Genomic DNA, 103,989 nt, shown 5'->3' on the forward strand with positions numbered 1-103,989 from the left:
ACTCTATGAGGTGGTCCCAAACTCTGCAAAACATGAGTAGCTGATTCCTTGCCGTGTTTGTTATCAGCGCACCATCCCTCTGTTCTATGAGGCTGATATTTATTTATTTATTATTAAAACTTTTATACCGCCCTTCCAAAAGACTCAGGGCGGTTTACATTAAAACAGGGCGGTTTACATTAAAACTGGATTGGCCTTTTCTGGCTGGCCGCTGTTAAGCCACTCTGCTTGGTAAATACCTCTGAGAACTTTATTTTTGAGGCTCGGAGCTCCAGGGGATTTAACCGTTGAGACTTTTCAGCGCTCTTAAATCTGACAGGCAAAAGCTCTGCAGAAAAACATTCAGTTCCCTGCACAATTTACATGGCACTTTAAACATGCCGACTGCTTTACAACCCTTCTTCATTCTTGTAACCACTTCATTAGGTAAATCATGTTTCCCTCTTTTGCAGATGGGAAAGCCGAGTCCGAGAGGGAGGAGGTGATTGCTGCAAAAACAACCTCAGACACTCCAGTGCTTATCTAAGAAGTATTTTACTTTATTGGTTACAGACTGTTTCGGAAAATCCAGGATTTTAGGAAAATCCAGACAAAACCCTACATTTGTTGTGCCATCTAAAATAACCAAACACTTAGACTGTCTTTCAGTTTGGCTCGCTCTTGAGCTCTGCGTCATGATGGCTGAGTCCTGCATCCACATCAATTTGCAGCAACTAAATCCTGCCTGAAAGCAGACTATACGTTAAGTGTTGCAAACTGCTGGAACTCACTCAGTACTACTGACAGGAAGTGTTCTGCTGTAACGCAGCATACTACATGAGTCACTTGGGGCGGTTGGTACTATCTCTAGGGCAGGGGTGTCCCTCCAGCTGTTGTTGAACTACAATTCCCAGCACCCCCAGCTGCAATTTATTGTGGCTGGGGATGATAGGAGTTGTAGTTCATCAACTGTTGAAGAACCAAGTTTGCCTACCCCTGATCTAGGGGGGATGAATGCTCATGTTGATTTCTGACAAGGTCTACACTCCTGGAGGTGGAAAACAGGTGATAGCAAAGTAGTACTTTCAATTGTTAGTGTGTTTGCATGCTTGTATTGTCCTGACCATTGGGCCTCTAGCAGCCAAATGGGGCTTTCAAAGCTTTTAAATGTTTCAGAAACATTGATTTTGATTGATTAAGTGCTGTCAAGTCAGTGTCGACTCTTAGCGACCACATAGATAGATTCTCTCCAGGATGATCTGTTCTCAACTTGGCCTTTAAGGTCTCTCAATGGTGCATTTATTGCTGTCATGATTGAGTCCATCCACCTTGCTGCTGGTCGTCTTCTCTTTCCTTCAACTTTCCCCAGCATTATGGACTTCTCAAGAGAGCTGGGTCTTTGCATACTGTGTCCAAAGTATGATAGTTTGAGCCTGGTCATTTGTGCCTCGAGGGAAAATTCTGGATTGATTTGTTCTATGACCCATTTGTTGGTTTTCCTGGCTGTCCATGGTATCCTCAAAAGTCTTCTCCAGCACCAGAGGCTACTATAAAGTTTTACTGATGTTGTCAGAGGAATGTAAACGAAAATGCGCAGGAATGTGCTCTGAAGATTACTCCATGGAGAGAGGACAACAATTGTGTGACCCTAATCTTGACCATAACCTTTTCCTCTGTGCAAAACGACTGCAATTTTACCCCAGTAATTTGAGGGGTAGGGATAAAGAAGGGGTGATAGCCCAGAGAAAGCTGTAAGTGCAACAATGCTATCATCTCTTTCCCATCCTTGGGGTGTGTGTGTGTGCGGGTAGACAATGCTACAAATCACGATGAGGCTTCATTCCCTGAGATGGTACTGATATTCAAAATGTACAGGCCTGGCTCATGGACGACTACTACTGAGAAATGCAGTCGTATTTCAGGCAAATGCAGGCACAACAAGACAAGATATTAATTTGGAACTACCAAGCAGGGGCATAGTAGCAAGGTTGGAGTGGGCCCTGGGACAAAAAGGGAAGATGGGCCCCTGCCCCCCCCCACTTCTTCTTGAGAGGTGAGAGGAGGAGAATGAAGAGCAAGCTGTCACTCAGCTGGTGAGCCCCTCTCCCGCAGGGGCCCATGGACGGTTTTTCCCGCTTGCTCAGTTATAGCTATACCACCAAGCAGGATCAAGACTAAGCAGAATTGTGGGTATGGGGTTCCCAGGTCTATATCAATAGAGCAGTTCACACGGTCATACGTAGAGTAGGACAAGCGTCCTACCCAGCTTTGGGAGTTGTGCGTGCTCCCGGATTCCAGTTGTGTATTAGCGAAAAGCTAGGAAGGAAGAGGTGATCATAATGATCATCTGTGAGAATGGAGCTGGATTGGACTTTTTCTCCTAGCTTGTTAAAATGCTGAGTACAAGTATAAGATGGTAAGATGGTGCCGTCCTACTCAGCTCCCATCCTACCCGTCCCATCCCGTCCTATCCGTCCGGTCCCAGTCTTACCCATCCTACCCAACCTGCCCATCCCATCCCATCCTACCCAGCTCCCATCTCACAGACAATCACTCCCTCCTCCTCCTCCTTAGGTATTTGCTAAAACATAACTGAAAATCTGGAGCGCACACACAGCTCCTGGGGGTGTGAGAGAAAAAGAACAATCTATGATCCTGCGAACTGCTGCTCTAGTGTTTCCCTACACTGATAGGCAGGACCCTCTTCCCTTCTGAATTAAAACTGGAGACAACTTCATTCTTAGTCCTGAAACATTTAGGGGGCTTTTAGAGAATGTGGGAGTCAGAAGGACCCACCCCCAGAAGAGGTCATAGGCACGTGTTGAAGAAGTTCCTGTGATGCCAGCACAAGCATGAGCCGAGGGAGGAGGGGAAATGACATCAGGGCCTGGTTAAAACCAAAGTAAGCCAAAGGTAAGTAGTAGACCTGAAAGAGGAGGAGGACAGCAGGACACCAGCAAGAGGGGTTTTGCTAGCCTTACTTGGAGATGCCAGGCCTTGAACCTGGGACCTTCCTCATGGAAAGCAGATGCTCCACGACTGAGCTACATTCCTAAATCTGGAAGATAGGAAGCTGCCTTCTACCGAGCCAGACCCTTGGCCCATCCAGCTCAGTACTGCCTGCACAGATTTCCTAGAATTTCAGATAGGTCTTTCCCAGCCCTCCCCGGAGATGCTGCCCGGGATTGAACCCAGGACCTCCGGCATGCAAAGCAGGTGTGCTAGCACTGAGCTACGGCCCTCTGCAGTTGGCATGGTGCTGATTGAGACATACCAGCCTCGTTGAATTAGGGGGAAGGGCGGGTGTTGTGTTGGAAGGGATGGTTGGCTTGCCTCCATCAGCTGGCCTTCTTCCCGGATTCCTGGCTCCCAACTGCAGCTAGTCCTGGCCCCTTTTGCCCAGCTGCAGCTTAAAATGACTTACAGCCGCGAGGGCTGCTGTGCCCCCCCCCCCCCCCGAAATCTGCAGCCAGCCCCTGAATCATCATCCTGCAACTCAGTTACCCTCTTGCTCGCTTCACATGCTGCAACGTAAGTTATCCAGCATCCTTCTTGGAAGTGCTGTGTTCTCAATTTAAATACCAAGCCGTGACTGCTCGAAACACATACACACACACACACAAACACCCCACATGCGTTCCTTATTAGGACATTTGCACCAGAAGCCAGAAACTCTCTGTGTTCACAAATGAGCTGGCACCCATTTTTTGTTTTGTTTTCGGAGCCATGAGGAATTCTTCCGAACCCAGCGCAGGGAGACCTCACAGCTCTTTATCCTACAGCTGGGACGCCAGTTTGCCGCCTTCAGTCCTTGCAGCGCCGGAGTGGCTGCTCTTTAAGCTTCTCCACCCCCCTTTCTTTGTGCCCCTGGCTGAAAAACCATCTGCTTGTCATGGAAGACCATATTGTCAAGCCCAGGGATGCTTTTAGATCAGCCTGTGTTGCCTGAACTACTTGGGATAACAAAAGAACTGCATCCCATAGGGTTTCTTTAGTCATCACATTAACAGAGGAAGCTGCCATATACTGGGTCCTTCCCGATTCAACCTAAGTGGGATCTAAAATTAACTGAATGGACATCAAAAAAACGCCTTAGAGGGAACCCTGCTTACAGTGCTCACTTGTAGTCTCCCATTCAAATGCAAACTGGTCCAGGCCCTGCTTAGCACAGGGGACACTTTATGCTTGTTACATAAGACCAGCTCTCATGGAATGGAGAATCCAAATCATTAGAGAACCCAAATCATTAGAGAACCCAAATTATTTCCACTCCCCAGGGAAGTTGCTAGGTACTTAGAAGTTCCAGGGCCTGGTACCACAGCCCCTCTTTTGATAATTAAATTCAGTCATCCCACCAACACAAGAACAGTTATATGTGGTGTTTTTGGTTTTTTTTAGTCTTTAATTTTTTTAATATTATAAATCCAGCCTCTCTGAAGTTGGAAGTAGCCAAGAGCTCAGTGAAGCCAGGAGCTCCCTGCCCTGCTCTGTGCAGGTGCCTCCACATCTGCACTTACTTTCTGGAGGAAGTCTTGGAGAAGGAGGTGGCTGATGAGATTCAGGGCTCTGAGCCATTCACTGGGAGCCTGTGCGCCACCCATTAATGATACCCTTGCCTCCTCCCCCACACAGAAAATTGCTGGGTTGATTCCGAGTCCAATCAGATCATTGCACTCCCGATGACATCATCAAAAACGGAAAGGGTTCTATCCCCTCCCACCTCCCTGCTGGTGAGCCTGCAAATCCTCTTGTGATTGGGAGGTCCTGACTCAATAGAACGTAGCTTCCAAGGTACCCCGATTCTGGATCGGACATTTTTTATGAGTAAATAAACATGGCCGCTTGACAGCTCATCCTGAGGTCTGATCCTCAAATCTGCAGAGGTTTTCCAGCAACGGTGGACTGATATTCTTGGCCTGCAGCCAAGCATGAGGGAGGGGAAAGCAAGCATGGCAGGCTCAACCATGTTCTATGATCACCGGGAGACTGCACTCCCTGCCTGCAAGTGAAAGTTTGCAGAAACAGAGAGAGGCTTCATTGATTTCCTCAAGAATGTTGACCTAAAGGATGTGAAACGTTGAAGCTTGCCAGAGCCAGACTCTGAGAAGACCCCTGAGCTGTCACAACGGCATGACGGGTTCAGAATGCCTGCAAACCAGAGTTACGTTGTTATGCCTTAGTAGCTTATGGGTGGAGAGCTGGTCTTGTGGTCGCAAGCATGCGTGGTCCCCTTTGCTAAGCAGGGTCTGCCCTGGTTTGCACTTGAATGGGAGACTACCTGAGGGCACTGTAAGAGATTCCCCTCAGGGGACGGGGCTGCTCTGGGAAGAGCACCTGCCTGCTTGCACGCAGAAGGTTCCAAGTTCCTTCCTTGGCATCTCCAAGATAGGGCTGGTAGTAGACTCCCGTGCAAGGAGACAGGGCTTGACAGTCCAAAGGAGGCGGTGAGATGACCTGTAATTCCTCCCGTCTGCTGTGCCAAGATTGCTTGCAGGGGGGATGTCAGGGGGCAGTTGCATCTACATCCTTAAACCGCTCCTCCAGGCATCATGCAGTGACCTGACTAGGCTATGGACATGTTACCTTCTTCGCAGGAGGAGAGCTGGTCTTGTGGCAACAATTATGACTTGTCCCCTTTGCTAAGCAGGGTCTGCCCTGGTTGGCATTTGAGACTACATGTGAGCACTGAGAGATATTCCCCTTAAGGGATAGGGCCGCTCTGGGAAGAACATCATGCAGGAGGTCCCAAGTTCCCTCCCTGGCATCTCCAAGATAGAGCTGGGAGAGACTCCTGCCGGCAATCTTGGAGAAACCATTGCCAGTTTGTGTAGACATTACTGAGCTAGACGGGCCTATGGTCTGAATCAGTTTAAAGCAGTTTCCTATTTTCCTCGCCACGTGTAATTGCAGTGTGGTGTAACGATGTGCACGAATCGGTTCGGAGGTCCAGAGTTCAGACCATTTTGGTGTGTGTGTGTGGGGGTACCTTTAAGGAGCAGGGAGGGTACTCATCCCCCACCCCTCTGCATTTCCCCTGCGGTGCTGCCTCCAAAAATGCAAGTGCGGGGCAGGAGTGTACCTCCTTCCCGCACTGGTCAGCATCGGGGCAGAAGTGGCTGGTCTGATGCTGACCGGGCGGTAAGGAGGTACACTGTTGCCCTGCGCCAGCGATTTTAAAGACAGCGCCAGTGGGGGAAACGTGGTGGTGGGGGTGGGGGTGGAGCCCCCTCCCGCTCCTTAAAGGTAACCCCCCCCACTGCCCAAATGGTCTGAACTCTGGACCTCCAAACCAGTTTGTTCGAACTGGCTGAGTGTCAGTTCGTGCACATCCCTAGTGTGGTGTATGTCTGTAGTTGTCTAGAGCTTTTCGCTGATGTGCTATAGGATTTCTCAGAGGCCCGGCACCATTTTGGAAGGCACGCATGGAGCGCAGGGAAGGGCCGTCCTTTCCAGTATCCTGTCCCCACCAGTGCTCTGCATCCCAGCGCTTGGCGCATGCCTTCCAAGATGGTGCAGGGGCTCCGGAGGGTTGCCCTGAAAGGCAAGTGCAGCACTGTGTAGTGGGAGTGATTGCCTCCATGTGGTGTCCAGGGAACTGTGTGTAGTATTTGGCTTCAGTCGGAGATCTGCATTGGTCCAATAAACCATTAGGCAGGGAGTCCAACTTGGGGCCAATGGGAGCCCCTCACTGGCTCCTGTGGCTTAATGAAGAGAACTGGCTTCAGGTGACCAAATTCATGTTAGGGCCATGCTGGCCTCTTGCTTGCCCATAAGGGAGGTCGTTCACCCAATCAAAAACTGTTCTGCCCAGGTTTTGGAGCTGGAGGTGCTCCCGATTTTCGGTTGTGTGGAAGCAAGGTGGGAGGAAAAGCTACCCAGGTCTTCCTCTGCTCTTGCTCCAGTTACTTCTACCCAGGTGTCCCTCCTGTCTTGCTTCCACAAAGCTGGAAATTGGGAGCATGCACAGTTCAGGCACTGCCATAGGAGCAGCGCTTCAGGACAGCAAACATAGCAAGCTGCCTTAGATCAAGGCAGACCCTTGGTCCATCTAGCTCAGTATTGTCTACACAGACTGGCAGCGGCTTCTCTAAGGTTACAGGCAGGGGTCTCTCTCAGCCCTCTCTTGGAGATGCTGCCCAGAAGGGAACTTGGAACCTTCTGCAGGCAAGCATGCAGGTGCTCTTCCCAGAGTGGCCCCATCCCCTAAGGGAAATACCTTACATCTCCCATTCAAATGCAAACCAAGATGGGCCCTGCTCAGCAAAGGGGACCACCCATGCCTGCCACCACAAAATTGCTTCTGAACAATGCAGACTCCCATTGTGGTTAATGCTTGCCAACTGGAAGTGCCCCCATCCAGTCCATGGGTACAGTTGTGGTGATCTAGCAGAGATTCCTGCTGTTGCGACGGCCTTGGTCTCTGCTCTCCGCCATCCTTGCAGCTGAGTCCCCAACAGGCTGAGTCGCAGGCTACGTTTTCCGTGGGTCTGCAGACGCACGGGCAATTGAGGACGGCGCCCACTGCATCACATGGAGGCCATTTTGGCGGGGCACGGACCTGGCCTCCGAAACCTCAGCACCAATTGGATGCTGATTGACACCTCCCCAGCAGAGGCTATAGGGCAGAGCTGCCGGGGTGGGGGGTCCAGGTGTAAGGAAGTAGCAGCTCATTCACTGAAGTGGCTATGGGAAGCGGATAAACCTGATCTTGGGTGGTTTGTACTCCAGGCAGCCGTCCAGCTGCTGTTTTGACTGCAGAGTTTGATTTGATTTCAAGATTGATTCTGAATCAGGTGAAGCCCTCCGGTCTGCTGGCAAGATGCCCAGTTTGCTCAACCCTCAATGGCGCATTCGGGGCTACAAGGCTTTTGCTACTGATGACACAAACACACGCAAAAAGATTCCCCCCTCTGGCACAGCTTTTGCTCTGGCCCCGATCTGGTGCCCGCAGCACCATGTCCCACCCACCCCCCAGATTAAGCATGGGAGACAGCTTGCTTGAGAGTGCAATTCCTTAGGTCAACACATCTCTTCCCCTGCCTGCGAGAGGGTTTGTGCAGTGCCAGAGAGGGGAGATGGACAGCCTTCAAAGAGCTTCATGGGACAGAAGCTCCCACACCCGGGAAGGCATCATTAAGATGAGGAATTCTGTTGAAAGCTGGGATTGTTGTATAACACATTGGACTAGGCAATTTAACCAGAATGTTCCAATGGAAATATTAGCACTTTGAAGTTGGGCTTGCTGCTTTAAAAAAAAATCTTTGTGTTGTTTTAATAATTTGCTAGAAGCAAGGACATGTGTTCATGGACGAAATTTGGTTTTTTGGTTCCTATTAGCAGTATTTGAGTTTAATTTTTTAATTAAGTGGGGGACTGGAACTGTGCTATAATGATATGGAAAATAAGAAGTAGAATTTAAAAAGGAAGCCCCCCACCCCATGAGCACCCCAAAGTTCAGAGCTGTACAACTTCAGCCCTCCAGCTGTTGTTGACTAAAGTTGTGCTGTCGAGTCGGTGTTGACTCCTGGCGACCACAGAGCCATGTGATTTTCTTTGGTAGCGTACAGGAGGGGTTTCCCATTGCCTCATAGGAACATAGGAAGCTGCCATATACTGAGTCAGACCATTGGTCTATCTAGCTCAGTATTGTCTTCACAGACTGGCAGCAGCTTCTCCAAGGTTGCAGGCAGAAATCTCTCTCAGCCCTATCTTGGAGAAGCCAGGGAGGGAACTCGGGACCTTCTGCTCTTCCCTAAGGCGAATATCTTACTGCCTCCTCCCGTGCAGTATGAGGTTATGCCTTTCAGCACCTTCCTATATTGCTGCTGCCAGATATAGGTGTTTCCCATAGTCTGGGAAACATCCCAGCAGGGATTCGAACCGGCAACCTCTTGCTCCCTAGGAAAGTTATTTCCCCGCTGCGCCATTACAGCTCTCATAATCTTCCAGCCACAGTGGCCAATGGCCAGGAAGGATGGGAGTTGTAGGCCAGCATCTGCACTGTGCTATGTAGGAAGCTGCCCTATACCAAACATAGGAAGCAGCCTTCTACTGAGTCAAACCATTGGTCCATCTCACTCAGTATTGTCTACACATACTGGCAGCCGCTTATCCAAGGTTGCAGGCAGGAGTCTCTCTCAACCCTTAGGAAGCTGCCTTATACCGAGGCAGACCACTGATCCCCTGCTAACTGGGCAAAGAGGCACCTTTTAGAAGTGGGGGAGAGCAACTGGCCCTCTCCATCCCCAGCACAGCATCCCTCCAGTGGCTATTGCTGGTGTCTACCTTGTGTTTCTTTTTTAGATTGTGAGCCCTTTGGGGACAGGAGCCAGCGTGGTGTAGTGGTTAGAGTGCTGGACTAGGACCAGGGAGACCCGAGTTCAAATCCCCATTCAGCCATGATACTAGCTGGGTGACTCTGGGCCACTCACTTCTCTCTCAGCCTAACCTACTTCACAGGGTTGTTGTGAAAGACAAACTCAAGTACGTAGTACACTGCTCTGGGCTCCTTGGAGGAAGAGCGGGATATAAATGTAATAATAATAATAATTTTATTTATATCTATGTACACTGCTTTGAGAACCTTTTGTTGAAAAGCAGCATATAAATATTCATCGCCGTCATCAAGTTGTGCAGCCCTGCCGTCAAGGCTCACCCCAAAGCTGCCACAGCCATGGAAGCGGCCACTTCCAAATTTTGCTTGACAGGATTACCCAAACGATCGATTGGAGGTCAGTGTTTTTCCTGGAACCAAATATCTGAGCACACTTCTTCTCCACAACAACAAGAATTTATATACTGCTTTTCAACAAAAGTTTCCAAAGAGGTTTACATAGAAAATTAATAAATACATAAATAAGATGGAGAATGAATGAATGAATGAGAAAGACGGCTCCCTGTCCCCAAAGGGCTCACAGTCTAAAAAGAAACATAAGATATACATCAGCAACAGCCACTGGAGGGATGCTGTGCTGGGGCTGGATAGGGCCAGTTGCTCTCCCCCTGCTAAATATAAGAGAACCACCACTTAAAAAGGTGTCTCTTTGCCCTGTTAGCAGGGGCAGATGTCTTGTGTGGGAAGGCCACAGGTCTCAATTGCTCCATGTTGCTCCAGCAATATCGCATCTCTTTCTCCCCCACCCCCTTCTACACATAACGTTTCTACACTGGAGGTAAAAGGGTGTAATCATACAGCTTGTTGCCTTTGCTTTCTCCTCACTCGGAGCCCTGGGTGGGAAGGCCATAGGCCTCATTTATTTCAGTGTCACTAAAGTGCTTTCTATGGTCTTGTTGATTGCATCAGGATGGGGCTGTAGCTCAGTGGAAGAGCATCTGCTTTGCATGCAGAAGGCACCAGGTTCAATCCCTGGCTTGTCCAGGTAGGGCTGGTAAAGACTCCTGCCTGAAACCTTGGAGAGCTGCTACCAGTCAATGTAGACAATACTGAGCTAGATGAGTTATTAATTATTATTATTATTATTATTATTATTATTATTATTACATTTTATATCCTGCTCTTCCTCCAAGGAGCCCAGAGCAGTGTACAACATACTTAGGTTTCTCCTCACAACAACCCTGTGAAGTAGGTTAGGCTGAGAGAGAAGTGACTGGCCCAGAGTCACCCAGCAAGTCTCATGGCTGAATGGGGATTTGAACTCGGGTCTCTCCAGTCCTAGTCCAGCACTCTAACCACTACACTACGCTGGACCCTTGAATCAAGGGTCTGACTCAGTGCACAGCTTCCTGTGTGCCTATGCTCCTGGCCCCAAACGAAGTGTGCTTCCCATGCAAAACTGACGTTTACTTTTCCTCACAGAAGCTGACTTCTAGCATTCTATTGCTAATAGCCCCCTCCCCTCAGTTTTATGACACGGGGAAGTTGCCTTATACCAGGCTTCCTATGTTCTACCAAAGAGCATTTAAGAGGGTAAGGAGGTCAAGAGGGTTTTCTTGCCACCTTCCCTTAAAACAAACCAAAAGGGGGGAATACGTTCAGTTTAACACATTCCCATGTTGGAGGGTGGCTTAGGTCATGGCAAGGGAACTAGGAAAAATGTGAAAGGAATGTGGCAAGAGGCATTCAGAACCAGAAAGGGAAAATGAAAACCAAATGTTTTCCTCCCCTTAGGCATTCAGAGGTCTCATATCCTAATGTCAGATGTATAGGATGATGGCACCGTTCGAGAGAACAGCATCTCAGCTAGATACGAGCAAGCGGGCAAGCAGATAATTGATTGATTTACTTATTTATTCTGCCACATTATTCAGGGCACCCTTTAGTTCATCACAACTTTTTTTAGTTGATTAATCTAATCAATTAATTGGTTAAACAATGTAGCCCTCATAGTTACTACAAGGATCTCCAGCCACTTTAGACTTAAACCAGCTTCTTTCTTTGAATGTTTCTAACACAAATGGTTAACATTGACCTTGGTTTTCAAAGATGATCTGCTTATAACTGATCAATGCCCATTTGCCATTTTAAACTCTCCATACTTCCTTCCAACACTGGCACACTGGGGGATTTTGGGGAGGCCTGTCTCCTGCTGGGACAGAAACATAGGGAGCTGCCTTATACTGAGTCAGATCTTTGGTCCATCTAGCTCAATATTGGCTACACTCACTAGCAGCAGCTCTCCAAGGATTCAGGCAGGAGTATTAGGGATGTGCAAACTGGCTGAACCGCGAGCTGGTTTGACATTGAACCAGTCTGGCTTGAGGGCTCACCGAACACGCCTCCACCCCCTCCGCGGCTGAGGTCGAGCCGAACCCCCCGGGGCTGGTTCAGGGGTTCTACAGGTTTTTTGTTGTTTTTTAAAATTAACCTTGCTTGCACCTCAAACAGTCACACATTCGCCATCTTGAATTGAGGTGGATTACATCATCACAAACTATGCTGTTGGGGTGTCCCTATGGGTCCCTACAACTATACCAAATTTGGTCCAAATTGTTCCAGGCTTTGAGAAGTTGATAGGGGGACTCTCTCTCTCTCTCTCTCTCTCTCTCTCTCTCTCTCTCTCTCTCTCACACACACACACACACACACACACACACACACACACACACACACAGAGCTGCGTGATCTCATAAGCTTATTTTCCTTAAGGAAAGTTGGCTAAAAACAGCTAATGGAAAAAGAGGACATTTTCTCAAGAGACGCCTATCAGCTGCAACCAACTTCTTGAAAAGAGAAATCCCAACCTCTTGTTAAGACCAATCAACGACTCAAGATCTTCACAGCAGCGAGGCAACTTTTTAATAACCCTATTTGGCTGCACATACCCAGCGATTCTTGAAAAGTTAGGAAAAAGAGGAGTCACCAACTTGCAGAACTGTACTTAGAATGTTTGGCTTTCTCAGAGCCCAAGTTAAGAGATCAGCAATAAAACTGAAGGAATATCTCTCTCCAAAAAAATAAAAATAAAATCCCATTCTGCTACCTGGGGGGAAAAGACCACAGGCAACGATTTGCAGCTGAGCTCAAACAGCTCAGAAAGAGACTCCGTTTACAAAATATAATCTCGTGACTTAAAAACCCGAACTTTGTTACTTAGGAGGCACCAGTTGATTGGTTCTGAAATCAGTCCATTGCTCCCCCCGCAGTTATACTAGTCCCCCGCCCGCCCCTGCTGCCAAAAAACCCCTGGAACTTTCCGTCCATTTCACTTCAGAGTGAAGATTTCCCATAAAGAGTGTGAAGGGTTGAAGAAAACTCTTGTAAGGCAAGAAGGAAACAGGCCCTTGAAGGGGAAAAATACCCAACAGATTGAGTATCATCCAGTGTGCCTCCTCTTCAGTGGCATCAACTGAAGAAACCATCATTGCCCAGTCCATTTCCAGATATATACACATGTCCCAGCAACACCCAGTGTGACACTCCCAGCAACACCCAGTGTGACATGGCAGAATAGGCGAAACTGTGGTCCCCTGGTGCAGAGTCAGACCGTGGACCCGGTTTCTATGACAACCTCCCGAGATGCCTGCCCGCTCCCACCCCTAATCAGCTCCCTACTTTGCTCTAGAAGCCTATCGGAGGATTCCCCGCCCCTTTCCAGTTTTGCATAGTTGATGAGGCCGATGTGGTCCAGCCGAGGCCAGCTCCTGTGTTTCCGGTCCTTGACGGGAGCCACAGAAACCACCCCTGGGCAGCCTAGGTCCAGGGACTTGGAGTGGCCCGAATTAGGGATCTGAGTCTCCGAACTGAATCCTCGCTTCGTACATTCAGGGCGGAGGAGTCTCTCAATGGAGGTGGCGGAGGGAGGCTCAGTCTCCATATCAATGACGACATGGCTGTCTCTGAGTTCGCCTCTTTGCAGAGCTGAGGGTACGACAGTCCACGAGAGCCTCAGAATCTCCTCCTTCTCCTCCGGCAACCTGGCGTGATGGCTATCCAAGTCTCGGACTGCCACCCGGGAGACCCCCTGGCTTTCCAGGAGGCAGTTATTGAGCTTAATGAGGGGCAGCGAGAGGGCGTTGACGGCAGAAGAGATGACTGACTCAGCTCCGCGAGCGAAGGAAAGGCCGAGGCTTCCGGGCACAGAGTTGCCCGCATCTGAGCGGACACTCAAGAGGGAAAGAGAAGGCGAGACGCTCTGGTGGGGAAGGAACTGGGCAGCTGTCTGGAGCCTGTTTGAGCTGCAGCTGTTCACCCATTTCTTCACAGGGCTGGAGCAGGACTGGAAGCCACTAGACGAAAGGTCTACCTCATAGCAGCCTTCCACACACTCTGCGTTGGCCTGGAGCGTGGACGGGGTAGGCCTCCTCTGAAAGTAGCTGCTCGCTTGGCTGGCATCCTGTGGGAGGCTCAGGCTCATGGAATAGAGCTCCCTCTGCATCAGCAGGCGGGTCTCCATATCTCTGTTCTCGTACAACATGGTGTTGGCACAGATGAAGATGAACAGGCCGATGCCCATGATCACGGGCCCAATGAGCTTCAGCTTCTCGCTGTGAGGGAGGGGGTGGGGAGAGACCTTCACTTCCTTCTTGATCTCATCGGTGGCACTGGAGTTCCCTGGCCTACCTCTGGGCCGCGTCCCGTGCAGACTGCGGTGGGGCCAGTATCCAATGACAGCGATGATCATGCCCACCAGGACCACGGAGACCCCCACGATCACAAAGGCCCCCGAAGGCGAGCGCATCCGGAGCTTCCCCTTCACAGTCACCTCAGAGGGGACCTTCCGCCGGAACCGGCCCCTGCGCCACCGGGAAGGAGCCTTCGTGCCTGCTGGCTTCTTCCCCGAAGGCTCATGGTTCTTCATGGCTCCTCGGGCTTCAGCACCTGAGGCTGCCACAGACTTGTCCACAGGCCATCTTGCCATGGGGGGAAAGAAGAGAAAGAGAAGGCATGACTAGCAAAAAGCACACCAGCAAAGCTTCCAACCCCCTCCGACACAGTAGGCAGAGGAGCAAGAGCAAACCCACCCTGAAAATTACTACCAGCGAATGAGTGGAGGACTCCCAGGTCTAAGCTCTGCTCACGACCCTAACAGCTCACCGTTTCCATTTCTTCTTCTGCAATGCTGTCCATAATCACAGACTCAAAGTTAGAAGGGCGAAAGGTCTCTCTAGTCCCGACTTGAGAACCGGGAACACAGGAAGCGGCCTTATACCAAGTCAGACCATTGGTCCTTCTGTAGGGGGGTGGACATGGCCAAAAATCACTATATGCATTTCTCCCCTGAGATGGTGCTGATGGCTCATGGGCTCTATGGAGAAATGGAGTCATGCCCAGGATTGCTGGTCTTGTGGTAGGAAGCATGAATTGTCACCTTTGCTAAGCAGGATCCACCCTGGTTTATTTATTTATTAGATTTATATACTGCCCTTCCAAAATGGTTTGTATTTGAATGGGATACTACATGTGAGCACTGGAAGATATTCCCCTTAGGGGATGGGGCCGCTCTGGGAAGAGCACCTGCAGGCTTGCATGCAGAAGGTCCCAAGTTCCCTCCCTGGCAGCATCTCCAAGATAGGCCTGAGAGAGGCCTTCTCCTGCCTGTAACCTTGGAGAAGCCACTGCCGGTCTGTGTTGACAGTACTCAGCTAGATGGGCCAATGGTCTGACTCAGTATAAGGCGGCTTCCTATGTTCCTATCCTAAGGAGAGTCACACATCACCAACGGCTCCCCTATCATTCCGTGGTCCTTTTTAAAAGGAGAAAGAGAGAAGAGGCTGAGGAGAAAGAGACTGAGAAAAAGAGAGAAAAACAGAGGGAAAGATGGGCATGTATGGTGAAAATAAACAGCTAAACATACAGTGAAATGTTCCATCTGCCTTGTACGCACGCACAGTTGCGCAAGAGCGCCTTTGTGGAGACACTGTTGCCTGATCGATGCTCATTCTTTCCAATGGCCATCGATTGCACAACTGCATTTGCACAAGTGCAGTCCTGTATCCAATCCATCCATTTCTTTACAAAGCAGAAGGAACGTTGCACAGCCTGTGAGCCATGATGGTGAACCTTGCGAGGTCCTACTCGCCAAGATGCACTGGCATCGAGGACTAAGATCACGTCTGAAGAAGTAGACGACTGTTCCAGAGGCACTACTCAGACCTACGCAAGATGCACAGAGAGCCCCAGCAATCTCCATCTGAACTCCTCCCCGCAATTTTCATCATTCTACGGTGTGATTAGCCTCAGAGGGAAAGGAATTAAGCATTCAAGCTTTGTAATGAAAACTGCGTTCCTATTCAACACTGTCAAACTATCGCAATCTCGCCGACGGAGATTTTCTGGAAGTGGAGGGAAAGACGAAGTTTCAGAAATATTTCAGCTAATCTTTTAACAACATGAACTTAAGCCGTGCCTGATGACGGAGGCATCCTGTGGTTTCCCTTTGTCTCTTCCAGGTGCAACTGAGCAAAAGTGCCGGCATTTTTAAGCTCGCCTTCCATTTATCCAGAGATTATGTCTCCCCCTCCTCTCTAGCCTGCAATTGCTTCTAATGTGCTTGTGGCCCCCTCCCTGCTCCCCACTGAGAATAACTAACTTTAATTACCATCTGAGATGTGATCTGCCTCAGAAAGTTGCATTAAGCCCCTTAAGCTCCTGCTGGCAATGTGGGTGGCATCAGCCCCTCTGCCGTTTTGCAAAATCTGCCCGGTGCCATTGCAAACTCTGATGTGTTCAAGGGTCAAGCGGGGAGAGGCTGCTCCTTGGAAGCCTCCTTGGAAGCGGGCTCATTTCTCTTGATGGGATTCATGAGAATTTCACGCGCATCCTTAACTATTAAAACCACACAATGGATACGGCCCTATTTTGGGCTATCAGCCTGTGCAGGATCTCTCTAACGCTCATCTAGCTTATTTCGCTTCCCCTGATCCTCTTACGACAGCCTTGACACTAGCCGGCTGCTTTCACGTCTGGCGGAGCAATTTTTTGCACTTCCTAAGAACCGAGACCCTCAATTAAAAGTAACTGGCAGGGGACACGGCTCAACTGATTTTCAACAGCTTTGCTGGCTAATGGCCAGTTTCCATGCACAGTTCTAAAAGGAACAGAGGGAGCTGTCATATACTGAGTCAGACCTTCGGTCCATCTAACTCAGTATTATCTCTACACAGACTGGCAGTGGCTTCTTCAAGGTTGCACGCAGGAGGCTCTCTCAACCCTATTTGAGAGATGTCGGGGAGGTAACTTGGAACTTTCTGCATGCAAGCAGGCAGGTGCTCTTACCAGAGCGGCCCCATGTACAGTGGTGTAGTGGTTAGAGTGCTGGACTAGGACCGGGGAGACCCGAGTTCAAATCCCCATTCAGCCATGAAACTAGCTGGGTGACTCTGGGGCCAGTCACTTCTCTCTCAGCCTAACTTACCTCACAGGGTTGTTGTGAAAGAGAAACTGAAGTATGTAGTACACCGCTCTGGGCTCCTTGGAGGAAGAGCGGGATAGAAATGTCATCATCATCATCATCATCCCCTAAGGGGAATATTTTACAGTGCCCACAAATTTAGTCTCCCATTCAAATGCAACCAGGGCAGACCCTGCTTAGGAAAAAGGACAATTCATGCTTGCTACCACAAGACCAGCTCTCCTGGTCTTGTGTACACATGCCTGGTACACATGCTAGTGTGTATTGTTAAAGCAGCTGAACCGAACCAGAACTTGAACCCAGAACCCAGTTCAAAGGGGGTTTGTTTTCAGTGAAAAGGAACTGAACTCCAAAACTAAAATCTCCCAGCTTTCTTGAACCAAACCAGAACCAAACCCCTGAAAGGTAGGTCAGACTGAAATGCTGACCTGATCAAAGTCATCTAGTAAGCTTGAGGGCTGAGCAGGGATTTGAACCCAGGTTTTCACCCGCCTAATCAGGCACTCCAACCACTACACCACACTGTTCTCTTTTGCCTGGCAGGAACAAATCTCTGAATGTTAAAGAGAGAGCGAGCGCATAAAAGAACAGCTAGGGAAGGCTGTTCTTTGTAAAGAGTTCAAGATCATGATTTTATTATTAGAATTCCCAAGAAAGGTTATATAAGCTTTTTTTTTTAATACATAAAAAAACCCAACATTAACTTGTAGGTCTCCTTGACATTGTCACTCAAGTTAATTGATTAATTCCATATTTGAGCACGGCGCATTCGACCTTGCTAAATATAAAGTCAGCCATGGAGGCTGTTACCTTCCGTTGCCTCTCCTTGGCCATTTGTGACCCAGTCACCATTTCTTCCGTTCTGCCCACCCCCGGAACTGCACTGCCTGCCCCGCCAGCGGATTTCTATTTCAGTGGGGTGAAGGGCGGGGAAGAGCCTAGTTGACAGCTCATGGGACAAGATGCTACAGAAATGTAAATGTTATTAGCATTACAGAAGACAGTGACAGCTCAGTTCCTAGCTAGGGACTTTGAGAGTTTAAGCTTTCAGGTTTTGTAAGATACTCTTTTCATTTCTTTTTTAAAAATCAGACTATTTCCCTAGCCTAGGCCATCAAAGTCTGATGGTTTATCTTCGCCACCCTATCGTGCAATAATTCTCCAAATTTGTATATTAAACTGGAGAGGATCAGGAACGTGTGCTGTTTTTGAGAATGTCATATGAGTAGGAGATGGCAGGATTTTAATATCCATGCAAATTCCTTTACAACATATCCTTCCAAAAGAAATAGGGAGAGAGGGAATTACACTTTATTTAGCTTACAGAGCTACAACCAAGGTCTGATCCATACACACTGGGATCCATACACAACAGCGTTCCCTGTAACAGGGATTTCCAGATGTTGTTGACTACAAGTCCCATAATCCCCAGCTGCAATGGCCTTTGACTGGGAGTGATGGGAGTTGTAGTCAATAACATCTAGAAATCTCTGTTACAGGGAGCACTGACTGAGTCCTCTGCCACACACTGGCTGACATCCTAAGAAAGCAAAGATGTCCCCATTCATGACATATGCAGGAGAACAATTTCTGCTGATCTTCTCTGCCTCCAGAAGTGCCTTCTGCCTTCCAAAAATACGTCTCTGAGTGTCACACAGGTCTCAGGGACATATTTTCAGATAGCACAGAGAACTGGTGGAGGCAGAGAAAATGAGCAAAAAATCACTCCTTCCCCACACCCACATGCTGTGGGAGTGCGGAAGTCTCTTGATGCATTAGGAGCAGCCAGCTGCTGCATCCTGGTAGTCCAGATGTCAGCCAATACTACTACTACTAACAACAACAATAATAATGCATGTTTTTATTTTTATTTTTTTTATTTTTATTTTTACATTTTATATCCCGCTCTTCCTCCAAGGAGCCCAGAGCGGTGTACTACATACTTAGGTTTCTCCTCACAACAGCCCTGTGAAGTAGATTAGGCTGAGAGAGAAGTGACTGGCCCAGAGTCACTCAGCTAGTATCATGGCTGAATGGGGATTTGAACTCGGGTCTCCCCGGTCCTGGTCCAGCACTCTAACCACTACACCATGCATGGTGTCAGGTCTGGTGGCCTGATTCTAGGGCTGGGCTGAAATGGGTGAAGGTAGGTTTTGGAAAGATTTTTCTTCCCCTGCAAAATGCACCCCGCTGCTGGAGATGTTGGAGGGCGGTGTGGGATGGCAAAAGGGTTCATAGAGCAGGAGTGTGTCTCCCTCAGGCTTTCAAGCAGCCTGCCCGCAACACCCCCATATGGCATTGTCCAAAGACCTGGCATTAAGGCAACGCTTGGGCGCTGAGCCTCCACAGCCTCAATTAGCTACAGCTACAGAGACATCCGGTGGGCCACTGTATAAAGCAGGATGCTGCACTAGACGGGCCTGATCCAGCAGGGCTATTCTTATTTATTTATTAGAAACATTTAATATACCACCCACTCCAAAGACTCTGGGCGGTGCACAAAAACATGCAAAGCAAGACAGCATTAAAATTACATTCTAAATTAAAAGCTAAAGTAACTAACAAAAAAGAAAGAAAAACCAAATAGGTAAACAACAGGGCAAAAGCCTGGCGAAAAAGAAAAGTCTTCAATAGAGATTTAAAAATCAATAAGGAAGGAGCTAAATGAATCTGAAGGGGAAGGGGGAAGTGGTGCGGCAAAACCAAAAAAGGCCATTTCACGGGTCCCAGCACCCTGAACCTCTCGGAAATCAGAGACCGGCAGAAGGGCCATCTGAGAAGATCTGACCGGACGGGATGTAACTGGATATTCTTATGTTCTTTGGACATTCTTTGGCATTGTTTTCACCCTAGCAAGAGATGCTCTCACATTGCCAACTCTGACCGGCAACATGGCCACACCTTCGTAACTACACAGAAGAGCCACTGCTAAAGCCAACACGAGCTGCAGACTACGTGTTCGATGTCAAACCAGTTCAGTTTGACAGTTCAAGGTTGAACCGAACCACTCCCTGTTTGGTCCAACCCCAGACCGTGCAGGGGGTTCTCGAGTTGGTGTTTTTTGTTTTAGATTTAAATTAAATTTAAACTTACCCTCTCGGGGGGGGGGTCTCCAAGGCGGCGGGGTGTGTGTCCACAGAGGTTTCCCCTCCCCCATGGGTCTCCCATGCATCCAAAACCGGCCGGTTCGGCCATTCTTTGGCCCATTCGGGCCTTTCCCCCTGGCGCGGTGGCCATTTTGGAGGCTACTGCACCTGCACAATGGGCCTCTAATGGCCACCGTGCTGGGGGGGAGGCCCGAATGGGCCAAAGAATGGCCGAACAAGCTGGTTTTGGAAATGAGGGAGGCCGGCAGGGGGAGGGGGAAACTCCACAGATCACCAACACCCCTGCCACTTTGGAGAAGTTTTCTTTAGAAAATAAAATAAAATAAACCCTTGTGAACTCCGCCCCCAGGCTGAACAGGGTGCGGGGTTTGAGGGGGTGTCGGACCAAACCAGCCTGGACTGGTTTGGGTCCAGTTCAGACTCCAACTGAACCAGACCAGCCAGTTCTGTGCCCTACTTCAGACAGCAGCAGACTGGTATGAAAAAGGCACTTTGGGATGGGGGCCTTTTGGGAAACATCTCCCGCAAAAGCCTTTCCTTTTTCACACAGGGAAGGCTCGCCGTCAAACATTCAGCACAGCTCAATATGCCTAATCTTGCTAAAAAATTGACAGAAGTCCCATGACATATCCCAGATTTATTTCTTCACCAGTGGGGAGAAAAATGCCAAGAGAACACGTAGGAAGGTCTGCAAGGGAAAAATCTGCACTTCCCTAGCTGGTGGCTAAATCTCCTGAATTCCCATGTCCCTTCTGGGTGTCTGAGAAAGCAGAGCAGACGCTTCTGCGGTGCCCTGTTGCTGCTCTTTATTCCTGGAGACTGATCAAGCTCAGGCTGCATTGCGCCGCTGCTGGGAATAAACGTGAGAACTGCTGCAGGGATACCTCCCACTCCCGACATAATGCTTCAGGGAACTCCAGGGAACTCCAGTGCCAAGTTGTATCTTGGGAGGATTGCTGGTCTTGTGGAAGCAAGCATTAACTGTCCACTTTGCAAAGCAGGGTCCTCCCTAGTTTGCATGTTAATGGGAGACTACTTGTTAGCACTGTGATAGGGATGTGCAGAATGGTTCATGGTTGGAATGTTCAGACTGCAAACTGGGTACTCCGAGTGTTCCAAGCTCAGAACTCAATGCCCTTCATTTGAAGGGCCTGTTCCGAGCTGAGAACAGAATGGCCATGGCCCCCAATCCAAGCTCCCTGAATTCCGAGCGCCATTTTGGAATCCAAAATGGCGCTCTTCTGGTGTCTGTGCACATGCGGCGGCCATTTGCATGATCAGTACCACTACACAAATGGTCACCAGGCCATTATAAACATGGATTCCAAAATGGCGCTTAGAACGGTCTGACGGAACAGATCTTGTGTTCCATTCCGACCTCGGAACAGAATGCAAGATCCATCTCGTGGACATCCCTACACTGTAAGATATTCCCCCTTAGGGGATGGAGCCACTCTGGGAGGAGCATCTACATGCTTGCATGCAGAAGTTCCAAGTTCCCTCCCTGGCATCTCCAGATGGGTCTGGAAGAGACTCCTGCCTGTAATTTTGGAGAAGCTGCTGCCATTCTGTGTAGACAAAACAGCTAGATGGGCCAGCAGTCTGAGATGCTATATGGCAGCTTCCTATGTTCCCGTCTTGGGAATCCCTTCCCACTGGATGACATGGCTGTCGCCTAGATCACAAGCAGGACGGGGTGACTTTGATATGGGACATAATTATTATGCAAGAAATGATGTCTAAAAGACTTCCCATCCCAGCTCTACAGCCTGCCTCCATCTCCCATATTGTAGTCAGATGTGCCAGATAAATCTAGCCTTGATAAATAGGAGAAAGCCTAATCTAGGCATCAAAAGCTTGCAAGCTCTGATTTCAAGTACACCATCCATTTTCATTTATTCATCACCTAGGGAATATCTAAAATCGAAATTTAAAAAAACACCACTCACTTAAGAAACTAGTGCAATCTTAATCAGAAGCATGGTGTCTAGATCATAATTGCTCCACTCTGTTCTACGCTGATCAGACCTCCCTTGGAATACTGGCTGTCATCCAGACTAAGTTACTCAATAGTACTACTCAGGAATTACGCTAAAGGACGGCTCAATTTCAACAGGGCTTCTGTCAAGTAATTTAGTCAGGATGCCAGCCAGTGGCTGACATCCTGCACAGCTTCCCGCAGGCATTGCTGGCACCACAGGAGCTGCTGCGTGCTCTTTTTAAAAAACGTTCATGCAACTGCACAAACAGATTTGCAAGATGGGAGGCCATGATTTCTGCCCATTGGAAACAACAGCCGCATGATGAGCAGCATCACATCTTATCCTCATCTAATCAAAAATGAAAAATACTCGTACAGCACAGCACAGCACAATACATTACAGTACCATACTTTCTGTCTTATCCTCATCTGATCAAAAATTAAAAATACTCGTACAGGGGAAGCAATGACGAAAGGCTGCCCATCTGGGCATAGTCACTTCCAGTATCAAGAAGAGATACCACAGCAGCACCAAGGGACTAGCATCCCCCTCACACCCTCACCCCCGGCAACTGGAAGGCTGGGAATGAGAAAGATGGATTCACATCTAAGCCGCTCCACCCACAATCATCCCCAGCAACGGACAGCTCCATCCATCCAAAACACAAATGCAAATTATACGGTATCTTCTGACAGATGTTTAATTGGATGTTTAATTTGGGAGCCAACAGCGGCCAAAGAGTGGGTTATAAACATAAAAAAAACCAAGCAAGCAAGCATTCTCTGCTCTTCCCCGGGTCAAAGAAGCCCCTGTGAAAGTGGTGGCTCTCATATCGAGTAGCGGGGAGCACAATTCAATCCTATGTACTGGTCCTGCCAGTGACTTAAGCGGCATCTCCCAAACCCTTTTGAGATATTATTTATTTTATTTATTGTTTATTTATTTATTACATTTATATCCTGCTTTTCCTTCGAGGAGCTCAGAGGTTATTTTTATCCTCTCTTTCTTTTTCCTTTTGCTGTGTAATCCTTCTTGTTGAAAAGCAATATGGAAAAATTCTTAATCAATTAATTAAAAAATACTCTCTCCCCATACAACATCCCTCCCTTATGTCTTTTTCTCTTTCTCTTAAGATTATGAGCTGCTTTGGGACAGGGACTCAACTACCCCTGCTAACTGGGCAAAGAGGCACCTTTTAAAGCAGTGGTTCTCTTCTACTGAGCAGGGGGAGAGTGACCGACCCAAATCACCCCCGCAACAGAGCATCCTTTCAGTGGCTGTCGCTGGGGTCCAGCTTGAGTTTATTTTTAGATTGTGAGTCCTTTTCTATGGGAACTTTTCGTGTTGGGAATTTTTGTTGAAAAGTAATATATAGCTATTCATAGCAGCACTGCTGATGTCTCCCGTGTATCTCTTGAAGACTGTGAACCCCTTGGGGGTCCATCTTTACATTTTATTTCATTTTACCTCGCTATGTAAACTGCTTGGAGAACTTTTGTGTTGCTGAGAAGTGGTGTGTGTGTGTGTGTATATATATAGAGAGAGAGAACGAGAAAAGGGCTACAATTCCCCTTGGACTACAACTACCATCATCCCCAGCCACAGTGGCAATACAGATGTGTAAAAAAAAAATCAGGTGTGCATGCCTTACATTTACACATTTGGGTATATTTAAATGAATATTTATTTATTTATTTATTTATTTATTTATTTAACATCTATATCCCGCTCTTCTTCCAAGGAGCTCAGAATGGTGTACATGATTATTTTTATCCTCACAACAGCCCTGTAAGGTAGGTTAGGCTGAAAGATACATGACTGGCCCAGAGTCACCCAGTGAGTTTCATGAGGATTCAAACTCGAGTCTTCCTAGTCCTAGTCCAAACTCTTAACCACTACGCTATGCTGCATACATTGTGGTTTGGGGCCCCCGTTGTAATCCAGGGAGGCTCCCAAGCTGTGGTCCTCCAGATGTTGCTGAACTGCAACTCCCATCATCCCCAGCTACAACTTATCATGGCTGAGGATGATGTAGTGTAGGTGTAGTTCAGCAACATCTGGAGTACCACAGGTACGGAACCCCCTTGGACTACAACTCCCATCATCCCTAGCCACAGTGGCCAATAGCCAGGGATTGGAAATTGTAGCCCAGCAACTTCAGGAGGTCCAAAGCTGCACAGCGTTGATTAATAAAATAATAATAATAATAATAATTATTATTATTATTTCAAGTTAGGCATGGCTGTCTCCCAAACTAGCAGCCACGGAGAAGGGGCACAGCAGCACTGAACTCTTGGCTGCTTCTGCACCCGTTCTCCGTGGAAAGAGAGGAGTCACAATCACAGACTGCTCACAGATAGGGTGTTTAAAAATAGTTCCCTTTCAACATAACCTTCTTGGCCACCTACACAAGGACAAGGAGGGAGCAATGCTCAGTGATCTCTTGTCAAATTACCCGGTTACTTCTTTCTGTCAACCTTTCCTATCGCCACGTTTCCAGTCCTAAAAGTTGGAAGCTTGTCCAGAGGTCTTGTGTATAATAGCGATGTGCCTGAACCATGGTTCGAAGCGCAGTTTGAGCATATTTAGGGACATTCAAAAGGGACCTTTCACAAGGTTGCCCCTTCCAGCCTCCTGCTGGGGTGTCACACATCCCCAAAAGCCCTGTGCAGCGTCAGCACACACATGGCATCTGCGCATCTGTGGGCACCATCTGCATGGTCAGCAACACCATGCCGACCACACAAATGGCACAAGTATATGCACAGATGCCATGTGTGTGCTGACATCATGCGGGGCTTTTGGGGATGCACATAAACCATAGCAGGAAGCTGGAAAGGGCAGCTGAAAGCAGGTAAGCACCTGATCTCCTTTTTGTTAAAGGTCTCTTTTGAATTTCCCTAAATATGCTCGAACTGTGCTTCAAACCACGCTTCAGGCACATCCCTAGTGCTTAATTCCCCTTTTTAAAAATCAGGTGTGCATGCCTCACACATTTCAATGTGTACTCAAAAGCACATTATGCTTAAGTGCACAACCATAGTACAGGAAAGCCAAACACCTGCATGTTTTCCTGGGAAGTGCATTCCTTGTGTAGTCGCCAGAGTGCAAGCCTGTGTCCCCCACTGTGAACCAATTAAAGATTTGTTTTAAAACATCAATTAACTGTCCAGCTGCTAAGCCATTAAAACCAGCCAATTCGTCAAGTAACTGTAAGTAAAATGTAAACTGCATGTTTGCACACTTTCTCTAAGTGAAAAGCGGCTATTCTGCCGGCTTTAGAAACAGACCCAAAGGGGACGGATTTTGTATTAATTTCTAAATTGATAGAAATTAGCTAAACTCTGGCTCAAGGAGGATGAAGCTGGTAGAAGATGTGAGGATGGCTACCAGCTTGGATGGCTTTAAGTGGGGCAGAGAAATTCATAGAGGACAGGTCTCTTAATGGCTACTAGTCTTGATGACTATAGACCAAGGGTTTTCAATGTTGGGTCCCCAGATGTTATTGGACTTCAACTCCCATAATCCTCAGTCCCAGTGGCCTTTGGCTAGGGATTATGGGAGATGAAGTCCAATAACATCTGGGGACCCAATGTTGAAAATCCCTGCTATAGACCACTTCCAGGTTCAGAGATGAGATGCCTCTGAATCCCACAGCAGGGGAGCAAAGGCAGGAGAGGGGGCCTACTTTCATCTACCTTCATTCAGAGAGCCAGTGTGGTGTAGTGGTTAGAGTGCTGGTCCAGGACCGGGGAGACCCGAGTTCAAATCCCCATTCAGCCATGAAACTAGCTGGGTGACTCTGGGCCACTCACTTCTCTCTCAGCCTAACCTACTTCACAGGGTTGTTGTGAGGAGAAACCTAAGTATGTAGTACACCGCTCTGGCTCCTTGGAGGAAGAGTGGGATAGAAATGTAATAATAATAATAATAATCTCCTGCTTGTGGGCTCCCCAGAGGCAACTCGGGAGCTACTGTGGGGGAAAGGGTGCTGGACTAGATAGGCCTTGGGCCTGATCCAGCAAGGCTGTTCTTATGTACTTATCTGTGTGAGTTGCAAAGGAGCAGGTGCTTCAAAAGTACCAGAGTTTCTTGTCAGCTGTACTGATTGACTGGGAAGCAAAACATTAATCTCAATGTTATTTCTTCATTATATTTGCATTTATTTTATTTATTTATTTTATTTATATACCGCCCTTCCAAAACTGGCTCAAACTATCAATTTGTAGTGCTGATGATTACCTATAAAGCCCTTAATGGCTTGGGCACAGGTACTTGGGTGCAGGTATTTAAGAGAGTGCCTTCTTTGTCATGAACCCTGCCGCCTATTACCATCTTCTGGAGGGGTCTGATTATGGCTGCCACTGGCTCATTTGGTGGCGACTCGGGACCAGGCCTTCTCTGTGGCTGCCCCGGGGCTTTGGAACAAGCTCCCTGCTGAAATAAGAGCATCTCCTTCTCTGTTCGCTTTTAGGAAGATCCTCAAGTAGCACCTGTTTTTGCAGGCTTTTAACTGAAATTTAACTTTTAATTAAATTTAATGTTCAATTTGTTCCTATTTTATGAGATGGTTTTCATTGTATTTTTTGACATTTTAACATTTTTACTTGGTTTTATATTGTGTTTCAAATTTTTGTACACTGCCTAGAGATGTATATATCAGGTGGTATGGAAATATGACAGACAAACAGATAGATTTGATAAATAAATAAGTGTGTTTGTTTGTTTGTTAGGAAATAGGTGTTTCCATGATTTTGCCCACAGATCCACAAATCTTAGCTTGGCATAACATCAAAGAAGTGTTTCAGCAATCTTGGCTTTTTTCCAAACTATAGGTGGACAATTTATCCTGGCTGCTATCATACTATACGAAACTAAAGCGTTAGCCCATCTCCTGTATGGTGCCCAGATCACCTTATATTCCAGTTTTGCTGACTTAGAAACAACCCCAACCATGTTTCTGAGAAGCCTATTTTAAGTGGCTTGCTGTGTGCCTAATGTGATTTTACATTTAGAGGCAGGTGTACCAAGTGGGGAAACTGGGGACTGGCTTGTGGTATGTAATTTATGGTTAAAGCTTATTTTTCTCCCTAAGGTTTTGGCACTTTTGATTCTGAAGGATGGCTTTCGGTCATGATGGAAATTACTCATAGTGAAGAAATTCTGTTTACTTGGCTTCTCTCCTGAGCTATGATAGCGTGGGGCCATGAATGGGCCAAGCGAGCAGATATCGCATGCCGATAGTGATCCAAGATGTGCTACAACTCAGTTTTATCTTGGGAACCAAATATAGAATTCCAAATCAGCTAGGAACCTTAGCACATTAATGGGGCCTAAGTATAGAAGAATGTTCTTGTTGGCACATTTTAATGCTCTTCTGTCAGTGGTTCTGGAGGGTAGGTTTAAGCAGATTCTTGATGAGGAATGGGTATTATTATTATTATTATTACATTTATATCCTGTTCTTCCTCCAAGGAGCCCAGAGTGGTGTACTACATACTTAAGTTTCTCTTTCACAACAACCCTGTGAAGTAGGCTAGGCTGAGAGAGAAGTAACTGGCCCAGAGTCATCCAGCTAGTCTCATGGCTGAATGGGGATTTGAACTCGGGTCTCCCCGGTCCTAGTCCAGCACTCTAACCACTATACCACGCTGAGTATGCCAGTGTGAAGATGGAACAGTTGAGTCTGTAACTCATGTTTTATTATACGGTACTTTTTATCACAATTCTCATCTCTCTCTTATAGCACCTTTACTAAGAAATTCTCCAGGCCATTCAGATGAGGTTTTATGGTTTGTTTTCTTCTTGCTGACCAATGACTCTGACATTACATATAATGCTACCAAATTTCGTGGGGTGGCCAACAGAACCAGACAGACTCTAATAACTGATCCCATCGTTAAACATTAGGATGAATTGCTATGAATGTTGAAAGTTTTATCTGTATTGCTGGTCAGAGACCGAAATAGAACTGAACTGAACTGGAATAACAGCTGGTCATTATTTGTGGTCGCCCTTGCCCTTCAGTTCGGAGTACCAGCAGAGCTCAGGAGATGAGGCCATGGTTCCCAGGTCTCAGGAACTCTCCAGAGCTCAGGAGATAGCGGGATGGGGTCATAGCTCAGTGGCAGAACATCTGTTTTGCATGCAGAAGGTCCCAGGTTCAATCCCTGGCTGGGAGAGACCCTGCCAGACAGTGTAGACAATACTGAGCTAGCTGAACCAAGGGTCTGACTCAGTATAAAGCACCTTCCTGTGTTTCTGTGTAACTGCAGCCTGATCTCTCTTCTTTGGGGATGGGGCCACAGTTCAGGGATAGAGCATCTGCTTTGCAGGCAAGAAGGTTCAATCCCTGGCAGCATCTCCAGGGCACTTTCCAGATTAACCCTTCCCACAGTATCACTACAGATCTCCTAAGTGTGCTTCCATACTTCCTGTGTTGTGACACCGCAGTCCCTGTGCTGACAGCAAGGTGCCGTTCACATTTCCGACGCCCTACTTTGGATTTTATCTTTGCGATGTACATAGGAACAAAGGAAGCTCTCATATACTGAGTCAGACCATTGGTCCATCTGGCTCAGTATTGTCTTCACAGACTGGCAGCAGCTTCTCCAAGGTTGCAGGCAGGAATCTCTCTCCGCCCTATCTTGGAGATGCTGCCATGGAGGGAAACTGGAACCCCAGATGTTCTTCCTAGAGTGGCTCCATCCCCTAAGAGGAATATCTCTGGCCGCCCAGAGACACAAGTTTGGGCGGGGTAATTTGATTAAATAAATAAATAAATATCGTACAGTGCTCACACTTCTAATCTCCCATTCATATGCAACCAGGGTGGACTCTGCTTAGCTAAGGGGACAAGTCATGCTTGCTACCACAAGGCCAGCATTCCTCTCCTGCATCATTAGTGCTACAACATTGTTCGTGCTGCACGTCCGCTGCAGAAAAATAGCTGTATTTTCCCTTTGTAGGAGTTTGAGATGCTGGGGGGTCGTTTTCAATACGATCCTGCCAAGCGGAAGCATTTTACTGCTGCTCTAGGGTGTCATCGGGAAAGTGCACAGGTAGAGCTGGGAAAGACTCCTGTCTGAAACCAGACAGACAAAACTGAGCTATCGGTTTTGGATGCAGCAGGTCCCAGGTTCAATCTCTGGCTGGGAGAGACTCATAACTGAAACCTTGGAGAGCCCCTGCCAGTCTGTATAGACAGTACTGAGCTAGATGGACCAAGGGTCTGACTCAGTAGACAGCAGCTTCCTGTGTTCCGATTGCTTGAGCTGGGGTTTGGAGAACGTAAGCAAGACTCTCTTCCAAGCTGTCTGAGGGAGTTCTGCTGTTGCTGACCTTCGCTGCGACTGCCTAATAACTCCAGAAATGAGATCAGCGCGTTGCTGGATGCTTTCTTACGAGGGGCCGGGTTTCCGGCAAGCAGATCTGTGCCCACTCACTTCAGCAGGGCACACACAGGAGAGCCTCTCGGGAGACTGGGCCCTCGGCCAACCTTTGGAGACCGAATTTTTATCTCGAATGGGTGTTTATTTAAATCAGAACCTTAAGAGCCCCTGGTGGCGCAGTGGTAAAACTGCCGCCCTGTAACCAGAAGGTTACAAGTTCGATCCTGACCAGGGGCTCAAGGTTGACTCAGCCTTCCATCCTTCTGAGGTCGGTAAAATGAGTACCCAGAAATGTTGGGGGGCAATATGCTAAAATCATTGTAAACCGCTTAGAGAGCTCCGGCTATAGAGTGGTATATAAATGTAAGTGCTATTGCTATTGCTATTAAGCAGATTGTGAAAGCAGCATGGGTGGAACAAAAAGCTTCCCAACTCCGTGAGGTCTAGTCGGAGGGGAATCACAAAAGGGGCAAACCACCTCCGACTGAATTAGATGGCAAAACTGATATTAATTTTGGATGGCATCCAAACTGTAGCACCTGCCACACTCTCTGGGGCACCTGGGAGGCTTCTAAGGCAAAAGTAAAATTCCTTCATCCACCCTGCCGGGAGCTGTTAGGAGATCGCTCCTGCTGCCTTCTTTTCCCGTCCCTTTTGAGTAAACATGGTTGGCCTGAGAAAATGATTTTACTTTGCCCTTTAGAATCACCAACTCTCCTATGTTGTGAGAATGTTTTGAAAAATCGCCCTCCTTACTGTGCTGCAGCACAGAAATGCCTTGAATTTTAAACAGAAGAAAGGGACTTCAGAGAGGAATGCTCACTAACACTCCTGAGTCCTGACACATTATATACCCCAGAAAGCATCAGTCTGGGCATTTTTGCATGGAAGTCAGCTCTGAGTGACAGATCATGGGAAGAGAGCTGGTCTTGTGGTAGCAATCATGACATGTCCCCTTTGCTAAGCAGGGTCCACCCTGGTGGAATATGAAAGGGAGACTAGAAGTGTGAGCACTGGAAAATATTCCCCTTAGGGAATGGTGTCGCTCAGGGAGAAGTAGAAGGCTCCAAGTTCCCTCCCTGGCAGAATCTCCAAGATAGGGCTGAGAGAGATTCCTGCCTGCAGCCTTGGAGAAGCCACTGCCAGTCTATATAGACAATACTGAGCAAAGTGGACCAATGGTCTGACTCAGTATATGGCAGCTTCCTATGTCCCTATCAGCTTCTGCCTCTCCGTTTGACACAACACTCAGGCCTAGTTCTGGACTCTAACACTTCCAGACTGCAGGAGGGCGCTATATAGGAACAAAGGAAGCTGCCACATACTGAGTCAGACTATTGGTCCCTCTAGCTCATTATTGTCTACACAGCACTGGCAACAGCTTCTCCGAGGTTGCAAGCAGGAATCTTTCTCAGCCCTGTCTTGAAGATGCTGCCAGTGAGGGAACTTGGAGCCTTCTGCATGCAAGCATGCAGATGATCTCCTCAGAGTGGCCCCATCCCCTAAGAAGAATATCTTACAGTGCTCACACATGTAGTCTCCCATTTATGTGCAAACCATGGCAGACCCTGCTTAGCAAAGAGGACAATTCATGCTGAAATTGAATGAATGAATGAATGAATGAATGAATGAATGAATGCTTACAACCACCAGATCAGCTCTCATCATATGATACAGTGCACTTCCCTACAAAAAAGGTTCCTGCTACCTAAAAAACTAGGATGTCAAGTTTTCTGGGTGGCAGGAACCTTTTTCTAGGGAAGAAGAGTTAAGGATAACAATTCTCATCTAGGCTTCCCAGAATGACCACTTTCCTGCATGCTGGGATCACAGAATTATAGAATGATATAATTCTATATACAGAATTATATATCGGGCTCGATCCTTCAGATGTCACTGGACTACAACTCCCATTAGACTCAGCTACAATATATTGTGGCTGAGGATGATGGGAGTTGTAGTTCAGCAATATCTGGAGGACCACAGACACTGGCCCAGACCAACCCTCTGCTCAGTGTAGGAAGCACTACATCATCCCTGACAGACATCCTTTCAGCCTATGTTTGTTTTTAAAGGTTTTTTCTTTTTAAAAAATGAATACAATACAAATACAACGGATATTCATATTCTGCTTTTCAACAAAAGTTCCCAAAGCGGTTTACACAGATATAAATAAATAAATGAAATGTCTCCCTGTCCCCAAAGAGCTCACAATACAAAAAATAGACATAAGGCAGATACCTGCAACAGCCACTGGAGGGATGCTGTGCTGGGGATGGATAGGGCCAGTTGCTCTCCCCCTGATAAATATCTAGACATTCATTACCAACAACAAACACTTGTTCCTGGCTTGAGGCAAGCTAATTCTGTTTCAGCAGGAGTGTTCCCAGACAGAAGGCTTTACCACGGGTTTACTGCGAGGCTTTACTGCGAGTTCAAAGTTGCCCCCCAAAAACCAACACAAAAAGTGGATTTTTTTAGCCCGGTTATAAATCAGGCTATACTCTAATGTGCAATTAAAAACTTGAATTGTGTGTGAAGTGCTCCCTGATAGCTCGCAGGGGTAAATTTGACTGATATGTGAATGCACACCTCCATTCCAGAGATGTGAATTAAAAGCCAGGTGTGAAAAACTTCCAGGAGGAGTGGCTTCAACCGTGTGCAGACGAAGCTCAAGATCCCTGCTTAACTTGTCTCTGGGAAGACAAATCTTCCAAATCTCCCCTAGCGTTGGATGAACCAAAAGATGGAAAGCCTACTGCAGAGAGACCCTTACTGCTTTCTTCCTCCTGTTTTGCCGTTTCCAAGTCCGGAATTTTGATCGTTGCAAGCTGGCAATCCGACCTACCTCTGAAGAAACCACACTGTTCCTGCATCTGTTTCTGCGGAGGAAATGCACAGTCTAGCATCTGCTCTTTGTACTGAGAAAGACGCCCCACAAAGCAGGCGGGTGGCTTGCTGCCAAGTGGTCCTCGCTTTCAGGGAGCCTTAGCCAATTCCCTAGCGAACTTGGAGCCAGCCCCGAAATACAGGGGCTGTGTTTTGGACACTTGACAAAATGAATGGACTTAGTGATGACCAGTGTGGGCGGGGACAAGAAACGGGCTTCCCCTTACCCACTCTACAAGTAACAGCGAATGGAAACAGGGCTGTCTAGGACAAATGAAGATTTTTTAAAATAAAGATTTTTAAAATAAAGATTTTTTTTAAAACCGGCCAGAGACATAAGTTTTGGGTGGTATATAAACGTACGTGTGTGTGTGTGTGTGTGTGTGTGTGTGTGTGTGTGTGAGAGAGAGAGAGAGAGAGAGAGAGAGAGAGAGAGAGAGAGAGAAACTCTGCCCCTGAAGTCTAGGTGCCACAGTTCAGTTTCTAGATGCCATGGCTCTCTGGCGCCTGGGATTTGTCAAGCCTTGAAGTTGCCTCTGTTCTCTTTTCCCTCCTGGTCCCCTTTCCCCCTTTGTATCATGTCTTAGACTGCAAGCAACTAACCACCTCAAGTACTTTGGCAGCAAGCAAGCAAATGAAACAAAGCAGCTTGCCTCTGTGGATACAATTCCTACCCATGTGGGGCAGAAGACTATGCATGGTATAGTGGGTAGAGTGTTGGACTAGGACCAGGAAGGCCTGAGTTCAAATCCCTGCAAACATAGCAAGCTGCCATATACTGAGTCAGACCATTGGTCCATCTAGCTCAATGTTGTCTACCCAGACTAGCCGCGGCTTCTTCAAGGCTGGAGGCAGGAGTCTCTCTCAGCCCTAATTTGGAGATGCTGCCAGGGAGGGAACTTGGAACCTTCTGCATGCAAGCAGGCAGGTACTCTTCACAGAGCAGCCCCATCCATGAAACTCACTAGGGGACTCTGGGCCAGTCACTTCTCTTTCATTCTAACCTACCTCACAGGGTTGTTGTGAGGATAAACATCACCATGTGCACTGCTCTGGACTCCTCAGAGGGAGAGCAGGATATAAATGTAGTAAATAAACAAATAAAATAAGCCTGATGCCATGGTGCCTCATAATGTGGGTGGCATTTTCTGCCAAGAGTGAATGGAGTTAAACCATGAGGACTAGCCCCATTCATTTTGGCAACTCTTCCTGAAAACCCACACCCTTGCAGTTTGACGCTATTGCACCACGTTACGCAGAAAGCAGAATACACAACAGGGATTGCCATGGTGAAACCAAAACACACACAAAAAACACCCTGCCCGCTCCCTGAAAATCCCCCACCCTTAATTGTGTGTTCCACAAGCTCACATTGAGCAAAAGAAAAATCATAACTGCTTTATTTTTAGCTCTGTAATAGGAAGGCAATCTCAAGTTCCCAACACCTACGTTAAGGAAACAGAATTCAAGTGACTGTAACTGCAAGTCAGTTAAACGTTATTTAAAACACTCTGGCTTTGGAGAGGAGAGGCACAAGAGGGCAGAAATGACTTGCTGGTGCAGAACCAGTGTGGCTCTGGCAAGTGGGATGCCTCAGTTTGTTGCCAGGCTGCAAAAGCATCTCTGCCCGTGAGAACATAGGAAGCTGCCTTCTACTGAGTCAGACCCTAGGTCCATCAAGCTCAGCATTGCCTACACTGACTGGCAGCAGCTCTCCGAGGTTTCAGGCAGGAGCCTCTCCCAGACCTGCTTGGAGATGCCGCCAGGGATCGAACCTGGGACCTTCTGCGTGCAAAGCAGGCACTTTCCCACTGAGCTATGGCCCCAATTAAACAAGATTGGTTGCGACTTCTGAACTGACTAATCTCGGTTTATTCTAACCTGAATAGAAAGCGACTCAACCATTTTTCACGAAGACTTTGGGACTTGGCTTTTTGTGGGGAGGGCACCACTGAAGGCCTGTGGAGGACAGTAGGGCACTTTATTTGGCATGTGCTGACCTTTTTGGAGGGTGCTTTTTAGGGTGTTTTTTAAAAAAAGTTTGGGAACCTAACCCCAGTAATCCCCTAGACTCAATGCCTCATTATCTGTGGTTTTGTTACCCTCAGTAATCTGCGGGAACAGAACCCCCATGGATAATGAGGTCCTCCTGTACTTCCTTCAAATAGATTGTGATCTGCAACTTACTTCAAACCTTGGGTACAGATTGCAGTAAGTTGGTTAGAGTAAGCCAAGATTGGTCGGTTCAGACATCATGACTGAACTTGGTTTATTGTATCCTAAATCAGAGGTAGACCACCCAGAGATGACTCCTTGGGGTAGCAAGAGGTAGCTTGCGCTCCTCCAAATACATTTCCAGTTTCCCCTTCCTCATCCACCAGACTGGCATTTTACAGCAAAGGGTCAGACAAGACAGGCATAGTATATCATAGTCTTCCCACTTGAATTAATTATTTGAAAAGGCCTCTGTTATAGGTGCCTCATTCACTGACTCCTCTACCCCAGAACAAGCAGCAGAAGCCAGAGCAGCCAGGAGCTTCCTCCAAGGAGCTCAAAGGTAGGTTAGGCTGTGGGAGAAGTGACTGGCCCAGAGTCACCCACTGAGCTTCATGGCTGAACAGGGATTTGAACTCGGGTCTCCCCAGTCCAACACACTAGCCACTACACCATGCTGGCCAACCCACCCACCAACATTGTGAGAGAGGCCAAAACCACAGTAATTCACACAGGAACACAGAAAGCTGCTTTATACCCAGCCAGACCACTGGCCCATCTAGCTCAGAATTGTTTACACTGACTGGCAGCAGCTCTCCAAGGTTTCAGATGGGGCTCTTTCCCAGCCCTCCCTGGAGATGCTGCGAAGGACTGAACCTGGGGCCATCTGCATGCAAAACAGATACCCTGCCCCTGAGCTACAACCTCATCCCCCTTAGTCTCCATTCCCTACTAGAACTAAACTCATGTATGTGTAACTGAAGCAACCGCATATACTTCCCATGCCTCAGTTCCCCCCCCCCACCGTTCTCTCCCTTGAATCAATATCTAGATTGCATCCCCCTTGGGGCAGGGACCCATTCTCTCTCTCTCTCTCTCTTTGTAGAGTGCTATCTATATGGATGGAACTATACAAATACATTAAAATATCATCATTACTACCTTTAGCTATATTGTACACCAAGACTGCACAGCTCTGGCCCACCAGCTGGTTTGGACTACAATGGCCATAATGGCAGCCATACACTGGCTGTCAATAGGTTTCCGGACAAAATACAAAGTGCTAGTTATAACTTATGAAGCCCTAAACGGCTTAGGCCCTGGGTATTTAAGAGAGTGTCTTCTTCACTCTGAGCCCCACCGCCCATTGAGGTCATCTGAGGAGGTCCATCTCCAGTTACCGCCAACTCGTTTGGTGGCTACACAGCGTCTTCTCAGTTGCTGCCCTGAGATTGTGGAATGCGCTCTCTGCTGGGATACGATTCTCCTCATCTCTGGCAATTTTCAAAAAACACCCGAAAACCCATCTTTTTGCCCAAGCTTTCCCAGCTTTTTAAATGTGCGGGTGTTTTTTAATCTCTGGGTTATTTTAAAATTGTTAAATTGTTTTAAGCTTTTGTATATGTTTATTTATGCTATTGTTAACCGCCCAGAGACAAAAGTGTGGGGTGGTGCACAAATTTGATAAACAAATAAATAGATAGATAGATAGATAGATAGATAGATAGATAGATAGATAGATAGATAATCCCTGACTGTTGGCCACTGTGGCTGGTGATGATGGGCTTCTCCCATGGAAGAAGCTCTGAGCGGAAGCACTCCACGCTTTCCCGGGCTGCCTTGTGCCACTCCCTGCCTGCCCCCGGAAGATGATCCCGCGATCCTCTTCAGCCTCCCCTGCACCAGTGCTGGGTCAGCAATTGAAGAGCCCCCAGCTGCGTTCTGCTGCCTTCTCGTGGTGGGGGCCGGGATTGCTGACATCCTCTCCCGACTTTACTGATTTGCACAGGCCTAATGGGCGCTGCAGTCCAATAACAGCTGAGGGGCCCAAGTCCTGCTCTACACACATACTTGCAGGGTACAGACCACATTTGCACCAATATCCAAAAGAGCAGTGTGTTCATCCATGCTAAAAACAAGGAAGATCGTTCATGTAAGTGACGAGCTTGAAACTGACCAGGATGTCTCAAAACCGACCGGGGCTCACCTACACATTAAGTCCATACATTGTCCATACATTAAGTCCATACTGTACTTCCGGTCATTACTGGGGCAGGGAGGGCGGGTAGAGGGTAAGGCAGGAATGGACCTACCTTCCCCCCAGATGATAGCTGATGTTCCCTTCAGCACGCCGCTGTGCGCCCATACGATCTGTGCTGCATGGAACAGCACAGATCTCCGGAGGCCCGGACTTGTTTTCCCATCCTCCACTGTGTTTTCCCACAATGCACTGCGTGATGAGCACCATGCATTGGGGGATTCCCCAGGAGTCAGTCACTCTAGGTGTCCGACTCTGTGTATGCTCAGGCTATGCGCACAACCTCGCACCTGGGGTAATGGGTGCGCTGGCGCCCTATAACCCAAGTAAAAGCCCAGGTACAAAACTCAGGCTTGCGGGAGAGGCAGTGCCTGCACACGAGGAGCCCTACCCAGACAGGGCTTCCCTAACCTGGGCAGGGCAGCTTGTGTGCACCGCCTCATTATGTTAATGATGTGATTGCCTTGGTCTAATCATGGCTTTTTCTTCTCTAAATAGCAGCCTTCAGGAAGGGGAGCGGGTATGATCAAGATCAGAACTGTGGCTGGGTACGAAGGGGTGCTTTAGCTACTACACCCTGCCAAAATCCACACCGATATTAGAAAGTCTGGTTTCAACACGCAGCAATTGTGGTTCAATGATTAATATTGTTGTGCTGGAAGGCTAGTCTGGGTCCAGAGGATGACGAGTGGATGGAAGATTTCACTATCTTGGCCTTCAGAGAGTAACCTTTCTTAAGCAAGATTGTCTGGACAAATTTCAAACCATTTGGCAGAGATTCCCTTTGCTATTTGTAGATTAATAATACCTCAGTCCGCTAAGAAAACGTCTCACGATTGATTTCATATTTGTATAATTAAGGGTGCTGAGAGGGTTAGGCCTGTTTGTCCTGTTTTTCTTTTTACTCTTCCGTTTTCGTATGTATATTGCATTGCTTCACTGAATATTGTTATTCCAAATGTCCTAAGTGTTGTGTTCTCTTGGCAGAGGTTAGGATGGTGGTGGGCTGTGGGGGCAGAGGGAAATCCTAAGCACTGTCACTTCTTTAAAAATATTTATATGTATTATATTGCATTGCAACATATTTTACATAGAAACATAAAACTGTTATTAATAATTGGGGTGAAGAAATGTTGGCTCAGTTTATCAGCCCGACAAAATATTTTACTTGTAAGATAGTTCCTCAAGCTATGTTGGTCCATTACTCATCAGGATCTTTTTCACTTGTCAGGCATCATTTTTCACTCATCACAGACTAGTAGACTAGTGGATTTGCTCAGCCTTGTTAATAACAATTATAATGATTATAGTAATGTTTATGATGTATCCCCACTCTTACTCCAAAGAGCCCAGAGCAGTGTACATGGTTATGTTTATCCTCACAGCTACACTGTGAGGCGGGTAAGCTGAGAGATATGTGGCTGGCCCAGAGTCACCCAGTGAGTTTCATGGGGATTTGAACTCGGGTCTCCCTGAACCTAGTCCAACCACTGCACACCATGTTCTTCTCCAACAGTGGCTGACTTACACTACATACAAGGAATTACTGGTCAGCAAGAGCAGCTGCGCAGATCTCAGGGATATCTTTTTGGGTGGCACAAAGGGCTTCCCAGGGAAGGAGAGGGTTCCCTGAATGTTGTTGACCACAACTCCCAGAACCCCCAAGCAAAAGCCATTGCTGCTGAGGATTCTGGGAGTTGTAGTCAACAACATCTGGGAATCCCTGTTAGAGGGAACACTAATGCCCTGGGACACCACTGCAGTGAGTCAGGAAGTGCTCTTAGCCGGCTCTTCTCACTGCACTGGTGGTCCCTTGCCCTGTATATCAACCAGTAATAATAAATACTCACACCTATCTCATATTATTGTAAGAATTACAGCACAATGTATGTGAAGCTGTATACGCATTCAAAAGCCTTATATAAATGCTTCTTACAGGTGGCTCTCGTTCTTCATGGGGGTTCTGTTCCCGCCAATTTCTGTGGATAATAAAACCGGGAATAAAGAGACCTTAACCCTATGGGGATTGGGGGTGGGGGGTTAGGTTCCCTGAGCTTAAAAAATTGGTAAAAAAGCAGGGAGGGGGCAGAAATAAGGGTAGGAAAGCACAGTACTTTGTTCTCTAGGGTCTCCAGGAATGCCCCCCAAATCCTCTTATTTTTTCGTTTTAATTTTTTTAGAGTTATTTTATTTAAAATTTTATTTAATTTAAAAATTCTTTTTAATTGTTTAAAACTTTTTTAAAATTCAAAATTTAGATTTTGAAAATTTTAAATATTATTGTTAACAAAACAAAACAAAAAAGAGCCACAAAATGGCTCTGTGCTTCAAAATGGCGGCTGGAAATGACATCAGAAGTAATTTCTGGCCACTCTGTAGATAGCCAAACTGTGGATAGGCAAAAATTGCTTATATTTCATGCCATGGATGGAGAAACTGGGTCTCTAAGACCCATCCACATTTCATGTGGATACATGAAACCACGATCCACGAAACTGGATAACAAGGGTCTCCTCTGTGTCAGAGGACTAGTTTTAGAGGATGATTTAAGAACATAAGAACAGCCCTGCTGGATCAGGCCCCTAGACCCATCTTGTCCAGCATCCTGTTTCGCACAGTGCCCCACCAGATGCCACTGGAAACCACAGGCAGGAGTTGAAGGCATGCCCTCTCTCCTGCTGTTACTCCCCTGCAACTGGTACTCAGAGGCATCCTGCCTTGGAGGCTAGAGGTGGCCTTTAGCCCTCCAACTAGTAGCCGTTGATAGACCTCTCCTCCATGAAGTTATCCAAACCCCTCTTAAAGCCATCCAGGTTCTTGGCCGTCACCACTTCTTGTGGCAGAGAATTCCACAAGTGGATAATCCACTTCCTTCCCCTCACTGGCATTCTGGAGTGGCCCGGCCTCCAGAAATCCTACAATGCATCGCGCAAGAGTTTCCTCGCGGCCAGGCACTCTAGCCACCCAGAATGCCAGTGAGGGGAAAGTAGGTATAACCTTCTCCCCAGCCCTCCCTTTTGGCTGTGTGAATGACCTTTCTGTCATTTCCGATCTTACTGGAAATGTTCACATTCGCCCTCATTAACAAATTGGTATAAACGTATTTGGGACATGGCTTACAAAACTAACTCATTTTAGAAGATCAGAACTGAATGTAAAAGCAGACACATTTGTACAACCATGGAGTCTCTTTACTACTTTTTTGAATTCAAAATGCAATGATGATGTATTCCCTCCACGCTTTGTTTTCTTCCTTATAACTATAATGTAATTTTGTATTCAAACATTTTTTTTCATTTAAAAATAAAAATAAATGCTAAGTATTTTATTAATGGGGTACATAACGATAACATGAGCTGTGGTAGCAAGCATGAATTGCCCCCTTTGTTAAGGAGGGTCCGCCCTGGTTTGCATTTGAATGGGAGACTTCATGGGAGCACTGTACGAGATTCCCTTTTAAGGGATGGACCTGATCTGGGAAGAGCATCTGACGTTCCAAGTTCCCTCCCTGGCATCTCCAGACAGAGCTGGGAGAGACTCCTGCCTGTAACCTTGAAGAAGCTGCCGCCAGTCTGACAATAGTGAGCTAGATGGACCAATGGTCTGACTCAGTATAAGGCAGCTTCCTATACCCCTGTGTCCTTTGAGTGGGTCGTTATGCCGATGATCCTGATCTGTCAACATGGCACTGCTAGCTTGTGTTACTTGCTATCACTTCTACTGAACATTAATTTCATGCCAACTGCTTAAACCCCAATGGAAACTCTTCATGCCAATATAATTATGTCAGTCTGCACATTTACCGGGGATACGAATAATTCACTGGTCCCAGGGCATGGTCTAAAGCCACATGATACAATGTCCTTGCTGAAGCTAAGCAGTTCTGGTCTGTGCCTGACCAGAGGGGATGGATGCCCCAGTGAAAACTCATGGATGACCCACCCTGAGCTCCACGATGGAAAAAATGGAACAGAAAAATAAAATCACAGAAACAAGAGGGTTCTTTGGGGCCATCCAGACCAACCTTCAGCAAGAAGCAGAAAGTCCAGATTCAAAGCAGTGTTCTCTGTAACATGGATTCCCATTTGTTGACTACAACTCCCATCATCCCCCGCTGCAATGGCCTTTGGTTGGGGATGGTGGGAGTTGTAACAGGGATTTGCAGATGCTGCTGACTATAACTCCCATCATCCCCAACCACAGGCCACTGCAGCTGGGGATTATGGGAGTTGTAGGCAACAACATCAGGAAATTCCTGTTACAGGGAAGACTGATTTAGCGCATCCTCAACAGATGGGTGTCCAGCCTTGACTAAGACCTCCATGAAGGGAGACCTCACCACCTTCCTAGGTGGTGGGATCTCATGGGAGGAGAGCTGGTCTTGTAGTAGCAAGCATGAATTATCCTCTTTTGCTAAGCAGGGTCTACCCTGGTTTGCCTTTGAATGGGAGACTACTCGTGTGAGTACTGTAAGATATTCCTCTCAGGGGATGGGGCCACTCTGGGAAGAGCATTTGGGGTTCCAAGTTCCCTCCCTGGCAGCATCTCCAAGAGAGGGCTGAGACACTCCTGATTGCAACCCTGGAGAAGTCGCTGCCAGTCTGTGTAGACAATACTGAGCCAGATGGACCAAGGGTCTGACTCAGTATATGGCAGCTTCCTATGTTCCTAGGTAATTGGTTCCATTGTGATCTTACTGTTACGCTTCTCCTAATGTCCACCCAAAATCTAACCTCCTGAAACTGAAGTCCATTAGATCTTGTCCTTATCTCTGGAGGAGCAGAGAACCAGTCTGTGCCCTTTCATTTAATAAATAATGGTATCATTAAAGGTGATATTTGCATCACTCTGTTACTCAACATTTCAGTGCATGAAGGATCCTGCACACGTGTCCTGTGAGTATCAGAAACATTACAAGAAGCCCGTTCAACTGCCATGTAGTAACAGTCATGCCGGGTGTGCCCTTACATACTTTCATGTAGTATTTAGGAAATGAAGCATTGGGAAAGATAGGAAACTGCCTTATACCAAGTCAGACCATTGGTCCATCTAGCTCAGTATCATCTACACCAGGTTTGCTCAACTTTGGCTCTCCTGCAGATGTTGGCCTACAACTCCCATAATCCCTGGCTATTTGCATCTGTGGCTGGGGATTATGGGAGTTGTAGTCCCAAACAGCTGGAGGGCCAAAGTTGAGCAGCCCTGGTCTACACTGACCAGAAGAAGCTCCCCAGGGCTTCAGGCGGAAATTTTTCTCATCCTTGGATGCCATCCCATAATGTCTGAATCGGGCTTCTGTCAGCCAGTGTCATTTTATTTCTGGGAAGAAAAATGCAGCATGCGTGTGCACCATCAACAAAGATTTTACTGCATATGTGGCAGCCGCGGGAAAGTTTTTACGTGATCAAATGGTAGTGGGTGGCATTTTAAAACCCCTGGAAATACCTGCCTATTGTAGATAAGGTTATACTCAGGGTGAGAATCAGAGGCAACAAAGAAAGCATTTTGCAGTCATCAAAGAAATGAACTACAAAGTGAATGAGAAAGGGAAGAATCGTGCACAGGGTTGCCAATGAAGGGAAATAATTCCCAAATAATATTTGAGAAATAAGGATCCAATCACCTAGATCAGGGGTAAGCAGAAGGTTGTCTGGGATTTACAGGTAGATCTCTGGGTGATTTGCAGTGGACTAGCAAGGGATTTCAACACCCCATAGTTTTACAATAGCAAGAAAAACTGAAAGTTGCAGCTGGGGGTGATACAGAATACATTTTTGGTACTCAAACCAGAAACCATAGTTTGGCTCGAATTCAAATCAAATCGAGGTGAACGGTTCAGCGGTGAACGGTTCAGCGGTGAACAGTTCATGCATACCCCTAATGGGAGTTATAATTTAACAACAGCTGGAGCACCAAGGGTTGCCTATGCCTGTCCTAAAGTGGGGTTCCCAACCTGTGATACTCCAGATGTTGCTGAACTACAACAATAAATTGTCATTTGGGATGATGGGAGTTGTAGTTCAGCAACATCCGGGGTACCACAGGTTGGGAAACCATGTCCTAAAGGAATGGCATCTATCTTCCAGAGTCCCCATTCTAGAGAAGTTCCTTTTGACCTCTTCATGGCACTCTTCTCTGCCACAGAGGCAGCGTGCTGAGCCACCCAGCCAATTGTCCAACGTTAATTACTGAGCTGACTTCATCCCCTCCCCAGGTTTTCATGTTGCTAATGAAACACATTTATCCAGCTGAGCCATGGAACCCGCAGTCTCCCAGAACCAGGAGGTCACAGCATTAGCCAGCCACCGAACCCATTACATTCTGCACAATCCATTTGCACCGGAGCTGCATGGAAATATACCCGCCACTTTCCTCACTGCTCAGAATCTCCAGAAATCAGGGCATCTGCATTGCTCAACACTTCCAATAAGCTTAAGGGCAAAGAAAGAAGACTTGTAAAGATGACCAGGCAGCTCCTTAACAGATCCTGCCAGCATAAACCCTATTATAGCAAACTCTGAACAGAGCTGAAGTGGGAGGAATGAGGATCTGAGAGAATGAGATAGTTGGGAAGCTACGTGTTCCGTGTCTGGGTACTAACAAAGCTCTCAGAGTCCTAGTTGGTGACCTACATGATCAAAGGGCACATTTCAAGAGATCGCTCTCCCAACGCTCGACAGGCAAGAAGCTACATACACAAAGCTCATCAGCCTCCAGTTAGTGGCTACCATACAAAGCAAGGATGCAGTGCTGCAGTGAGAAAGCAGCCTAACAGAACTTCCCAACTAACTAGGCAGGGACCCACAAATTTAGACCTCGCTCACTAGCCAGCCATTATCTGTGGTTGCCCCCAATCCCCTCTCTTCCCTCAGATCCTTTTCTAGCCCACAGGCAGCAGAGCGCTTAGGAGAGAAGCAGGTCTTCTGTCAGTTGCACGGGGATGTGGAGATGGTAAGGAACAGGCGGAGCCAGCTCCTGCTGCTCAGGAAGGACTCCTGCTGTTCCTTACCTTCTCAAAAACAGCACTGAAAATGAGAACTCCAGGGAAAGAGATCTGTGTGGTGCTGAGTGGGTGTCCTGCTCGCCAGAGGGCTGCGGGCACTCGGCACCGGTGAGCTGGCAAGTGGCTCTGTAGATGCCTGTAACTACACCAATGCAGCAAGGAAGCAGCCATTTTTGACACCCTCCCCTTTCCCAGGAAGCCCTCTGTGCCACTTGAAAATATGTCCCCAAGGATTGTGCAGCTCTTGGGGACATATTTTCAGGTGGCACAGAGGGCTTCTTGAGGAAGGGGAGGGCTTCAGAAATTGCCACTTCTCCACTGCACAAAGTGCACGCTTGCTCTGTATGTCAGTCTCCAGTTCCAGTGTGGTTCACTGGATTTCAGTGAGGATATGCTGAAGTATTATTATTATTAGTAGTAGTATACAAAAAAAGTGAATCTCGACAAAGTATCACTGAAGTGATCACAAGTGGGTTGTGAAGAACTTAAGTCCCATTCATTTCAGTGGGACTTAGTATTCAATGAGGTCATTCACGCAATCAAAAACTGTGTTCCACCCGGGTTTGGGAGCTATGTGTGCTCCCAATTTTTGGTTGTGCGGAAGCAAGGTAAGAAGAAAATCTGGGTAGAAGTGATTGTGTGGAAGCAAGGTAGGAGGAAAGGTCATCCAGCTTCTCCTCCTCCCTTGCTTCCACACAATGAGGCTATTCACCCCATCGTGTGAACCACCAGGCTGAGCTGTGAGCCCAGTGGTTCCTAGGCGGGTAACCTGCCTAACTACCCTGCCCTAAAACCAGGCTTGCGGAGCAAGCGCTCCGCAAACCTGGTTTTAAAGATCGTGAGTAGCCACGGCGTGACTCCGCGCCACAATTACTCATGAGTAGCCCCCCCAGAGGGGAGGCAAAAAGCCGCCTTCCGGCTCCAGGGGTCTCCCCTGCGTGCTCACGGAGGGCATACTGGAGCTTCCGGGGGCCGCGCTGCCCCCGAGCTCCCCAGCCCCCGCCGGCTCCATCACAGAGCTGGCAATCATGTGGGCAGCCGATCCGGCTGCCCAGGGCTCCCCCGCTGCTCGTGTGCGGGGAGAGAGGGCTTAGCCTGCTCTCCCTGCACACCCTCCAAAACCGGGGCTCACTGAGCGTGAGACCCGGCTCAATCACTTCTACCCAGGTTTCCCTCCTCCTTTGCTTCCACACAATTGTTTCTATCCAGGTTTCCCTCCTCCCTTGCTTCCACACAATCACTTCTACCCAGGTTTCCCTCCTCCTTTGCTTCAGCCATTGAGGCTCTTCACACGAGAAGTGAAAAGCCTAAAGGGGATTTGTGGGGAGCTGCTCTCCCCATAAACGATTGCTCAGTTGTCCCTGGGTGGCCGGATCGGCTGCCCAGACAATTACCGGCTCCGTCATGGAAGTCCCTGAAAGCACGGTGCAAGTGTGCGGTGCCTTCTGGGGAGCCTCCTGACACCGGGAGGCTTGTTGCAGCCTCTCCGTTGGGGGGCTACTTGTGAGTTGGTGTGGTGTGAATCTGTGCCGCACCGACACACGATCACTTAACCTGCTTTTCGGGCACCCTCGCGCCCAAAACCCGGGTTAAGAGGCGGGCTACCCAGGAGGCTTTGCTGCCGAGAACCATGCAGTTCCTGTTGGTTCTCAGGCATGGCTAAAACCGGGCTGGACTTCCATGAGAATAGCCTCATTATCTTTGGACACCACTCACTCTTCTTATTCTTATCCTTAGCTGTTAAAAATGAACATATATTCTTTGCTACAGAGAGAGCAATGTCTGACGCGACATATTTTTCCAGCACTGAAACAAGAACAGCAAAGAGGTTCGCACGGTTGGACCGAGGTGCTAATGTAGTGCAGTGTTTGGCAGTTACTAATATATGGATTGAAAATGCGTAATTAAATTAGTTAATTGGAATTGCAGTTCAGTGACGCAGTAAATTATGTAATGTGTCATTAATTTGATATAATAAAAATAAAATCCATTGAGTCACTGTTGGATACTTTTTCAAAAGGCAAACAATGTTTCCCCTGTGTGTGTGTTTTAAACCAGCGTCTTCCCTGAGCCCTAGAAAGGTGACCTGAGAGAAAAATGGGAGCCTAATCAGTGGCAGAGGAGCTGCTTGGCCGGCAGAAGGTCTCAGGTTCAATCCCTGGCAGCATCTCCAGGTCGGTCTGGGAAAGGCCCCTGCCTGAAACCTTGGAGAACGGCTGCCAGTCAGTGTAGACGATGCTGGGGTAGATGGACCAGCTACTTCACTGCTATTTGTAATACCAGTAAGACTAGTCGGAAGAAAAGCTCCAGTCTGGGATAAGGGCAAAACAATGTACTCTACTATGGAGCAACCACCCCTTTATGGGAAAGGGTTTCTAACTAATTGGACACGGAAACCTATGCATTTTTACTCTGAAGTAAGTCTACTAAGTTCAGTGGGGCTTACTGTACTCTCAAGGTAGTGTGCACAGGTCTGCAGCCGTAAGGAAGAAGTCCCATTGGATTCAACCGGGCTGAGAAAACATGTTTAGATTTGTGCTTCAAGGCTGCAATCCTATACATGAGGACGTGCTATTTGACTCAGATAGGTCACAGCCGAGAGAGAAAGCACCCGACTTGCATGCAAATGGTCCTAAGTTCAATCTCGGCTGGGAAAGATCCCTGCCTAAAAACCTGAAGAGATCTGCTGCCAGTCAGAGTAGGCAATATTGAGCCAGATGGACCGATGGTCAGACTCAGTACAAGGCAGCTTCATATATTAATAGCAGTCGTTCTTACTTCCGAGGAAACATGCATAAGAGCGGGCTGTCTGGCCATGCAATGGAATCTTTATTACAGCCATTGATCAGACAGAAATAGAACACATTAAGTAAAAACCTACAGCAATCACGATTTTACCTGTACTTTCTTACAGAGCTGTCTGGCCAAGGGCACTTATAAAAAATAAAATAAATAAAATAATGCCTCATTGAACTCAGTGGGACTTAGTTCTGAGTAGGCTTGCTTCAGACTGCACTGGTAGACAGTTATTCTTAGGCAGGGACTTTTACACACAGCAGACTTTAATGTGGGTTTACTAGGAGGCTTTGCTGCAAACTTGAAGTTGTCCCCAAAAAACCGACGTAAATAGTGGATTTTTAAAAATCCTGGACAGAAATGGGGCTACACTCTAACATGCAGTGAAAAATCCGAATTGTGTGTGAACTGCTCCCCGATAATTTGCAGGGACTTCAGGGAAATTCTGGCCGATATGTGAATGCACCCACTCCATTCGGGAGGAGATGTGAACTAAAGGGCTATAAAAGCCCCATGTTGAAACCTCCAGGGGGTTGAAAATGCAGCTGCTAATATGATCATGCATTTATACAAATCTATGTGGAGTACTGTGTATGTTTTATTTATTTGCACATTTCCTCCAAAGAGCCCAAAACATGTATTTGTACATCTTCCTCCAAAGAGCCCAAAGCAGTGGACATGAAAATGTTTATCCACACAACAACCCTGCGAGGTAAGTTAAGCTGAGAGATAAGTGACTGGCCCAGAGTCACCCAGTGAGTTTCATGGCTGAATGGGGATTGGAGCGCAGGCCTCCTTCGTCCTAGTCGAATGCTCTAACCACTACACCACGCTGGCTCTGGTCACCAGATCTCAAAAAGGATATTACAGACCTGAAAAAACATTCAGAGGAGGGCAACCAAAATGACCAGGGGGCTAGAGCACCTTCAATAACCTTTATTTCGGTCTCAGACCAGCACAGGCTAGAGCACCTTCCTTACAAGGCAAAGCTGTAACATCTGGAGCTTTTTAGTTTAGGGGGAAAGGCAACTGAGGGGAGACATGATGGAGTTTTATAAAATTCCCTCCCTGGCTTCTTCAAGATAGGGCTGAGAGAGAGGTTCCTGCCTGCAACCTTGGAGAAGCCGCTGCCAGTTCTGTGAAGACAATACTGAGCTAGATAGACCAAGGGTCTGACTCAGTATTTGGCAGCTTTCTACGTTCTATGTTTCTATGCACGGTGTAGAGAGAGTGGTGAGAGAGACATTTCCCTCCCTCTCTCACAACCCTAGAACCAGGGATCACCCCATGAAACTGACTGCCAAGTAATTTAGGAATGACAAAAGGAAGCACTTTCCCACCCAGCGCATAATTAACCTACAGAATTCTCTGCCACAGGACGTGGTAGGGTTGCCAACAGTCCCACATTACGCAGGATTTCCCTCATTTCAGGGATGAAATGTTGGTCCCTATAGGGACAGCATTTGTCCCTCATTTATTCAATCGCATATAATTCAATTACAAGTATGTCAATGATACTCAGGCTCTTGATTACCACTGCATACACCTCCCAGCTCCCAGCCCCAGCCAGCCCCCACAAACTTGTGTCCCTCATTCCGGCAATGAAATGTTGGCAACCCTAGGATGTGGTGAATGCCTTAGACAACTTAATGGAGGGCAAATTTATCAATGCCTATAGTTTCAGGGCATGGCCATCTCCTGCTTGGGGGCCTCCCAGAGGCATCTGGAGAGGAGAGCTGGTCTGGTGGTAGCAAGTATGACTTGTCCCCTTATAGCTAAGCAGGGTCCGCCCCGGTTGCATATGAAGGGAAGACTTGATGTGTGAGCACTGCAAGATACTCCCCTCAGGGGATGAAGAAGGGAAGCGCTCTGGGAAGAGCAGAAGGTTCCAAGTTCCCTCCCTGGCTTCTCCAAAATAGGGCTGAGAGAGATTCCTGCCAGCAGCCTTGGAGAAGCAGCTGCCAGTCTGTGAAGACAATACTGGGCTAGATGGACCAATGGTGTGACGCAGTATATGGCAGCATCCTAAGTTCCTATGTTCCTATCTGGTGGGCCTCTGTGGGAAACAGGATGCTGGACTAGATATGCCAGGGGCAGGCGTGGCTCGTGAACTCTCCTCGGTGGGGGGGGGGCATCTTCTTTAAGGTGCTCCGTGCCACCCAGAATCGCCTCCGCCTCTCACCTGGCCGCTGGTGGGGGCTCGCCTCTGTGGGAGCCAGGTGAGTGGGTGGCACGGAGCACCAGCACCGTTTACCTTAAAGAAGCCGCCCGCTGTCCCCCCCCCCCCGGGAGGTGCATTCATGAACCATGCCTGGCCCGGGGCCTTATGTTCTTATCATGCAAAAGGTTCTAACATAAGCTTTGGGAGGCTTGTTCTCATTTACAACCTCGGTATTAACAACATCTGAAAAAGGCTACAGAATAAATCCGATCCCAAAACATGCCCTACCAGTAAATACACACTGAGGGGAAGGCCTACTAACTGTGCACACATCTAGGAAGGAAGGTCAGTCTTACAAGGGTGCTACCTCTGAAGTGGCAGGAAATCTGCCAGGACAGACTTTGAATGATGGAGTCTGAACATCCAAAGAGGGACATAAGAACACAGGAAGCTGCCTTATATGGAGTCAGACCATTGGTCCATCTAGTTCAGTATTGTCTACACAGACTGGCAGCAGCTTCTCCAAGGTTGCAGATAGGAGTCTCTCTTAGTCGTATCTTGGAGATGACAGGGAGGGAACTTGGGACCTCAGATGCTCTTCCCAAAGCAGCCTCCTCCCCTAAGGGCAATATCTCACAGCACTCACATGTAGTCTCCCACTCAAATGCAAACCAGGAAAGACCCTGCTTAGCAAGGGGACAAGCCATAATTGTTGCTACAAGACCCTACGAAGAGAGTAACATTTCCATAGCCTAGTCCGGTCACTGCATTATGTCTGGAGGGGCAGTTTAAGGATGTAGATGCAACTCCCCCCTGTCGCCCCCCCCAAGCAATCTTGGTACAGCAGACAGGGGAGGAAATTCAGGTCCAACTCTTTTATCAGGTTACTCTCTGGCACCTCCTTCACCCACTGCATCTCACCCCTCCTTGGGACTGTCAAGCCCTCTCTCCTTGCATCCAAAGCTCTTTCTATCAACACTGGATAAAACTGTTGCACTGAAATCTCTCCTCCATCCTTGCACACACATCTGTGCCGAATGCTGCCGCCGCCTCCTCATTTAAAACGATGAAATGTTACAGGCACTCTTGCGTTCCCAGCAGCCCTCTAAAACTCCCTGTATTTTGTCTCCAGTCCAAGAATCTGGATTTATGAACATGCATCCACCCTGCACCCCCTGCCTTTCCACCCAACGACTGAAGCTCCAGCCAGCTCCAGCCCATTTATCTCCCCTCTTTGTGAAATCCAGAATAAGGGGCCCAAGGCTCCATATGCGAGGGAGAATGGGGGAGCCTCTTTCAAAAACTGTTCCCTGCCTTTTTGCTCTCCAGCCATTTGCGATACGTCAGTTAAGAGCAGAGTATGCCGTGGGAGAGCAAAGCCAGCTTAAATGCCTCTTGCGAGATCCTGAAATATTAAACCCTACAGTGAAAAACACAGTTCAGCTTGCTGTGATTAAAGGGAGAGAGAAACAGCCTCTTTATCTGCGTTCCCAATTCCCAGCTCTCTTTGTCTTTCTGTCCACAGACTTCTACAATCTGATTTTGCAGGAGCGGCAGTTACAAGCTTTCGGGAAGAGGTGCAGGGCATTTGCTTCCCAAAGGAAAAAGCCGAATGTTTTGCGTGATCTCCCTCTGAAGAACTGCTTCAAAGGCGACACACAGAGAGAAGGCAGAACAGCCACCCCAAGAAAGCCAACTTGAAAGAGCGACTTACCACGAGGAAGGGAACCGTCCACCGCATTGTGGCTTGTGTCCTCTGCTTCCACTGCTTTCCCCACACCTGGATCCGCTTTCTGGGAAGAATGAAGGGAGAGGAGCTCAGAAGTGGAGCTTTCCTATTCGGTGCTTCACTGTTGGTCTGTGGGAAAACATGCAAGGAGGGGAAGGGAAGAGGCTGTAACCGCAGCGCTAGTCTGCAAAGATCGCAGAGAGAGAGACCTCTGAGTTGGTCTGACAAGTTTGCCTGCTGGGCACAAAGAGGCAGAAGAATCCAGCACATGGAAATGTGAAGCCATTGGCTTCCCCAAGGCACATGGCCTCATGCTTACATGTGCTTTCAGTCCCTCCCTCCAGGACACATTAAAATTTCAAAATTAAGGGACTCTCTGGAAACAATCATGCCCGTTCTGCCATGTCACTATGGGGCTTTCTCTTCTCCGGATTCACCATCCTGTGCATCCTTAAGGAGCCTATTGCTGGGAGTATTTGGGATGCAGGGATCTGATGGAGCACATTTTTATTTATGAATACGACGAATATTTATATACCGTTTTTCAAGCAAAGTTCCCAATGCCATTTACATAGATATACATACATTAAATAAAATGGCTCCCTGTCCCCAAAGGGCTCACAATCTAAAAAAGAAACATAAGATAGACACCAGCAACAGCCACTGCAGGGATGCTGTCCTGGGGATGGACAGGGCCAGTTGTTCTCCCGCTGATAAACAAAGAGAATCACCACTTTTAAAAAGTGCCTTTTTGCCCAGTTAAAGTAAAGTAGTGCTGTGGCGTCAGTGTTGACTCCTGGCGACCTCAGAGCCCTGTGGTTGTCTTCGGTAGAATACAGGAGGGGTTGACCATTGCCTCCTCCTGTGCAGTGTGAGATGATGCCTTTCAGCATCTTCCTATATTGCTGCTGCCCGATATAGGGGTTTTCCATAGTTTGGAAAACATACCAGTGGAGATTAGAACCGGCAACCTCTTGCTCCCTAGGCAAGCTACTTCCCCACTGCACCATTAAGTGTGCCATCGAGTTGGTGTTGACTCCTGGCGACCTCAGAGCCCTGTGGTTGTCTTGGGTAGAATACAGGAGGGGTTGACCATTGCCATCTCCCACGCAGCATGAGATGATGGCTTTCAGCATCTTCCTATATCGCTGCTGCCCGATAAAGGGGTTTCCCATTGTCTGAGAAACACAGAGTCTAGGAAACATACCAACATGGATTCGAACCAGCAACCTCTGGCTTGCTAATCAAGTCATTTCCCCACTGCGCCATTAGGTGGCTCAGCAGGGGTTTACTTTATTTTTATATTTATATCCCGCTCTTCCTCCAAGGAGCCCAAGGCAGTATTATTTATCCTCGCAATAGCCTAGCAACCTTACAACAATCCTGACAACAAAATAGCATGGTTATGTTTATCCTCACAACAACCCTGTGAGGCACGTTAGGCAGGGGCGTAGCAAGGTTGGAGCAGGCCCAGAGACAAGATTTTGAAATGGGCCCCCCTCACTGAAGTAAAATTTTAGGTTTTGTAAATTGTGGACAATGCAAGTCATTTAATGGTACTAGAGAAAGACATGCTGTTCTGGTAGCTCCAGGTCTTAACACTCACATCAGTTTCAGAGGATGAATACCACTGAAGGAAGCCTGGGTGGGTGTGTGGCTGGGGGAGTCAGTCATGTGACTTGCCTCTGGGGGGTGCCCCAAGGCAGTGGGCCCCCAGACAACTGTCTCCCCTTGCCCTATTATAGTTACGCCCCTGACGTTAGGCTAAGACATAAGTGACCGGCCCAGAGTCATGCAGTGAGTTTCATGGCTGAATGGGGATTTGAACTCAGGTCTCTTAGTCCAACACTTTAACCACTGCTTATTACATTTATAATTATATTATAATTATATCATGGCTTATTACATTTACATCCTGCCTTTCTTCCACCATGAAAACCAAAGGCGGTATCAATGGGATTCCTAAGGGTCGTCCACCGAGGCCAGGGGTTCTCAACCTTGGGTTCCCAGATGTTGTTGGACTACGACTCCCATCTCCCCACCTCTGGCCACTGTGGCTGAGGATGATGGGAGCTGTAGTCCCACAACATCTGGGGACCCACCCTGATCATCTAGGCTCTGACCTACTTAGCTCCTACAACTTGGCTCCATCCCATGCGACCTCAGATCAGACTTCTGGACCACGCTGAAGCCCGGGGGAGGTCCGGGGTGTCTCTCTCTCTTCTGCGGACACCCCGCATCCGACCCAGAGACGGATTTCCAGCCCAGCAAAAAGCGAGGCGGCAGGGAAGCTGCCTGCAAAGACAGGCTCGGTCCCAGCAGCAGGAGAGTTTCCCTCCAGGCTGGGCGGCAGAGGCGAGGCGCAGACCCCGGAAACTGCCCCCCCCCGGTCCAGCCCTGCGGCTTCCCGCAAGAAGAACGAAGACCCGAATCTCCACGAGCTGCTAACGGGACGAAGACGGAAGGAACCGAGGGGCGGGAGGGGCTCCCTCCTCCTGGCCACCCCGCGCCCAGATCGGGCTCCCTCCCGGGACGGTCACCTCCCAGCAGTCTCGGCGGCTGCTCCATGCTGCTGCCTCCCTCGCCCCACTCCTCCTCTTCCTCCTCCGTCCTCCTCCCTCCAACAAAGGCGACCCGGCGGCGGCGGCGGCTCCAGCGCGCACGGGCGGCCAAAGCGCATCCTCGGGTGCCTACTCGGAGCTGCTCCGCGCGGCAGGGCAAGACGAAGCAGCAGCAGCGCCCGCAGCAACGCGTGAACGAGGGGCGGGCAGGCGGTGCGGGGTCCAGGCGGATCGCAGCCTGTGGCAGCCCCGTTGGGAGGGGGACTGGTGGGGGGCAGAAGGGGCAAAGTGCATTTCTCGAGGGAGGGGGGAGCTGTGTCCCGCGTGTTGGATTTTCGAAAGAGACATTGAGGGAGTGGGGAGGGAGCCACTTTTCGGGGGGTACTTGCTGCCCCACCAACAGCCGGCCTGCCCCGCCTCTCCTCTCCCTCGAGGGGCCCCTGCCTGTGCCGGCCCCTTCCCCTAATCCAGGGGTGTTGATTTTCGAGTGGGGTAGGGGTTTGCACTCTCATGCTGTAGGAGTACATCACAAAAGTCCTCTTTAAGCTCAGCCTGGAGTAACCAGATGCCGTTGGACTACAAGTCCCATCATCCCCGGCCGCCTTAGCCAAAGGCCCTAATCCTCCTGCGCCCCCTCCCCTGCCCGTCCCTTTTCTGCAGTGCTTCCCTTGGGCGTTGGGCTCGCCCCCCGCTTTCCTGGTATCAGGTTACTCACTTTGCTTCCTTGTCTGGCTGGCTTGCGCCCCCCCTCCGCCACCGCCCAGCCCGCGTTTTTAAATCTCACGAAGCACGATCGTGAGGACGGCCACTTCGGACCAGCGCCTCTTAGTGTTGCAGACGCTTTGGGCTGGGCGCTGCGCTTTCGCTGGCGCAAAGGAACCAAGGGAAAGGGGGACCGCGCTTTTCTCCTGCCACTTCTTCACTGGCCGCCCCCCCCGCCCCAGAGATCGTCAAACTTGGTCGGGAAGAGTCCGTAGCGCAGAAGGGAGGGACTTAAAGCAAATTTGTTTGGGAACACAGGAACGGGAGCAATTGGAAAAGGTACACAAAACTGGCCCGCTGCCTGAAATGATGCTCAGATACTACTGCAAATGCGCTCTCTCGCTCTCCTAAGAAAGCAACTGGAGAAGGTGGCTGACACACAGAGCAAGGATGCATCATCGCCAGCTACTTAGAGAACAATTTGTTATGGGGTGGCTAACAAATAAAGTTGTAATTTTATCATCATCATCATAGGTGAAGCAATGTTGGCTCCGTTTATCAGCCAGACAAAATATTTTACTCCTCAAGCTGTGTTGGTGCATTGCTCATCAGGACTTTTTTCACTTGTCAGGCATCATTTTTCACTGGTCACAGACTAGTAGACTGGTGGATTTCAGCAGCCCTTGTTATTTTTCATGCAGCCTAATTGAACTTCCCAATTAATTATTTCAGTGCAGCAGGGATTGGGGAAGTGGCAATTTTTGAGCTCTCCCCTTTAGGGATGTGGAAAGCAGGGTGGGGGAAATGAGTAAAACCCCATTTTTCCATGAGAGGGGGGAAATTGCATCCTCCCCCTCCCCCAGGCCTTCACATCTCTACTCCCTTTCCCTCAGCTAGGAAGCCATAAGTGCCACCTAAAAATATGTCCCTGAGGGTTGTGCTGCCCTTCCCTACTGACCTGTGCAGTTAGCAAGAGAACTTCTGTTAGGTGGCTCTCACTGCACTGGTGCATCCTTGCTCTATAAGTCAGTCGGTGTAGCTGGAACATAGGAAGCTGCCATATACTGAGTCAGACCATTGGTCCATCTAGCTCAGTATTGTCTACCCAGACTGGCAGCAGCTTCTCCAGCGTTTCAGGCAGGAATCTCTCTCAGCCCTATTTTGGAGATGCTGGCAGGGAGGGAACCTGGGACCTTCTGCATGTGAGCAGGCAGGTGCTCTTCCACTGAGCTATGACCCCAGCCCCTATGGGGGATATCTTACAGTGCTCACACATGTTGCCTCCCATTCAAATGCCAACCAGGGCGGACCCTGCTTAGCAAAGCAAAAGGGCAATTCAGGCTTGCAGTTCTCCTCAGGCAAGTTCATCTAACTCGGTATTGTCTCCACTGACTGACAGTAGCTTCTCCAAGGCTTCAGGCAGGAGTCTTTCCCAGCCCTACCTGGAGATGCTGCCAGGGATTGAACCTGAGGCCTTCTGCAAGCAAGCAGATGCTCTACCACTAAGCAACTGACACCATCCCCTAAGGGTGATATCTTATAGCAGACAGTGCTCACATGTAGTCGTTGGAATGCAAACCGAATGCAGAGTACCCAGACTACAACTCCCATCATCTCTGACTTTTGACCACTGTGGCTCAGAATGATGGGAGCTGTAGTCCAGAAACAGCAGGAGGGCTGAAGTTGCATCAAAATCACAGATGCACACTCTTTCCCCTTTAATCATTCTGTGTTCCCAACTTCATCAAGCAATGGCTGTGTGGCCAGTCCAAAGCCACCATCCTGGGCTTACAGCTATTCAGCATCTCTGTAAATACAGCAGTGAAGGAGTAGACACAACTGAGATCAAAAATTCAGGGATGACACAGATAGAACCAGACTGCACACACTTTGAGTGACAGCTGAAAACATTGAGGGTGACGTCTTAGCTCAGTGCTAGGACATCTGCTTGGTTTGCAGAAGGTCCCAGGCCCAGTCCCTGGCATCTCCAGTTAGGGCTGTGAACGTCTAAAACCCTGGAGAACGGCTGCCAGTCAGGGTAAACAATCCTGAGTTAGGTGGATCAATGGCCAGACTCAGTAGAAGGCAGCTTTCCATGTGCCTATATCAATTAGCTAAGCAGGGTCCACCCTGGTTGCATATGAAAGGGAGACTAGAAGTGTGAGCACTGCAAGATATTCCCCTTAGGGGATGGAGCCGCTCTGGGAAGAGCAGAAGGCTCCAAGTTCCTTCCCTGGCTGGCGTCATCTCCAAGATAGGGCTGAGAGAGACTCCTGCCTGCCACCTTGGAGGAGCCGCTGCCAGTCTGTGAAGACAATCCTGAGTTAGATAGACCAGTGGTGGTCTAATACAATATGGCAGCTAATACAACAAACTGGACAGCTGATTTGGTGAGAACGTTTTGCAAAATGTTCCACACAGAAGGGGGGGGGGATAATCAAATGTACAGATGCTTTTCTTTATTAAATTTAAGCATTTGTATCCTGCCTTTTAGCCCAGTATCTGGTGGCGACCTGGGATAGGGCCTTCTCTGTTGTCGCCCCTAGATTGTGGAATGCGCTCCTTGTGGATATAAGAGGATCATTTTCCTTGGAGGTCTTCAGAAGAGCCTTAAAGACCCATCTTTTTATCCTGGCTTTTAATGATATTTAGTATTAATGTTATCTAGCTTAAATTGTAATTTTAATCTGCTTTTAATTGGTTTCACCTAATGGTTCAGTGGGGAAATGACTTGACTAGCAAGCCAGAGGTTGCCAGTTCGAATCCCCGCTAGTATGGGAAACACCTATATCGGGCAGCAGCGATAAAGGAAGATGCTGAAAGGCATCACCTCAGACTGTGCAGGAAGAGGCAATGGCCAACCCCTCCTGTATCCTACCAAAGACAACCACAGGGCTCTGTGGTCGCCAGGACACGACACCGACTCGATGGCACAACTTTACCTATTTTTTTATTTTAATGTAAATCACCCTGAGCCACCTTTGGAAGGGCAGTATATAAACCAAATACAAAACAAACAAAAATAAAGCATTAGGCCAAAGAAAATCCTGGCACACAGTTTCCAACCAGAGTATCCAGTATATTGAGTCCTCTTTTAGAAAGACCCAAAAGACACACCTGGTGTTTTCTCAGGCTTTTAACTGAAATTAATTTAAAACTGTTTAGTTGTTTTTAACCGATGAAATGGTTTTACCTTTTTATTCTGTGAAATTGTTTTGTTCTTCCTCTGTTTTATATTTGTTGTTTTAAATTCTGTACACTGCCTAGACATACACTTATCAAGAGGTATATAATTATGATAAACAAACAAACAAATACACTCTAGTCTGGTGTTCTAGCACTGCAGTGCTGCCTGGTTTATATTATGGGGGATGATGCATTCCCTGGTCCACCGTCCCATTGTTTTCCTGGGCCTTTCCCAGACAGCGATTTTACTTTGCTTCCCCAAAGAAGGGCAGCTTAGCTCAGTTTTTGTCCAGGGCAATTTTTGTCCGGGGCTTTTTGCATTTGGGTGGTGGTGGGGTAAATTCGAAATATCCAATATGCCCTATAACTCGCAGTAAAGCCTCACAGTAAAGTCTGTTGTGCTGCCTGGGAAAGCTCCTGGTCCACATTCCCATTATGCCTTCATTGGTCCACAAGATGTAGGATTATGATTTGCATAATCAATTTATGGCACATGGCATTTTAAAAGGTTGCTGACTCTCTGATTGTTGTTGGTTTTTGTTTTTGTTTTTGTTTTTGCTCTCCTTACATAGGAACCTAGGAAGCTGCCATATACTGAGTCTGACCATTGGTCTTTCTAGCTTAGTATTGTCTTCACAGACTGGCAGCGGCTTCTCCAAGATTACAGGCAGGAATCTCTCTCAGCCTTATCTTGGAGATGCTAGGGAGGGAACTTGGAACCTTCTGCTTTTCCCAGAAAGGCTCCCATTCATAAGATATTCCCATTGGTCCACTTTGCTCAGTATTGTCTACACAGACTGGCAGCGGCTTCTCCAGGGTTGCAGGAAGGAGTCTCTCTCAGCCCTATGTACAAACAACCACTTTGTATATAATTGTGCTTTGGCAACGTACTGTATGCTTTGGTAGTTTGTTGGTTCAATTAAAAAAAATCTTGTCCTAAAAAAAATCTTGCCCAATGTCCTATCTTGGAGATGTCTGGGAGGGAACTTGGAGCCTTCTGCATGCAAGCAGGCAGATGCTCTTCCCAGAGTGGCCCCATCCCCTAAGGGGAATATCTCACAGTCTCCCATTCAAATGCAAACCAGGGTGGGCTCTGCTTAGCAAAGGGGACAATTCACCACAAAACCAGCTCTATTCTATGCTCTGCTTCCAGAAGGCATCTAGTTGACCACTGCAGGAAAGATGACCCTTTAGTTTGATCCAACAAAGTTCTTCTTTATGTTCCATTACGTTCAATGGTCCTGGATTCTGAGCTTCTGGTCACAATTGCAAAACTGATTGCCCACCTCTGCAGTTACCAAAGCATCATATTCAAGACAGCCACTGTGCTGAGCACAGGTAAGACCTTATTGGGCATAGAGCACAATGTTCAGTTCTATGCATCATAGTACAAGAAGGTGGGTGTAAAACTGGAAATGATCCAGAGGAGAACCATGGAGATGATAAAATTTGCAGAAGGCAAATCACAGAAGAAAATGCAAGTGGGCAGCTATGGGTCAATTTGCCACATATTGAATCCTATAAGGATAAATATAGACTCCAGAGCCTGAAACCTTGGACAGCTGCTGACAGTCAGTGCAGACAATACTGAGCTAGATGGACCAAGGGTCAGACTCCATGTAAGACATCTTCCTGTGTAACCTACCCAAACCCTCCCTTTATAACCTCTGATAAGATCAGCAGGAACTAGAGCAGGGCTGCTCAACTTCGGACCCGCCCCCCCGCTTGTTTTGGACTACAACTCCCATAATCCCCAGCCACAGTGGCCAATAGCCAGGGATTATGGGAGTTGTAGGCCAACATCTGCAGGAGGGCCAAAGTTGAGCAGCCCTGAACTAGAGACAGGGAGGCTCTTCTTACGATTAGTGAGAAAAGCCATGAGGGGGTTAGCGGGGAGAGCGGGCATAGCCCACAGACGAACAGGGCGGGAGCCCTGGGTGGCTGGATCGGCCGCCCACATGACTGCCAGCTCTGTTATGGAGCCGGTGGGGGCTGGGAGGATTGGGGGCTGCGTGGCCCCTGGAAGCTCCAGCGTGCCCTGCGTGAGCACCCAGGGCATGCTAGAGAGACGCCCTGAAAAGAAGCCTCCCGGTTGGGGGTTTCCTCGTGAGTTGCCGCGGTGTGGAGCCGCACCGCAGCAACTCGCGATTTTAAAAACCGGGTTTGCGGAGCACTCGCTCCGCAAACCCGGTTTAAGGGGAGGGGTTAGTTTGGCGGGTTAACTGCCTGGAGGCCACCAGGCTCACATGCGAGCCTGGTGGTTCTCATGGTCAGGCGAAATCGGGCTAGGCTCCCCTAGCCCGATTTTGCCTGATCGTGGGAATAGCCTCAGGGTCTTTTCTGTGGTGTCACAGCTACATAGGAACATAGGAAGCTGCCACATACTGAGTCAGACCATTGGTCCATCTCGCTCAGTATTGTCTACACAGACTGGCAGCGGCTTCTCCAAGGTTACAAGCAGGGATCTCTCTCAGCCCTATCTTGGAGATGCCAGGGAAGGAACTTGGAGCCTAGATGCTCTTCCCAGAGCAGCTCCATCCCCTGAGGGGAATCTCTTACAGTGCTCACACTTCTAGTCTCCCTTTTGTATGCAACCAGGGTGGACCCTGCTTAGCTTAAGGGGACAAGTCATGCTTCCTACCCCCAGACCAGTCTAGTTTTTGAACTACTTGCCAGTGGTGAATGCCCACACCTTCTGTTTTTAAGTGGGCTTTCAAGACATTTTTATTCCTTCTGGCTTTTAACAGTTTTTGGCCTTTTAACTTACTCTCCTAATTTTTGTCTCAGCTTTTAACTGACTTCTGCTGCTGCTGAGTGATCCCATGCAGCTGTTTAATCTGTTTTGTTTGGTTTGTGCTTTTCCTTTGAACTTGGTTCTTGTTTTAATGTTGCTAGTATTTTTAGCCATTAACCCATTTTTAACCCACTAACTCTGGGGAAACAACTTTAATTTTTTTAAAAAAATATAATATTTAAAAATACTTTAAAATAATTTAATTTTTTTAAAGTGGTAGGCAAATGTGCATACATATATCATGATCCTACATAAACCCTTTTTAATTTAATAAAATAAACTTTTTATAAGTTTAACTTATTAAATGTATAAAAGTTTAATAAAAGTTTATCTGTCCCCTGCTAACTGAGTTTAGCTGTCCCCTGCTAACCTTTAAAAGGCACCTTTTAAAAGTGGTGATTCTCTTTACTGAGCAGGGGGAGAGCAACCAGCCCTATCCATCCCCAGCACAGCATCCCTCCAGTAGCTGTTGCTGGTGGCTGTCTTATGCTTCTTTTTAGATTGTGAGCCCTTTGGAGACAGGGGACCATTTCTATTTATTTTTACTTCTCTATGTAAACCGCTTTGACGTCATGCGCACATGGGCATGCTTGGGCTCCGGGAGCCCCGAGTGAGCTCTTCCGAGCTCATTTCCAGCCAGTGCTTGCTGTCTGGCATTGTTTGTTTCCCTTCCTCTCCTTCCAGCAAGGGAGAGGAAGGGAAAAACATGCATCCAGGCAGCAAATGCTGCCTGGAAATGAGATCGGGAGGACTGGGACGGGCTCTCTGGTGATGGGCCATGCACCTTTTGTGTTTGATGTCACACACAACCAGGTCTCCGGTGGCCCTTTTCATTGGCGGCCTGGGTTCTTTGAACCTGTTCGCTCAATGGTGGCTCCGCCCCTGTAGCTCGGTATTGTCTTCACACTGACAATACTGGACAGCAGCTCTCTGAGGTTTCAGGTGGAGATCTTTCCCAGCCCTACCTGGAGATGTTGCTAGGCATTTAATCTGGGACCTTCCACATGCAAGCAGATGCGCTTCCACTGAGCTATGGCCCCATCTCCTAAAGCAGGGTTCTCAAACGTGGGTCATCTTTGGCCATTGTGGCTGGGAATTATGGGAATCGTAGTCCAACAACATCTGAGGACCTGAGTCTGAGAACCCCTGCCCTAAAGGGAATATCTCACAGCATTCCCATGCAGTCTCCCATCCAAATGCAAATGAGGGCGAATTCTGCTTAGTGAACAATCCAAGTTTGCAAGCGCAAGACTGGCTCTCCACCCAGAAGGATGTTGTGCTAGTCCACATCTGTTGCACCAAGTCTAGAGAGCTTCCACTGGTGAGCAGCATTGGGCTACCATAAGCATGCTTTTTAGCACATTTCTTTGAAAGGGAACTTTTGTGCAAGAGCGTAAGACTACAGTTCCCCAAATCCCCATGTGTTGCACAACTTCGCAAACACAACTTTGCTCCTTCCACAAGTGCTTTGTTAGGATGGCAGCCAATGGCTCCGAGTCCTCCAGTGGCCATGATTTAAGGATCACAGCCTAAATATGTCTTTTCTGCCAGGCAGCATGAGCAGATTCAGATTTATGGAAGGAGGCTGTTCTTTGGCGAGGGGTGACTTAGAAAGGTCTGGATCAGTGGTTTTAAATATGCAGGAGTCTTTCTCTCTTCCCCTTGCTTCTGGCTATGGTGAGCTTCTGATCCAAGCAGTTGGGAAGATAAATCATGGGGGTGGACCTATAAATAGCAGTAATATAAGTAAGTAGAAATGCACACACCCCCCAGAAGAAAAACCATAATACACAGCCAGTCGCTACCTTCAAGCCAGAATTGCAAATAGGGCAATGATCTTAGCCTGGTCTGCTCTGATATGTGTCATACTTCACTTCACATCCAGGATATTGTTCATGGAGTCAAGGACTCCTGTCTGATTCTAATACTTGTCATATATGCTAGAACAGCTAATATATTGATCAATTCGTATCCCACTCTATTTTATAGGTCCAGAGCAGCTTAGAGCACTTTAAAATAAAAAATAAAAAAATAAAGGACCCCCCCACCAAAACCCACCCTCAAATTAGAAACAAAATGATAAAAAGAGCTCAGTGGCATGTGTGATGATGATGGCTACCACAGAGAGCAAAGATCTACAGAACTGTGAGAGAGCAGCCTAACAAAACTTTCCCAACTAACTGCAGCAAGGATGTGGCCATTTTTGATGACCTCCCCTTCCCCAGGAAGCCTTCTGTGCCACCTGAAAATATGTCCTTGAGGGATATCCAACAACATCTGGGGCCACAAGTTTGAAAACCCCTGCCCTAAAGGCAATATCTTCTAGTGTTCACATGTAGTCTCCCATCCAAATGCAAACCAGGTTTGAGAACCTCTGCCTCAAGCAACTATTCAGTGTTACGGGAACATAGAAAGCTGCCTTATACTGAGTCAGCCTATTGGTCCAGCTAGCTCAGTATCGTCTACACAAATTGGCAGCGGCTCCTCCAGGGAGTCTCTCGCAGCCAGAGAGGGAACTTGGAACCTTCAGCACGCAAGCAGGCGAGTGCTCAGGGGCGGAGCCACCACTGAGTGAATGGGTTCAAAGAACCCACACCTTGCAACCTCAGACACGCCCCCTGCATCATACATCATATGCCTCATAGCCCTGTCTCGGAGCGAAGCCACGCCCCCTGCATCTGACTATGATGCAGGGGAGTGGCTAAACACATTCTGCATCATACATCAGACACAGGGGGTGGGGCTGTGAGGGGCGCAGTGGCAGCAGCACCCGGGCTGCCGCTTGGCTCCCTCCACACTTGCAGGTGCTCTTCCCAGAGCGGCCCCATTGTCTGAGGGGAATATCTTACAGTGTTCACATGTAGTCTCCCTTTCAAATGCAAATTGGGGTGGATCCTGCTTAGCAAAGCAGACAATGCATGCTTGCTGGCACCATCTCATACTGCGCAGGAGTTGGCAATGGTAAACCCCTCCTGTATTCTACCAAAGACAACCACATGGCTCTGTGGTCGCCAGGAGTCAACCACAAGACCAGCTCTCCTGGTCTTGTGCTGCCTCTGAACATGGAGCTGAGCAGGGCTATATCCATGTCTTTGTAGACCACATGGATCCCAAATACGTAGCTGTAGGTAGGGTTGCCATCTTTCCTCCCTGCTCCTGCTGCTGTGCTTTTAACATGCTCAGGCTGATATGCAGAAATGAAGCAGGCAAAAGCTTTTCCTGGTACAGAGGATGGGGAAAGCCCCCTTTGCTTAATTTCTTAACACCAGACTGCTCCCGAAGGCACAGCAGCAGGGCCAGAAATAGAAATTTGGCAACCCTGGAGGAAAGATGATAGGGCTTCTTACCAGAGCATTCCGCACTCAGAAATGCTTTTCTGGTCTTTGTTGAGCTCTGACAATCCCCAGCCTTGCATTTAAAACACTTAGTGGCACATTAAAAATCCCCTTCCTCTATTGATTGTACCCTTCTGCATTCTGCACACTCGAGGAGGAAAGCAGCTTTTCAAAGGAGGAGAGTTGATTGATATTCTGGGTGGCGAGGCATCGACTAGACAGCTCCTCCCTCGCGGCACGTAAAAGATCTCACATCTGATTTTATTCAGAGGTGTGCTGAGCTTCTCTTGCAGCTTTCATTAGATATGGATACAACTTGAGCTACAGCAGCTGGGGAGGAGAGCTGATCTTGTGGTAACAAACATGAATTCTCCCCTATGCTAAGCAGGGTCTGGCCTGGTTTGCATTTGAATGGGAGACTACATGTAGGCACTGGAAAAGCTTGGAGAGCTACTGCCAGTCAGTGTGGACAATACCGAGCTAGATGGACCAATGGCCTGACTCAGTATAAGGCAGCTTCCTTCGGAGATGGGGTTGCAGCTCAGTGATAGAACATCTGCTTGCATGCAGAAGGTCCCAGGTTCCATCCCTGGCTTCAACACCAACAGCGTAAAGGATCTGAAATTAGGAATAAAAAACACAACCTGACAGATCCAATACAATAAAAAAGAGGAACAAGGAATTAATATAAATATAAACAATATTGAAAATGATGAATCATTTAAACATAATAATACAACGAAACCATGTGAGGAAAAAATACTAACAGAACATGAAATGCACAAACAACAATGAATCAAACAGGATAACTGTATAGTCTGTAATAGTTGTAAGAACTCAATGTACACAGAACTAGACGTAAAGACAACTGCACCCCAGTGACAACGCTGTTCTGAACTCCTTTTTCAAGTGTTCATAAGAGTTCATATATTCTCCCATAAGTATGCATAAGGCCTTGGAACTTCAAAGTTGTAAAACCTTCTTCATATGTCTTCTCCTATGATGCGACACACTTTCTATAAAATATACATACATTCCCCCATAGATCTCAAATTTGTAATATGATCTTCTCACATTAGAACAGATAAATCTTTTCATACTTCTTAACACAATAATACTCATACTGATAATCCTTGAAAAATATTGGATGTCCCTGAAAGGCGAATGTTGAGAACTATGATTCACATGTCAATCAATGGTGATTACAAAAAATCCTTGTAAATAAAGGGCAACTATAATCAAATGTTCCATAGGATGAAATACTCTTTAGAAAATTTCTTCCCCCTGAAGATTACTCATAGTACTATTTCCAATAATTAATCTCTGTGCAATACTTTGCAAAAAAAATAAAGACAAGTGCTTCTCCCATATATATAACATTCCATACTCAATTGTATGATGCTCTCATAGAATGTCAAAAGAGTGTTCATCAGAAGGAAGATTCCTATGCCTGCCCCGCTGAATTTCCGTCCCCCCCCCCATAATTTCAGCCACCATATGTGCGGCCAAGGGGTGGCAGCTTGGGGGTGAGCTGAGCAGGCCTCTCCCACACAGCAGCTGTGGCTGGACCAACTGCTGGGCCTGTCCAGCCATCCCAGTAGCTCTTGATAATTGCAATGTACTCCAGCGCATCTGCGCAGTTGAAATAGATCTTTGCAAGCCCATAATGCTGATCTTTTCCAACTAGGCCTAGGACTCCTCAGCCATGCACATGGCGGCTGAAATTATGAAAAACCAAACCAAACCAGAGGTTCGGTGTGGTGGGGTAGTGGTGGGGGGAGCACAGAGTGGCTGCAGGAGCTCCCCCCTCCCCCAGACCTAGGAGGCCATGGACTGGGGCCCCAAGGTCTGGGGGTAAGAGCCCCTCTGTATAGGGACCAGTTCAGTTAGGCGCATGAGATAAGTTATTTTCCTTTATTGCGTTGCTTGAATATGAGTTGCCTGGTTAGTGGAAACTTTTCTTTCTGTCTTACAATCTGCTCCATGAAAAGACCAATGTTCATATTGCATACCTTTTTCTTTTAAATGTAATAATAAAACTTTGTTGGTGAAGTGTGCTACTCTTCATTTGGGGCCCTTCAGAGGCCTAGGACTGCTCAGCCCTCCTGGGGTGGGTTTTGCTACTTTAAGAACATAAGAACAGCCCTGCTGGATCAGGCCCAAGGCCCATCTAGTCCAGCATTGTGTTTCACACAGTGGCCCCCCAGAAGCCACTGGAAGCCTACAGGCAAGAGGTGAGGGCACACCATCTCTCTTGCTGTTGCTCCCCCTGCAACTGGTATTTAAAGGCATATTGCCTCTGAGGCTGGAGGTGGCCCAAAGCCGTCAGACTAGTAGCCATTGATAGACCTGTCATAAGAACAGCCCTGCTGGATCAGGCCCAAGGCCCATCTAGTTCAGCATCTTGTTTCACACAGTGGCCCACCAGATGCCGCTGGAAGCCACAGGCAGGAGTTGAGGGCATGCCCTCTCTCCTGCTGTTACTCCCCTGCAACTAGTACTCAGAGGCATCCTGCCTTTGAGGCTGGAGGTGGCCCACAGCCCTCTGACTAGTAGCCGTCGAGAGACCTGTCCTCCATGAAGTTATCCAAACCCCTCTTAAAGCCATCCAGGTTCTTATATGGAGAGTAAATTTCTGCACATCAAAATAAAGTGGATGGTGGTAGCGTATTATGAATCCCTTACAGTCAAGGCTTCACCCCAATGAACTCCACCCGCTGGCCCTGGTAGGAACTATGACAGTACTGAAAGCTGAAAGTATTGCAAGGCTGCTATCTGTTCTATCTATCTATCTATACCACCTGATATAGACATCTCTAGGCGGTGTGCAAAGTTAAACAGTTAAAACAGTTAAAATTCATAAAACAGGTAAAAACAATCTCAGTAAATAAAAATATTAAAATTTAAATTTCAGTTTAAAGCCTGGGAACATCTTGAGGGTCTTCCTAAAAGCAAACAGAGAAGGAGATGCTCTTACTTCAACAGGGGCAGCTACTGAGAAGGCCCCGTCCTGAGTCGCCACCAAATGAGCTTGCGGAACCGTAACGGGACCTCCATTTCCCATCTCTAGGCATGTAGATGTCCAAAATCACAACGAGCATTCGTCCCCCCAGATGGTACCGACCACCCAGCTGACTCATGTACTAGCTAGGGGATTTGTGGAATACTTCTGAACCAAAATAACCTGCTCCTCCCACCCCATGGCAGAAGAGGGACAGTCAGTCACTGTCTCTAATGCATTTTGCAGTCCTCAAGTGGAATAGAATACAGCTATCTAATCTGTAGCACTTCACTTTGGAGATATTAAGGCATCTAGCCGGGAAACCAGAGGACCGCAAAGAATAGAAGCAGCCAGGACTTTATATCACAGAGAAGGAATGTGATGGCAATGAGGCCACTGAGCTCGGGGTGGGATGACTCATGCTAAAGAATACGCAGCTGTCTTCATGTGTCCTGGTGTGAGCTTTTGGGGAGCAGAGATCACCTTATTAGCAAGAGTCAGGGGCTGGCGTCCTGTGCAACATTCTGAGTATATTTCAAGGGAACATGCATGCCATTGTGCAATAGCACTCTTGTGCAACACACTGAACTGTGCAAATGGATGGCCACTGGAAATCATGGTCATCAGTCACACAACTGCATTTGTGAGTTATATATGTATTTATTTAGCCTTTGTGCAAGAGTGGTCATGTGAAACTGCGTGCACACTCTGTTAAAAACACACGGGACATTGCTAATAAGATGACAGCCATGGAGTCTTGCCAATAAGGTGATCTTTATATATGAAATGGTGATCTTTATGCATAACCCCTCCTGGACAATACTAACCGAGCAAAGAGACACCTTTTAGAAGCGGTGATTCTCTTTATTGAGCAGGGGGAGAGCAACTATCCAGCCCCAGCACAGCATTCTTCCAGTGATTGTGGCTGGTGTCTAGCTTATGTTTCTTTTTAGATGGTGAGCCCTTTGGGGACAGGGAGCCATCTTTCTTTATTTTTATTTCTCTATGCAACTTTTGTTGAAAAGCGGTAGATAAATATTTGCAGTATGATGGCTGCACTGTTGCGCAACTCAGTTTGCACAATTTTGCACGTGTGAGCATGCGTTCCTGTGCAGCTGTGCAAATGTTACATTCCACCATGTGCACAATGTTGCGCAATATGTCTGCTAACATTCCAAGAGTGTCTTGTCAGCGCAGAAAATCTGGAACTATTATTGTTGTGATTAGAGCACTCTGTCTGCAGCAACTCAGCTCCCCCCCCCAGTGTTTTTCTTTGTCTGGAAAGCCCCCATGCCAAGATGCATTCTTCTTTGTGCAAAGGATTCTGTACGAAGAATTGATTCTATACAAAGATGAATATACGTATAGAATTTATAGTCTCAGTAATAAGGTTATTGTTGTTGTAACCACTGGTGGTAACACAGCTTACAAAGAACAACATTAAAATGAAACCCCGTGTACAATAGATTTCAGCAAATAATGATATAGAATTAAGCGGGGACCTATTTGGAACAAAGTATAGTAGATGTAAATTTCTTCCTAAGTTTAAAAGATGGTAAGGCAAATGTTGCAACTTGGTAGCTAACATATAGGATCGGATCTGCAAAAAGGTAAATCAGACATTCCGCATCCGAGGCCTTGAATTTATCTATGATGCATCTCAATGTCCCCACCCCACAATCACATCATAGAAGGGGCATAGAAGAGGATATTATAGTGTATAATACTTGGCCAGTGCCACAGGGGCAAAGGTGCTGTTCCACTGGAAATTTACAAAATCTCTCTTCGAGATAGATCAATCGAATTTATTTGTACAGGATATGTATATGTGCATGTATTACATATAGAATATATATTTTAGATGTATAGAATTTATAAGAATAGAATATATAGGAATAGAATTTATTCTATATGAGGATGCATTCTTCTGTGATTGGAAGAAAAACCCCATCTATGAAGATCCATCAATATAAGTAACAAGCATTGATAGTTTTGACTCATTATATAGCTTTCTTGTCCTTCTAGCAACTCTTGTTATATTCTATTTATCTATTAACACATGTTGCCTCATGTTTTCATAACAAATGTTCAAGGCAGCTTAAAAATAAAGACACAGTAAAAACACTCTTTTGTACAATATATCATTAAAAACAAAACAAAGAGCAGACAGAAGGACAACAGCCAATTCAAAACAACTCTTGCTAAAACAAAACAAAAGATCCCAGGGAGAAAAAAACTCATAACTTGTTTACAAATCAAATGCTCACTGGAAAAGAAAGGGTTTCTGACAGTGTCAGAAAGCCAACAATGATGGAGTATGATAGGCCTCAGGGAAGTGGACACTAGAGAGGTGCACAAATTGAATTTGCAATTCAATTCGAGTGTGAATCGAATCACAAAATACTCGAATTAATTTGCCGAAACAATAGCCATTGCCGATTGTTTCAATGAATCAACTCTAATTGATTCAAGTGGTTCAAATGGGTTAAAAAAAAAAAAAAACCCTTCCCCCCAAACCCCCATGGAATCCTATGGGAATCCTATGGTGTTTTTTGGGAGAGGTGGGTTTTTTTAAATCTCTCGCTTGCCCATTTCTTTTGTGGGTTGGGTGGTAGGTAGCACCCATCATGCCCTACCACCCAGCCCACTTTGGTGTCCCTAAGACCTATCCATGGGGAACAATTAGGTGATTCAAGTTCCCCATTGTTCCCTAAGGCCGAAACAAGCAGAGTGCACAAATTTTGCAACCTTGCCTTGAAAAATACTGCAGAACAGAAGCACACAGTCCTTCCCAACACAGAACACCACATTTTGCCAAACACACAGTCGAAAAATGGCCAAAGAAATATCACTGACCCAGAATCCACTGCCAGACACAGTGCCTGTGCTGCAGAAACATCATTGTCACTAGTTGCTTTCTCACACACAATTATGACTTCTTACTTCAGCATTGTACCCTTAGCAGCCAGCAAGCATAGTCATAAGCTCAGCGTGCTGTAGTGGTAAGAGTGCTGGACTAGGACCAGGGAGACCCAAGTTCAAATCCCCATTCAACCATGATACTTGCTGGGTGACTCTGGGCCAGTCACTTCTCTCTCAGCTTAACCTACTTCACAGGGTTGTTGTGAGGAGAAGCTTAAGTATGTAGTACACCGCTCTGGGCTCCTTGGAGGAAGAGAGGGATATAAAATGTAATAAATAAATAATAAATTTTGACTGAGTACGCCTTGCAATACAAAATGCAGATTGCAGAGCAGACCAGATTGCAGAGCAGACCAGTAAGTGAAGCACAAGTTAGTCTCAAGGCCAGACATGAATCTCATCACAGCAATTACCAAGAAATATTACACACACACACCTAAGCTGCCACTGTTCATTTATCACCACAACACCATCTCACAAACAGACTAAACCACAACTCAAGGAAGGAAGGAAGGAAGGAAGGAAGGAAGGAAGGAAGGAAGGAAGGAAGGAAGGAAGGAAGGCACCCCAGTTCTGCCTTTGTCAATCTGAGATCCAGCAAAACCAGATAGTTAATAATACAGCAGCAATAGCACAGCATATTATACTCAGTGTTAAGAAAAGAAAACCACAAAATTATACGTTTCTTGATTCCTTACTTCTTCCTCTCCTGATATATCCTCTTCAAGAGCACACTAAGGGCTCTCTCTGCCCCCACCTCCAGTCCTCTGAAAACATTTTGAAATTCCCTCTTTTTCTGTTCCCCCTTGCTCCTCCCTCTCCCATGCCAGTGGGGGCATAGTTGCCTATTTGTATGATAACAAGCCAACTAAGAAGCAAGGAGATATCAATCTAATTGGAAGCCAATGCCAGAAAACCAATCAGCAAGGGGGGAAAGCCCACCAGAATGGTACTCAAATCACTCGAATCAATTCGAGCTCAAATCAAGGTTGATTCTATTTGAACTCGAATCAGGCCGTTTATTCCAAGGGTTTGAGTTCAAATCACTCGAATCAGCCCAATTTGAGCTCAAATCATTTCAACTTGAATTGATTTGCACATTAGAGATGTGCAATCTTGAGTGTGGCCGTGGAGTAGTCCCTTTTTTGTAATCCCAGCCAAATGTAACTCAGATGTTAGCGAGACACAGAGAAGAGCCTTCATAGATGATCTTAGCAGACAGGCAGGCTTGTATAGGGGAAGGCGGTCCTGAAGTTATCCTGTAATTTGCTGTTGTCTATTGTTACATTCAGTTGGCATATTCCACAGGGCATTTGTGCACCAATACATAGCAAATGTTTTGTGAAAGCAGCACTCTTGACCTAGCGGAGCTGGGGTGATGGGGAGAGACACGCAGATATTTGAGTTCTTGTCTATGGTGTTCCGGAATGGCTTGCTGTCACTGATCATTGCTTCCATGGTCTTCCCACCATGTCCCTCCCTAGAAGTGCCACAATCTCAAACAAGGGATATTCACACAAATGTTTTTTTGGGGAGGGCTATCAATTAGGTTTTTTTTTAAGCCCCCAGTCCCAAGAGCCTTCTTATGAGTGTTGTAATCTACAATTGTTTTATTTCTATGTCGCGGTAAATACAATTATCTCTATATATTTTAATATGGCTTCGGAATTGACCTAGGAACTTGAATGCTGGAGATATGGACTTTATATTGAGATATTAGTTTTTTTAAAATAGAAAATGTGGATATGTTTGGCTGGCTGCCTAGGATTTTATTAATTTACAAAAATAATTTTGAGGTCATTGATTTCCAGGTCGAAATGAAACTTGCTTTTTAAACAGGGAGCTCTTTGAGTGATCAGATTTGTGGTCTAGGTACTTCCGAGTGGAGTGGATAACATGTAGGGCTGGGAGAGAGGCATGCAACATTTTGAAGACAGTAATTCAGAAAACCAACAGAGTTTACTCATGCAGATACTCACATTGCTTTCAAAAGACTGGAGATGAAAGCTTTTTTCCTTGGCAGGTCTCCTGCCCCTTCAACAGATCTGTTTCTCAAAAATTCAACAGGTGCAGCCTTCCCGCATCGTAGCATCTCTAGCCTGAGGAAAACAGCACATGCTGGTGTGAATTTCTGTTATACCACAAGAAGACCTGTGGTTATTTATGTGCATGTTTTATTGACTATTATTTATTTGGATGTAAATGTTTATATGCACCTACACATTTATAATTAATTATGAGTTAATTCGGTGCCATTTGTACTCTTAAATCAACCAGTTCTGTTGGGTTCAGGGATATTTCCTGTCTGTTGACCTGCAGGATTTATTCCAAATAGGCAAACATTAAAGACACAGAAGCCCTCAGAGAGAGAGAAAGTGGCAACTGCATCACCGGAAAATATCCCAAACTATTTTTGGTAGGTCTGATGACCGTATAAAAGACTTTTTAAATGCAAGAAATAATGGAAGTTTAGCATTTGTTTTGGGCTTTCTAGTGTTCAAAGCGTCACCTTAAGTGGCACAGTGGGGAAATGCTTGACTAACAAGCAGAAGGTTGCCAGTTCGGATCCCCGCTGGGACTATATCGGGCAGCAGCGATACAGGAAGATGCTGAAAGGCATTATCTCATACTATGTGGGAGGAGGCAATGGTCAACCCCTCCTGTATTCTACCAAAGAAAACCACAGGCCTCTGTGGGTGCTAGGAGTCGAAATCGATTTGACAGCACACTTTACCTTTAGTGTTCAAAGCACTTCAGCTGTGATCTTCTTGTAATCCTGTGGTAGCAAGTAAACTTGTGGTAGCAAGCATGAATGGTCCCCTTTGCTAAGCAGGGTCTGCCCTGGTTTACATTTGAAGGGGAGACTACATGTGTGAGCACTGTAAGAGATTTCCCCTTAGGGATAGGGCTGCTCTGGGAAGAGCACCTGCATGCTTGTGTGCGGAAGGTCCCAAGTTCCCTCTCTGGCAGCATCTCCAAGATAGGGCTGAGAGACACTCCTGCCTGCAGCCTTGGAGAAGGCGCTGCCAGTCTGTGTAGACAATACTGAGCTAGATGAACCAATGGTCTGACTCAGTAGAAGGCAGCTTCCTATGTTCCTAACTCTGTAAGGTAGATTGGATATTATTATCCATATCTAGAAGATGGGGAGGAGGAGCCGGTTTGAAGCTGAGGTGGGATGAGAGTGGGAAAGCTACTTGGATACGGCCACTCAATTAGTTCATAGAGGTAAGATTCCAACCAGGGATTGCTGACTATTAGCTCACTTTCTTAGCCATGGCACGACACCCGCTCGCAAGTTAATACTCCACTTGGGATTGCTTCACATGAAAGGTTCTGCAGTCTCAGTTCCCATTAAAAAAATAGCCGTTAAGATCACGTCTACCCATAGATTGTACTCCTGGAAGAACTTAATGTAATGTTGGGAGTGAAGTTTTATTTTGTGGAGTGAAGAAGCACAACGCAGAGAGGGAAACTGCTGGTTTCTTTAAACCTGAAGGAGAAACTATGCAGGGCCTTTAGATTCTTGGCTAGGGGAGAGCCGCCTGGCGGGGTGCTACCTGGGAATAAGAAATGGATCCCAGGCAGGACAGCCAGCAGAAAGAGCAACAGAGGAAGCCGCTCTTTGGAAAGGCAGCAGAGAGGGCAGTCAGTCCAAAGCCTCTCTCTCTCCCTCTCCTCCATCACAGCCCCTTTGCTTTGTGGGCGGATGGGAGCTTTGTGTGTGGTTTTGTATGCACCGTGGTGTGATATATCCTATACCCAGACATGGCTTCTAAGACAGACACCAAAAGGAGAGAAGTGTGACTAGCGGCATAGGAACAGAGGAAGCTGCCATATACTGAGTCAGACCATTGGTCTGTCTCGCTCAGTATTGTCTTCACAGACTGGCAGTGGCTTCTCCAAGGTTGCAGGCAGGAGTCTCTCTCAGTCCTCTCTTGGAGATGCTGCCAGGGAGGGAACTTGGTACCTTCTGCTCTTCCTAGAGTGGCTCCATCCCCTGAGGGGAATCTCCGACAGTGCTCACATGTGGTCTCACATTCAAATGCAACGAGGGTAGACCCTGCTTATCTAGGCGGACAAGTCATGCTTGCCACCACAAGATCAGCTCTCCTCCTTAGGAGGTCAATCTTGAACTACCAAGGAGATCAATGCTATATCCAGCAGAGATCTGTCAGAAGGTACCATAAGCATTTTGTTGATCATGCAAAAACATGCCCCTGATGAATTCTTGTATCCTGCCTTTCCGCTTCAAAAAAGAGCTCTGCTGGGCAGCAAATTTTAGTTTCCTCTCTAAAGTGCTTCTTCAAAAATGAAGCTGCACTCAGGTCCACCTCTGCGATTCACCTGTACTTTTCCCCAAAATGGAGAGAATTGCTGAGTGTTTTTGTCAAACGTGGACATGTGACAGCCCTGATCCTGAGTTCAAGCAGAGTATCTTTCCTTTCGTAGGAAGGGGATTGGAAGGTCAAAGTGCCATTAGGAAGCTCAAGAGCAAATAGTGGTGCAATCTAAGGCACTGGAGCATGGTCAGCAAAAGAACAGCACATAGGGGGTGAATAAAGTTGCCAGCACAGAGGCTATTCCTGCACCGCCTGTCTCCTCCCACTGGCAATATTTTGCACAAAACCAGGCCATGAAAATCCCATGATGGGAGTTGTAGTCCAACAACCGCTAGAAGGCCAAAGTTGTGCAGCCCTGAGCTGGATGAACCCGAAATCTTACATCAGGGGTTACATGTGAACATGGGAAGCTGCCTTGTACTGAGTGTGATTCTTGGTGCAGTTAGCTCAGTAGTCTACAACAACAAAAACCACAACACCCCAACTTCACAGATATGCTGATGGGATTTGAGCTGTCGGTGACTGACCAGGAGAGGGATCTTGGGGTTGTGGTGGACAGCTCGTTGAAAGTGCCAACTCCAATGTGCGGCAGCTGTGGAAAAGGCCAATTCCATGCTGGGAATTATTAGGAAGGAGACTGAAAATAAAACAGCTAATATTATAATGCCCTTATACAAAACGATGGTGCGGCCACACCTGGAGTACTGCGTACAATTCTGCTCACGTCACCACATCTAAAAAAGGACATTGTAGAACTGGAAAAGGTGCAGAAGAGGGCAACCAAGATAATCTGGGGCCAAGAGCACCTTTCTTACGAGGCAAGGCTCTAGCATCTGGGGCTCTTTACTTTGGAAAAGGAGGGACCATGGGGAGACATAATCGAGGTGTATACAATGCATGGAGTGGAGAGGGTGGACAGAGAGAAATTCTTCTCCCTTGCTCGCAGCACTAGAACCAGGGATCATCTCATGAAACTCAAAGGAAGGAAATGCAGGACCGACAAAAGGAAGTACTTTTTCACACAGCACATAATTAATCTATGTAATTCTCTGCCATGGGATGTGGTGATGGCCACCAGCTTGGATGGCCTTAAAAGCTTCGACAGATTCCTGGAGGACAAGTCCATCAATGGCTACTAGTCTGGATGGCTATAGGCCACCTCCAGCCTCAGAGACAAGATCCCTCTCAATATCAGATACAAAGAAACAACAGCAGGAAAGGGCACACCCTCACCTCTTACTTGTGGGCTCCCCAGAGGCACCTGGTGGGCCACTGTGTGAAACAGGATGTTGGACTGGATGGGCCAAGTTGTGCCTAATCCAGCAGGGCTGTTCTTATGTACCCTGACTGGCAGCAACCCTCCAGGGTTCCAGGCAGGGGTCTTTCCCAGCTCTACCTGAAGATGCTGCCAGGGAGTGAGCCTGGTTCTTAAACTGGGGTTCTTGGATGCTGATGAATTACTACTTTGTACTCCCCAAAACATGTAGGGATGCCTATCTGAGAAGTCCTGGAGCACGGTCAACAAGAGAACAGCTCATGGGGTGATGGGGGTGAATAGGGTTGCCAATACAGAGGCTCTTCCTGAACCACTGCCGCGCGTCCCCCCCCCCCAAATTAAGCACAAGCCATGAAAATCTCAAGGTTGCCTTCAAGTTATCTGGAGATAGAGGTCAGTTCCTGGAAACTCCAGGGCAGGTCTGGAAGGTGGCAACCCCAGCGACAAAAGATTTTACTTGTGGGGATATGGAGTGATAAGAGACAGGTGTAACTAGAACTTGGCCCTCAAAGCATGGCAGAGTATGCCTTGAAGAAGGACCACAGTTACTGCATCTATGGGAAGCACCTTGTGTAGCTGGGAGGTCAATTGCCTTTGAGACTTTGGAAAGAGAGCACTGTAGACATTTCCCACAAAGATGACAGGAGAAAAGGGCCTGTCCTCCTGCTTGGCGTGTTACTCTTTCAAAATCCCACCCAGTGGCCCTCTGACCCTGGACTCTGAGGCTAGACACCAGGGCCTCCACCCACCCCGGGGGCCCCCAAATCCTCTTGAGTCTGTCCTGGGTGGAGTGGTTGCTACTGGCCCCTACTACAAAAGTGATTGTGGCCTGTGCCAGGTGCTTCAGAGACAGAAGAGTGGGGAAAGCATTATGTGGGATGGGAATCCCTTGAGTGTTCAACTGTTTCTGCTCATGCATAAATATACCTGTTTTCAGTTGCTGTTTGTACCCTCAACCCACATGTAAAAAATAGTGTGTGTGGGGTGAGTGATGCTTAACGTGCAGGAGTGGAGGAGAGGCAAAGGCCTTTAGGTCCAGGCTGCAAAGAGAACAAAAAATGGAGGAAGAGATAGAATTATATGGTCGTCTATTCCTCTTGTGCTCTGGGCAAACTAGGACTGAACTTGTTTGACCAAAATCATTCATTTAACCCAATTTAACCATTAGGTGGGGGAGAGGTCTCTTTCCTAACAGTCTGCAATTCATCCCATCAGTGGCCATTTTTCAAAATGTCCTTTGTTTCCAAGAAAGTGTCTCTCACTCCAGACCCTCTTTGCCTTTATTTCATGAGCATCTGTTCTTCATGAAGCAGGATCTCGGCCTCAGTTTCTCTAGCAAGAGCTGCACCAACTCTAGCCCGGGACAACAGTACTTTTGAATGCCACAACTCTTCCAACAAACTATGGCAATCTTTGATTCTAGCAGACAATACTGACAGCTTTTTATTTAGCATATTTGGTTAGGACCACCCAAAACTCATGTCTCTGGGCCATTTACAAAAAACACACAGATTAAAACAACTTGAAATAAGAATCAGTTCTGGGTGCTTGACAGAAATACCATCTTCAGCATCCTATAAGCCTGTCAGTAAACAAAGCTACATAAAGACAATATTGATCTTTATTTCTACATCAAATCGCCCAAGCACCCATCTTTGCATCAAAGGGGGAATAGTCTGTAAGATCTTAGTAGGAAGAGACCCGGAGCCACGGAAGAGCTACATGAGGGACTGGTGGATGTGTTCTGGCCTTTCAGACTTTCAGTAGCAAAGTGCTTTTTCTCACCATTCCCATATGCTGCTTTGAATATTATTTTAATACACTAGTTGGTCTAGAATATCTAATCTACTTTGAAAATGCTTCATTTTATTTCCTATTAGCCTTCCTAATTAAGTTAATAGATCTGTATTTCTTATATTATACTATACTTGTTTAATCTTTTTAGATTTTATCCTAATCTTTTAGATGTTATCCTACTTATATTATACTACACTTGTTTATTCTTTTTAGGTTTGATCCTATCCTTTTAGAGGTTATCCTATGCAACAGCTATTTTTGTTTTAGTTTTTAACGTATTTTAAGTTTGTATTTAAACAATATTGCAAGCAGCATACAGAAATAATGGGGGGCAGAGAAGCCATCTAGGATAAAACCCTGGACACACCCAAGGCCAGTGGCTCTCCAGTCATCTCAGTGGCTGCTCTGAGCAATCTGAAGCAGAGATATCAAGCCAGGAATGAAGAAAACCACACTCCAAGCACCTTGGGGATTTCTCAGAGCAGGAAGCAGCCGAGACACAGGGTCAGGCATGAAGACTGAACTGCCAGAAAACTGCCCCTCAAGCATGCCGCTCTTTCGAGACCCCCACCAGCTGACAGGCTAAGCAGCTTCACGGGGCTGTGCCAATATTTAGACGCCATCAAAAATTGAAGTCCTTTGGAGACAGTCACCATCTTGGGTTGAAAGAGGCTCACAGCAATGAGGGGATATTTCTATGTGATAGAATTGCTACTCAGTCATGAAGGAGGCAGTCAGGGGAGCCTGCCTGTTTCTTCTCTCCTGCTTCTTGTTATCCGGTTTTCTCCCACTTCTCCAGTTAGTCTTCAGGGCTCCTGTGGGGACTTTCTGATGTTCTTTCTCCTTGTTCCGCAGTTGTTCCTTCAGTCTTTCTCCTGTTCTCTTCTAAAACACGGAGAACCAAAAAGATTCAGAATCTTTATCCTCCTTATCCTTACCCACTTCTGTTCTTTTCTGCCTACCCGATGTGCCTAAGCCCAGATTTCCACACTTTATTGTTTTTTCTCCCCTTTGTCTTCTAAACAAAGATAAAAGTTTGATCTTTACTCTTTTCTCTCTTAAGAAGGATATGTTGAGGACAATCTATGTTCATCCAAGAGCCCAAGCCAAAGGGAATGAGACCACAAACCTTGAGGTTTCAGGACACATCTCCTTGTCTGATCAGTCCACTCACCGTGTGCTTTCAGCCAGCAGAGCGTGCTCAGTATACGACGCGGCTTGAAGAGGTCACAAATGCCGCACTTCTGCAGCCACACCACGCCAGGCCAAAGGTACCACTTCATCACCATTGAGAAAAAGAAGAGCAAAGTCAGGTAACCAGGATTGAAGTTCCCCCAGACATTTAAATGTAAAACAAAAAGAAAAAAAATTTAAATTCCAAAAAGGAAAAGTGATACCCAAAGCCCACTCTATGGCCACTAAGAAAGACAGTGCAAAGACGTAAAGAACTAGCTGGGTGACTCTGGGCCAGTCGCTTCTCTCTCAGCCTAAACTAGTTCACAGGGTTGTTGTGAGGAAAAAATCAAGTATACGGTACACCGCTTTGGGCTCCTCGGAAGAAGAGCGGGCAAGAAATGTAAAAATAATAAGAATAAAAAAGAGGCCACGCTCCCACAATTGTAGGGCTCCCCAGGGCCAAGACGTGAAGTCCAGCACAAGAAAGACACACCTCAGCTGAAATGGGGGCTGCTCCTTGTATGGCCCCTATGAGAACCACGCTCTCACTACTTTTATAGCTCCCTAGTGCGGAGACATAAAGTCCAGCACGAGAAACACGCTCCCCAGCCCAATCAGGGCTTCTCTAGTATACAGACACTTCCCACAGTTGTAGGACTCCCCAGTGCAAAGACATAAAGTCCAGCACAAGAAAGACACACCTCAGCAGAAATAGGGGCTGCTCCTATGAGGGCCACACTCTCACTATTTCTATGGCTCCCCAGCGCTAAGACATAAAGTCCAGCACGAGAAAGCCGCAGCCCAGTTCAAGAAAGGGCCACTGAGCGTATGGACACCGAGTCCATCCTGTTATTATGTCCACGCCCCTCCCCAACCAGAGGCTACTCAGGGCAGGGACATCCTAAGCCTCATGAAGCAGCCAGGCTCCAGGTCAATCAGCCTCTACTCCGGGAGACAGAGCAGAGAGAAAGCCAGCAAGGAGGCCCTCCAGCTGGTCGAAGCAGACTCTCCCCCGTCTTGCTTCTGTGAAGCTGCTTGAGAGCCAGTCTTCTCCGCCTCCTTCTTCCCTGTTCAGGTCTCCTTCTGTTGCTCCTTGCTTGCCGCTTCTCTTTCGCAGCCTGCGGCACTTCTTTCTTCTGCCCCTTCTCTCCCTTGCCTCCTAAGGCAAGAGATCAGCTTCTGCAGCTCTTGACTCGTTTCCCTCTTGAGAAGGCCTTCTGGAGGACCAGCGCTGCTCATGCAAGAGCCCAAGCCAAGGAGCATGAGCACACCAAGCGTCAGGCGTGTGCCTTCAGCCAGCAGAGGCGGCGGCTGCTGCTTGAAGAGGTCCGGGAGGCCACACTTCTCCCGTCCCGAGCTTCCTCCGTGGGCAGGGCGGAGTGGCCAGCTCAACACCACTCAGAGCGGGAAGGGCAAAGTCAGGCAGCAAGGCTTGGAGAGAGCCACCCCCGGGCCAAATGAGGGGCTTCTCAGAGCAAAGACGTGAAGCTCGTGGCGAGAGGAAGCAACACCCCCAGCCCTCACTGGGGCGGCTCAGTGCAGAGACGTAAGGCCTGGCAGCACAAAGCAACGCTCCCAGCCCCAGCCCGGGGCGGCTCAGCGCACATACCCGAAGGCTCGGCGCGAGGAAGCAACACCCCCAAGCTGAGCCCAGCCAGGGGCAGGCTCAGCGCACATGGCATCAAGCTCGGCGTGAGAAAGCTAACGCCCCCAGCCCCGACGAGGGGTGGCTCAGCGCACATACCTCTAAGGCTCGGCACGAGGAAGCAACACCCCCAGGCCAGCCTACCCAGGGGCAGCTCAGCGCACATACATAAAGCAGTGGCGCGAGAAAGCAATACCCCCAGTCCCATCCAGGGGCGGCTCAGCGCACATACTTCAGGTCCAGCAGGAGCAAGCCACCTCCCACCCAATTGCAAGGGACTCCGTGATGCAGAGAGATTCAGGGCGGCCCGAGAAGGCCGCACTCCCACCCCTTTCAGGGCTCCTTGGTGCAAAGACATGAAGTCCAGCACGAGGGATGCCACGCTGCAGGGCCATCAGCCCCACCCAGAGTGATCAGTGGCCGAGAGAGAGAAATGAAGCCGTCCGCCTGGTGGGAGCACAGCCTGCCCGTTTCTTCTGCCAAGCTCCTGGAGATCCGGTCTCCTCCTGCTTCTTTTCACGTCTCCTCTGGCGCCTTGCTGCTTGCTTCTCTGCCTCCTTCTGCCCCTCTTTCTTCTGTCCTTGCTCCCCATTGCCTTCTAAAGAAAGAAAAAGAGCTTGGTCAGTTTCCAGATCTTGACACTTTCCCCTCTTTAGAAGGACCCTGGAGTCCTGCCCATCCAAGAGCCCAAGCCAAGGAGAAGGGGACCTCAAAGCGCAAGGCTTCGGGCCGCCTCTCCCGGCCTGACCGGAGTCCACTCACCGTGTGCCTTCTTCAGCCAGCCAGCAGGGCCCGCTCCTCGGCACACCACGCTGCTTGAAGAGGTCATGGATGCCGCGCTTCCACCCTCCCCGGCTTTCTCCGTGGGCAGGGCACACCAAGCTGAAGACTAGGGACGGGGCACTTGGGAGATGCCAACTCATCACCACTCACAAGATAGATGAAGGGCGAAGTCACGCAGCGAGGAACGACAGGCACCCTGCAGAGAAATGAGCAGCCACGCAGCATACAGACACTCAGGCTCGCCTGGGAAGGCCATGCTCTCAGCGTTTTCGGGGCTCCCCAGTGCCAGGACGTGAAGTCCAGCAGGAGAAAGCCGCTCCTCAGCCAAATCGGGGCTCCCCAGTATACAGCCACTACGATGGCCATACTCTTACAATTGTGGGGCTCCCCAGTGCAAAGACGTGAAGTCCAGCACGTGAAACCGGCACCACAGCCAAATCAGGGGTTCCCTAGTTTACTAGGACCAGGGAGACTCGAGTCCAAATCCCCATCCAGCCATGATACTAGCTGGGTGACTCTGGGCCAGTCGCTTCTCTCTCAACCTAACCTACTTCACAGGGTTGTTGTGAGGAAAAAATCAAGTACGCGGTAGACCGCTTTGGGCTCCTCAGAAGAAGAGCGGGCAAGAAATGTAAAAATAATGAGGGGAAAAAAAAGAGGCCACGCTCCCACAATTGTAGGGCTCCCCAGTGCAAAGACCTGAAGTCCTGCACGAGAAGGACACACCTCAGCTGAAATGGGGGCTGCTCCTTGTACGGCCCCTACGAGAACCACGCTCTCACTACTTTTATGGCTCCCCACTGCAAAGACATAAAGTCCAGCACGAGAAAGCTGCTCCCCAGACCAATCAGGGCTTCTCTAGTATACAGACACTTCCCACAGTTGTAGGGCTGCCCAGTGCAAAGACATAAAGTCCAGCACGAGAAAGACACACCTCAGCCGAAAGAGGGGCTGCTCCTTGTACGGCCCCTTTGAGGGCCACACTCTCCCTATTTCTATGGCTCCCCAGTGCAAAGACATAAAGTCCAGCACGAGAAACACGCTCCGCAGACAAATCAGGGCTTCTCCAGTATACAGACACTTCCCACAGTTGTAGGGCTGCCCAGTGCAAAGACATAAAGTCCAGCACGAGAAAGACACACCTCAGCCGAAAGAGGGGCTGCTCCTTGTACGGCCCCTTTGAGAGCCACACTCTCCCTATTTCTATGGCTCCCCAGTGCAGAGACATGAAGTCCAGCATGAGAAAGCCGCAGCCCAGTTCAAGAAAGGGCCACTGAGCATATGGACACCGAGTCCATCCTGTTATGTCCACGCCCCTCCCCAACCAGAGGCTACTCAGGGCAGGGACATCCTAAGCCTCATGAAGCAGCCAGGCTCCAAGTCAATCAGCCTCTACTCCGGGAGACAGAACAGAGAGAAGGCCAGCAAGGAGGCCCTCCAGCTGGTCGAAGCGGACTCTCCCCCATCTTGCTTCTGTGAAGCTGCTTGAGAGCCTGTCTTCTCCGCCTCGTTCTTCGCTGTTCAGGTCTCCTCTTGTTGCTCCTTGCTTGCGGCTTCTCTTTCGCCAGCCTCCGACACTTCTTCCTTCGGCCCTTTCTCTCCCTTGCCTCCTAAGGCAAGAGATCAGCTTCTGCAGCTCTTGACTCGTTTCCCTCTTGAGAAGGCCTTCTGGAGGACCAGCGCTGCTCATGCAGGAGCCCAAGCCAAGGAGCATGAGCACACCAAGCGTCAGGCGTGTGCCTTCAGCCAGCAGAGGCGGCGGCTGCTGCTTGAAGAGGTCCGGGAGGCCACACTTCTCCCGTCCCGAGCTTCCTCCGTGGGCAGGGCGGAGTGGCCAGCTCAACACCACTCAGAGCGGGAAGGGCAAAGTCAGGCAGCAAGGCTTGGAGAGAGCCACCCCCGGGCCAAATGAGGGGCTTCTCAGAGCAAAGACGTGAAGCTCGTGGCGAGAGGAAGCAACACCCCCAGCCCTCACTGGGGCGGCTCAGTGCAGAGACGTAAGGCCTGGCAGCACAAAGCAACGCTCCCAGCCCCAGCCCGGGGCGGCTCAGCGCACATACCCGAAGGCTCGGCGCGAGAGGAAGCAACACCCCCAAGCTGAGCCCAGCCAGGGGCAGGCTCAGCGCACATGGCATCAAGCTCGGCGTGAGAAAGCTAACGCCCCCAGCCCCGACGAGGGGTGGCTCAGCGCACATACCTCTAAGGCTCGGCGCGAGGAAGCAACACCCCCAGGCCAGCCTACCCAGGGGCAGCTCAGCGCACATACATAAAACAGTGGCGCGAGAAAGCAATACCCCCAGTCCCATCCAGGGGCGGCTCAGCGCACATACTTCAGGTCCAGCAGGAGCAAGCCACCTCCCACCCAATTGCAAGGGACTCCGTGATGCAGAGAGATTCAGGGCGGCCCGAGAAGGCCGCACTCCCACCCCTTTCAGGGCTCCTTGGTGCAAAGACGTGAAGTCCAGCACGAGGGATGCCACGCTGCAGGGCCATCAGCCCCACCCAGAGTGATCAGTGGCCGAGAGAGAGAAATGAAGCCGTCCGCCTGGTGGGAGCACAGCCTGCCCGTTTCTTCTGCCAAGCTCCTGGAGAGCCGGTCTCCTCCTGCTTCTTTTCACGTCTCCTCTGGCGCCTTGCTGCTTGCTTCTCTGCCTCCTTCTGCCCCTCTTTCTTCTGTCCTTGCTCCCCATTGCCTTCTAAAGAAAGAAAAAGAGCTTGGTCAGTTTCCAGATCTTGACACTTTCTCCTCTTTAGAAGGACCCTGGAGCCCTGTCCATCCAAGAGCCCAAGCCAAGGAGAAGGAGACCTCAAAGCGCAAGGCTTCGGGCCGCCTCTCCCGGCCTGACCGGAGTCCACTCACCGTGTGCCTTCTTCAGCCAGCCAGCAGGGCCCGCTCCTCGGCACACCACGCTGCTTGAAGAGGTCATGGATGCCGCGCTTCCACCCTCCCCGGCTTTCTCCGTGGGCAGGGCACACCAAGCTGAAGACTAGGGACGGGGCACTTGGGAGATGCCAACTCATCACCACTCACAAGATAGATGAAGGGCGAAGTCACGCAGCGAGGAACGACAGGCACCCTGCAGAGAAATGAGCAGCCACGCAGCATACAGACACTCAGGCTCGCCTGGGAAGGCCATGCTCTCAGCATTTTCGGGGCTCCCCAGTGCCAGGACGTGAAGTCCAGCAGGAGAAAGCCACTCCTCAGCCAAATCGGAGCTCCCCAGTATACAGCCACTACGATGGCCATACTCTTACAATTGTGGGGCTCCCCAGTGCAAAGACGTGAAGTCCAGCACGTGAAACCGGCACCACAGCCAAATCAGGGGTTCCCTAGTTTACTAGGACCAGGGAGACTTGAGTCCAAATCCCCATTCAGCCATGATACTAGCTGGGTGACTCTGGGCCAGTCGCTTCTCTCTCAGCCTAACCTACTTCACAGGGTTGTTGTGAGGAAAAAATCAAGTACGCGGTAGACCGCTTTGGGCTCCTCAGAAGAAGAGCGGGCAAGAAATGTAAAAATAATGAGGGGAAAAAAAAGAGGCCACGCTCCCACAATTGTAGGGCTCCCCAGTGCAAAGACCTGAAGTCCTGCACGAGAAGGACACACCTCAGCTGAAATGGGGGCTGCTCCTTGTACGGCCCCTACGAGAACCACACTCTCACTACTTTTATGGCTCCCCACTGCAAAGACATAAAGTCCAGCACGAGAAAGCTGCTCCCCAGCCCAATCAGGGCTTCTCTAGTATACAGACACTTCCCACAGTTGTAGGGCTGCCCAGTGCAAAGACATAAAGTCCAGCACGAGAAAGACACACCTCAGCCGAAAGAGGGGCTGCTCCTTGTACGGCCCCTTTGAGGGCCACACTCTCCCTATTTCTATGGCTCCCCAGTGCAAAGACATAAAGTCCAGCACGAGAAACACGCTCCGCAGACAAATCAGGGCTTCTCCAGTATACAGACACTTCCCACAGTTGTAGGGCTGCCCAGTGCAAAGACATGAAGTCCAGCACGAGAAAGACACACCTCAGCTGAAATGGGGGCTGCTCCTTGTACGGCCACTACGAGGGCCACGCTCTCACTCTTTGTATGGCTCCCCAGTGCAGAGATGTGAAGTCCAGCACGAGAAAGCCGCAGCCCAGTTCAAGAAAGGGCCACTGAGCGTATGGACACCGAGTCCATCCTGTTATTATGTCCACGCCCCTCCCCAACCAGAGGCTACTCAGGGCAGGGACATCCTAAGCCTCATGAAGCAGCCAGGCTCCAGGTCAATCAGCCTCTACTCCGGGAGACAGAGCAGAGAGAAAGCCAGCAAGGAGGCGCTCCAGCTGGTCGAAGCGGACTCTCCCCCGTCTTGCTTCTGTGAAGCTGCTTGAGAGCCAGTCTTCTCCGCCTCCTTCTTCCCTGTTCAGGTCTCCTCCTGTTGCTCCTTGCTTGCGGCTTCTCTTTGGCCAGCCTGCGGCACTTCTTCCTTCGGCCCCTTCTCTCCCTTGCCTCCTAAGGCAAGAGATCAGCTTCTGCAGCTCTTGACTCGTTTCCCTCTTGAGAAGGCCTTCTGGAGGACCAGCGCTGCTCATGCAAGAGCCCAAGCCAAGGAGCATGAGCACACCAAGCGTCAGGCGTCTGCCTTCAGCCAGCAGAGGCTGCTGCTTGAAGAGGTCCGGGAGGCCACACTTCTCCCGTCCCGAGCTTCCTCCGTGGGCAGGGCGGAGTGGCCAGCTCAACACCACTCAGAGCGGGAAGGGCAAAGTCAGGCAGCAAGGCTTGGAGAGAGCCACCCCCGGGCCAAATGAGGGGCTTCTCAGAGCAAAGACGTGAAGCTCGTGGCGAGAGGAAGCAACACCCCCAGCCCTCACTGGGGCGGCTCAGTGCAGAGACGTAAGGCCTGGCAGCACAAAGCAACGCTCCCAGCCCCAGCCCGGGGCGGCTCAGCGCACATACCCGAAGGCTCGGCGCGAGGAAGCAACACCCCCAAGCTGAGCCCAGCCAGGGGCAGGCTCAGCGCACATGGCATCAAGCTCGGCGTGAGAAAGCTAACGCCCCCAGCCCCGACGAGGGGTGGCTCAGCGCACATACCTCTAAGGCTCGGCGCGAGGAAGCAACACCCCCAGGCCAGCCTACCCAGGGGCAGCTCAGCGCACATACATAAAGCAGTGGCGCGAGAAAGCAATACCCCCAGTCCCATCTAGGGGCGGCTCAGCGCACATACTTCAGGTCCAGCAGGAGCAAGCCACCTCCCACCCAATTGCAAGGGACTCCGTGATGCAGAGAGATTCAGGGCGGCCCGAGAAGGCCGCACTCCCACCCCTTTCAGGGCTCCTTGGTGCAAAGACGTGAAGTCCAGCATGAGGGATGCCACGCTGCAGGGCCATCAGCCCCACCCAGAGTGATCAGTGGCCGAGAGAGAGAGAGAGAGAAATGAAGCCGTCCGCCTGGTGGGAGCAGAGCCTGCCCGTCTCTTCTGCCAAGCTCCTGGAGAGCCGGTCTCCTCCTGCTTCTTTTCACGTCTCCTCTGGCGCCTTGCTGCTTGCTTCTCTTCCTCCTTCTGCCCCTCTTTCTTCTGTCCTTGCTCCCCATTGCCTTCTAAAGAAAGAAAAAGAGCTTGGTCAGTTTCCAGATCTTGACACTTTCCCCTCTTTAGAAGGACCCTGGAGCCCTGTCCTTCCAAGAGCCCAAGCCAAGGAGAAGGGGACCTCAAAGCGCAAGGTTTCGGGCCGCCTCTCCCGGCCTGACCGGAGTCCACTCACCGTGTGCCTTCTTCAGCCAGCCAGCAGGGCCCGCTCCTCGGCACACCACGCTGCTGGAAGAGGTCATGGATGCCGCGCTTCCACCCTCCCCGGCTTTCTCCGTGGGCAGGGCGCACCAAGCTGAAGACTAGGGACGGGGCACTTGGGAGATGCCGACTCATCACCACTCACAAGATAGATGAAGGGCGAAGTCACGCAGCGAGGAACGACAGGCACCCTGCAGAGAAATTAGCAGTCACGCAGCATACAGACACTCAGGCTCGCCTGGGAAGGCCATGCTCTCAGCATTTTCGGGGCTCCCCAGTGCCAGGACGTGAAGTCCAGCAGGAGAAAGCCGCTCCTCAGCCAAATCGGGGCTCCCCAGTATACAGCCACTACGATGGCCATACTCTTACAATTGTGGGGCTCCCCAGTGCAAAGACGTGAAGTCCAGCACGTGAAACCGGCACCACAGCCAAATCAGGGGTTCCCTAGTTTATTAGGACCAGGGAGACTCGAATCCAAATCCCCATCCAGCCATGATACTAGCTGGGTGACTCTGGGCCAGTCGCTTCTCTCTCAGCCTAACCTACTTCACAGGGTTGTTGTGAGGAAAAAATGAAGTATGCGGTACACCGCTTTGGGCTCCTCGGAAGAGCGGGCAAGAAATGTAAAAATAATAATAATAATAAAAAAAGAGGCCACATTCCCACAATTGTAGGGCTCCCCAGGGACAAGACATGAAGTCCTGCAGTAGATAGCCACACTCCAGCCCCGTTAGGGGCTTCTGCATGCATGGCTACTAAGGACATGTTCCCACATTTTCAGAGGTTCTTAAGTGCATGTACATTGAGTCCAGCACAAGCAAGCCAGGCTCCAGGAACTCAAGAATGATACATGGCAGAGAGGAAGTCAGCAATTAAGCCTTCCAGTTTGTGCAAGCAGAACCTGCCTGATTCTTCTTTCAAGCATCTTTAAAAACAATCCCTCCTCCTACCTCTTCCCTTTTGATTCCTCTTGTTTCTCCTTTCTACTTGTTTTTCTTCCTCCTTCTGTACTGCTTTGTTTTTTCTCCCCTTTTCCTCCTAAACAAAAGAAAAATCTTCATAAGTTTTCAGACCTTTACCCTTTACTTTCTTTTGGTTTATTGAAGACCATCTCTGTTCATCAAGGAGCCCAAGCCATGAATGAGACACTGAGTCCTGTTTGGACAAAGCAGTATATAACTGTCATAAATAAAGAAGGAGAACCAAACCTCAAATCTTAAGCCTTCAGGACTTGTTCCCTTGCCTCATCACCATGTCCCTTCAGCCAGCCAAGCCTGGTCAGCACACCACGCTGCTTGAAGAGGTCAAGGATGCTGCATTATTTCCACTATCCTTGCTTCCTCCACGGGCAGGGCAGACCAAGCTGATCATCTGTGCAAGTCAGATATGCCATCTCACCACTATTCAGAACATGAAAAGTAAGGTTACACAGAAAGGTTTGGACATCAACACCCACCAGCTAAATGAGGGGATTCTTAGAGCAAAAGTGTAACATCTAGGAGAAAGGCACACTGCCACTCAATGAGGCCATGTAGAACAATGAGATACAGTCTAGAATGAGAAAGCTATTCTCTAGCGAAATTAAGGGTTATTCAAAGCAAAAACATGGAGTCCATATAAGAAAGTCATGCTCTAGCTCCTTTGTGGGCTGCTCTGAGCAATACGTGTCAGGGCGTCCAATCTAGCTGTGAGGGGCTACAGCCAAGCCATCTTAGGGACTGCTTTGAGGAATAAATCCTATGCTTTCTGGGGTTTCAGGCTTTTATTATGGATACGCTTTTTCATTATTTCCATATGCTACTTTGAATATTATTTTAATACACTAGTTGTTCTAAAATACCTAACCTGCTTTTAGAATGCTTCACACTTTTTTAACTTTCCCTGTTATATTAATGACCTATATTCCCTTTATTATACTGCACTAGCTCACTGTTTTTTAGATTTTATCCTATTCAAGATTTTATTCTCTGCTTATTTGATTTTATCCTATTTAAAGCCTATTTTAATTTTACTTTTTACAAATATTATAAGTTTGTATTTAAACAATATTCCAAGCAGCATATAGAGATAATGGGAGTGGAAAGCCATCCATAATAAAACCCTGGAAACACCCAAGGCCAGCCACAGAATTGCTATTAAAGATGTAAAGGCTCTTTTAGGGAGCCACCACCGTCCAGACAAAGGAGCCTCCTCACGGGGTTGGGGGTACATTTACAGGCTACCACGTTGCCACTGAAGCACCAAGGTGCTCTTTTGAGGCAGCCCCTATTTCCCAGGGGAAGTCGCCTCTCAGAGCTGTGTGGGGAGCTCTAGAGATCCTCACAACCATCCCCCTTCCAGCATGCGCGACTCTCGTGGGGCTCCTTGCTCGTTCTCTCAGGGCTGCTTCGCGAGCCTGAAACGAGAGTGAGAACAAGAAAACAAGCCACTGAGTCTGGTGAGGCACAATACATTGCAACGGAGGAGCCTTGAGCTGGTGCCCCGCCTTGGCTTTCCACCCCTGGCGGCGTCCCTGCTCGCGCCCCGAGGCGACGCTGAGGCCCTCTCCCCCGACCCTCCCTCCCCTTCAGGCGCCTAAATTCAAAATGCGAGGAGACAAGCAGAAATTGTCCAGTTGCCTGGGCGGAGCCAATCAACGGCGAGCAAACAGGCTCGTGCTGTCTAGTCCCGGAGTGGCGTAACCAGCATCCAGCCAATCAACGACCGCGACCAAAGTTTGCGCGCGGAGACTTGACAGAGCCGTCAAAGAAAAAAGAGGGCTGCTGAGGGAAAATGGGTGGGGGGAGGGGAATGCCCGACCCTAATGGCCTTTCCCGCCTTTCCCGCCCCCCTCCCCGACACAAACTGAACCAAGTTCCCCCTCTTTCAAACTGCAATTCTCAGGCCATGACTGGCCCGCCTGAGACAAAAAGCGACTCCAGGACTTGATGCCCCATAGAAAGGAAACTAGGGTGCCTCGTTCCCTAGCTAGGAGCAGCACCAGGCTTCTGCCCAATCTGACAGAAACTGATCCTGGGGATTATGCTCCCTCCAATATTTCTCCACAATGTCCATTCAGATCTCCAAGCTCCCTAGTTAGGAAACAGACACCAGAGTTGCCAATTTTTAATGACAAGAATTGATCCTGGAGATGTCATTTCCTCCAATATTTCTCCACAGTATCCATTCAGTTCCCTCCAAGCCCCCTACCTACAAGGCACACACCAGAGTTAGCCACTCTTTCTGACATTAATCATTCCTGGAGATGTTATTTCCGCCAATATTTCTCAAAAATATCCATTCAAATCTCCAAGCTCCCTAGTTAGGAAGCACACACCAGAGTTAGCAACTCTTTCTGACAGGAATCGTTCCTGGAGATGTTGTTATTCTTTTATTATTATTATTATTTGAAATATTTATACCCCGCGGCTACAGTGCAATACTGCTCAGGGTGCCTATTTCCTCCAATATTTCTCCACAGTATCCATTCATTTCTCTCCAAGCTCCCCTGCCTACAAGGCACACACCAGAGTTAGCAACTCTTTCTGATAAGGAATCGTTCCTGGAGTTATTATTTTCTACAATATTTCTCCACAGTACCCATTCTTAGAGACCCCAGTTTGGAGTGGGCAACCCTACAGCAGCCTGACTGGAAGGATTTGGGGGCAGCTGAGGAGAAAAAGAGCTCCCACAGATACTGGCGGGCTCTTTTGCCCAATCTACCCACTCCACAAGGGAACAGGGGGATCCCTGCATCTGAAGACATTTATTTTGATGTGTTTCGATAGTATATATTTTCCAAGGGTTGTTTTCACTCAACTGTCTGAGAGAGATGTGTTCTTGACACATTTATCTCAGGCAGTCAAGTGAAGAGATTCCTTGAAAAAGATGTGTCCTCGAAATTGGAATAAATATTGCTTCAGCAACAGCTCTTGTACTGTTTTTGAGGCCATCTCAGCTGATATTGATCCTCCATTCTCCCTCAGAAGAGGATGGCATCCGAGCATCATCATGGGTTGCCACAACCTCCCCGCATATCTGTCACGAAGAGATGCTTGAGCTGCCATTTCCACTGCTAAGAACTTCTGGAAGTTATCGGTTTATAATAAAAATGTGTTTATATCCCAGTTTTCTACACACAAGAATGCTCTCACAGCAATGTACAAAAAGTATGAGAAAATTGTTCCTTGCCCCAAAAGAGCTTACAGTGGGGCTTGGGGTGGCGGCGAGATGGAGACAGCAGCAATAGCCACTGAAGACATGCTATACTGGGCTGAAAAGGGACAAACACTTCCCCCTGCTTAATATCAGACTAGAGCACCACAACTTTAAAAACATGCCCCTTTGCCTGGTTTGTAGGCAGAACAGTTCCCCTTTTGCTCTCTGGGCTTTTCAAAAGATGTAACCAGACACAAAATGTGCAGTTTAAAACAAGCAAATGGAGTAGTTCTAAAAGAACATTTATATTATGTTAGATGGCGTAAAGAAGTGGCTGGTAAGAACGAGAAAAGTCAGGTTTTTGCCAGGCACCTCTCAAGCCCAGAACGAAATACAAGCTATATGGATGTATTTTATGTTGAAGGAAGGAAGAATGCTCAGAAGAATAATGCCAAAGAAATCCAAAACTGGAAATCAAGGAAGAAGAACACCTTCTGACTGCAAAAATGCCTTTGGCTGCCCCAGGATATGTTGCTCTATATTTCACAAAATTGCAGGGATGTGCCCTGTGCATCCCTCAGGAGCTGGTTCAATGCTAGTGCGATGCAAGAAGTGAACCAGGAATCAGACTGATTTGTATTATTGGGGAGGCGTGTGGGTCTTGTGGTAGCAAGCATACATCGCCCCTTCTGCTAAGCAGGGTCCACCTTGGTTTTCATTTGGATGGGGAACTACATGTGAGGGCTGCAAGATATGGGCTGTAGCTCCGTGCTAGAGTTTCTGCTTTGCATGCAGGTGTACCCAGGTTCACTCCCTGGTGGCATCTCCAGGTAGGGCTGGGAAAGACTCCTTCCTGAAACTTTTGAGAGCCGCTGCCAGTCAGTGTAGGCTGAACTAGATGGACTGATGGATGGTCTGATTCAGTATAAGGCAGCTTCCTCTGTTCTCATGCTTTATTATTGATTTTTATTCTGCTCTTCCTCCAAGGAGCTCAAAGCAGCATACATATTTTCTTCCCACCCCCTTTATCTTCACAACAACCCTGCGAGACAGATTAGGCTGTGAATAACTGACTTGTCTAAGGTCACCCAGGGAGCATCATAGCGAAATCAGATCTCCCTTGTTCCTCCAGCTGTTGACTGTAACACCCATCATCTCTGACTATTGGCCACTGTGGTTGCAGATGATGGGAGTTGTAGTCCAACAACAGCTGGAGGGCCCAAGTTTTGCAGCCCTGCTCTAACCACTATACCACATGCAGCCCTCGGGGATATATTTCTGGAAGTGCAAAGGCCTTTGGCAGGGGGCGAGAGAAGCGGAAATTGCCTCCCAATCCCTCTCTGTGTGCACTGGGCTGCAGAATAAGTCTTTGCCTCTGCAAGGGTGGAGCCCGTCTTCTGCCCACATCCTGCTGTGCAACATCTGCACCTCAAAGCTACAGCTGGATGCCTGTTCTGATAAACAGAGGCTCAACTTACAGTGTCCTCCTCTGGAGGTGGCGTATTGGGAGTGGCCCCAAGACCCAGAGCCAGGATTGGAGGCACCCCAGGCAAAGCATGAATTTGGTGCTCCCCCACCTCCTTCACCTGGATGGGCAAGCAATCCCCACTGCCCATCCTGGCTGGCTAGCTGGCTAGCTGGCTCTGATTGTGTGCAGACTCACCTGTGGCCAGCTGGCCAGCTGTGCTAATGGGGGTGATCCCCAGCTCCTGGCTGGCTGTGCAAATGGGGTGATCCCCATCTCCTGGCTGGCAGGCTGGCTGTTGGTGCCCCTCCCTGCTTGGTGCCCTAGGTGGCTGCCTATTTCACCAGTGGGCAGCAGTGTTCTCTATAACACAGGCTGCTCAATTCCACCCGGATTTACACGGATTTCAAATGTGCTGCCCAGATTGCCTGGATTTTGCTCTGGATCCGATGATGTGGGAGGGCAGAAAAGGAGGGGAAAGCATACAAATCTGTCAAATAAATTTTAAGAAATGCAAATTGGTTGCAACATATTTTGCATAATATACAAAATGTGCATAGTTTAATAACTAATGTGCAAAATTTGCATATTTTTTCATCTGTGTGCGGAATGCGTTTTGTTCTGGGTAGCAGGATCAAGACAGTGTGCACACAGGTATGTTCAGAGTGAGTCCTTCCTGATTTCACCTAAGCAGGATCTAAAATTGACTGAGCGGACATCAAACAGCTTGTGAGCACGCGCACAGGCACATGTCTTGGACACAGGCACTGGTGGTCAGGCTAGCTCTGTCAAGACCTGTGATACCTCCGCCCCCGCGGTGTTGGTGTGTAGATTCCTGCCTGGAATCAGCCTCTCCCTACCACCACCAGCCCCTGAAGTGTGGCTCCTGCCACAGCAGCAGCTTTCGGATCGAGCCACCCACAACGATACATACGCTCTGCTCAGCTGCAGACAGCGCTGGCTCTGGCTGGGCTGGTCTCCTCACTGGTTTCCTTTCCAGCACTGCAGAAGGAGCCAGGCAGAGTGTGCTATGGGGCCGGGTTGGATCATCTTAAAGCAGCGGCTATGGTGGGAGCCACACTTTGGGGTCCACAGCAGTAGGGACAGGGAGATTCCAGGCAGGCAGGCATCTCTGTGCTGCCAGGGTCCTGCAGCCCCACCTAGCCATGGGAGTCTGCAGGTGGGAGCAAGAGGGGGCAGTCTCTCTCCCCCCGCCAACCGATTGAGCCAGTTCCCACTGAATTCAGTGGGGCATACTCCCAGGGAGGGAGGAAAGCTGGTCTTGTGGTAGGAAGCATGACTTGTTCCCTTAGCTAAGCAGGGTCCACTCTGGTTGCATATGAATGGGAGACTACATGTGTGAGCACTGCAAGATATTTCCCTTAGGGGATGGGGCAGCTCTAGGAAGAGCATCTGAGGTTTCAAGTTCCCTCCCTGGCAGCATCTCCAAGATTGGGCTGAGAGAGACTCCTGCCTGAAACCTTGGAGAAGCTGCTGCCAGACTGTGTAGACCAGTGTTTCTCAAACTTTTTGGAGTCAAGGACCGCTAAATTCTTCGTGCAGAGTTTCAAGGACCGCTACATTCTTCATGCGCAGTTTCCCAGACCAGCAGTTAGTAAAGGGGTTTCAAGTCTGTCTATCTATCTATCTATCTATCTATCAGACTTCTATACTGCCCAAAACTTGCATCTCTGGGCAGTTTAGAATGAAAATAATATAAGCATTGAAATAATTAAATTTGGAATCTTTTGCAAACATGGAATATTAGGGGTTCTTAACCTTGGGTCCCTCAGTTAAACTCCCATAACCCCCAACAACAATGGCATTTGGCCATTATGGCTGGGGATTATGGGAGTAGAAGTCCACCAACATCTGGGTACCCAAGGTTGAGAACCCCTGAATTTAAAAGCCTGGGTGAACAAATTTGTCTCCAGTATGTCTGGAGTGGAGGTGCTTGTGATTACTCAATGGAGAGGGGATGTTGGGCCATTAGAAAAATTCAAAAGCTACATGGGGCCAATGAAAACAACATACAAGCAAGCCCCACTGATGCAAGAGGGAAACAGCGTTCCCTCTCAAGGCGCCTCAACCACAACAGGCAGCTGGGTTTCAATCAACCAACCTTTGGCTGCAAACAATGAGCATGCAAGAACCAGTAGCCCTTGAAGTGGCGCCCACTGCCATACTTTTTCCTCCATGCCCCTGCACCGCATACAGTTTGAAGCTGTAAAGATAGGGAATAAGATAGCTGTAGGAAGATCTCAGCAGCACGTGGAGGCAAGGCACAAGAAGGGTCCCATGCCTCTGTGATACTCTTCCTCTTCCATGCCATGTGCAAAATTGAGGAAGTGAGTGCCTTGATTTCAGTTGGGGGGGGTTGACTCCCAGTCAGGGACCGGCACTCAACCCTTCGGGGACCGGCAGCGGTCCAGGGACCGGTGGTTGAGAAACACTGGTGTAGACAATACAGAGCTAGATGGACCAATGGTTTGACTTGGTATATGGCTTCCTATGTTCATGTACTGGATTGCTGGCTTTGCCCACCCAGAAAATGTCCTGTGGATACCCATAAACCTAACCCTGCCCCTCCTAGGGTTGCCATATTCAAGCTTCCCAAATCCGGGTGGCCTAATTTGCGTATTGTGCAAATTATGTGGCAAATAATTTGCATTTTATTTATTTATTTATTTGACAGATTTATATACTTTCCCCTCCTTCTCTGCCCTCCCATGTCATCAGATCCAGAATAAAATCCAGGCAATCTGGGCAGCACATTTGAAATCCGTGTAAATGCGAGTGGAATTTAGCAGCCGAGTGGAGGAGCCAAAATCTGGGGGCTACCCTAAATTCTGGGGGACATGGCAACCCTAGCCCCTCCCCCGCAATGACCTGTGCCCCACACCCTGCTAGGGGTAGCCCTAAATTCAAGGGTGTTGATCTCACAGGTCAGGATCCAAAGAAATGCACAATATAGGTTTTGCAGGTCCCAGAGACTTCGGACCTTGTCTAACCTGGCAAACTAAAAAAAAAAAAGGAAAAGGACTCTCACATGTTTGGGATATAGCATTGTCTGTTTGGGAGGGTTGCCTCTTGCTGTTCCAAGGGGGAAAGGTCAACAATCCCACTGGGCATGGGTGTGACATCAATGTGATGACTAACGGTGGTCTTAGCCAGAATAGCAATGAATCTCTCTCTCTCTCTCTCTCTCTCTCTCTCTCACACACACACACACACAGCGCATATTTTATATCTTCCTGTAGCCCAGCAATCCATCTTGCTATTGTTTTATCCAAATTTTTAATGTTATTTTCAACAAATATAGCACATAAGAACAACTCAAATATAAGCCAGAAATTTAGAGCCATTTCCCACATTGTTTTGTCCTTGGGGGTGGTGAAGCCTCCCCACAAACAGCACCTGTGTCAGGAAGGAGAGGAGAAACGGATGCGTAGGTGGGAAGGAGAGAGGGAGACAGGAGAGCAGTGGGGGGCGGGGACAAGAAAGAAAGTGTGAACCAGGGGCGTCACCATGCAAGTATGTTCAAAGAACAGAAGCCGCCTGCCCCCAGGGGCCGCTGAGGGCCCACCTGTTGCCCCCACCCCACCGAGTCCCCCACTCACTTTAATTGCCACATGGGGACTTACACTAGTCCTTCCATACTGCCCCCTACTTTGCCGCTGCCTTGTGTCACCACTTTCTCCTCCTCCATTTCCTGCATCCTGCTGCTGTCCACCATAATTTCCTGTGGGCCTTTCAAGGGTCTAGTGCTGGCCCCCACATAGCAATGGAGAGCAACGAGGCGGGGGCATTGGCAGACTGGCGTGGGGTTTTCATGCAGGTCTGAACACCAGCCGTAGAGGGCTTCTTATGCCAGTGGTTTGAGCCAGAGATGAGGCAGGGGAGAAGGACCAGTTCACATGATCAGAACAATAGGATTGTCTGTTAACTACACTCTGGGTCTGTAAACATTCTGTCCCATTGTGCCAGTATAGGAACAGTTGTGGTGGTGGTGGTGGTAGTGGTGGTATTTGTTCCTTCAGATTCTTTGAACACAGACTTATCTGTGGGTCACCCTAAATCTGCCAGTACCTCCCACTTGCCTGCAGATGCTCTGGTTATGCATCCATAATGATCATAACACTTCTAGCTCTTTTGGAAATAGATGTAATATGCTACCTCTGAACAAGGAGGAGGTTTCATCATGACGAATAGCTCTGGATAGATCCCTCCGTTAACATATTGCCTTTCTCCAGCTTTAGGTTGTCTCCATAAACACACCGTTATGATTTTTAAAAACCCAGTATTTTGCTAACAACCCTTGGATAGCATCATCTGAAATCTCAGAACTACAAAACCTTCCCATAAGGTCCTTGTCTTAGGATCAAAGACGCATTCTTCCCATTCGGGAGTGTGCTTATAAAAAAATGGAGAAACTGAGAAAGTTTATAGGATTGTGCTGCTGCCAGATCAGATTGGGTTGAAGTTGTGGTGTTCTTTCCTTAAATCACACCCTTGTCTTTGCTGGCAAGAGATTGCTTCCTTTTGTCATCTTCCTCCCTCTCTCGCCTCGCTCGCCTCGTCTTTTGGCTTCGGATTTGGACCGGCGGCTTATGCCGATTATATAAGGATAACTTTATTAGAGACTTGCTGCCTAGAAACCACAGGCCACGTTAAGATGAGCAGGGTTCCTGGGATTGTGTTCTATAAATTAGAAATTCCCAGAGGGGGAAACAGCAGTTAAGTAGACAAGCGGGCGGACTGGAGGATCATGACTGACAGCTGCTGGCCTAATGGCAGATGGCCATGTAATTATCAGCGGCGTAGAGTCATGTGGAATTCAGAAACACAGAGGACAAGATGGAGGGATGCCTGCATCTCAGCTGGCATCTTGGATTGGATTGTTTCTCACGACAGGAACCTAGGAAGTTGCCTTATACTGAGTCAGGCTATTGGTCCATCTAGCTCAGTTTTTGCCTACACTGACTGGCAGCCGCTCTCTCCAAGATTTCTGGCAGGAGTCTTTCCCAGCCCTACCGGCAGATGCTGCCAGGGTTTGGACCTGGGAGCTTCTTCATGCAAAGCAGCTGCTCTTCCACTGAGCTATGGCTCCATCAGTATTTGCAGGCAGAGGCACTCTTACCCCTGGACCTCTAGGTGGAGATTTGGGTGAAACACCCCCCGGGGCTCCCAAATCCTCTTTAGTTTGTCCCAGGATGTGTGGTCGCTGTGCTGCTTGACTGAGCGTGACTGTGACCTGTGCCGGGCAGCTGAGTGTGACCTCTGCTTTAGAGACAGAGGCGGGAGTGGGGAAACATAGGAACATAGGAAGCTGCCATATACTGAGTCAAGCCATTGGTCCATCTAGCTCAGGATTGTCTTCACAGACTGGCAGCGGCTTCTCCAAGGTTGTAGGCAGGAGTCTCTCTCAGCCCTGTCTTGGAGATACCAGGGAAATGGGAACCTTCTGCTCTTCCCAGAGCGGCTCCATCCCCTAAGGGGAATATCTTATTTATTTTATCTATTTATTTTTTACATTTTATATCCTGCTCTTCCTCCAAGGAGCCCAGAGCGGTGTACTACATACTTCAGTTTCTCCTCACAACAACCCTGTTTCGTTCAAAGGGATCTAAAATTAATTGGACTGACAGCAACAAACTTGGGAGCGTGCACGCATGCACACACCTTAGAGGAAACATTGACTGGCAGTGCTATATTCTGGCACCCTTTATGCGCCCCTCAAGAACTGCTGCCCTGGGCGACCACCAAAGACTGCCTAGTGGAAGGGCTGACCCTGGGTGGGGAATGGGGGTGGGGTGAGTGACATGCCAGGAGAAACCTAAGTATGTAGTACACCGCTCTGGGCTCCTTGGAGGAAGAGCGGTATATAATAATAATAATAATAATAATAATAATAATAATAATACCATGAGCACCTGCATGCTTGCTTGCATAAGTTCCCTCCCCGGCATCTCCAAGATGTGAGCACTGTAAGATATCCCCCTTAGTTGATGGGGCCGTTCTGGGAAGAGCACCTGCATGCTTGCACGCAGTAGGTTCCAAGTTCCCTCCCTGGCAGCATCTCCAAGATAGGGCTGAGAGAGATTCCTGCCTGCAACCTTGGAAAAGCCACTGCCAGTCTGTGTAGACAATCCTGAGCTAGATGGACCAATGGCTTGACTCAGTATATGGCAGTTTCCTATGTTCCTATGAAGCCATCCTTAGAATAAGTTACAGAAGCTTAGGCGCACCTCCCACCGTCAGTTCATTTTGGAAAAAAACTGATCTAAAGCCCAGAGGATGCCAGACCATGCAGGCGAGACATTGCTCTTTGCCTGGGAGCCATTATTTGGGGAGATAAAGACCTACCCACGAGAATAGCAGCAAGTGGGCACAGGATGCATTATTGATAGGAGGCGTAATTGAGTCATGCATTTTCTCCAGGCAGCATAAAATATTTCATACGAGTTTGGCTTTATACCATTCTATTATTTATTTGTAGATAAATTTTTATGCGAGGGCCAAAATGAAGGCGGTGTGGTGGAGATCCCAAATGTCACCCAAATATCAATGCCTTCCAAGGATGGGATTAAAATGATTTGCTCGTACATGTTTTGGTTGTGGTGTATTTTCTTTTTCTTTTTGCAGTGCTGTTAATTTTCCGCTCCTCACAAGACGCCCAGACATTTCACATGTGCATCTCCTGAGCACAGAGTGGGATTCATTATCCATTAATGAGATGTTTGAAATGACTGTGTTCTGCCCCTATACTGCACATCCTTCCCATGGTCTGGTATACCTAGAGATTCTACCGATCTGTATGGCCTCAGTTGCATTGTGGAGCTCAGGTATTTAGGAGTTGAGACCTGGCCTTGTGGCAACAAGCATGAATTGCCCCCTTTGCTAAGCAGGTTCCTCTTGGGTTTGCATTTGGATGGGTATGTGAGCACTGTTTGCTGTAAGATATTCCCCTTAGGGGATGGGGCTGTAGCTCACTGGTGGAGCATCTGTATGCTTGCATGCAGAAGGTCCCCGGTTCCATCCCTGACAGCATCTCCAGGTAGGGCTGGGAAAGGCTTCTGAATGCCTTCGAGAGCTGCTGCCAGTCAGTGTAGACAATACTGAGCTAGATGGACCAATGGTCTGACTTGGTAGATGGAAGCTGCTTGCTATGTTCCTAAAGGCAGGGGAGAGGGCTTGTGCCTTCATCTTCTGCTTGGGGGCCCTAAGAGGCGTCTGGTGGGTCACTCTGGGAAACAGGATCCTGGACATGCTGTAGCTTTGCTCTGAATCCAGAGGGCTCTTTTTATGTTCTGCCTTTGCCCCTCATTCTTGAACATCAAGGCTTTGAGAGGCTGAGAGGCTTTGAGAGTCAGTACTCTCAAAGTTAGAATGCAGACCTAAAAGCCTGGGAGTGAGTGATCAATAGGAAAAGGAAAGGAAAGATTGTGAGACTCCAGGTGACCACGGAGCCATGTGGTTTTCCTGAGAAGCACACTGGCTGGGATTCAGACAAACAGCCTCTTGCTCCCTAGGCAAGTGCTCCATCGTAGCTGACCTGAGGTCAAATCACAGGGACCACTTTACACTGAAATTTGATACTGGATAATGCAGCTTAACTGGAAGCACCATATTACATGCAAAAAGTACAGCAATGTTGGAGATGCAACAGTCCATCCATTTGGTGCTAAGATTGATCAATTGAAATACTTTTGACTAAAAATATGTCCCAATTTAACTGGCTCTGTGTGTGTGTGTGTGTGTGTGTATACCTATAAATTTATTGTTGATTAACAAAGCTAGACGTTTTGGATTCTGTCATCTTCAGCTGCCCTGATGTTATAGGAAAGTACAGTAGTAGCTAAACATATAACGTTAGCCAGCGTGGTGTAGTGGTTAGAGAGCTGGACTAGGACTGGGGAGACCTGAGTTCAAATCCGCATTCAGCCATGGTACTAGCTGGGTGACTCTGGGCCAGTCACTTCTCTCTCAGTCTAGCCTACTTCACAGGGTTGTTGTGAAAGAGAAACGTAAGTATGTAGTACACTGCTCTGGGCTCCTTGGAGGAAGAGTGAGATAGAAATGTAACAACAACAACAGAGCAGATGAATAAGGCAGAAGCCAAAATGTTTTGCCCATTAAATTTCTGGTTTGTTAATGAACAATAAATGTATACTATTCTTTTTGATTAACAGCATCCTACTAGGATCCAAGTAATACTTTTATGGCATTCGGTAGGCTGCTTTAAAAACTTCCCCTCCCTTCTCCCCCTCTCGGCTTCAGGACTGCAGAGGTCTTTGGCAAATGAGCACTATGGGCCCTGGGGGTGTGGTTTTTCCCTAGGTATGGACATGTGGGTGGCTTCTTCCTCTCCCCATCAGCAGATGGATAGGGTTGGGGGACCACTGTGCTACAGCTGTTTACTATAACAGACTAGTAACCATGGCTATGTTCTGGATTTAATTATCATCTTGTATTCCCTCCCAAAGGAGTCTTATTTTTATTTTTATTTGTTTTGCCATATACATTCAGAAAGAGAAGAAGAGGACGACCAGCATCGAGGTGGATGCACTTGATTATGACAGCAATGAATGCACCACTGAGATACTTTAAAGGCCAAGCCGAAGACAGATCATCCTGGAGAGAATTTATCTATGTGGTCGCTAAGAGTCGACACCGACTTGACAGCACTGAATCAATCAATCAATCAATCAATCAATCAATCAATACATTCAGAAACTCTGACATCCTCAAAAAAAATCCTCCTACAGGTTGGGAAATGACTACCCAACGCATTCAAAAGCCACAGTCCTGTTCATGCTTACTAGCACATAACTCCCATTGAAGTTTTGGGGACTTACTTCTGAGTAAACATGGGATCATGCTGAAAAGCATGCTCAGGCCTCTGCAAATTTGGGGGAATGGATTCTATTCACGCTTTCCCTGTCTTCTTGGTGAACGCTTTGTGGGCTGGCCAGCAGTGCGTGGTTGTGTACAGAGCAGATTCCTTCTCTGTGTTACTTCCGCTCAGATGCATTTGTTAGGGATTAAGCTGTCACTTCCTATTGGTAAAAGCTGTGGTTCTGCAGGAAACACTCAATTCAGCTGAAAGCCAAGAACGACCTCTGTTTGTCAGTTAATTAATTAAGTGGAAAGAGGCTGTTTGACGGAGACACATGGATTGCTATGTCACGTGAGTTGAACACCAATCGCTTCTTAAGGCCAGAGCCTGGATCACAGTGATGGCAATTGTGCAATTGGTCTAATATGATCTCCTGGGCATTTTTCACACAACAGGCTTTACTGTGAGTTTGAAGTTGCCCCCAAAAGCTGACACAAAAAGTGGAAACCCCGCCCCCGGATTTTGGTCTACACTCTAACGGGCAATGGAAAACCCGAATCGTGTGTGAAGTGCAAACTGAAAGCCAGGTGTGAAAAACACCCTGACACTGAGATCTGGTGAGGCAGGATGGAAAATCATAAGCAAGGCCAAAATGACCTGGTGAACAGGACATGCAAGCCTGAGCAGAGAGATCCTGAAGGGAAATATCCCACGGTCTTGGCTTTTTGAGGGCTGCTGCAGAATTATACCCCATCTGATAAAAGCAGGTGAGAGTCTCATACAGTGAGTTCTTTGGGCTATCAGAGTTGCCCAAGAACTATTGTGGTCACCAGTAGGAAGCTAGGGCAATAAAACAGAAACAGAGGAATCTGCCTTCTACCGAGTCAGACCGTTGGTCCAGCTTGCTCAGCACTGTCTACACAGACTGGCAGCGGCTTCTCCAAGGTTGCAGGCAGGAGGCTCTCAGCTCTATCTTGGAGGTGCCAGGGAAGGAACTTTGGGCCGCTCTGGGAAGAGCATCTAAAAGCAGATTCCCATATATATTTGCATGAGAGTGTTTTTGGAGGAGGTGCGTTACCACGGCATGATTTACTAAGTCGTCAGTTTCTGACAGCACATTAAAAAATATTTCCCATGGTGCAGAGCATATGAGGAACCCCAGTGGTGCGAAAACTATTGTCATCATGCCTTTCTGAGGAGGAAAAGGGACTATTGCTCATATCGAGACAGTGATTCATTTAACTATATGCACATTGGGAAATGCCATATATTTGCTTGGAGGCTGAGTCGAGTTATGATGCTGAAGAAGGCAAGACAGCACTTGAACAAATGTGGAAGAGGAGAAATAATTATGGAATATTTCAATGTCAGTTTCCCCCACTCCAGGGCTAGCCCAACCTGTTCTGGAGGTAGAGAGTAGGGAGTAGTGAGACCATATAACAGTGGCAGGCAAATTTTGCCTTCCAGCTGTTGTTGAACTACAACTCCCATTACCCCTAACCACAATTTATTGGGATGATGGGAGTTGTAGTTCAACAACAGCTGGAGGGCAAAGTTTGCCCACCCCTGCCCTATGGGCTAGAGCCTATGTTTCAGCTAGCAGGGGATGATGGGAGTTGTAGTTCAACAACAGCTGGACAGCCAAGTTTGCCCACTGCTGCCCCATGGGATAAAGCCCATGTTTCAACCTTTAAAGTTCCTATTCATTCGTTCAGGGACAAGTCTAGAAAAACTAGTTTGGAGGAGTAAAGGAGGTGCCACAGGGTATTACTAGGGGAGTGAAGGTTTTGCGATACATTAAATACGGATAGAGGTAAGGTAATTTGTGTTCATTTATTTACCTTATTAATGAAGCTTGCTCTACAGTTTCAGACTTTTCCAGAAAATGGGCCAGATTCCTGCTTTCCAGACTAGTTAGAACGACTAGGGTGGGGATAGAGGTCAGTGCCAGGCCAGCTGAAATCTTCAGGGGAGATGACCCTGTACCCCGCTGCACACATGGTCTCACCCAGCCCAGTTCCTGGACAGGATTCCCTCCAGGAAGGAAGTGAAGAGGCCGGCTTGGCTCCTGGGAGGCTGGAGGAGTCTCCTCCCTACCTGTCTGCCCTGGCTCCTGCTGTTTGTTCTAGTGTAGTGAATGAGGCTCCTTTACACAACAGAGGCCTTTTAGAAGCATTAGTGCAAGCTATAGAACCATAATGTGCCATTACTATACTGCCTGACACTTTGTCGTTAAGTTTCAGTCTTGAGAACATAGGAAGCTTCCTCCTACTGAGTCAGACCCTTGGTCCATCTAGCTAGACTCAGAATTGTCCACACCAGGGATTCTCAATGTTGGGTCCCCGGATGTTATTGGACTTCAACTCCCATAATCTCCCACCAAAGGCCACTGGGGCTGGGGATTATGGGAGTTGAAGTCCAGTAACATCTGGGGACCCAACGTTGAGAATCCCTGGTCTACACAGACTGGCAGCGGCTTCTCCAAGGTTGCAGGCAGGACTCTCTCTCAGCCTTATCTTGGAGATGCTGCCAAGGAGGGAACTTGGAACCTTCTGCAGGCAAACAGGCAGATGTCCTTCCCAGAGCGGCCCCATCCCCTAAGGGGAATATCTTCCAGTGCTCACACATGTCTCCCATTCAAATGCAGACCCATTCGTGCTTGCTACCACAAGCCCAGCTCTCCTCTCAGAGACAAGCCATCCTCCCATAGATAGGGGAGTGGGAAATATCTGGGGAAGAGCACCCGCTCCCCCTGGCTACCCCTTGGAGTCACCCCTGTGTTCATTTAGGATGATGCCACAGCTCCATGGCTTCTCAGACTCACGGCTCTCCTTCCGCAGTCACCAAAAGGGGCTCAGCAGGGGGAAAACACGTTTCCCTTTGTACCAAACCACGCCGGTCCCTTCCCACAGCCTACATCATGGAAAATGCTTCTGGGCTCCAGCAGAGAGACCACTGGCACGCCTCCACCACACAGCAAATACCCTTTTGCTCATGCCAGAGGAAGGCCGCTGAGAACTAAACGGAGCGTTCCTGCTGTCCAACTCCTGTGCTGTTTTGGCTTCGCTGGCTTGGTATCCCCTCCCCTTTCTGGGCATCTCTTATCTTCTCCTCCCCACAAGAAGTTTGTTCAGGAACTCTTGGCGGCTGGCTGCAGCAGCCGGCTTCCCGGGATCTTGGGACAAGTGCTGTGAAAATACTGAGGAGACTGAGAGGATTCGTCTAACGGAAGCACTCAACGACTCCAGGCAGGCAGTCGACACAGGAATTCTCGAATCAAAGGCAGGCTAGAACGGGGCAAATCCTTCATGGGGCAAGGTGAGGCAGTCCCCTCAGGTGGAGGATTAGAGGGGTGGCAGCAGGGTGGCAACATGCCACCTGCCTAGAGATGTGGGGGAAATTGGGGGAAAATATCATTTTCCCCCCAGAAAAAAGAAATAAATAAACCCTGGTTGTCCCCCCCCCCACAACCTTCACAAGCTGCTAGGCCTGCTGATTGAGCAAAGATAGACAGGCCTGCTAACCAAGCAATGCAGGCCTGATGATAACTGAGCAATTCAGGCCTGCTAACTGAGCAAAGAGCACCTTTTAAAAGTGGTGATTCTCTTGTATTTAGCAGGGGGAGAACAACTGGCTTATCCATCCCCAGCACAGCATCCCTCCAGTGGCTGTAACTAGTGTCTGTTTTGTTTCTTTTTTAGTGTGAGCCATTTGGGGAGGGGGAGCCATCTTTCTTTCTTTCTTTCTTTCTTTCTTTCTTATAAACCCCTGCTAACTGGGCAAAGAGGCAACTTTTACCATAGTGATTCTCTTTATTTAGCAGGGGGAGAGTAACTGGCCCTACCTATCCCCAGCACAGTACTTCCAGTGACTGTTGCTGGTGCCCATATTATATTTCTTTTTAGACTGTGAGCGCTTTGGGGACAGGGATCCATCTTATTTGTTTATTATTTCTCTGTGTAAACCACCCTGAGCCATTTTTGGAATGGCAGTATAGAAATCAAATTAATAATAATAATAATTCAGCCATCCCAGGTCCTTGGGAAGGACTCGATGTCTGGATAAAACAAACCAGTCAATAACACCTGTCTGACTGTGTAAACAAGAAATAATATTGATTATTATAATATTATTATTAGTAGAGTACTGATGATAAA

At 48.2% G+C, this 103,989-nt stretch overlaps 1 protein-coding gene and 1 long non-coding RNA gene across 12 annotated transcripts; both read right to left on the bottom strand.

Annotated features, from left to right (window-relative positions):
- Window positions 1–12,212: 12,212 nt before the first annotated feature.
- On the bottom strand, window positions 12,213–70,605 carry TMEM200B (transmembrane protein 200B). Of its 10 annotated transcripts, XM_053268822.1 has the most exons (4): window positions 65,656–65,794; window positions 50,086–50,164; window positions 14,474–14,609; window positions 12,213–14,289 (listed from the first exon to the last, which is right to left on the bottom strand). In XM_053268822.1, the coding sequence occupies exon 4, from the start codon at window positions 14,235–14,237 to the stop codon at window positions 12,918–12,920; it is 1,320 nt and encodes a 439-aa protein (XP_053124797.1). In that variant the 5' UTR covers window positions 14,238–14,289; window positions 14,474–14,609; window positions 50,086–50,164; window positions 65,656–65,794; the 3' UTR covers window positions 12,213–12,917. The 10 variants fall into 10 exon arrangements, with proteins under 10 accessions (XP_053124797.1, XP_053124796.1, XP_053124794.1 ...); XM_053268821.1 differs by lacking the exon at window positions 14,474–14,609; XM_053268819.1 differs by lacking the exon at window positions 14,474–14,609 and having other exon boundaries at window positions 50,086–50,229.
- A 5,027-nt stretch (window positions 70,606–75,632) lies between these two features.
- LOC128332993 (uncharacterized) lies at window positions 75,633–88,048 on the bottom strand. Of its 2 annotated transcripts, XR_008310824.1 has the most exons (7): window positions 86,600–88,048; window positions 86,342–86,429; window positions 85,366–85,582; window positions 82,482–85,201; window positions 79,601–82,317; window positions 77,192–79,436; window positions 75,633–76,902 (listed from the first exon to the last, which is right to left on the bottom strand). It is a non-coding gene; the product is annotated as an uncharacterized LOC128332993 (long non-coding RNA). The 2 variants fall into 2 exon arrangements; XR_008310823.1 differs by having other exon boundaries at window positions 86,342–88,047.
- Between the last annotated feature and the right edge of the window lie 15,941 nt (window positions 88,049–103,989).

The sequence above is a fragment of the Hemicordylus capensis genome, chromosome 7 (assembly GCF_027244095.1).
Source record: "Hemicordylus capensis ecotype Gifberg chromosome 7, rHemCap1.1.pri, whole genome shotgun sequence".
In the NCBI taxonomy this organism is placed as follows: domain Eukaryota; kingdom Metazoa; phylum Chordata; class Lepidosauria; order Squamata; family Cordylidae; genus Hemicordylus; species Hemicordylus capensis.

Bases quoted from the DNA above. Each gene is read 5' to 3' on its own strand.
- TMEM200B (XM_053268817.1), bottom strand. From the start codon at position 36,519: ATGGGCGCACAGCGGCGTGCTGAAGGGAACATCAGCTATCATCTGGGG. The intron at 14,290-36,466 runs GTAGGTCCATTC...CCCCATGGCAAG, and splicing joins AGCTATCATCTGGGGGGAAG to ATGGCCTGTGGACAAGTCTG.